Source organism: Cryptomeria japonica, chromosome 5 (genome assembly GCF_030272615.1).
Source record: "Cryptomeria japonica chromosome 5, Sugi_1.0, whole genome shotgun sequence".
In the NCBI taxonomy this organism is placed as follows: Eukaryota; Viridiplantae; Streptophyta; class Pinopsida; order Cupressales; family Cupressaceae; genus Cryptomeria; species Cryptomeria japonica.
Window position 1 is genome coordinate 306,429,425 of NC_081409.1, and position 144,179 is coordinate 306,573,603.

The 144,179-nt window shown below is 36.6% G+C and overlaps 1 protein-coding gene across 11 annotated transcripts; it reads left to right on the plus strand.

Annotated features, from left to right (window-relative positions):
• Nucleotides 1-5,777: 5,777 nt before the first annotated feature.
• LOC131066564 (uncharacterized) lies at nt 5,778-100,345 on the plus strand. Of its 11 annotated transcripts, none has more exons than XR_009372606.1 (12): nt 5,778-5,877; nt 6,233-6,304; nt 6,519-6,734; nt 6,813-6,942; nt 64,214-64,342; nt 64,566-64,628; nt 76,666-76,724; nt 76,872-76,984; nt 95,773-95,830; nt 95,942-96,007; nt 96,154-96,270; nt 96,345-96,720. XR_009372606.1 is itself a non-coding variant. In XM_059221437.1 (10 exons), the coding sequence occupies exons 2-9, from the start codon at nt 6,615-6,617 to the stop codon at nt 95,956-95,958; spliced, it is 687 nt and encodes a 228-aa protein (XP_059077420.1). In that variant the 5' UTR covers nt 6,074-6,304; nt 6,519-6,614; the 3' UTR covers nt 95,959-96,007; nt 96,345-96,720. The 11 variants fall into 11 exon arrangements, 1 of the variants encoding a protein (XP_059077420.1); XR_009372608.1 differs by lacking the exon at nt 5,778-5,877 and adding an exon at nt 5,891-6,032; XR_009372607.1 differs by lacking the exon at nt 5,778-5,877 and adding an exon at nt 5,892-6,056.
• Nucleotides 100,346-144,179: the final 43,834 nt, after the last annotated feature.

The window sequence follows — 144,179 nt, forward strand, 5'->3', positions numbered from 1 at the left end:
TTAGGGTTTAGGGTTTATGCTATCGACCTATCTGTTTTCCTATAAGGTCAATGTTGTGTCTCTTTCTGAGGTCGTTGGCAAAAGTTGTGTGTGTGTATCCAAGAGAAGGGATACATGATTCTTACCAGACCAAAAGGAGAGAAGTGATACTTGCAGAGTGAAAGTACAGAAGGTGAAGAGGAGCTTAAGTGGATCTGCATTGGCATTGAGTGCTATTTCCAGATCATTTGTAATACCTGTTGATCTCTAACCACCTCAACAGTTGGAAAATCCCTTAACGGGGTAGCCTTAACTGGCTTACTGAAAATCCTTTAACAGGGTAATTCAAAGCTACTGAGTTCGAAACCCTTTAGCTATTGAGTTCTTGAAATCCTCTAACAAGGTAACCTTTAGAAAGGTTTAACCCTTAACCGGGTATTGTAGCCATCCCTTAATCGGGTGATCTCTAACAGGATTGGTTCCTAGCAGAACCTTTTGTAATGTCTCTAACCGGACAAGGCTCCTAACAGAGGGGACTTCTAAAGAGTTCAAAGATAGCTTGTGGGTATTCATCCACCGTGGTTTTTCCCAGTTGGGTTTCCACGTGAAAAATATGTGTGTCATGTGTGATACTTTTATCTTGTGATGCTTTGCTATTGTCTGTCATGCATATGATGGTTTTGTGTTTTATGCCTGTCTATAAAACATATTGAACTAGCTGTTATTATGATCTAATGATAGATTATCTGTGTATGCATAAGGGTGAAATGGTAGTGTAGTCTCGAGTTGAATGAAAAGCTAAGTGAGTAACCGGTTAATGCCTGTCTTAGACATTCTTAGCTTTACCAGTTGCTCTCTGTTTCAAACTGGTGTCACTATCTGTCAGTCATTTGAAGTGTCTGCTGTCAAACCGGTTTTGGACTGTATTTTTGTCTGTACTGATTCACCCCCCCCTCTTAGTACCGGTTTGGTACTATTTGTTCATCATTAAGTTTTAGTGTTACAGTTATGGTAAGTGATATGATTATCATCAGGTTTAGGTTTAGGTTATGGTTTGGATTATGGTTTGGTTTATGGTTTACATCATGGTTGGGGTTAGGGTTAGGTTTAAGGTTATGGTTAGACTTAAGGTTTAGGTTTAGGCTTATGGTTAGGATTATGGCTAAGGTTAGGGTTTACATCATGGTTAGGATTAGGATTATGGTTATGGTTAGGATTATGGTTAGGTTATGGTTAGGATTATGATTATGATTAAGGCTTAGGATTATGGTTAGGGTTAGGGTTAAGGTTAGGATTATGGTTAGGGTTAGGGTTGAGTTAGGGTTAGGATTATATGGTTAGGGTTAGAGTTTAGGTTTATGGTGAGGATTATGGCTAGGGTTAGGAATTGCATCATGGTTAGTGTTAGTGCTAGGATTATCATTGAGATTTACATAATGGGTAGGGTTAGGGTTAGGATTATGGTTAGGGTTAGGAATTAGGATTATCGTTCGGGTTAGGGTAAGGATTTAGATTATGGTTTGGGTTAAGGTTTAAGGTTAGCATTATGATTATGGTTAGGGTTTACGTCATGGTTAGGGTTAGGGTTTATGTTAAAGGTAGGTTTAGGGTTAGAATTATAGTTGAGGTTTGAGTTTAGGGTAAAGTTCAGGATTAAGGTTAGGGTTAAGGTTTATTGTTATTGTTATGGTTAGGATTATCATTAGCGTTAGGTTTACTTTATGGTTTGGATTATGGTTAGGGTGACAGTTTACATCATGGTTGGGGTTAAGGTTAGGGTTAGGGTTAAAATTATGGTTAGAGTTAGGGTTTAGGTTTAGGGTTATGGTCTGGATTATGGCTAGGGTTAGGTTTTACATCATGGTTAGGGCTAGGGTTATGGTTAGGGCTAGGGTTATGGTTAGGGCTAGGGTTATGGTTAGGGTTTACATCATGGTCAGGGTTATGGTTATGGTTTGGATTTCAATCATGATTAGGGTTAGGGTTAGTGTTGTTGCTCAAGATTATGGTTAGAGATAGGATTTATATCATGGTCAATTTTGGGGTTGGGATTGGGAATAGGGTTGGGGTTCGAATTAGGATTATGTCTAGGCTTATACTTTAGGGTTAGGATTAAGATTACAGATAAGGTTATGATTTGCATCATGGTTAGGGTTAGGATTATGGTTAAGGTTTACATAATGGTTAGAGTTAGGTTTAGGGTTAGGGTGAGGATTTAGACCATGGTTAGGGTTAGGGTTAGGATTTTGATTAGGATTAACGCTTAGGATTATGATTTGATTTATGATTATTTAATGCCACACACCTTAGAGAATTGTGTATAATAAATAGTAGCACAAAATCTATTATATAAATTAAAAATATTAATAGTGGTCCAAGTATTATACATTGCCACACATCCACTTCAAATTTGTTTTAAAAAGTATTATTTCTTTTATATTATAATACAATTCAAACAAAATTGGTAAAATATTCTAATATATATGTCAAATATATGTATAAAATTGTTAAAAAATATTTTGTGTCTTCCTCACAATGCTTGAAGCCCACTATGACTGGCCATATAAATTCTGCTTCTTCAAAACATCTTAGAGAATAATGTGAAATGCAGCCAGATCGTATTGAATCCAATTCATTGTTCATGCGCTATTTCATCTATTTTAATTTATGCATGTTGGATTGTAACCGCGTCCCTGATCTTTATTAATTTCCTCACACGTTGGATTGTAACCACCTTCTTGATCTTTATTATGTACACATTGGTATAGTTAGGATTATGATTAGGGGTTAGGGTTAGGGATAGAGATACAATTAGGGTTTCATTTAGCTTTATCAAAAAATACTAACCTAAATTTGAACCCTAATTTGTGTTACTCTATTCTTCTAACATCTCTAAAATATTGATAGATGATTGTTATTTAAGTAATTTTAGATAAGGGACAATTGATATTGGGAATGATTATTTTTAATATATCTTATACACTCTTGGATTGGTAAAAAAAATCTACTTTTGTATATAAGTATAGTAGAGATTATCTTCCCTTGATATTTATTAGATATTAATAAACCTAAGAGATTGTTTCTATTAGATATATTGATAAATTATTTCATGTCCACATATTTTCTTATTTCATACCTATAAATTATTTCTCAAAGATTTGTTCTCCCTCATTCCATGTGGTTAGTTCATCACATGTTTCTTCTTCATGTAGCTTTGTATTACTTCTTTGAGCTGGGTTGTTCGACGGATCTCCAACTATGCCCTTCTTTATCGCCGGGCTTGGAAGGAGGGAGCCACGTTAACGGATTCACTACTACGGGCACAAATGACCGAATTCGACGCGGTTGGGATTCATGAATCAAGGTTGGGAATCAGGCAGAATGGAGCCACTATTATTGGTTTGGTTACCATCTCCTACGGATTAACGACGATAGAGGGATGGGGAGGAATCAGGAGGAGGCGGCTATTACCATTGTTCCGGGGCTCCGGGTTCAGCTTGTCAGAAAAGAGATAGAAGGCTCGTCTTTCCCCATTAACTTCCATTAATTCAATGCAACAAGGTCATCAAGACTGTCATTGTAAGAACCAATTCCTACCAACATTTTTTTGAGACTATGACGAGTCAACATTCATAAACGATCTTATAGTGGGCAAAATTACACATATTAATTATTTTTACCATACTTATTGGGTACAATTCATCATTCAAAATATGGGAAATTTTCTAATTTTAAGATAACAGAGAAAATAAGATTTATAAATTTATGAGACCATATATGTGTGTTTTCCAATGGTATTTCATTATGTGAAGTACAATATAGATAGACCATTATTATTTATTTTGTAAGTCCTACCTTGTAAAAATGTAAGAACATATTGAGGACTTCAAGTTCCTCTTCAATCATAATCCCATTGCAAATATTGATACATGTTTTTGAGCTCTTGAGCTACTTAAGTTTGAACTATGCTTTGAATTTTATCTAGTCCGAAGACACTTGATTCAATATTTTGACATCTCGTGATCAATTCAAAATTGTGACATTAATATCTTTTAAGATGAATAGAGCATAATGTCTTCTATTATACATTCATATAACTCTAATTTATTTAAGATAAGAATGTAACAAAATACTTAACTAACATTTTAAAAATAATATAACAATAAAAAACATTTAAAAAATAATAATACTATAAAATTCTATTAAATGACTTAGATTCTATATCAACCATATTACGTAAGATGTTGATGTGCACTCCAAGCTCTATAGAGTGCACCAAAATTCTTTGGAATGAATCTAAATCTCTGGTGTTTGGACACATTAATTGGAAGTAGTACATTAATGCAAAATTAAAAAATATTTATGTGAACGATTTACACACAACATCTAAGTTTTGGTTGTAAAAAGTTACCTAGTTACCTCGATATGAACATTTGTCAACAGTCAAGTAGATACGATCTTTAATCCGAAATCATCTGAGAAATGTTACCTCAAAGGCTCAAGAGATATCATCCCATGGAATGCAATGATTGTTATATTTGCAAAAAGTGGAGCTAATGAAAATACTTTCACAACTTTCAAACAATTGCGATAGGCAGGTATAAACCCAAATTCTTTTCTAGTGTTCTTGCTGTCTGTGCAAAAATGAGAGCTTTTGAATAGGGCATGGAGCGGTACGAGGATTTTTGTTAGATATTATAGTTATAAATAGTTTGGTAGACATGCATGCAAGATCTAGAATCATAGACATAGCAGAGGCTAGATATCATCTCATCGAATGCAATGATTGCAAGATGACATAGCACAAGGCTATAATGTCATCTTCCTCTCCTAAGAAATACACAATTAAAATGGTAAAAATGTAAGGATTCTATAAAATAAATGAATGTCACAGGATCAATATCTAATATTGCACTGTAAAAGGAATGAGATTCACTCTTTTATCACTCATACTCTTATATTTACACTTTTCCCCCATATTTCAAACCTGCATAAATCATCGAGAAAGATAGTCATCTTAAAGAAAAGATGCATAAAATAGTTATCTTAATTTCAAGAAACGATGCATAACGCTAATAAAAATTATTCTGGTCATACCTAAACTACACGCAAACTATCTTTTTGAGCCACATAATGGATCCATCTGAAAACACACTTAGCCCTTCTCTATCGTGAAATCATTGGCTCAATGCAAAATCCCTCATCATATGGCCATTTATGGTTTGATTGCAGAATAGTTTGCATACCTGATGCAATAGTTGATCGATATGTTGTTGTTCGAATACGAATTGTTTTCTCCTCTTGCTTGGGTTCTGTTGCATACCTAATGAGTTGATTGGAAATGCCTCTTCCTAGCAAAATGCCCATGGTTAAACGAAAAATGTATGCATAGAAGTGGAATCGATTGGTGTGGCTTCATTGATGTCAGTTACTACGCCCACTACCATCAGTTTCTGGCCCTTCAAATTAATTTCCTTTGACACGTTGGATTGTAACCGCCCCCCGATCTTTAAGGTTTACACAAAATATTCTACTTTTATTCTATCCTTCACTCCCCTGCTGTGACTGTATAGGAATGCCTCTCAGCGTAATTATATAAATTTTTCAATTAATTTTATTTATTTAAATAAATATTTTTACGATAATATTTATATTACAACTATTAATATTAGTTTAGTAAAATAAGAGCTATATTTAATATTACATAAATATAATTAAAATAATAAAATTTCAAAATAATAATAATGTAAAATTATAATCATTAAAAATTAAAATACTAGGAAAGACAAGCACTTCCATATATCTTATTTCTCTGTGATTGTTTTTTCAAGTGTGTATGAGCCGTTTTTCAAGATCTTCGTCTACCAATTTTACGAGTTGCAGTTATTTATGCTCAGGGTGTGTAATACTTTCACTTCACTGTCATGTTATCTAGAAATACATTTTGAAGAATTTGCTTTGATTCGTATTCTACAACATGGATTTCTCGGCATGTAAATATTAGCAGCAATTCCGACAGAACGGTGTTGGGAAATGTTAACAATTTCACGGCTGTTAAATCTCTCCCTATATTCATGGTTGCTTTGCTTTTTTAATAAAAAATATAAAAATAAAATTTAAAGAGTTTCATATAGAGACACGTCTTCAATTGTTAGAAGTCTGGAACACACTTATCAGAGTCCTAGTAGTGTGTGTGCTTTTCAATAAATTTGCATTTGGGAGAAAATTTTTAGCAATGCGTTTTCTTGATCAGGATTGAGAAGATTTTAAACCCAGGTCTCAGTACCAGTACAAGTCCGGCAAAGGACGAGTAAACCTTTTATAGGTAATTGAAGCCCTTTGTGGTTCAGTCAATGAAACAAATAACGAATTTAAGGGTCGAAACACTTGTCCATTTTTATGAGATACCTGCTGTATTGGAATCACTTAACAGAATTGCATTCTGATTTTTTTGAGGTTTTTCATTAACATAAATTTTCATCAGTGAAACCTATGACCAGGGTTTCTTTCTTATGGCTACACTTTCATTCTTCCTACAGGCTGGGGTTTCCTTGATTAGTGTAGAGCTACTGTAATATTAACTATTTATTTAGAGGAGGAGTCAGACAAACAGGGTATGTTTTTGGTCGCAAGCAATGTCATTTAGAGGAAGAGGAGGCGGTGGTGGAAGGTTCGCAGGGAGGAGGACCTATCAAGCTCCTATTAAAGATGAAAATGGGAATATTAAGAAGCCTGAGCCACCTACTCTCTTTCTGGTATGCATTCTAGTTTACTTACCTATAGGTTTTGGCATTAAAGCACTATTTTACAATTTACAATGCAATTGGATGCAGGACATAAAAGCATTGCCCGTGCTACCAGAGATTACAATGAGGGATGAAGAACTTGTGTCTAAGAGGAGAAAACTTGACCATTTTTGGGAACTATCACCTTATTACATTGAAAATGCAAAGGAGAAGACTGGTTAGTTTAATTTTTCAAAGTTTGATTTTTAAAGCGTTTGTCAGATATTGTTTATCCAGAAAGAGGTCTTTTTTGTCGGTTCTGGAGAAAAAAAAAGGATTTGGCTGATAAATTTCTGGAAACACTATCCATCTAGCTTTACAGGTCTGACCTACTGCGTTTTTGAATGGTTCAGTGTCTGAACCTTTTCCCTGATATTCTTTTCTGGGTTCATTTGCATTTGCTCTGGATTATTATTATTATTTTTGGCTAAACGAATACAGTATTAAGGGACCCCACATTCAGATAAATTATTGGTTGAGATGCCAACTCCTAGTGGTGTTAACCTTTGTTCCACGGAGTTTTTGGGACGGGGATGGTAGGGGATGTCGGGACGTGTTTCCCGTAAGGGGTACTTTTGGGTCATTTTCGGGGGACGAGAGGGGATGCTATTAAAAAAATAAGGGGTTTTTACAAATATAGAGAAATTTTAAATATGCATATCATAACAATGGTAAAACATTCATCATAGACATTAATACATTGCATTAGACTTGAATTGAGATTTCACAAGAGAATTGACAAACATTTTACCAAAATTCAAATGCTTTTATCAATCACTGCCAACAAACATGTCATAAACATCCATAATAGACATAAAATGATAAATATTACATATTAAACATCCATAACTATGAGATGACATAAACTGTAAATAGAAAAGTTAAGACATAGAAGTCCATAATCAGCTGTCTATCATAATGTCAAGATAAACTAAGAAAATACATGGCTGTCCATAATCAGTACATGGTAGGTCTAAGACTAAGAGTCTAAATCAAGATCAAAGCTAGAGTCTCTATCCGAGTCACTATCAATATGAGGGGCTGCCTCCTCAACCAATGGAACCCCAAGCAATCCTGGAGGTGTCTCATCCTCCTCAACCTATGGAACCCCAAGCAATCTTGGAGGTGTCTCATCCTCCTCAACTTGCATAGCATCTTCGGGATTGACATCCCAATGTAAGGCTGAAGTCTAACAATACTCAGGTTTCTGGCAATTCTGTAGCCGCAATGCACTGTGAACAGCCACTAACTTCTCTGATCGTCTAGAGGTAAGGTGGTTCCTCTTGACCAATTGGATGAAGCTATATGGTGCAGTCACCGGTTAGGAGGGACCTCAAAGAGATCAGTCCGGACCGGTCAGCAAGAGTAAACACAACGGAAACACAAGGATATGATGGAGGCAATGCAAAACAGATTGAATTATATCATGAAAACTGATTACAAAACCAGTAACAACCAGGTTATAGAAACCGGCTCACAGGCCTACTAAAACATGCTCAAAATACAGAACAGGTCACAACTGGGACCTCAAACTTAAGATTTAGCTTCTATGTTTTGTCGAACTCCCTCGATACATTCTAATGCTCTATTACAATGATTTATACGATCCAAGGGGATTCGGTTGGCCCCAAAAGGGATCAAAACCCGAAGAACAAGACCTAACGTGTAAAACCAACAAGGTCGGCCTCCGCCAAAGAAATTTCTCCGGAAAATCCAAAGGATGAAGTGAGAATCAAAGCAAAGGTCAGCTACACGCCAAGGAACAACGAAATCGACGCTCAGGGCTCCGCAAGGTACAGAAAGGATCCGATAGATCACCAATGCAAAATAGGTCTAGGCAACTGGTAACAGAAAACTGTCTTGGAAACTGGTAGCGATAACTTGCTGGAAAATGATCCAAATGCTTTGCGGTTTGGGAATAAGGAAGAAGATCAAGTCTCCAAGCAAAATCCAACTCCACTGGTTCCGGTGAGCCAAATCCGGGAACTACAGAAAGAAATGCTGAAACTGCAAATAGAAAAGAAAACATAAAGAAATATTTTTGGTTGATGCAAGATTGCCAAGAACCGGGGATGCTCCTGGATCACTATATGTGGATCAATTCCTCTCTGTAGCAGAGGAATTGGCAACTTGTGAAAAAAGATGAATGACAAGTACTCTAAGATCCGGTGCATCTCTACCATGCCATGTCCATTCGTCCTCACCTCAGGTCTGCCAAACGTTGGACCATGAAAATTGACAAAATTAAGCAATTGTGTGCGGCGTTTGGTAGATTCATCTTTATTATACATTTTTGAAATTGCCTTAAAAAAGCCATCTTTCACCTCTTCATCACTAAATGGAGGCACTCTCCTAGGTCTCAGTGCATACCATTTGGGATTGAGAGCATAGGCTGCCATGTAAAGTGGGTTGTTCATAACGTTCCATCGTCGCGTCACAATGGGCGTTCCATCGTCACGTCACAATGGGCCTAAGATGCTCCTCATAAAATCCCAAAGTGGGGTCCCTGCTATGAGTAGCTCGCTTGATCTGCCCAAGCATGCAATCAAAGGTCTCATAAAACTCTCCAAGGTTAGGAGAGTCAGTATAAGCATATCTAATCACATGAACAATAGGCTCAATGAAGGAGCAAATATATCTGCAAGTGCAAACAAGTTACAAGTTAGAAAATTATATTAATCAATAATCAATTGGCATTGTTGATTTTATTATTTAATTTTTAAAATGTTTAGCTGACAATGCAATTGAAGTTAAGCTTGGATAAATGAGTTTAGTTGACTATGCAAGATACTTCACAATCAACGAAATACTAGTAGTATGAACATCAGAATTCCACCATTAATCATGCACAAAGATCTTTCATGCATCTAATTATCATCTAACACGAGGATCCAACAAAAAACCATGCAATTATGTAGAAGAAACAACACATTCCACCATATCTTCAATGAAAACGATGTTTATTTACAAGTTTGGCAACAATTTCTACCTTCTCCTCCTACTCTACTTCTAACTACTGCTTGCTATTGAACATACTAACTATCGTTTGTTACTAAACTATGAACCTTTACAAATGAGAAAATTAAGCTTTATATAGGTAGCTCTTTATAGTGAGTGGCTCAAATTGATTTACAATCAATGGCCAAGATTTCAAGATAGAAAACCCTAATTAGGGGTTGTTACATCCATTACAAAGTATTTAATGCTTGACCAATGATAAAATTACAAAATATAGGATACATGTCCTTCCTTGAATAATTGACCAATAGATGGTGAGGGTAGGTACATTGAACTTTGTGCCCACATGTGGTAGTTATCTCTTTGTTGGATGAGTCAGGTGCATTGAATTTGGATGCCTTGTCTTGGAATGAAGTGATAGGATTGAAGATGACTGGGTGCCACCTCAGCTAGGGGCTTCTTGTAATTCATCATAAATGTAGGGTATTGATGCATATCTCTTGATACTCAACATTTCTAAGCTCAATCATAAATGAGACGAAGGTAGGAGATATTTCCAAATTGCATTACCTTCTAAGTTCTAACTTTGATTAACTTTTCTGGAACTGTCTCCTGCCTTTATCACCTTTGCATCTGCTTCCTCCTCTCTAATAATTCCTTATGATGTCTCGAACTTGTCCTTGATCTCTTCTATGTGGTGAAATCTCTCCTTCATGTCATCCTTGAGGGTCTTCGCCTTAGTAGAGTCCTTTTGCACTTGATTCCTTATCTTGTATGCGCTGAATTCCTTGATGTTTCTCTGAATGTTCATCTTTCTCAGCTTCCTTTCCTTGCATCAGAACCTGAAAGGAGATACAATGAATCAAAATCATGATAATAAAGCAACCTTTCATACTCCTAATACATCATTAATCATTAATTCAGGTCCGTAAATGACAATCTGCTGATAAAATTTGCTTGCAATCAGGTCTGATTAAGGTCTGATTTTACTTAATTTCAATTCTGAGACCTGTCCTTACTCATTAACTTTCAAAAGCGTGGATTGGAAGTGATTCCTCAAGAAGTTCGGACTTTTTGAAGGTCATTGACAGTGCTTGTAGGGAGGTCAGACTTTTTTGGTTCCACTTGCTGGAAGTGATCAGGCTTCTTGATGAGCACTGACAATGCCAAAAAGAGATCCGACTTTTGAGACCTCACTGACAGGAAATGGTCGAACTTTTCAATGGCCACTGATAGTGACTCAAAAAGATCAGGTTTTTCATGGGGCATTGACAGGAAGTGGTCGGGGTTTTTGGTAGGCATTGGAAGTGCTGATCCTTCATGATCTTGATCACCTTGAGCTCTTCATCAAATCGGTCCTTTGCTTGATCAGATTCTTGAATCATTCATACCTCTTTTGTCAAGTCAATCTTATCTCACTTGAGGCATTGAGACAGCAGCACAATCATTTACATTGATCTTCACTCCCTAGGTTGGATTTTGGTCATTAACTGAAGTGATATCGGCCTGGTCGGGTATTAGGAGGAGCACTGACTGGAAGTGGTCGAGGTTTTGACCTCTCACTGATAGTGATGCAATTAGTTCGGGTTTTTGGGAGGTCATTGACTGTGACCATAAGGAGGTTGGAGATTTAAGAGGGCATTGACAGTGGCCTCCTCCTTGTTAAATCATTGGCATCTCTTCATCTTTCTCAATCACATGGTTACTTAAACATTGAAATCACTCTCACTTCTAATGGCCAATCATATCTTCATGTTTTAGGTTGGTTTTGAGCACCAAGTGGAAATGACAAAGGCAGGTCGGACTTTTTGCCCTTCACTGGCAGTCTCATCAAGAGGGTCAGACTTTTGAAGGAGCACTGATTGAAAGTGGTCGGGCTTTTGATAGGGCATTGACAATGGTTGAGGTTTTCAAACCTTACTGACAGTGACTCAAAGATACCAATTTTACTTGCTCAATCACCTTAATCTCTTCAAACATCAAGCACTCAACTCTTAGACTGTAAGGGTCCTCCATCATCAACCAAGCCTCCATGGTTGTTAGGCCTTGGTATTGATTGACTTGCATCTAACCTCTCAATTCTCATGGCTGATCTCCACACTTGCATTCATTGTATCTATGTCTGATGATGATGATCAAATGAAATGATCATCATATTGTTAATTGCCAAGCCTTGAGAGCTACCTAACCTCAATTCCACCCAAAGAGATAGACATGACTTGATCACCCCTTGACAACCCGAGACACTGTACTTCCTACAAGTGAAAGGTTAATAGCTAAAGATGCCACAACTAACCTAGAAAGCAGAAAAAAGTGGGGGGTCCCCATTTGCAATGGGGTGATGTGTGAAAACGTCACGACACAATCCACCACATATTCCAACTGCAAAAAGTTGCAAGAAAAGAGTGGTGTATTTCACTAGTTATCCACTATACTCTTTCTTCTTTTATCATTCTTTTCAATTTGGTTCAATTTTAGCATCCGTTTTCTGTCTATAAGGAAATCTCCCTTCTTCAACCTAAGACATATTTCAATTGCAAAATGTTAGCGAGAAAATAATTAGTATCATTCACCAGTTATCTATGACATTTTCATACTTCTCAATTTGATCCAAACATGAAAAGGCACTATTAAATGCAGATGAAGACAATTTATTTTAATCCACATAAGTGTTTCCTCCTTTTGATTCCAGGTTTAATAGTTCTTTAATGAACAGCAAGCTACTTTGAATTGGCACAATCTTTTGACATCCTCTATAATAACATGGAGGCAAAAGGACGAGTATAAATTATTTTGTTCAACTTTTCCTAACCCAAATCGTCTGATAGATTTGCTGTTGTGTTTCTTGTCTTCTTGATATGTTGATATGAGATCTTAGTTTCCAATGACATTGTTTGTTTGCCCAGCCATTGCTTTGCCCCTTTTTGATTGTTTGGAAGTCCCTTTCATTTGAAGTTTTTTGCAATTTTTATCATTAGCCAGTCCGAGTTTTCTAAGAGTGACATTGTTTTCCCCTTATTATTTGTACTTATCCCAAAGCGAATTGAAAACTTGAACAATAGTTGTCTCTCATCATCTCTAAAAATCTTCCTGATTCTCAATCTTGAATCTCCTTTCTCAGCTCCAAGAAAATTAAGCTTAACCAAATCTTTAAGAGCTTTCTTCCATGCATCTTTGGTTATTTTAGTTCATTCCCACCAAGCATTCATAGATTCTTCTCATCTATCCAGACGATTTATTTGATTTGGCATTCTGAGTACTGACCAGCATTGATATTGAAGCCTCAATCTTCCCCCATATTCTTCACTTTGGATATTCCTTCGCCCTGATATTTCTCCAAGTTTCCATGGCAGTGCAACGTGGGGCCAAATTTTGGGGGTGGTAAAATCTTTGCCAAGTTTAGGGGATTGCAGGAGGGACAACCAGTTAAATATAACTTAACAAACTAAAAGAAACTGAAATTAAAATGAAAATGCAATGTGCTGATATGCAATAACCATCCTTCCCCTTTTACTTTTGGGTTTTTAGCATTATTTTCCTTAAAAGTTATATTCTTCTATTTTTATGCACCAAATGTAGTAGGCTGTCCATTTCTGACAAGGGGAACATCTCCAAATCCCCAAGTCCCTAGGACATCACCTTAACCCCTGGGGACATGTCCTTGTGGAACAATGCTTCTCCCTAATTTTTTTGTAATGTCCCTTCCTTAGGCATCTCAGACTTTAGCGGAGGCTGGCCTACTATAAGGGTCCCGTAGGTCAACAATGTGGTTTGGACCCAACCGGGGGTTGTGGAGCTCAGCAGGGAGCTTTACGGGCCTTTTAGATTGGAGTTTTGGGGTTGAATCCATGAATAAAATTGAAATATTAAAGTTGGCCTTAAGGGAATAGTAAAAAGTGAATAGTAACAAAGAAACATAAGAGGAATAGTGAAAAATTCCCCCCATCCTGGTAACTTAAGTTGTTTTTAAAAGGGGGCCAAGTTCACAATGAGAAATTAGTCCCTCAATGTTATTATATGATTTTTAGGCCAAATGGTAACCCCAAAATGGATAAAAAGGTATTTTGTCTATCATTTGGATTCATTCTTATGCTTCCAATTTTCAGATCAGCAGCAAGCTTGAGGGTTTCAGCAGCTTGGAGCTTCCAAGAACACAAACTTCTGGGAGAATTTGGAGATTTGGATGAAAACCCATCTCTCTTGGTGACAGGTTACATCAGTATTTAGCTTCAATGTGCATTTGACAGCCTTCATTGGGGGATTTTAGAGTAGATTTATTAGTTTGAGGGCAGGTTTCCATCAATTAATTGCAGGGCAGACCTTCTTGAGATCATCACCACTCATTTCTAGCTTATTCTCAGTCAGCTACACCATTTTGGGAAGAAGGGCATCAAGAGCTAGGTTGTATTTGGAGTTTGAAGCTAATATTAGAGCTGATTTTTATATTCTATTTGTTAGAAATTTGTATCAAACCTTTATGCTCAGTTAAAGGTATGTACATCGGTCTTTTTAAGTAAAAGAAAGTTATCTTAATTGCCTCCTTAATGTGCTATGTGTTAAATTTAATGATCAAATTAGATAGAAGATAATTCAATCAATAATGCACAACAAGTACCTTGGAAAAACCTTCCAACTTGAAGGTGAAAAACCTATCAACAAATAGTCTTTTATTATATTAGACAAGATAGCAAGATTTCTTTTGCAAAAATCCGCTTCACTCCTTGAAGCTAGATGAATGATGCAATTCTCACTAGATGAAATACAATCTGCTGTGTGTGTCTATCCTTCTAAGTATTAGAATAATATCTTTCTCTTTGTGTTATTAAGGGTCATTTAATTTGTTTCTAACTTCGCCTCTAGTTAACGATTGTTTCTTCTAGAAACATTGTCTTTGTAACTCTATTTAAAGGAGCTTTGTCTCCTTGATTAATTGAACAACATCGATTCTTTGAAATCCATATGCTTTTGCATTTGTATTATGGTATTAGAGTAGAAAATTAAATTTTTTTGTTATTCTAAAAAATTTCTGAAGGAATTTTTTAGAAAAAAATTCAAAAGTTTTTCGAAGTGGTTTGCTTCCAGTTCGTGGATTTTTTGCTGCAAATTGCATCGCGTGTCTTTGCCCTCAATCTGCATCTATTCTGCACGTGTTTTTGCTCGATCTGGTTCATTCATGGCCGCTTAGGGTTTCTGCAATTTTCGATTAGTGTTTTGACCCTTCAGTTCAAGTTGAAATTTTATTCTGGTTGCAAATTCTTGGTGGGTTTTTCGAGACCTCAACTGGGTCGTCAGATTTTTTAGGTGCATCGTTTTCTGTGCCTCAATTTTAGAGTCGTCAGATTTGCATTTTGATTTCATATTCTTGGTGGATTTTTCGAGAGCTTTTTTGGGTTGGTCTCAGATTTTTTTGGGTGCCTTGAATTTTGTGCAAGTGAATTTGCCTTGGAATTTGTGCCTGTATTTATCTCAGTGCATTGAACTTCGTACCTCAGGTTTTGTTCATTCAACATCTTCTTAGTATCTCATTTTTCGTGCCTCGAAAAGTGTGAAGATGGCTTATGGGCATCGATGTTTGTTTCGGTTTTTAATTTTTTTTACCTGACAAAAATTCTGATGAGTTTAAATATTTTTTTTCTTAAAAAAATCTGTGGGTTTTTAACTTTTAATAATTTTGTCCTCAAAAATTATCTGTGGGTTTTTAAATATTTTTTGTCCTTGAAAAAAATCATGGGAGGGTTTATGATTTTTTCCTCAAAAATTGTACTTTGCTGTAGTATGTTTTTAGTCGCATCTGGAGTTGTGCGAACATCTGCACTAGTCTCTTGTTTGTAGTCTATTTTCGGGCATCTTGCTCATCTGCAATAGTTTGGAGGGTTTGCCTATTTTTTCCTCAAAATTGTGACAGCTGTTCTTGGTGTGTCTTTGGTTATAGGGAGGGACAGTTCTCCAACATCAGGTTGGATGGTTGGTGTTGTTTTGGGTATCTCCAGAAGTTCTGTAGTTTCTAGGAGGGTTGGTGGTAAACTCATCTCAAGTGGCAAAGTTAGTGGCAGGCTCTTGTTTTCTGTTGCAGCGTGTTCTGAGAAGAAGGGGGCAACCTTCTCTGTTATTTCTCTTGGTAGTTAAAACGATGAGCATTAAGGGAGGGTATTAGAATAATATCTTTCTCTTTGTGTTATTAATGGTCATTTAAGTTGTTTCTAACTTCACTTTTAGTTAACGATTGTTTCTTTTAGAAACATTGTCTTTGTAACTCTATTTAAAGGAGCTTTGTCTCCTTGATTAATTGAACAACATCGATTCTTTGAAATCCATATGCTTTTGCATCTGTATTACTAAGATGATTCACGAACTGCTGAATGTGTTATGCGAATTGCTGAAGGTAAGCACGAATTATTGTAGATGATTCGATATGCTCGTGGTGTATTCATTCGATGCCTTGTGGAGAGATAGAGTCAATCTATATATATCCATACATGTGTGCATCCAATCAACACGTCTATTCCAAGAGTCGGCTACAATATTAACCAACACGTCTCATAACAAGGATCAATTTCATTATAACTAACACGACTTCCAAGGGTGGCGACTTCTATTTAATTTGCAAGTATAAATAGGCAAATTCGGCATCATATGATTTAATAAATTGGTTCATTTAAATGTCTAAGGTTGATTAGGCCAATTAGACATTTATGTAGTCTATGTCGGCCTGAAGGAATTTGACCATAGCTACATTATCATTAACACTCCCTCTTAGCTAGGGAGGAATCCTTCTCGATCTCTATTGTGATATCCATCATGACTACTCCCAGAGGGTGGGTCCATCATGGCTACTCCCACGAATGGAAATGCAAATGAACACAAGTGCTCATCACGAAATCACTCAACATGATGTTGTCATCTCATCATGACGTTCACCATGGCTACTCCCAGAGGGTGAATAAACACAAGTGCTAAGTCATGGAGTCTCTCACATGACATGCACCATGGCTACTCCCAGAGGATGGAACAAGGGCTTTCACCTCAAACTTCTCTCTCACAGAGAAGAATGCATTAACAAGGGTTTGCATCTCAAACTTCTCCCATACAGAGAAGAATGCATTAACAAGGGCTTGCACCTCAAACTTCTCCCACATAGAGAAGAATGCATTATAGTACATCTCATGAAATCATTGATGCTGAGACTCCCTCTTAGCAAGTGCTTCATTCTCCACAACTCCAAGCTTGTCTCGAAAATGCACAAACTTCACTTTGGCAAGGGGCTTGGTGAGAATGTCAGCCGTCTGTTCCTTAGTACAAATGTATCTCAATTGAACAACATTCCTCTGTACCATATCTCTGATGTAGTGGTATTGGATCCCAACATGTTTTGTTCTATCATGGAACACTGGATTGACATATAGCTTTACATAGCTTTGGTTATCACAACGAATAATTGTAGGCTCCAACAATTGTCCAAACAATCCTGCAAGGAGCTTCCAAAGCCACACTGCTTCGCGAGTTGCCACACATGCAGCAATGTATTCTGCCTTTGTGGTGCTCAGTGCCATTGAAAACTGCTTCCTGCTACACCAAGAAATCATAGCAGATCCCAAACTGAAGTAACAACTAGAGGTGCTCTTCCGATTAGTAACACTCCCTGCCCAATCAGAATCAGAATAGCCTTGTAGATTCAGATCCACACTGGAAGAATATTTCAAGCCATATCCAACTGTGCCACGCAAGTATCTCAAGATATGCTTGACTGCAACTAAATGTATTTGCCTTGATTCACACATGAACTGACTAAGTGCACTCACTGCATAGCAAATACCTGGTCTAATGTTAACTAGATACATCAAGGATCCAATCAACTGTCTGTACATAGTAGGATCCACAAGATCTGAACTAGCTGCAGATTCCCTCAATTTCTTCAAGTTAGTTTCCATCGGTGTAGATATAGACTTGCAATCTAACATTCCAAATCTCTTCAAGATGTCAATGGTGTACTTTCCTTGACTTAGGATAATCTCATTAGGCCTCTGCCATACTTCCAAACCTAGAAAGAAATGCATGAGTCATAGGTCCTTCATCTCAAATTCTGAAGTCAACTCCTTCTTGCATCTAAGGATGAGATGATTTTCCCTAGTAAGAAATAAGTCATCAACATATAGAACCAAGATTAAAACTTCACCATTGAATACCTTGAAGTAAAGATTCAGGTTAGCATCATTCTTGCAGAAACCCAAACTGTAATGTCCCCCCTTTGAAATAGAATTTAATAATAAATAACAATAATAAAATTAAAATATTAAAAATTAAATTATAATATAAAGAATATAATTAATTAAAATTTAATTAAGTTAATGAATGGTTAAAAGACATGGAAGGAAAAGTTGTGACTCCCTCAACAATAAGATATAACAATAAGATATAAAAGGGAGAAGAGAACCTCATTTGGGAGGGGGTTAACTTGGAAATCAGAAGTGCAGATCTGATTTAAATAAGTGCAGATCTGATTTAAATAAGAAGTGCAGGTCTGATTGTGAAAGGTTGTTTCCCTTTCAAAGGGCAGAAATAATGAAGAGTTGCACACTTTCAAAGGGTGTTAATGGTGAAAGGGTGTGTCCCTTGCCAAAGGGCATACATGATGAAGAGGTATGACCTCTCCCTCACATTGAGAGATATAAAGAAAAAAGAATCAAAGCATCCAGTTACAACACCATGGATCAAATCAGATCAGAACTGTTATTAAGTTACAGGTAGTAACATCCTTGTTCTTGGTGGTATGCATGGGATGTTTTTAATAAGTATGCTTAATATATGAAGCCCAATAATCTTCTTATGTGGAATTGATAGTAATATTAATATGGACTGCAATTTGTATGACAGTCATACGCAATTTCACATATATATTCATAATACATAAGAAATATTTATACTTATAGTCTAAATCATGTTATTACTGTCCGTATTTAAGACGATGGGAATGAGATGTTCCAAAGAGGGGCAGTCTAAATCCAAGCAATAGGTTAAATCCCAAGATAGGGTGGGGATCAGCGACCCATAAGCCTTGAGGGTATAGACCCAAGATAGGTAAGGGCTTGGATCTGTAAACTTTGAGGGAACCTATTGTAGTTGGTCTCTAAGCGCTTTGGTAACATACGTAAACCCTTCTCTCTTAAAACTGAAGTAGTAGCAAGGTCTGATATCTATATTAAGAACTATGAATGATGAACTTAATCATCTAATGAGGAAAATAGATAAGCACTTGATAATAACTAATTGAAGAATATCAATCAATTTTAATATTGTTGAGACATGGACCAGCTAGGACTCGAACCTAGGACCTTCCATACGCTGCTGGAGTGCTCTACCATTGAGCTACTGGTCCCTCTTGGACCAGTCCATCATCGGTCCGGGTATGGCTAATTTCCAACACCAACACTCCCCCTTAAGCCACACCTCTCGTGTGCTTGGGGCTCCTAGCCAGAACTTGGCTCTGATACCATATTGAGACATGGACCAGCTAGGACTCGAACCTAGGACCTTCCATACGCTGCTGGAGTGCTCTACCACTGAGCTACTGGTCCCTCTTGGACCAGTCCATCGTCGGTCCGGGTGTGGCTTATTTCCAACTCCAACAAATATAGTGAAATAGATTAGGTAGGGGACATTACACAAGCTCACCAAGTATTTTTCAATCCTTTCATACCATGCACGAGGGGCCTGCTTAAGACCATATAATGCTTTCTTCAATTTGCATACATGACTCTTTCCCATGAATTATGAACCCTTCAGGTTGCTCAATGTAGACCTCTTCGTCAATTACACCATTGAGAAAAGCTATCTTCACATCCATTTGATGTAGCTACCATCCCTTAGTTGCTGCAATGGCAATGATGGTCCTGATGGAAGTATCACGAGCAATTGGAGCAAATGTTTCTTCATAGTCTATTACTTCTTTCCGAGAGAAACCATGAGCCACAAATCTAGCCTTGTACTTCTCAATGCTTCCATCAGTTGCATGCTTAATCTTGTATTCACTTGGAAGATACAACTGACTCAGGATAATCTCATTAGGCCTCTGCCATACTTCCAAACCTAGAAAGAAATGCATGAGTCGTAGGTCCTTCATCTCAAATTCTGAAGTCAACTCCTTCTTGCATCTAAGGATGAGATGATCTTCCCCAGTAAGAAATAAGTCATCAACATATAGAACCAAGATTAAAACTTCACCATTGAATACCTTGAAGTAAAGATTTAGGTTAGCATCATTCTTGCAGAAACCCAAACTCACCAAGTATTTGTCAATCCTTTCATACCATGCACGAGGAGCCTGCTTAAGACCATATAATGCTTTCTTTAATTTCCATACGTGAGACTCTTTCCCATGAATTATGAACCCTTCATGTTGTTCAATGTAGACCTCTTCCTCAATTACACCATTGAGAAAAGCTGTCTTCACATCCATTTGATGTAGCTACCATCCCTTAGCTGCTGCAATGGCAATGATGGTCCTGATGGAAGTATAACGAGCAACTAGAGCAAATGTTTCTCCATAGTCTATTACTTCTTTCTGAGAGAAACCACGAGCCACAAATCTAGCCTTGTACTTCTCAATGCTTCCATTAGTTGCATGCTTAAATCTTGTATTCACTTGGAAGATACAACTGACTTTCCTTCAGGTCTAGGTACAATATCCCAAACGTCATTCTTAATAATGGATTGATATTCTTCATCCATAGCATCTTTCCATACTTGCTACCTTGAGGCTTCCTCAACATTGGAAGGTTCAGTTTCAATAAGATTACACATCAATGCAACATAGCTAGAGAATTTTTGAGGTCTTTTACTTTCTCTGAATGTGCCTCTAGGAGTTGCAAACTTTTCTGCCTCTTGCATAGCATTCCTTGCCCAAAGAGGTCTCTTTCGATTCACAACAATATCTCTAGGTCCATCAGTAGGATCCAAAGGTTCAATTGGATCATCGTCCACTACAGGTTTAGTAGACTCCATTTGAATCTCAGGAGTATGATCAATGTCCATGTCTTTAGGAGTCTCATGATCTTCATCATCTATCTCCATGCATGAACCTTTAGATTTTCTGAATGCAACATCTTCAAATGTGACATTTCTGCTCACTTCTATTTGCTTCTGACCGGGAATGTAAATTCAGTAGGCTTTAGAGGTTTCACTGTAGCCTACAAATATTCTTCTCTTGCCAGAAGGTTCCAACTTGGTTCTTTTGTCTTTGGGTATATGAACATACAATGGGCATCCAAAGATCCTTAAGTGACTGACATCAGGCTTAATCCATGAAAAGGCTTCTTCTGGAGTCATATTCTGTAATATTCGATGAGGACATCGATTCTGAACATACGTTGTTGTTCTAGAAGCTTTTGCCCAAAGAAAGGTTTGAAGGTCTTGGTCATGGATCATGGCTTTTGCAGCTTCAACAATGGATTTGTTCTTTCTTTCTGCAACCCCATTTTGTTGTGGGTTGTAAGGGACACAAAACTCCCTCTTGATCCTTGCCTCAATATAGATGTCACGAAAGCTACCAGAGGTGTATTCACCTCCATTATCAGATCTTGAAACTTCAATTCTCTTTCCAAATAAATTTTCTACTTGAGTCTTAAACTCTTTAAATCTACCTAGGACTTCATCAAACTCTTTAGATCTTAAGAAATAAATCCAAGTCTTTCTAGAGTAGTCATCTATGAACGTTACATAATACAAAAATCCACTTAGGGATGCTATAGACATTAGACCACATAAATCAAAATGTACAAAATCTAAAATTTCTTTTGACGTACTTTCATTGCTATGAAATGGGCTCTTAGTATTTTTACCCATAGCACAACCTTTACAAGTACCATCATATACATGACTAAGTTTAGGAATACCTTTAACCATCTTCTCCAATGATGGAAGAGCCCTGAAGTGTAGATGCCCAAGCCTTCTATGCCATAGTTCGCCGGAACTGGAAGTGTCATGTAGAAGAGCTTGAACTGGATGAGTGGAAAGCTTGTACAAACTCTCATGCCGATTCCCAATCACACGTGCAGTCTTGATGTTGGAGTTCTTTGGCCATGCAAGAACTCTCCCTTTTGAAAATGCTATTTGATAACCTTTATCCTCCAAGGCTGAAATAGATATAAGATTTCTCTTGATTCCTGACACGAATAAGACATCACTTAGATGAAGAGAAATTCCTGATTCTAGGTTGAGTGATGTAGCACCAAATCCTTTCATTGAATAGTGTGCATCATCTCCAATGATCACTTGGAGATTAGATTCCCTTTCCACCAAATCCGAAAGATGTTCTCGATAGCCTGTGATGTGTCGAGAAGCTCCACTATCAATTAGCCAAGTGTCACTATCCGTGGGAACATTACTTGATAAGGCAGATATGAAGAGGAATCCATTAGAGTTGTCTTCTGCTTCCTTTTGAGTTGAGACTTCATTAAAGTTTGCCAGTTGTTGCTTAGGACGTTGTTGACGTGTATTTTGTACACAGCCAAACACAGAATAAAATACCTAAAGGTACCTTATCCTCTCTTGAATAAAGCCTCTGAATGCTGAAGATATCGCGAAAAGGATCAATCAGGGTGACTTCAAGGTTCTTCGTTGTAGGATCTCTACGTGTGGATAAGCTCTCTGTGGTATGATGTGATTTGCTGGAATCACAAGGGGACTTACACTTCAATGACCTGAACGTCTGATTTGCTTTGAATATTGCTGGAAGACAGGTTTTTACTAGCTTTGATTTGAAAAAAAGGAAAAAAGACGAAGGTGAGGAAAGGATCTAATTTTGATACTAAGAATGTAGGAGCAATGATTGATCTTTGATGAAATTCTAACTAAGTCTTGTTTTGACATCACAGGACCATCTCCACAAGGTTAGTGCGATCTTCGAAGGAAAGCTTTATGACGTTCAAATCATCACTACAAGCATAGACACCATCAGGCTGATGCATATCAATGAAGAAGCGACAATTGAAGTTAAGCTTAAGCTGAATGATTCCAGTTGACTACACAAGGCAAGTCTGCAATCAACAAACTGCTAGTAGTATGGATATACGAATTTCACTATCAATCAAACACATTTCTTCCACTCATCTAATAACATGAAATCAAATATGAGAAGTATAGAGACCATGCAAATTGTCGAATCGACCCATAAATTTCACCATTTCTTCAATGAAGCTTTACAAGTCTTTTACAACAACATCTTGGCAACAATCTTTGCCTTCTCTCTCTACTCTACTCTAATTGCTATTCTATCAACTAGCTAATCACCTCCTAACTACTCTCTATCTCCTACTTTCTATTCTTCTCTCTAATTGCCTTTACAAAATGAAGAGTCGGGGCTTATATAGTGTCCACAATACAATTCGATGGCTCAGATCCATTTGAAATCAATGGCTAAGATTCAATAATGAAAACCCTAATTAGGGTTTGTTACAACCATTACATAACATTTAATGCTCGACCAATGATAAAATTACATTTTAAGGACACATGTCTTCTCTGGAAAATTCGACCAATAGATAGCTGGGGTAGGTACATTGGAGTTTGTGCCACCTCCCATGAGTTAGGTACATTGAATCTGGACATGCTGAGGTGGATCAATCCGACTGGAGGAGTGATGACTGGGATGCCACCTCATCTGACACTTGGTTGATACTCAATTTGGTAATGTTGAGAAGTTAGCTTTAATTAACTCTTCTGGAACTATCTGCTTCTTCAACGAACCCTTGCTCTAACTCCTTTTGTCTTTGATGTGCAGGATGATTGATGTACCTCGCCTTGGAATGCTGGATTTGGAGAAGTCCATTCCTGATGATGTCTGACCGAAGAAGGCCGTCCTTGTCGATGCTAAACTGGAGGAGGTCGCCCTTGTCCTTGCTTGATCTTCTTGGAGGAGACCGTCCTTGATCTGGCTTGATTTTCCAACTCGGGGATCTCCATTTGATGCCTAAACAAAATATTAAAGTTAGTCTTTTGAGCATCAAACCTTAAAGCGTGAAATTTAAGACCTTTCAAAGGTAAAACTTAAGATATTAATTAGAAAAAAGTCATGATAAATCAAGAATTACACATTTTCAAATTAATAATGAATGGAATTTGGATCTTCAAGACTTAGACTTTACAAAATTGCAATGGGATCACAATAAGTCTTGAATAAGAACTTCAAAAATGATTCTTCATACCTCCTCCTTTGAGTGCTTAACTACAAAACCTTGAAAAAAATGATGAGAGAAGACCGGATTTTGATGGACAAGGCTTAGTTTATAGTCCTCCTTTGGATGAATTACGCCTCCATTAGTCTTCAAAAGAATTTCGCCCTCCTTAGTCTTCAACACTTAGTAGAAATTCGCTCCAAACAAGCTATATTTCGCACCTCCAATTTGCTCTCCAATTTCACACTTAAAGGAATGATTGAATGATTTGAAATGTGAAGCAACACTCCTCCAACATATAGAACGCTCACCTTCCACTTACCCATGAGGCCGACCTAGCAAATAAAAGGTGAAATAATAAATAAAACCTCAAAAGGAGTAGGCCGACTTGTCAAATAAAGGCAAAATAATGCCTTGTGCGCTCAACTTTTAATTTTTTTAATTCCAAAATTAATTTTAGATGCCTCCAAGGGAATTTTTTATTAATTTCAAGGCTTAAAAATTAATTTATTAAATTCAAAATGCCTTAATTTAATGTGAATTTGATTCAAAATCTCCAAAGGGCTCAAAATTGGCAAATTTGGTGAATTCGTTAAGAATTTCAATGCTCAAGCAATGTAGAAAATGAAGGATATCACAAATTTCGCCCTGAGCCCTTGGTGAAGGCCAGAAGCGATTTTTCAATTTTTGCTCAAGATTAGCATTTTTCAACGTCCAAAACCTCTTCAAGACATTCCAACTAGGTCTTCTCACTGACTCGCAAACTTGGTTTTATCAAATTTTGAGGAAAAAGTATGATTTTGAAGTTTCTCGCCCTGGACCCTTAGCAAAGGTCAGGAGCGATTTTTTATTTTGTGACTAAAATCCTCAATTTTCAAAGGCAATATAATATTCATCAAGTTTCTTGGGGTCCTTTTGCCTTATCTCATCCTTGCCTTAGCACAATTTTGAAGAAAAGTTGTAGTTTTTTTGCAAAAATCGCTCTGGGCCTTCAGTTAGGGTCAGGAGCGCTTTTGCAAATTTAAGTTTGTCCATGCCTTGTTGTTTCTCCAAATTATCTTCAACGGATAGAACACACCCTCTTCCATTTATTTTAATCACAAAACTTGTTTTGTCCTTGCAAGAAAATTGTACTTTTAGAATCTAGCTCCGGACCTTCAGTGAGGGTCAGGAGCGCTTTTGCAAATTTAAGCTATTTTCTCTCACCTTTCCCTTTGAAATCACCTTGATAAGGAAGAACTTTCCTTTTTCATGCTATGAATAAATCTTTAAGCCCGACAAGTGATAAAATAATGTGTCTTTCAAGAAAATCGCTCTAGACCTTCAGTGAGGGTCAGGAGCGCCTTTTTTGCTTCTTGGTATATTTCCTTATTCTTTAGACTCCCAATCGCTTCTAAGGTATAAAACATCATCTCTTGATCTTTAAACGAGTTTGGGGGCTTCATCATGCTCATTCCACCGCTCATCTTGCCTTTAATACCTCATCTTGATCACAACAATGCTAAAAATGACCTTCATGGAGAATTTTGCCCTGGACCCTTAGCAAAGGTCAGGAGTGATTTTTCAATTTCAAGCTTATCTACCTCTTGTTGGCCCTCCAAATTTTCTTCAATGGGTAAAACATACCTCTACGCATCCATTCCAACCATAAAAATTGCTTTGACTTTGCAAGAAAAATGTACTTTTGAGAATTTCGCTCTGGACCTTCAGAGAGGGTCAGGAGCGATTTTCTCTTTGTTGCCCAAAATTCACCATTTTTCAAACTTTCAAACTTTCAAATGCATCTAGTAATGTCCAATCTTCTCTCCGAGAAACCCTGCACAAAACAAGTTAGCCAAAATTAGCGAGAATAAACTTGAACAACATTTTTGCCCTGGACCTTCAGCAAGGGTCAGGAGCGAAATTTACAATCTAGGCTAAATTGCTCAATCTTTTAGTTTCAAACCACTTCACAGGGCAAGGTAAGATCATTTTCAAGGCCAGGAACAAGGTTTCAAATTCAAGCGTGTTGGCATATGATGTCTACAATGAATTTCGCTCTGGACTCTCAGCAAGGGTAAGGAGCGAAATTTCTAATCTTGGCCAAAATTCATCATTTTTTAAGGTGTTCAATCAATTCCAAAGTCCAAACAAAATGCTTTGCAAATTAAAATTTGGTCGAATAAGGCCAGGAATGAGTCCTAGGTTGATTTTCGCCTTGGACCCTCTGGAAGGGTCAGGGGCGAGATTCGATTTGGACCTCCTCCCCGACAGCACTCATCTTGCAAAGGCTAACGGACAAAACCCTAAAAGACCTAGAAAACAAACCCTAGAAAGCAAAAAAGCAGGGGTCCTTATTTGCAATGGGGCGATGTGTGAAAACGTCACAACATCTAGCGCCACCTTGAATAAATGTTCCTGAAACATTTCAGAGATAAGGACTCAATCGACACCTAGAAGCTCCGGAAGATTCAACCCAACTTATCAGGTGACTAGAAAGTGCACTCAAAGTGGAAGGAAAATCTTTGACCGGATCTAGACACTTAGTCTTTGATTACCCAGGTGTGTGCAAGTGTATTCATTCCTCTCGACAAGACAATTATGACCCTCAGGTTCCCCTGTGATAGGCTACGTAGTATATCTGAACTTCAAAAGCATCCTGGATAGAGCCTCGCTGCCAGTCAGACGTCCATAGTCCCGACGAGGTTATCGCCGCAAGCTTACGAACATTGCTCCATTGCCAGCCAGGCGTCTATAGCCCCGATGGAGTTATCCGTATATTCCCATTAGCCAATTTTGATATTTCCTTTTATTTCATTGTTTTTTTTTTCTCTTTCATTTTCTCTTTTTTTCCTTTTGATATTGCTTTTTCATTCCGTCAATTCCTTTGGCTCGTAAGCAGTGAAGCTTTTTGATCTTTTGGCTTGGATAAGTCTTTTTCCTCCACAAACTGAAGAAGATCATTTTCTTCAAGTGCAATAAGCACTCTAAACTTCCACGAAGTGAAGTTTGATGCGCCTTCAAGCCTATCCTCGACTTTAAGTCCATTCACCATTTTCACTTGCAAGGAACTAGTCCTTAGAATGAGAATAAATTGCTGCTTATAGAAAAAATTCTGATCACGATTTACTTCACCGTGGCTTTGATACCATGTTAAATTTAATGATCAGATTAGATAGAAGATAATTCAATCAATAATGCACAGCAAGTACCCTGGGAAAACCTTCCAACTTGAAGGTGAAAACACAAGCAACAAATAGTCTTTTATTATATTAGACAAGATAGCAAGATTTCTTTTACAAAAATCCGCTTCACTCCTTGAAGCTAGACGAATGATGCGATTCTCACTAGATGAAATACAATCTGCTGTGTGTCTATCCTTCTAAGATGATTCACGAACTGCTGAATGTGTTATGCGAACTGCTGAAGGTAAGCACAGACTGCTGTAGATGATTCAATCTGCTTGTGGTGTATTCATTCGATGCCTTGTGGAGAGAGAGAGTCAATCTATATATATATCCATACATGTGTGCATCCAATCAACACGTCTATTCCAAGAGTCAGCTACAATATTAACAAACACATCTCATAATAAGGATCGGTTTCATTATAACTAACATGACTTCCAAGGGTGGCGACTTCTATTTAATTTGCAAGTATAAATAGGCAAAGTTGGCATCATATGATTTAATAAACTGGTTCATTTAAATGTCTAAGGCCGATTAGGTCAATTAGACATTTATGTAGTCTATGTCAGCCTGAAGGATTCCAACCATAGCTACATTATTATTAACACTCTGCATTATTCTATTTTGTATTAGCTATTTCTTTCACTTAGCATTCAAAACATTGATAAGTAGGAGGTATTTTCCACAGCGAGTCAAACTATGATATTGCTATTAGGGTTCAACTGTGTAGGGTTCAAAAACTACACAGTTGAACCCTGATAGCAATATCATAATTCAAAACATTATTCAAAAACTCTCAAAAAACTCCAAACAAAACAAAGAAATCGGTCAAACCCCCACTTAACATATGCTGGCCAAAGACTTTATCAGCAAAACAAACAGTTGGTTTGGATCAGATTTTGGTAGAATTGGGTTGGGGATCTTTCAATTTTGGAGTTTATTCCTAATCATAGATTTTAAATGTTATCTAGAGTCATTGTCTAGATAGACTTGTGAAGCCTTTTTAGCCATGCCAATATCCACTCCCTTACTTATTTTTGGCTAGCCCATCTTACTTCCATTTTACTTAAGAGTTTTCTCCAAATCTCCCATATTACAATGCAAAAACAAATGATCCCCATCTTCTGAGTTGCTCGTTTATAATAAGTATAACATCTTGAGTGGCTATGAAATTCTCCATGGATGTGGTCATGTGTCAATGCCTTACACAAAATTGTTAAGCAATACATTCTTGTCTGGGAATACCTTTGCTCTACTTTAGCTTCTCAAAATAAATCTTCATTGGCATCTTTAATTGAAATGTTTCCTAATTTGACCCTGTCATATATGAGCTGATCACTCTCTCCCACATTTGTAGCTGGGGCTTATTTTCAAAATACTTTTGAGCAAATTTATATGCATTCAAAATTGGGGCCATTTTAAATGCTTCCTCCTCTTCTCACTCTAGAATGGGAGCATTTATGTAAACAACTCTCATTGCAACCCAGGACTTCAAAAATGCCTTCTTTTCAACCTAAAAAGAAATATAAGTTGGCTAGACCTTGGACAGCTCCTTCCTTTGGGTATGGTAAGTTGAATAGGGATTGTGCGTCAAGGGGCAATCCAGGTCAGGTTAGTATGGGAGGCATTGGTAGGTACTCAAATAAATCTGTAGCCATTTTCTTTGCTGAAAGATTGGGACATACAACTAACAATTTAGCTGCGATCAAAGCTGTTTATAAAGAGATGCAAGAGGCTCTCAAACTTGGGTGGCAAAAACTCGAAATTGAATCTGATTCAAAGGTAATCATCAACTTGCTCTCTGATCCTCAGGGATTCTACAGCAAAAATTGGCGAATAACGAGAGCGTTGGAGAAGATTCACAGGTTGCAGGATAAATTCCAGGAGGTTCAATTCGGCCATGATCCTAGAGAATGTAATAGCATAGTGGATGGGCTAGCCAATTGGAATTTTGACAGCCACAATCTCATTTTTTATGGCTCACCTCCTTACTAGTGGCCGACTAAGCATAAAGCGGATTTCAGAAAGATTTTCAATTTTGATTCGTCCCAATGATTTCTAATATGTTTTTTTCTCTCTATTTTGCCCAGGCTTGGATTAATAGTTCTCAAGCCTGGCATGGTTGAATATTCACACTTTGATTTCTATCTAATATGACAAGGTTCCTCTTTAAATAAAAAAAGAATACAAGATAGTTTTTAACCTTATCTCACAAAGATCTTTCTCCACAGACTTTTAAATCAGCAAACTCCTTATTTTTGACCCAAGGATTTGACCGTGTCCAAGTATTTTCCATCTTAGTCTCTTTTAATCAAGGAGATACAGATTCTAAAAAATTCCATGCCTGAGAACCATATGTAAGAGGTCATAAAATGAATAATGTTTCAACTTCTTGGCTATCCAAATATTCCCCTTTGACCACTCTATTCCAAACCTTTCATTTTCTTTATACACCTATTGTACCATTGTTTCTTCTAAATCAAAATTCGTGGCCTTCATGAATGTCAATCATAAATCTCCATTTTGTTTTGGTTTGTATGTTTTATTTTGAAGGTACTAGAGAATTATTTACTGACCTTGCATGAAAAGTTTTCATTTGAAATCTTGTTACAGCATCAACTATTTTACTTGGTGCTTGGAATACAGACATCATGTATATTAAAACTGCTTATAGGTTTGCTTTAATTAATCAAATTATTTCTTCAAAGTCAAGCCTTCTACTTTTCTATGTTGATAGCTTTTCCTGAGTTTGGCGTATCATCCTATTCTAATGCCCCTCCTTCATTCTTTCCTTCATTACAGACATTCCTAGGCAGATACTTGGTAGCTTAGTGTAGAAATCAACCAGTTTGCAGTTGTACCTTGAAGAATGTAGAGACTAAGCTTTAAACTATAAAGACACAAGAACAATGTGTAAAAGGAGACAATTACATTTGATGGTGTCTGTAGGCTATTATGCTCTTGTAGAACTTGATAATTGATGATAAAACAATGACTTTAGATGTGTATATATTGTTAATGTTTTTATAGCTGTTGCTTGACAACTATTCAACTTCAGCAGGGTGGACTCTTTAAATACAATGCAGTAATAAGTTTTTAGCTTTTCCTATCTTTAGTTGGGTGCAAATCTCTTTTTCCTTTTTTTCCTTTTTTGGTAAAAGCTATTTTTTGCTTTTCGTATATTCAGATTGGAATCTAAATTATGAGAGAGGCTGCTGGTCTTATTGTAGAACAAGGTGTTACTTTTGCTCTATTTATTTTTTCTCTTCCAACCTAGGTGTTTCATTATGACAGAGATTTTTCATTTGTAAACCCTAGAGTTCTCTTGTTGTATAGAAAAGATCCAGGGCACACCATTGAAATAAGAGAGAGCAGACAAAGAGTGCATATGTGAGTGTCAAGCTAGTGCAGTGTAATTCTTTTAGTTTTAATAAAAAGATAAATGCAGTTTTGAGAGTTTAGATTTGTGAGTATTTGCTGTTTATATTTTCACTTTCAACAGTATGTGTTTGTAGATTTTAGTGTACTCATATTGAATGTTTTGATTGTAGTTTAAATATTAAGCACTTACCATGATCTAAAAAATTTAACATGGTATTAGAGCACATTATTTGAAACTTTTCAGATTTGTTTATGAAGTTTGCTGCTACCTATGAAAGGGAGCTCTCGGAGGATTAAAATGGGTGTGATGCCTTTGCGTCAGTGGTTGAAGGTTTTTGGATTTGAGAGTTGTAGGGTAGCATGCCCTAAGGGCTCTAGTGACTGTAGTGTTGATTTGCACTCATGATAGGCAGTTGGACTGAGTTATTCTCAGTTGATCTGTTTGGTTTTAGTGTGCTCTAGAAGCTGTAAGTATGACAAATCTTGCTCTCAAAGAGTGACTGTCTAGAGGAGCTTCCAACTTTAAACCTTGGAAGTGCAGATTGTAGATGCTATTGGAAGAGCTTAATCTTTGGAGTTTAGTGGAGGCAAAGATTGCACCTCCTAACGAACCTGATCAATTGGCTTAATTTAACAAAAAGTAGATCTAGGTGAAGTGAATCATCCTTAATTTGTAAAGGACCATTTGATCCCTTACATTCGCAGACAAGAAAACAATGAAGGATATGCATTTTGCCTTGATCTCTCTATATCAAAGTGGGAACATTTTCCACGATATGCTGCCAAAGGACAAGCTTAGTCCCACACACATGAATGATGAAGGTGGAGAATGATGAGTTGGTACCAACTTCTTGCAATTGGGGTGAAGGTGGAGAATGATGAGTTCGTACCAATGTTCCATGAAGTTTCTTGACAAGGAGATGAGGGGACATAGGGACAGGTTTTGAGTACTGGGGAACCAAAGGCCTAAATTTGGGGACGGTGAAGGGACGACGACAGAACGGTGGTGGAGGGGCGATGCTGATATAAAAATAGAGGTGAATTGAAATCTTCAAGGCAAAATCTGCAATATAACATTTTTGTGAGTGCCCTATGAAAGGCCTACTAGCTTTCACAAAGCTAAAGGTTGCAATCAATATCTAATGGCATATGCCATATGGCAAGTGACTTGGTGGCATCCCTAGCAGAGGTGGCGGAAGTGGTGGTGTTGTGGGACGACATTCCCCAAAGTCCCCAAGTCTCAAAAATGTTCCTCTACAGGGGACGTGGGTTAATATGGGGGGGGGGGGGGACACGTCCCCGTGGAGCATTGGAACTTAGTAACCATAACTCTGAATGGGTTCTCTCCATTTTGAGCATGATTTGTTTGACATGTTTGTGCTCATTGGAAACTTGGGATGATTTTATCTAGGAGGAATTTTGATTAGAAACTACTTCAGCTAGAGTGGAAGAGTGTTAGAGTTTATTCCTCATTGGGAAGATGAACAAAGATGGTAAGAAATGAGGACCTTGGAGGGGTTAGAAAGGGAAGGAGGATTCTAGTTCTTCTTGTAGATAGGAATTTGGGAAAACATCAAAGCAATAGATATTAGCTCAACCACAAAAACTAGATTGCAATGATGAGAAATCCTAAAAACATTCAATAAAGGCATGAAGATGAAATACTAAAATAAAACGCAAACCAAAGCATGTATCTCCTTCATTGTTCCTCCATTGTCCTTCTTTCTCCTTCAAATTAGCGTGTTTATGGATCTCACCTACAAGTGCAAAAGCATAGTATGAAAGCCAGATGAGAAAAATGGCAGCATAAGGATACTAGAAGCGTGGTTTTCTCTCTTCTTTGATTGAAGAAACTCATCCAATTTATAGACAAATTGGAGAGAGGACAAGATTAGCATGAAATTGATTCGAATGGAAATTCAAATCATGAATGGCAAAATTATGACAAATTATGACAAGATTAAAATGTCATTCCCATGACAAAAGGGAAGAGAGAAAATAGCCTCCATGATTGCAACAAATGGAAGCATAAACATAGGAGAAAATTAGGGGAAAAATAGGAGAAATAGAAATTAGGAATTAGGAGAAATTAGTAAATTGGAAAATTAAGGAAAAAGATGAAATAGAAATTAGGTGAATTAATTAATAGGTTTTCATCCATTAATTAATTCATGAAAAGACCTAGGACTAAATAAATAGATTTATTTAACCCACCAAGAAGAAGAAAATGATTTAATGATCAAATCATAAAACCCTAGAAATAAGAGGACAAGGAATTAGGTCAAGACAACAAGAAATTAATGTCGATTCGATCATGATTTTGATTGACAAAGGACCAATGCTGATAAATAATTGAGATTGATTGACAAACTGACCAAGATTGATAAAGAGATCAAATTGATAGGCGCCAATTGACGAGGAACAATGACTAATCGATCCAAATTGACATGATTGAAAAGGACAAGGATCAATGATGAATCGATCGCAAAATGACAAGATTGACAAGGACAAAGATCGATGACGAATCGATCGCAAAATGACGACGCTGACAAGGACAAGGATTGATGACGAATCGATCGCAAAATGACAAGGCTGACAAGAAGACAAAACCCTAATTCTATCATCGATTAGGATTGACGATGTCCAAAATGATGATAAATGAGCACGCGCCATGATGCGACAGGATAAGATCGACCAAAATCATGACTGAAGATTGCTATTGACAAGACCTAATTCAAAAGCGAGAAAAATGAGGAATGCAGAAGAAGGACTCGATGCTCGCAAATGATAAAGACCAAGTGCGCAACATAGAAGAAATGTTAATGCAACGCAAGAACCCTAAAATAAGGCAATGCGCAAATGTTAAAGTATGACTCCGCAAGCGTTCACCATTTTTAGATGTCTACACTTCTAACCAAGAGAAGAAAGATTTGAGCCATATCACGTGTTTGAAATGCCACGAGAATAGCTACTATGCTTCTCACTATCATGAGAAGAAGGGGAAGGGCAAGCTATAAGAGTAGTTTGCATGGAATGTAGAAGGTTAAGGCGTGGATGTGCTTTCATGTTTGACACAACCTTCTCAATGGTGTTGTGCGTTTCCATTAACACTGCCTCCATGGTATAGGGTGGTATATGAACAATGGAGCATTGAGGCACATGGCCTTTATTAAGAAGTCTTTTAGCAAGCTTCAAGAGCAAAAGATAGATATACAAGTAGAGCTTGGTGATAATGCCACTTATCAAGTTACAAGGACACAATCTATTTCTTTCCACATGTCTTCTGTCAATTTTCTTGAACTTAATGATGTATTTGATGTACTAAGAACCGGCTTTTAGTTTCAGCCATGACAAATCTTAGGTGTGTGGCTGAGTTGGACACTCAACAAATAATTATTAGTGATTGCAGCTAGGCTCTTGGTTGAGTTTTGGTTAGAGGTATGCAAGAGGGTGGCCTTTATAGGTTTCTTGCTAATTGGAATGAACGTGGAGCCTTGGTGCATTTATAGTAACCGACTATGTGAACTTTAGCACAAGAAACTTGGTTATGTACACTATGGATTGCCTCTCTTGAAGGACATGGAGCAAGGATTGCTAAACTTCAAGATAGGAAAGACAAGAACGTGCAAGGCTTGTGCACTTGGTGAGCATGCTGAGATTGCTTTCCCTAGTAGTGAGCATAGATTGGGAGTTATTCCTGTTTTGCTTTATCTAGATATGTTCAAACACACACACACACACACACACACACACACACATATAGTTTCATTGGCAAGTAACATTTACTATGTTTCATTCATTGATGGTTCTTCTATTAACATTTAGATTTATTTCATAAAGACTAAATATGAAGTCTTTGTTAAGATTTGAGAGTTCAAAGCTCTTATGGAAAATCAAATAGTAATAAAGATTAAGGTTATGAGGTCTGACAATGGAGATGAGTATACCTTCAAGGACTTTGTTGCTTTTTGTTGAAATGTAGGGGTTAAGAGGGAGCTGACTCTTCTATACAACCCTTGGTAGAATGGGGTTGTAGAGAGGAAGAACAAGTCCATTTTAGAGACATAAAAGGTCATGATACATGATCTAGATTTTCCCTTCTTTCTTTTCCTAGACATATGGTTGTTCAATTTACATTCTAAGTTGGTGTCCTCGTAGTTTGTTGAAGGGCAAGACTCTAGACATAGCTTTCACAAGAGAGAAATTTGATGTTTCTCATTTTTTTGGGTCTTTCAGAGTCATATGTACGTTCATTTGCTAGAGAAGAAGACAACGCTTGTACCCTTCAATTTGAAGGGTATGTTTGTTAAATATAGTGAATGCACCAAGTCTTTCAAGTTCATGTTTCAATACAAGAGAAGATGATATTGAGCCAAGATTTGAAGTTTGATTAGGACGCTTGGTCCTCTAAGTCTCATGAGCTTCCAATGGATGTTGAGGAGGGCGAACAAATTGCTTCCTTGGGTGTTGATCTATAGAATACAATAATGCCAATTATAGTTCAGCCTTCCTTTTAGGGGAGTCATCGAGAAAAAGTTTGAGTTAGGTTGCATTGAGTTCTTCCATCTTTGATGTAGAGGCAATTTCAAAGTAGGCGTTGTGAGATGCCATGTGAGAGGAGTATCACTCTATTATGCAAAACAACGTTTAGGATATTATGTTGAGGCTAGAAAGGATGTTTGTGATTGATTCCAAATGGTTGTACAAGGTGAAACATGCAACAAACTAGAGCATGGAGAAGTACAAGCTAGATTTTTTGAATGAGGGTTATCTTAGAAAGGGAATTGACTATGATGAGATTGTTTCTCTAGCTGTGATGTACACTGATATTAGGGTGATAATGTCTCTTTCATCTTATTTTAGTTTGTCTTTATATTAGATGGATGTAAAGACAACTTTTTTAAAGGACAAGATAGATGAAGTGTAAATTAATTATCCTAAGGGGTTTGAGGTGCAAGGATAGGAAACCCATGTATGTAGATTAAAAGTACCTTATTTGGGTTGAAACAAGTAATACGTGGTTGATACTCACAAAATTATGAGTACTTATTGAAATTGGGCTTCACCAAAGTAGTTGTAGATCCTAACCTTTGTCATTTACTTGATAAATTTGATTTGTTAGTTTTGGTCCTGTATGTGGATGCATCCAACGAGTCAACAAATGAGTACACAAAAGAAACAAGCTGAGTCTAGATATATTTGATTGATTTAAATGCAAATTGGATACAAAATGGAATCCTCTTGTGGAATGCTGATGATTGATAGACTCAAACAAAATGAAATAGCAAATTATTTTTGTAAAACTAAAAGTAAATACTACATCAAAACATTTTATGTCTTCCTCTGCCCAGCTATAGTGATATCTAGGTGAGAGATAGAACTAGAGGGTCTAGTCCTAGGAGTCCGATGTGGCTCTTCCACCTCGCCAAAATGAGGTTGAGGGTAGCACCCCTCGTGGGGGTCTTAGGGTGAGAAAGAGAGGGGTAGAGAGATAGGTCTAGATCTTCGGGGAGAGAGGAGAGAGTTGTAGAGAGAGGGGATAGGAAGAATGATAGGGAGAGAGATAGGTCTAGAATTTGGGTCAGATAAAGTGAGTGAGATGGAGAGAGCTAGAGAATGCTGATAGGAGCCTACTGATTATTGAAATTTGACCAAGTCTGAATATATAAAAGATCTTTTAAAACCTAGAATTTGCATTATAACTCCTAGAGATCTGAAACTTCTCTCAAACATCCTGCCAATATATACATGAAATATAACTTAAAGTATGTCTTTTTCCTTTCTTTCTTATACTTAAATGTTATATTTCATGTATATATTCTGATGAAGAGAATGAGACTGACTTGAAAAAAAAAAAATTAGATAATTTTTTGACATATCTGGGCCTCTTTTTTTTATGTAGTTGAGTTTTTGCTGATAACTCGCCGAGTTTTTGTGAAAAACTCACCAAAAATTCGGCAAGTTTCTTCTGCAAGTCAATTGCGTAAATGCTCGCTCAGCCAAAAACTCACGAGTTTTTCAAAACTCGCCGGTTACACTGTGAGTATTCCATTTATGTATATACATGTATGTATATATGTGTGTGTGTATACACACAAACACACACATACATATATAGTTCTAATGTAATGTTATGAAACCTTATGCATATTATAATATTATATGCTTTATACAGCATATACCATTTAAATAATTAATAATCTAATAAACTATTCAATTTTTGATTATTTATAAATAGTAGTTTTTGAATAGGTATTTTGGCACTCATATATTTAGGAAGGTTCTCTCTCAGTTAGAGGTGTGGGAATTTGGAGATTAACAATCAATTCTATCACTATGCACAGGGGGTATTATTAGCCATATGGAAGTAAGGAGAAGTGTTTTTTCAGCTTTGGTCTATTTTTAATAGACCATTCTATGATTGTCTTATAATGCAATGATATTTTATAGGGTTTTCAAATTGGAAGGAGTTTTTCCATGTATATATTGTGTAGTGTTTTTAGTTTGTGTATCTTTAATTCTTTTTTTTATTTGTAATTATTAGTAACCTAAGATCCTAATTTCTATCATGGTATCAAAGTGGGTTACAAAATGCTAATCGTTCTTTTTGAAATGTAATATTTAAGAGAATAATCATGCTCATTATTTTTCCTAACTTGCTCATGAAATTCCCTCCAATGGTTTCATTCCCTTGCTAGAAGATTTCATGATGATTTTTTTTGTATTCTCTTACCACTAACCCACAATGTCATTCAAGAATCAAGATAGATAGTTGGATAGATAAGGCCATACTAAAAGGCAACAACTAGGATCACTGTGGTTGGTGTTAAGTTGCAAGGCGAGGTTGTCATTCATTAGTTCCATTATCCTTGACTACATCACTTGATATATTGTCACTAAAGATTCATCAATTCAGTTTGAATGCAACCAATATATAACCACTAAAGATTCATCAATTCAGCTGGAATACAACCAATATATAACCACTAAAGATTCATCAATTCACTTGGAATACAACCAATATATACTTCTTTATAATGAGTTCTGCAATATTTTGTGTTCCATCAGATTAAGGGTAAAGATCATTCCATATTCAATTCCGTAACTACTATGGAAGATATGCCCTTCCCCTAAGAAGGGCATAAGTTATTTCTTTATTTTATCAAAAAAGACAACTTTAATTAATGAGTCTAGCAAATCAACTATCATTTTAGCCAAATGATAACCTCTAAACAAACTATGATATCAAATGTGATCTAGTATCAAAACAAATTTGTTTGAGAGGTGTAATTAAAAGTTTTGAGACAAGCTTTCATTTTGTTTATACATGGCGATAAGGTTTAACCTACTCAATGTTGTTTATACAAGGCTATAAGGTTTAACGTACTCAATCAATCTTTCATATTTATATACAAAACTAATATGTTAATACTCATCCATTCAGAAACATCTTCAATATAGGAATATCAATATAATCTACAAATTTTAATAAGAATTTTCCTTATTTAATAAATTCCTTTAATGAAACTGTTGTCATTTTATAACACCCTTGGTCCATCAGTGAGAACCGATTAGAGATATGTTCCATGGACCAGCGCGGCCCCAGTTGATCAAGGAGAGAAGAATCATGAAGTGTGAAGTGTTGCCTTGTCCAGAAGAAGTTCCTCCCTTGTCTCTTTTCTTCTTCCCCGGAACTCCAGAACCCCGAGGTTCCGAAGTTCTTTGCCCTAGCCGCTTTCTTTCCTTCTCCGGAATTTCGGAACCCCAAGGGTCCGAAGTTCCTTCCTTAGCTTAGCCCCTCCTCTCCTTAGCCTTTCTCTCCTTTTGCCTGGAACTCCGGAACCCCGAGGTTCTGAAGTTCCTTGTCCCTTTTCTCCTTTCTCTCCGGAACTCTGGAACCTTGAGGTTCCGAAGTTCCCCTTCTCTCTTTAGTCCTTTCCCTTCTCGGAACTCCGGAACCTCGAGGTTTTGAAGTTCCCTTCCCTTGCCTTGCCCGGAACCCCGGGACCCTGAGGTTCCCTCCTCCCCCTTCTTCCTTCTTCTCCCCGAAACTCCGGAACCCCGCGGTTCCGAAGTTCCTTCCGCTTTTGCCTTCTCTCTCTAGTTCCTCTGGAACTCCGGAACCCTAAGGTTTCGAAGGCTTTTTCCTTCTCTTCTTCTCTTTATCCCTGAACTCCGGAACCCCGAGGTTCTGAAGTTCTTCCCTTGTCTTCCTCACTTCGGGAGTCCGAGCTTCCGAAGTCTTTGGGCTTCCTTCCGACTGGCGATTCTTCCAGATGGCGTGATCGACACTCAAAGCTTTTAATGCTCTGACAACTTGGTGACTTGTACACTTTCTTTTGTGGAGCCACAAGGGTGCATTAAGTGTTTTATGGCAAGATTTCCATCAAGGAAGGTACAGGGCCATGCTTAGTGACTTATGTTATGACTAACTTTGGAAGGTTAGTCAATCTATCTTCCTCAGAATTGCCTTTGGAGGTATGGCTAGGTTGCTTTCATGTACAAGCCAAGTGCATGCACTTCCCTGCACTTCCAGACTGACATGCAGGGGTCATGATCACCATTGAAACCCATTTTTATATATAAGGCTGTTAAGCCTCATTGTAAAGTGTTCTCTCCCTGCTGCCTTGAGCTTTGTTATGCTCTTCTCTTCTCTTGAAGACTTGTAATCTTTTGCATTTCTGCAACTGTAAGATTGGCTTTTGACCTCGAATTAATTGAAGATCACTATTCTTGCCTTCTTTCAACTTATGCATGCTGTGTATGTGTTCTTACCTCCATTATAAGTGTATGTTTGTGATTTTCTTTCACATGTATGCTGTGTTAGCTTGTTTTCTGAGTGTGACTTGTGGGAATCCTTCTCCCCTCTTGATACTTGGCAAATTCTAACCTGCACACACGTATTGGGATCACTTATACAATTGAAGTTGTGCATTTCCTGGGTGTTTCAGTCAATTCTTTGTGTCATCTCGGTAGGGAGAGAAACAATCTCTTCTTGGTGCATCACACCTCCTTTTATTTCAAGCAATTCTCTCTTCTTTTTGCCTCTACAAGTTGTTAGGATAGGCTTAGTAGTAAGTTTCAAAGTGTTGAGTTGGTTCAACACCATCACCTAGAATGAGAAGGAAGCCGACCTTCTCCGGAGATCCAACCCCCTTGCGCAATGTCCCACACTTCGGGGTTGTTTCCATGTTTCACAAGGTTGTTGAGTTGATAGCTTAGCAAGGGTGCAAGCTTTTGTGATAACAAAAACATATGAAGAAAATAAATGGAAATGTCTCAATATGATAAATTTGTAGGTCTCTTGTCTCTTGAGGATATGAAATATTATAGCTCAAAATATGGGAGGAATGTTTCTAAATGTCTCCACCCCATATCTTGGGCGCATTTCTATTTGGCTGTGTGAGCCTCCATACAACCTTAAAAAATTATGGTCTTTTAGTGCTTTGGTGAGGCATGCATCAGGTATGTAGGCATAGGCCAAAATACTACATATTTTAAAACTTTCATGCTTTCCAATCACACGCCTTTACCCTAATTGTGCATCTACTGAAATTTTCCTTTGTAAGATGCATGCTTATACCATTGGTGCGCACCTATATTTGTTTAATTCTTTTAGAAAAAAATGAGGTCTTTGTATTGACATGCATCTACCTTCCCATGCATGTCAATACTCAATTAAAATTTTGGTTTTATCCCACACGTGCACTTGAGTATGGCTGCATTTTATGACAATGAAAATCCTTTTTATTATGCCTTAATTTTGTCACGCAGATTTGTATTGTAGCTTTTAACAAACAAATACATTTTTATCACACCCAAACTATGTCTCATGACTGTAATAGGCACAATTGGAACATATAATTTTTTAAATGGTGTTATTTACTCACATGACTACATATTCTTGCATACCTTTGTTCTTTATGTGTCTCTATCTCTACAAACTTGGTATGTGATTTTTGACAAATAAATTTTGTTTTTGGTGATTTTCCTTGAATTTCCATCTGTTTGCCTAAGCGCGTTGGTGGAAGAAGCAGCCAATTACCATTATTTAATATGTTTTAATCCAATCTAAAAATAAGTGTGCAATTGTGTATGAGAGAGTTGTTGAAGCAACAAAATAGCAGCTCTCAATTCTTGATCAATTAGTTACAAGTGCAGTAGAAGTTGGATTTATAGATCAAGTTTCATATTTCTTGTCTCATATACAATACCATTGTCCTATGGAGTTACTCCTCTTTAATTGGTTATGATATACACTACTCATTCCACATTTTAACCATTCCTTATGTGTTGCCTTTTTGTTGCCTCAAATCCATCCTTTAATAATAGCATTTGAATATCAATGAAGCAAGCATCAAAAAAATGTAGTGGCATGAAGCTTTTCCAATGTGTCCTTTCCACTTGCAGCATTTTCCACTTTAGCTCTACATTTTTTTAGGGCACTATTGGCAAATTTGCTATTAATCAGGTTATCATCTTTGGCAATTTTGAAGAATTTATCATATTGCAACTTTACCTCATTTCTTTCCATTACCACTAAATTGAATCCTTGATTTCTAAAATGGAGCTGTTTGTTGATGTTAGCCCTTTGGACCACATCATTATTTCAGTAATATAAAGTAAAGATCATTCATCCTAAAACATAGTAAACTATGTGAATTATACATCATGTCCTACTTGGCCATATTTTATTACGTCTCTGATAATGTTAACATTGTAGTGAATAACAAGCCAACAAGAAAATTTAAATTTATCAATTTTATTAGAAATAATAGTAGCAATGTGCGATGCATGAAGAAAAAGAGAGTGAAAAGTGCCTCACCATGTTTAATGAAAATGCCAAATTCAAATATATTATTTTATTTTAATGCATACAAGAGTTATTGTATCTTCTAATAAAGCAATTGCGTATCTGCATGCCTTTCTAATCGAAGAGAGGACACCACGCTCATCACAAGCTAGTTGAATGCATTTCAAGAATGTGTTCCATACATGGTATTTTTTTAATTGAGTTTTAATAAGAAATAGCTATAGAAAGAATAGTAGAAGCTACATGGTTTGATCACATGCAAAAGAGAAGCTACAGTCACTTTAATGTAGTATTTTATTATATTCTAAGGACTAGATTATCTCATACTCTTTAGAATAATGAATAGGAAACCAAATTATTCATTTTCCAATATAAATGGTCCCTTTGTTTCAAATGGAATATTGATATAGATGGATCTACTTGTCAAAGCTGTTCTTGATACATATTGCAAGTATTTTAGTATAAATCACATACAAAGTTATTGTTGGATACACAGATTTACAAAATCTTAGATCCTTATTAAGGAGGTACAATATTTAATCCAACAATCTTTGACATGACCTAGAGATTGCTAAGGAGATGGAGTGTAGAGTGTATGTAAGTTAGTGTCTCTTGAATATAATTTAGGGAGAGTATGTATGTCATAGATTTGTAAACCATATTAATTAGCCATAATCACATCTCTTAGTAATGATATCCATACATTAGAATTTTACTACTCTTAAGTCTTCTCTTCCTCAAATTTTAATCATTTACTCTTTTTAGAACATTTTGAGTGCTTGCCTATAGCTTTACTATAATAGAGGACTCATTTAAGGAATGGATGTCCTCCAAGGAACTTCTGATGCTTCACGCTTGTGATCATGCACATGAAAGTTTGGTACTTACAAACCATTTGTAATGAAATATTGGTCATGAAAATTAACTCAATATTATATGCACTTAAAGCTAGTGCATATCTTTAAGATTCAATTCTTATAGACATTTTAATAGACATTTCTAGATCTTGAACCACTTATCCTTTCAATACATTGGTGGGTACTGTTGTGATCACATCGCACATTGCCCCATCAAAATGGGAACCCCCCTTTTTTTGGTCTCTTCTTGCTTTGCCTCGTCTCTCTCTGCTTTCAATTGATTTGAGTGAGCTTTTTGAGTTTATATTTCAGGTCGGGTTGATCAGGGATCCAGCTTGGGGATTAGTCAATTCGCCATTTTCTTAGTTCGAATTGGTTTGTCTTGAGTCTCTTGTTTGAGAATTGATTGAATTAGTAGGAATTTGAGCCTTTGAATGTGTAAGTTTGCCCTGAATTCTGATTTTTTTTTAAGTTGAAAACCGAATTCATATCTTCATGTATAAGAGAAAGAGAGCGATCTGCAATGAGAAGTGAAATTCATGATGTAAGTGAAGAAAAGTGATCCTAAAAGTGCATTGCATCAACTTCATGCGTTAAAGGAACTAAGTGAAGTGAACCTCTAACTTCACCTTCAAACACATCAAAGCGAACTTCAAGTTTCAAAGGTGAGGAACGATATCATTTACTTCATGTATTAGAGGAGGTGAGCGGAACACATACTTCATTCATTGAAGGAGGAAAGCGATGAACTTACTTCATGAGTTGAGGTAAGTGAGTAATTTATCATCTTCATGTTTGAGAAGATAACAGCGATTCATGAATTAAAGTAAGTGAGCGATGCTTTTGCTTCATGTATCAAAAGATGTGAGCGATTTTATCAACTTCGTGTTCCAAGATGTAAGAGCGATGAGATCCATTTTCGTTATGAGAAGATTTGAGCGATGAAGTTCCTTCACAAAATGAAAGATGTAAGCGATTAGGGTGGTTGATCAACTTTAAAAATCAGAGCGACGTGTTTGCTTCGTGTTCAAAGGAAGAAGAGTGATGGAGTTCGCTTCGTGTGCAACAAGAAGAGAGCGACACAATTACTTCATAAGTTAAAACATATGAGCAATCACATTGAAACCTACTTCGGGTATCAAAGGGAAAGAGCGATGCAAACAATTTATAAGTTGGAGTTAAAGAGCGATGAGATTCATCTACTTCATGAGCTGGAGTTAATAAGCGATGAAACCAATTTCATGTATGAAAGAATAAGAGCGATGCCCAACTTCATGTTTGGGAAGAAGAGAGCTAAATGTTAACTTCATGCATTATAAGAAGAGAGCGAAATACTTACTTCGTGCTCAAGAGAAGATGAGCGATGCCCAACTTCATGTTCGGGGAGAGGGGAGCGATGTGATCTACTTCATGAGTTGAGGTTTTGGAGCGATATGAACTACTTCATGGACAATAAGAGCTGAGCGAAAAACTTACTTCGGGTATGAAAGGATATGAGCGATATAATTTACTTCATGCATTGAAAGATGTAAGCAATGACTCTACTTCATGAAATGACGAAGGAGAGCGATGACTTTAACTTCATGCATTGAAGAAGGGGAGCGATTTATTTACTTCATGAGTTAAGGGAGCCGAGCGATGGTTTTGCTTCATGGGTTAAGGGAACTGAGTGATGGTTTTGCTTCATGAGTTAAGGGAGCCGAGCGATGACTTTACTTCATGTATTAGAGAAGGTGAGCGATGAAATATCTTCGTAAGTTGAAGGATGAAAGCAATATGAGATGTGAGAGAGTGATCTGACATTAAGAACGATTCCTATTCCCAAACATACCTAAACGAAGTACGTGAGACCAATAAAACAAATTGAAATTTGTTTAGGAGAAAGTTGGCTAAGGCAAATAATTTTTTAAATTCCATTAAGACAAGTTGGCCTTAAGGAAAAGAAATATCATTTCACTTTGAGCGCCAATAAAGGAACACTTCAAGCGATGATTTTAACATAAAATCAAACAAATTAATCCTTCCTTAATCAGCGAATTTCATCAGCATAGAGCGACAAATTAGCAGAAAATTGAAATTTTAGTGAACAACAAACATCAATCAGCAGACACCATTAGAATAAGACACCGAATTTTATAGACCAACAAGTGCAGATCGAATTCACTCTTTAATTGAATCGAAAATTTGTAAGAAGATCAGCAAGGCGTTTGTTTTTAAAACAAATTCGTCCTTAATCCTTGCAAGTTTCATCATTCTTTGGATCTTTAATAAGGTGTTAGCATAAGATCTAAGGTGTAATTATCTGGATTCAGATTTGATTATATTTAAATTAGGTTAAAATTCTTTAAATCAGATTTGCATTAAATCAATCTTTTAGTCATTAGAGGCATATTTACCAAACAAAGATTGATCTGAAAATTCAATTTTTTATTTATCATCAAATTAACTTACACGCTTCTTGTAGGTGAAGGATGGCGGCTCCCAAGCAAAACAAGAATCTCTCTCTCCAAGCACTCATATAGGAAGATACGAAGGAGAGCGAGATCGAGAGTACAATCACGCGAAGTTGGAGCAAAACTGGAGATACTTGCCTCGGCAAGTTCGACATGAAGAAATTCCGTCATCCATCATTCATCAATGAGCCTACAGCAACACACAAGAAGTTGATTGAAAGTGGACTTATCAACGCAGTTGGCTTTCCCCCCGCAGTGCAATGCTATGAACTCGTCGTAGAATGTGCTCAACACTATGACTCAGAGTCAAGGAGAATCGTTACAAAAGATGGGAAGGTGCTTGCCTATCTCTAGGAGAGAGCTATCAGCGAGACATTTCATCTACCTGAATCCAAGGAGATGACTTACATAACTCTAGAAGGTGCTAAATCAGCCTATGAAGATGATCCTGAGGCCTGTGCGAAGATCATTGATAAATTTTGGTTAAAAAAAAGTAGAGGAGGGAGAAGCAGATGGCCGGATAAATTGCATAGTATTGACTTTCATAATGAATACAGAGACTTCATCACCTTTCTTCATCGAGCAATTGGAGCACTTGAGGCTTTCCACTTTAAAGAATGGATGTTTTACTACATTGAGACTATCACTCGAGATAAGAAGGTGATCAATTGGGCAAGGGTTATCAGCAATAATATTGATAAGCAATTAAGGAGACTAATGCGCACCAAAGCTTTCTATATGAGTTCTTATGTTATGTATTCTATAGCAAGAAATTTTCAATATTCAGGACTCATGTATACAGGGGTAGTAGGAAGAAGACCCAGAGAAATCAAAGTGTATGATTGCTATCCCCAGTTCAAACATCCACCGAAACAACACTACAAGAGGGTGAATGATGCATTCACTATGCATGTCACGAGGATATTTCAAGGTGGATCACAACAAAGACTTTCTCCAAAGGCACAAGCTTTGATAGAGCAATATGGTGCATGGTTTATACAGTTTCCGAAATTTACCTACATCAGAATTCAGGGGTCTCCTATTCCTCCCTACATGTTGCCACGATACCCCACAAACAGAGTGGTGTTGCTCGGAGTAGTGAGGCAGTTGCTAGCATATGCAAAGACATATAGACATAGGCATGGAGCAGGCATTCCTTTTTCTATCACACTCGGAGATTCCATTGAGTCATGCCCATCTATTTATGCAGCTGAAGATGCCGAGCAAGAATTAGCATGTCACTCACTCAAGCTATTCACAATAAGAGAGTATTTTGATCCATGTGGTAAAGTAAGAGAACTTTTGGGGAAAAGTTGTGGACACCTATTGCATTTAGAAGATTATTGGGTCAATATTCCAAATGATATAGAGGTGAAGAAGAAGATGTTCTCTAGACTACCCCTCAATTTCATTAGAGAAGGCAAACTATTCCATGTAGTTGATCAAGTTCAAGACAGTGGTAAATATCTCCAAGGAGCGTATGCCAAAGAAGATAAGGAGATCAAATTCAAATGGGCAGATTTGGAAATTGAAGATTTGAAGGAGTTGATGAAACCAGTCTTGGAATACACTCGCGTATGGGTAGATGTGCAACACTAGAAATTGAAAGAGCAAGGCATAATTCCAACATTCCACTTAGAGGAGATGGAAGATAATGAAGCTAGTGGAAGTGGCAGCGCACCACAACCATCTCATTCAAGAGGATCCAAGAGAAAAGAAGATCATGGTGAGAAGGAGCCCGTAAAGAAGAAACACAAATCAAGTGCAGATCATCCAAAGTTAAGAATTGAAAAGGAATTGAGTAAAGGGGCTAATGAATCAGCTGAATCTACAATGCATAATACAAAAGCCAAAGAGAAAGTATCACAAGAGCGAGAAGACTCCACTTGTCTTATTCAAGAGATTGAGGGTAGATGTGAGAATGATGATGAGGCTGCTTCGCCACCAAGAGATGAACAAATGGTAGAAGGAGCACAAATTGAAGAAGGAAGATCTTCTATTCCCAAATGGCTAAAAGAGAGGCTTGCTCAAGAAGTAATAATAGCAGAGGAAGAAGAACAAACATATGACATAGCAAGCCTTTTGAGTCAGACTCAAGAAGTCATTGAGAAGAAGAAAGCTACAAAGATGTCGAAGGTAATTAGAGATGAACCAGGATCAAGAAAATAAAAAATAGCTACTCCAAGAGTTGAAAAGTATCAAGATGAGATCACAACTGATGAATATGACATGGAGACTATTGACTTGGGTCCACTCACATCCGAGCAAGCTATTGGCAAAGCAACTGATTTAGTAAAAGCTGTTAATGATATGTTAAGGGATGAGATTGAGAAGAATAGAAAATTGGAAAAGGAAATAGATGTATGGAGAAGTTATGTTCAGCAATTTCAGCAACCTTTGGCACAACAAGGCCCAACAGCTACACCACCTCCTTTGCTTCCTGTAGAATCGGTGGATCATATAGAGAAAATAAGGAATTCAGCTCAATTGATGGACACATGGATAGAAAATTCCTACAAGAAAGTGAGCAAGTTCATGAAAAATATTATGCAAACCCTTGATACAGTTATAAGAGTTCTTGGAAGAACTCATGTGCTCATAGAGGCTTCCGAAACATTCAACCATGCTAGAGATGTAATCATCCCAGTACTTCAAGTAATAAGGAAGACACCGAGAGATATTTTATCCAAGGAAAAGGTGAGAAAGGAAGGAACAACGCCCAATCTTCTATAGTGGAGTAGTTTGCTTCGCACAAAGAGGATTATTTTCGAAGATATTGGAAAAGGATGTGAACAAGTTTAAGATGAAATGCATTATATTCATGATAAGATAGTGGGAGTAGCACAAGATGTCCAGAGAAGAAAGATTGATCCAGGAACAGTCATAGAATCTAAATAACTGATGGACAGAATAAAGATTATCTTCTACGGTGAAGGTGATATGGAAACCAAGGAGAAAAATTGAAAATACATGAAATGCTCGAGTTTGTGATTTTGACAAGCAAGGTTCATGAATTCGAACCTAAATGGGAGAACTCCATCGTCAAAGATTTTGATGAAGTAATGCACATGGAAGAGCAGCTCAAGTCTCTACCAAAGATTCCAATGAGGGAGATAGAAGAAATGGTGTCTAGATTCATCGAATATGCCAGAAATGAACGTGAGAAAGGGAACCTGATTCTAGAAGACAGTTTGTTATGATCCCACATAGCATCTCGCATTTCTATTGGATAATGCTTCCTCGATTTCTGTGCCAGCACATGTTGCCTTCTTATTGGTTGATTCATGGTGATGATTTTCTAGATAGGGTTTTCATTTATGTCAAACCCTAATTAGGGTTTAGGTGGCAAGATCATGGCCCTTGATCTCCATTCGACCTCGGCCCTTCATTGTATTTGGAAGCTCTATATAAGCTCCACTCATTTTCATTTGTAAGGTTAATAGGAATAAGAATAGAATAAGAGAATAGAAGAGACAATAGTGAGTAATAAAAGAGCATTAGAAGCAAGAGTGAGATTTGAAGAATTGTTGTTGTTTAACCATTGGATTAATAAAACATTGAAGTTATGGTGTTTTTTCTCAATCCTTGAAGCTCATTGCATGGTTCTTCTATCTTCTCAAGCTTAATCTTTTAAATTCAATTTCAGTACTTCGATTTCATGATGGAATGTCGTATTTGATACATTGTGAAGCTCGTTATCCATACCACTAGCTTCCTTGCTGGTTGTAAGCGAGCCTTCTGTGGTCAACTGGAGCATTTAAAAGTGTTTAAGTTCGATTATTGTTTAACCCTTGATATGCATTCGATTGATGGTATCTATAATTGATAGTGATTTGAAAACCTTAAAACATCCCTAGAAGATTGCATTAGTTCTAGCAAAGTTGTTCATGTATGGCGATGCTATAACTAGTTGAGTTTCACTCTTATCATTTCTTCATCCATTCATGCTATAGTAGTTAAGAATTCCCTCTAAACCCTCACCTTTTGCCCTTTTTTTTGAAAAAATCATTTAGTAGTATTAGGGAAAATCCTTGCTGCATCTGTTAATCAATTGTTGAGTCTTTTCGAATCATAAATGAATTGTTGAGTCTTTTCGAATCATAAATGCCCTTTGATGAAACAGTAATTACAATGACCAACTAGGCTTATCCACACGTAGAGATCATACATACGGAACCTTGGAGTCTTTCTTGGATGAACCTTAAGCGAATCTTCAACATCCAAAAGATTTCAAGAGAGGATAAGATACTTATGGTATTTTATTTTGTGTTCACATGTGCGTAAAAAACACATCAACAGGTACCTAAGAAATATATGAACTTCTATCTTAGTATAATGACATAATCACAGATGCATGTCTCATATAGTCTCCTTGATAAAGATCATTCGATCATATTCTTTTTTAAGTCATGTTATATGCAGCTAACTTATTATTGAATTAAATATTAGAGATCACAAATCTATCGATTTCGCCATTTAAATTGACTATATTTTATGATAATTACCATGTTGTTGACTATGCAAGTGCTATCCCATGGATGGAGGAATGCTCAAACAAGTTACTTTCTATGTCTCTTTAGCCAAAAGAATAAATACACAACTAGCTCTAGAAGAATCGATGTGGCTAGAAGTTTAATGGAAGTGTTTCATCTAGGTACTAGTAAAAGTACCATTTTGCTGTATGATAGATAGTTTCTTTACTCTTAAGAGAAAAACACATTGAAGATCATGGGCGCTTCATTCAAGGGAAAGTTTTTCCATTATAAAAATTCTCCATTTCTGTTTATCTAATTATCAGGTCGAAGATACCATGATTGAGAAGAACTAGGGTGGAATCCCAAGAACTATATATCAAACCTTTGTACGATACCAAAATTTCCAAATTCAAATCAATTGCTTGGCCTTAGGTGATGCCACTGAGGAGTGTGTATGTCAATGACACGTCCTAGAGGCCAAATTGCGGATGTAAGACCTAATAGGCATAACATAAGACTTCTAGGCATTATATGTATAAGTCCACTTGTAAAAGTTTTGTATTATATAAGATCTATTGGCACTATGTAATGAACCTAATGGAGGTTGGTTTGAGGAGTCCTAGGTGGCAATAGAAACTTTATAAAACCTTTATGTAAAGCATCATTTTTAAAACATTAGGATTATAAATTATGATGTCTTTCATGTAATTTGAAATACGAGATCTTCATTTTGGTATATATTTATGTCTCTATTTAGTACTATCAAGGAATGAAATATTCCTTTTAATTCTTTGTTGACAATTTCATTGAGAATCTCTGTTTTGTTTTTTTCAATTTTTAATGGCAAAATTTAAATAGCTGAATGCATTATCGATTGTAAAATTTAAATAACTGAATGCATTATCGATTGTAAAATTTAAATAGCTGAATGCATTATCGATTGTAAAATTTAAATAACTAAATGCTATCTACAAGGAAGAAAATATCATAAGATATTGTGAGGAACATCATTGAAATAACGAATAATGTTCCACTTACGGATCTCGGGGCGGGGTACCCATGGGCTTGGTTCGGTCGAACTCATTGCAATTGGGTTCATGGTTCAAGCTGTCGGCAAGGATAGCGCCTCTCCTCTCTTTGTTCCTCATCATTGAAATATCATTAATATGTTAAATTACATTGGAATTTGATATTGGTGCTATGATCCCTTAAAACTTTTGATTGTTTTCTCCTACATCCTTTGTCACGAGGTTGGTTCATGTGATTGCCAAATCACACTTTTTTCTAGCTTCAAAAGATCCACCCTCATGCGACATTGATGAACTTTAATCACAACTCCCATTGTGGATAAGTCCTTTCAAATCTCGAGACTAAGCCTTTAGTTCTCTGAATGATCCTTGCATTTGTCTTGCATATACACCCTTGTAGAATAGCAATGCATGCGATCTCTTGTTACTTCGATCTCTTCGTACTCTTCGACATGCCCTCGACACTCCATCTTGGTCTCACCAATGACTCACCTATTTTGCCTCCCATACGACATAGACTACCTTGGAACTCATAGATCTCAAACTTGAGTTGACTTCCTTATTCCTCCTAGCACTCTCGAGTTACACCCATGGTCAAACCTCGGACCTACTCCATGTCATACTTAGTATCATAGGCCCCATGTTTCCATACCCAACCTAGTCGTCTTGCCTACTCAGTGTCACCTACTCGGGCACCATTCCTTCCCCTTGGGATGCTAGGTTCTTACCCCAAACTAGTGATTCTCTTAGAGCATGTCTACAAAACTTCCCTGTACCAACTCTTCAATTCCACACCTCGACTTTACTCAATCATCGCATTGAGCTCACTCCATGTCTTGACTCCTTCCTTGGAGTATTCCAAACACTTTTTCCAACATTATTATTTCTATCCCTCATCTTGGCGGGGTCATGGGGTCCGAGCTCCCATGTGATGTTTGCTCATTTAATGGTGACTTGGGTGTGTATTCGACACAACACCCACTTTTCTAGCTCTCCTCATGAACCTAGGGACTTAGCATTGTTATCCAAGTCGACTCGCCTTGCTCATCGAGTTCCAGCACTTGACTTCTCGCTTGATATCCATGGAGTTGCCCTTGTGCTGCCTTTGTTACTAGCTTTATAGATCTGAGACCTTTGGCTTTCCCTACAAGTTCACCTCCTTGGGTCATGATGGCATTACTTTTCTTCACACCTAGGATCCATGAAGAACATCAAGCTCCTTGCAAAGCTATGGTTCTAGGACTACCATTGCATTTTCCTCGAGGGGAGGAACCCTAGATTGTCTTGAGGTACGCTCCTGGTACCTTGACCATTCGACTAACACACCCCTTTTATATAAGTTATTTGTCTAATCCCTAGATCTTTGTTGTTTAACTCCTTGTTTAGTTCTTGACTCCAAATAGCAACTTCGACAAACACCTTAAATTCCATTTTCGCAATGTCACCTTAACTCAACCCACGACTCTAGCTTCCCAATTGAGTATCTTGACTTGCCCTTTGGATTGCAACTGACTCCTTGGCACAATGTCCAACTATTGTAATCCTGTTAACTCCCAACTCAACTTGAGGACTTGAGTCTAGCTCATTGCTATGCGGACTTCTACCACAATGTCCTATTTAGACACTTGAATTCTTGCCTAGTGCACCCCTTGTTGGGCCCTCTAAGGTCTCGCTCCGAAAACTCAATCTCCAACATTGCATTACACCAATGCAACTTGACACTTCTTTGTGTACCGCCCTTGCAAATCAGTTCCCCAACACCACATCTACCTTGTACCATGACAACCATTGCAATTAAGCTCATCCCTGTAACATCCTTTGCAACTTGGCACCCCCTTGCAATTGTCCATGCATCTCGACTCATCACTGCCTCGCCTAGTCTATAATTGGGCCTCTACCAAAAAGAATGCCTTATTCCTCCATTGAGTAACTTGGTCACCTAGCAACTTGCCTAGCTTGACTTGTCATTGGTGCACTCGACTAGGTCACATATATATGTTGCACCAGCAAGTTGGCATCTTTTCTTGCTTCAAGGCTAAACCAACGGTGCGCTCATGCAACACTATCACTCAGTTGAGGGAGCATCCGTTGATCGCTTTGTTGCGTGGCCTTGTGCTCATGACCCTCAAGTTCCCTTGTGCTCCTCACAACTTGGTCATGAGACTTGGCACGAGAAGAATGACTCGGAGTCGGGAACGCTTTGAGCCTGGGTCTGGGGTGTGCTCTAGGGGCACCAAGTGTAGGCTGCAACCCCCCCGCGAAAAGACACTATCCCTTACATACTTTTCTGGTTGCTGGCAGTTGGAAACACAATATTAAATACACTCAATTCTAGCTTTGCCTTTTATCTTTGTGCGCTGACTGGTTGTTACCACCATTCTTTTGGCTGCGATCTCTTTTTTGTTTTTTTTTTCTTCCTAAGATTCCCCCTTGAATTGGAGCAGCTAGATTTGTTCTTTTTCCACAACTATACTCTCCTACATCCCCTTTAATAAGCACAGCTACTTTAAATACAATAAACAATACTTGTAGAGGAGTTACAAATCTGACATGTCCTTCTCTCATAGGTTGGTGGCCAACAAATAAACTGGCATTCTTTAAAATTTAACTCCCGTCTTTGGAGGGCCCCAGAATTTCTCCTAACAATGCTCTGCTGCACTGGAAAACACAACCGTTAATTTTGATAACTTGCAATGTCCGCTTGCCTTGATAAAATGCGATTCCTTTTTGATAACTTCTCCTGTAAATTGCAGCGATCCTTTTTGCTTTCTGCGATTTCTCTTTTGTTAAATTATTACTAACATGCAAATAGGAGTTGCAGGCAAATCAATGAAATTATTTTAAAAATGAACTGGCATTCCTTAAAATTTAACTCCCGTCTTTGGAGGGGCGCACAATTTCACCTAACAATGCTGCTGGACTAGAAGACATGTAATGTCCCCACTTTGAAATAAAATTTAATAATAAATGATAATAATAAAATTAAAATATTTAACAGTAAATTAAAATATAAAATAAAATAATTAAATATAATTAAATATGATTAATTAAAAATTAATTAAGTTAATGAAAAGTCAAAAGAAATGAAAGGAAAGGTTGTGACTCCCTCAACAATGAGATATAAAAGGGAGAAGAGAACCTCATTTGAGAGGGGGAATAATTTGGAAATGAGAAGTGCAGAACTGATTTAAATAATAAGTGCAGATCTGATTATGAGAGGTTGTGTCCCTTTCAAATGGCAGAAATAATGAAGAGTTGCACTCTTTCAAAGGGTGCTAATGGTGAAAGGGTGTGTCTCTTGCCAAAGGGTATACATGATGAAGAGGTGTGACCTCTCCCTCACATTGAGAGATATAAAGGAAAGGAATCAAAAGCATCTAGTAAGATCACCATTGATCAGATCAGATCAGAATTGTTATCAAGTTACAGGCAGTAACATTTGTGTTCTTGGTGGTATGCATGGGGATGTGCTTAATAAGTATGCTTAATATATGAAGCCCAATAATGTTCTTATGCAGAATTAATAGCAATGCTAATATGGATTGCAATATGTATGACAGTCATACTTAATTCATATATATATTCATAATACATAAGAAATATATATACTTGTAGTCTAAATCATGTTATTACTTTTCGTATTTAAGAAGATGGGATGGAGATGTTCCAAAGAGGGGCAGTCTAAATCCAAGCAATAGGTTAAGTCCCAAGATAGGGTGGGGATCAGTGACCCATAAGCCTTGAGGGTATAGACCCAAGATAGGTAAGGGCTTGGATCTGTAAACTTTGAGGGAACCTATTGTAGTTGGTCTCTAAGCGCTTTGGTAACATATGTAAACCCTTCTCCCTTAAAACTGAAGTAGTAGCAAGGTTTGATATCTATATTAAGAACTATGAATAATGAAATTAATCAGCTAATGAGGAAAATAGACAAGCACTTGTTAATAACTTATTGAAGAAAATCTATCAATTTTAGTATATTTAAATAGATCGGGTAGGGGACATTACAAGACACAACCGATAATTTTGATAACTTGCAATGTCTTGCCTTGATAAAATGTGATTCCTTTATGATAACTTCTCTTGTAAATTGCAGCGATCCTTATTGCTTTCTTCAATTTCTCTCCTGTTAAATTATTACTAACATGCAAATAGGAGTTGCTGGCAGATCAATGAAATTATTTAAAACAAACCTGTTTGCTACCTTTTTCAATTGTGACATCTAGCTCCAATGATGGTATGAGCAACTACCACTTATTGACCAATACATAAAACAAATAAATTCCAGAAAATTTTGAATCCATTAGTATATATATATATTTGTTAATTTTTGAGATGAGCTGGAACTCTTAAAACTTGTAATCCCATTGTAAGCACAAACTTGACCTTTGAATGAAGCCAACATTTGGAATCAAAAGGTTTGTGTCTTTTGATTTCATTTTTGGTTAATCCGTGACAGTTATCGTCCTCAGCAGAAGTTGAGTCAAAACTCAACAAGAGTTTTTGGAAATTGATAATGATAGAATGAATGATTTTTCCTAGTAATTGCTTTTTTATTCCCTTTTCCATCCAACCATAAAAGTAATTAAAAAATATTATTTCTATTTGAATGTTCATCCCTTTTATTTGCTTTTTGGCCCCTATTCAATAATAATAAATTAAGTGATCTTTTTTCAAAGTTATAATTTAAGGTACCCATTTGGACAAGTCAATAAATTATATTTTATTAATTGGATTCCCCTGTAAATCCCCCCTTCAATCTAAGGGGAATAAAAATGGGCTTCAGGTCCTCTAATTTGATTTGGTTCGAAAAATGGGACATTACAAAGAAAACCTACATTATTGAGGTACTTCAGTTTTTTCTTTGATAGAAATTGACAATTGATGCCCCTTATTAACATCAAGGGGGAGTGTTAGAGCATGATGTTTTTAGGGGTCATGCCCTTGTAACATTTGTATATTGTTCTAATATAATGTTATCGAACTTTATGCACATTATATGCTTTATATAGCATATATCATTTAAATAATTATTGATTTAGCAAACTATTAGATTATTAATTATTTATAAATGTTAGCTTTTGAACAAGTCTAAGTAATACCCCTTTAAGTGTTTTGCCCTTTCTATATTTAAGGAGGTTCTCTCTCATTGAGAGGTGTGGGAATTTGGAGATTAATAGTGAATTCAATCACTATGCACAAGAGGTATCATTGATTATGAAGTAAAGGTTTTTTTACCTTGAAAGGCTTTCTCCATGTATATATTTTGTAATGTGTTTAAGTTTTGTATTGTGTAATTCTTATTTAATTTTTTTTTATTTGTAATGATTAGTAACCAAAGATCCTAATTTTTATCTATAGCCAACCTAATATTAGCTTTGCAATGAATATATCGATCCAGTTCATGGTTTAGCCAATGTAGATTCACTAGACTACCATGGAGCATGTGCTTTGATGTTTGAAGGGCCCAATTCATTATTGGTTAAAGTATGCTCGAGTTGGAGACACGATGTTGTGTGACTTTATGGATTCAAACTGGGTGGTGATGCTAGTGCTAGCAAGAGTACTTCAAGATTTTATATCAGCTTGTCGGGTATGTTATCTTAGCTCAATAGGAAGTAGGTAGTAGTGGAATAGAGGCAAAGTATGTGTTAGCTTCATGCTGGTTGCAAGGCTATCTTGCTTTGCAAATTGTTGTGAAATGTTATTGATCAGATGTTGGAGCCAACAATTGTGTATTGTGACAGTCAAAGTTGCAACTAGCTCTTTGAAAACCTAGTATTTCACAATCACTCTGTAATGTCCTTGCTTTGAAACATAATTTAATAATAATAAATAATAATAATAGTAATAATAATAATAATAACAATAATAATAATAATAATAATAATAATAATAAAATTAAAATACAAAAGAATAAATATAAAAATTAAATTTTAATATAAAAATTAAATTTTAATATAAAAGAATATAATTTAATATAATTAAAAATTGATTAAAGTTAATGAATGGTCAAAAGGCATGAAATGATAAGTTGTGACTCCCTCAAACGTGAGAGATAAAAGGGAAAAGAGAACCTCATTTGATGGGGGGAGAATTTGGAAAATGTGAAGTGCAAATCTGATTTAAATAAGAAGTGCAGATCTGATTGTGAAAGGTTGTGTCCCTTTCAAAGGGCAGAAGTAATGAAGAGTTGCACTCTTTCAAAGGGTGCTAATGGTGAAAGGGTGTGTCTCTTGCCAAAGGGCATTGCATGATGAAGAGGTGTGACCTCTCCCTCACATCGAGAGATATAAAGTGTTAGTGTTTGGTAGCTTCAGGAGATATTTTCTCTTTAATTAAAAGCAGGTCGGCCTACATATTGCAATTATTATTTTATGTTTTTCTTAAGGGAGCCAACCTAGATGAAAGGTCACCTAGATTGGTATATATGTAAGCTGGTGATCATTCATTTCAATCAACAACTCAATTCATTCCAATTCGCATCTTCTAGCAGCAGCAGTAGGTTCGCCCTTCAAGTGCAGCAGATTTGACTCAAGGAGAAGAGTTATATATTTTGTATTCAAGAAATTGCACCATATAAGTGCAAATCAATTGTATTGTATTCGACCTTTCTAGGGCTTGATATTATTCTGATTTATAAGAGAATATCTTGCTGGGTTTTTCTCCTTTGAGTAGGAGGGTTTTCCCAGGGTATCTGCTGTGTTCATTGCTCTATGTGTTATTGTATTTCTGCTTATTTCATTTTTGATCCTAAAACTAACATGGTATCAGAGCGGGTTCAAGAGATCCGATCAGATTTAATTAAGTAGATTCTCTATGAAGTTCATTTTGAAAGACATTGAATCTTATGTAGTCTATTGGCGTGGCACTCAAGAGGAGACGTTTGTATTGGAGGCGGATAAGTGGAAAATATCGAGCATCTAGGGCCTGAACATTCACGCCTACTGCAAAGCTCTTATCTTATCATACAGCACTGCGTGAGCCTGTAAGATCCATCAACAAGATACACAATCAACTCCTAGGGCTGCAGACACTATACATCATCAGGAATCATGAAGGACACATGGATTTGAGTATAGCGACTATCTGTGGAGTGACTCCTGATTTGCTCGTGGCTGCATAGCCTCCGGCTCTCGCCACTCAGCAATTGGAGCCTTTCTCCCCTATAGATACCGAGTATTGGCGGCACTATTTGGAACGAAATTAGGACCTTAGAAGGAAGCAAAAGTTGAACATGCTGATGGGACTGTATCTAGCAAATAGAACTTCGGGTACCTTCATTCTATAAATTAATTCGATGAGCATTGGTGGAATGTACAATAAACATTTGTTATATGTCAATTTGCCAGTATATATATGAAATACGTGAAACTGAGCAGATTATTGTCCAAGGCGTCATTTGCAAAATATGCACAAGTATTTCATTCGAAATGTTTGATCATTGCTTGGATTGTTTGAGGGTTATTCCTGGTGATACACAATATATTGGTGCTTCTATTCATATCTTATGATACAGAAATTTGTTGTTCCTATTTTGGGCGCATCTGGAGCAGATCTGAATCTTTAGGCCCAAAGATCATGAAAGAACAATTGGTGGATTGAGAGGAAGATTAGACAATAAAGGGATAAGTATTTCATACCCTTGAATAATGTTCATGAATCTTTTATGTAGTTATTTGGAATAGTGAATCATGTATGCTTCTAGCATTGGTATTTCTCTTCGGGATAGGTTGATTTTATGAACTATTAGTAATCTCTCTAAAGATGCTTTTAGGACGGATTGAGGAGCATAAGGATGATGAGAGATTGCATTCAAGGAAGAGCTTGATGCATCCTGTGAGGAAGTCACACAAGCTGAAGAATGGAGACACAACTTGTTGCCATGGGGCTGAGTTGGTGGTACATAACTAGAGACATCTCTCTAAGAGGAAGAACCTATTCAGATTGTCATTGTTTCTTCAAAGAGGAGGAATTAACATTCAGAGGGAGTCTGGCAAACCAACAGAGGCAACCTTGGACGAGGTGATCAGAAGGTTGATGCAAGTACTTGGAACTTTAGAGGGAGTCACATCATCATGAAGCCCTTGTAGTGTATATTTCTCTGAGACGGAAAAATATGAGGTGAAACCCCTTGCAGTGTATATTTCTCTGAGACAGAGAAATATGAGGTGAAAGCCCTTGTAGTGTTTATTTCTTTGAGACGGAGAAATATGAGGTGAAAGCCCTTGTAATGTATATTTCTCTGAGATGGAGAAATATGAGGTGAAAGCCCTTGTAATGTATGTTTCTCTAAGACGGAGAAATATGAGGTGTGAGCCCTTGTTCATCTCTAAGACTGAGATGAGACGTCATGTTGAGAGACTCCATGACGACATCACGTTGGGAGACTCTGTGATGGACACTTGTGCACATTTTTCTTTCCACACATGGGAGTATCCATGGTGGATGTCATGTTGAGAGACTCCATGACAACGTCACGTTGAGAGACTCCATGGTGTCACGTTGAGAGACTCCGTGATGAACCTTTGAGCTTTCCGCAAATGGATGTAACCGTTGTGGGCGTCATGTTGAAAGACTCCATGACGTAGATATCTGGAAAATATCTCCTTAGCTAAGAGGGAGTGTTAGTGTTTGGTAGCTTTAGGAGATATTTTCTCCTTAATTAAAAGTAGGTCGGCCTACCTATTGAAATTATTATTTTATGTTTTTCTTAAGGGAGCCGACTTGGATGAAAGGTCACCTAGATTGGTATATATGTAAGGTGGTGATCATTCATTTCAATCAACAATTCAATTCATTCCAATTCACATCTTCTAGCAGCAGCAGCAGGTTCACCCTTCAAGTGTAGCAGATTTGACTCAAGGAGAAGAGTTATATATTTTGTATTCAAGAAATTGCACCATATAAGTGCAGATCCATTGTATTGTATCAGGCCTTTCTAGGGCTTGATATTATTCTGATTTATAAGAGAATATCTTGCTGGGTTTTTCTTCCTTGAGTAGGAGGGTTTTCCTAGGGTATCTGTTGTGTTCATTGCTCTATGTGTTGTTGTATTTCTGCTTATTTCATTTCTGATCCTAAAACTAACATAAGGAAAGGAATCAAAGCATCCAGTGAGATCACCATTGATTAGATCAGATCAGAACAAAACTGTTATTAAGTTACAGGCAGTAACATCCTTGTTCTTGGTGGTATGCATGGGGATGTGTTTAATAAGTATGCTTAATATATGAAGTCCGATAATGTTCTTATGCAAAATTAATAGTAATATTAACATGGACTGCAATATGTATGACAGTCATACTTAATTTCATATATATTCATAATACATAAGAAATTAGTATACTTATAATCTAAATCATGTTATTACTGTCAGTATTTAAGAAGATGGGAATGAGATATTCCAAAGAGGGGCTGTCTAAATCCAAGGAATAGGTTAAATCCCACGATAGGGTGGGGATCAGCGACCCATAAGCCTTGAGGGTATAGACCCAAGATAGGTAAGGGCTTGGATCTGTAAACTTTGAGGGAACCTATTGTATTTGGTCTCTAAGCGCTTTGGTAACATACATAAACCCTTCTCCTTTAAAACTGAAGTCGTAGCAAGGTCTGATATCTATATTAAGTACTATGAATAATGAAATTAATCATCTAATGAGGAAAATAAATAAGCACTTGTTAATAATTAATAAATTGAAGAATATCAATGATTGGCTTCATGATTAGTCTTTCAATCAATTTAAGCATATTGATTTAGATTAATTATGTTAGTCAGGTAGGGGGCATTACACACTCCATGTATATGGACAGTCAATAACATATTCTTAGAGATGGTGTTCAAAAGGGAGTAATAGTTCTTAAGCATGTTTCCTTATAGTTGTGGGCTATAAATATTTTGACAAAGCAGTTGGCAAAAGGGAAATTTGAGATTTTGAGGGCAAAATTTGGTTTGATGAGGAACACATTCCTTTCAAAGAGGGAGTGTTGTTGCTTGGTAGCCATTCTTTGATGGATATTTTTCATTTGTCAACACAAGAGTTCCCTTGTTCTATAAAATAGACCTATAACTCACCATTGAAACAAGAGAGATAGAGTGAGTAGATAGAGAGTGCATAGTTGAGTGTTGAACTAGTTAAGTGTAATTCTTTTAGTTTTAATAAAAAGATAGATATAGTTTTGAGATTTCAAATTTGTGAGTATTTGATATTCATATTTTCAATAGTATGTGTTTGAAGACTAGTATAATTTGATCTAGTGTTCTAATTGGACTTTACATTTTAAGCTACTTTGTAGTTAGGATTAATTTTTTGAGTACAAAATTTGCTTACCATGGCTTGAATTAACATATGTGCACATCAATATACATATTAGACGAGGCCGACTTGACACATATCCAAAGGAGGCTGATCTCAATAAGGGACTTATTGTCATTTTATGAAACCCTTGGTCCATCAGTGATAACCGATTAGAGATATGTTCCATGGATCAGCGCTGCCCTAGTTGATCAAGGACAAAACCAATGGAATCATGAAATGTTATCTTGTCAAGAGGCGGCTTCAGGCCTTTCCCCTTTGCATCTGCCTTCGTTCCTTGGAGACCATTGGTCCCTTCCGGACCCCAGAATTCCGAAACCTTGGAATTCCGAACCTCCTTTCCTCCCTTTCCTCCTTTGGACCCTAGAATCCCCGAACCTCGGAATTCTGGATCTCCTTTCCTCCCTTTTTTCCTTACCTTCCAGAGCCCAAAACCTCGGAATTATGGACCTCCTTTCGTCCCTTTCCTCCTTCCCTTCCGGACCTCGAAATCCCAAAACCTCGAAATTCTGGACCTCCTTTCCTCCCTTTCCTCCTTCCTGTCTGGGTCATAGAATCCCGAAACCCCAAAATTTCAGACCTCCTTTCCTCCCTTTCCTCTCATCCCTTTTCTCTCATTCCTCCAGACTCTAAGGTTCCCAACTCCTCTTCCCTTGCAACATTTTCTTGAGGGCCCGACGTCTGACCTTTGGTGACATCATTTCCAGATGACGTGATCAACACTCAAGGCTCTTAATGCTCCACCGACCCCTACAACTTGTCTACATTCATTCATGGAGCTACATGGGCACATTTAATGTTTTTTGTAGGATTGCCATCAAGTGGAGTCCAAGGCCATGCTTATTTATGGTTACTTTCCTTCTTGGGATTGCCCTGTCAAGGTATGGATGGGTGTCTTGCATGCCTCCATGTCAGATCTATGCACTTCCATACCTACCCGGACCGACCTCATCTTGTGCATGCCAGGGTCAGGGTTTCTCCTCTTTGACCATTGGTCTCTTCTTTGCCAATTCGCTATATATAGGGCTATTAAGCCTCATTGTAAAGGGTTCTCTGTAATGTCCCTACTATTTAGAGATCATTAACTTGCAAAACAGATTGTTAGAACATAACAAACAAACACACACACACACACACACACACACACACACACACACACACACACACACACACACATATATATATATATATATATAAGTAATCTAAATTGCAATCTATCTTCAATGCTTAATTAACATAATCATAATTTTCATCTAATAAAAAGGATACAATGCCATACGTAAGTATGTCCTTAGGCGGCGGTGAGGCTCGCCTTCTTGGAACCCCTTGGTCCCAAGTCCTCCAGGAATTCGAAGATGAATTCGAATCCTGTCTTAGGTGTAACCTCTTACACCCAAGCCATCCAAGGAAGACCCTTGTCTATTCCTTGCCTTGGGTGATGCCTTCATCATCCAAGTCCTCAGAGGGGATCGGCCCGACCTTTGAGTCCTGTCTTGGTTATAACCCCTTATACCCAAGCCAGCCAAGGAAGACCCTTGCCTTTTCCTTGTCTTGGGTGATGCCTCCATCCTCCAAGTCCTCAAAGGGGATTGACTAGATCCTTCTCTTCTTGGTTGAGTTTTAGTCAACCAAGCCATACATTTGTATAACAGTTTCAGTTCATAAACTATCCCTTGTGTTAACATGAATTCTTAATGTAATCTTAAATTAATTTATATATCAATATGATTTTCCATCTTTTACATATGCATTACATTTCTTAGAATACCTTTGTATTCATAATCCTTCTTAATATGCAAACTTATGTATACAATAATTAACATGATTATATCCTTTACCTATATTTAATGACCACTGAATATTATACATCAATTAATATATATACATTCACTTGGACAATAATTAACATCACATATTTACGAGCATTCCACATTACCCATTAACTAATGTTAATGAACATTACATATATTAAAATATATTACATATTAATGAACATTACTAATGTTAATGAACATTACATATATTACATATTAATTAATAATACTGAATACTAATTAATTAACAATGAACATTACATATTAATTAATAATAATGAACATTAATACGAGCCTTCTTACCTTTCGTCTGCAGCGGAAGCTTCTCTCCACCTCCCTCCCCTCTCCTCCCCCTTTTCTTCTCTGCCGCTGCTTCTCTATATAGCCCGTGAGGGGTTGTGCCCCTCCACGGGCCCCTTCCGCATGAAGGGGTGCGACCCACGCACCACTTCGTGCGGGAGTAACCAGGCTTATTTTAATTGTTTAAGCCATGCCTTTATAATATATTAAATATATTGTTTTCCCTTTTTTAAATATATTAACTATTAAATACATTTCATTTAAATATAATAAATATTACATATCAAAAATATATTAAATGTTAAGTATCATTCCATTTAAATATATTAATTATTTAAATAACATTTCCTTTATTAAAATAAATTAAATATATTTCATTTATTTTTCATAGATTACTTATATTATTATTTTAACCATTAGCCTAATTCAATTAATCCATACATTAACATTATTAAGTATTTTTACATCCGGTGTAAATTCTCTTAGAGTGCCCTATATGTCCTTAATCATGATCGTTGACTATACAATTAGTGTTCTTAAATGGTGGTTCTTGCTAAGCACAATAATTGAACCTATCTATAATAAAGGTCTTCCGATTACATTCGCAATTTTGTCTCTTTTAGAGACTCCACAAAATTGAGGACCACTAGCGATGTGATGTCCAAATAAATGTTAATGTCAATTAGTCTAAATACTATTCTTGTTTGTTGGAGAAAAAGCATGTGATTACTTTGTATGTATTCTTTTCACCCATCCTTAGCGTAAGCATGTGATTACATATCGAAGGATGCTGACCTGGCACATATCAAAAGGAGGCTGACTAAATAAGGCACTTTGCTGAAAATTTACTAGAAGGTCCTTAGACAAAACAGACAAGATTACAATGTCCAACACTTAAGCTTTGAAACTCTATTAGTTGGCATTTTCTTTCTTTTAATTCTGCCAGTATATTAGAGAAAAATCTTTTCCTTGTCGATTTTTGATCCACAACCTTTCCATGAGCATCCTATACTTTCTGTAAAGTTTATGCCTTTTGAGTTGTTGGAGCCCTTGCTGATCATTGAGAGATTGAAAATAGGGTATTAGATTCACAGAGAAACTTATGTGCAGATCTTTTATTCTTCTTTTCTATTGTTCCTTCTTTATATACCTTCACAGAGCTTGTGCCACTGTATTAATTAGGCAAGGAAAGAGTTGATGTTATTTTCTCAAACCATTTGATGCATGAAAATATTTAACTGGCAAGTTATTAACAAGGATTGCAAATGCAGTACTGACGAAGCTCTTTTTAGGATTTTAATGCGGAACTAAAATAAAGTTTTTTTGGAGTGTCGAGAAAATACTTTGTTCCTAAAGATAAGGGAAAACTTAAAGGATTGATTATTTTAATGGAAAGAGAGAAGTGTTTGCAAATATATTTGTTTTTCACAAAATATTTGATAAAAAGAATAGAACCGCTTGAACTGTTCTGGTATGGCACAAGGAGAGTGATTGAAGGGCTGAAAGAGTTTGTGATTTACCCCATAAACTCTAGCAGAGCTTTATATTTGTGCGTGCAATGCTTTTTCTGAGTTACTGTAGCTACATAAAGAAGGAATTCTATTTGATTTCTTTTATTCATTTTATTGAGCTATCGTACACCCAAGCTGCCATATTTTTAAATTGTGTTTGCTTATTTTTGAACAATAAATTGACAAACTTTATGTTTTTCTTTTTCAGTGGGAGTGATAGCTGAAATAGAACGATATTCTGACAGGTATAAACCAAATGTGCGCATAAATCGTCCTCCACTTTCTTCTGTTCTAAAGCTTGCTGCAGCATATTTTCCTTCAGAGATATTAAACCAAGGTATGGATTTGCTTCATTTTCACTAAATATTGTCATAAGATATTTTCTTTCCGAGGAACTCATTTCAGCATATGATTAATTTTTAAAGAAGAAATCTGCTACTACTTCGAACCATTTCTAGAAAAAGACCATTCCTTGATTAGTCATCAGTTGTGTCAGTAGTCTGTATAAAGTTTATTACAGCTATAATTAAATGATATTGCCATGTGGAAAAATTTGATAGGTTCAAAGCGGGCCCGTGCATACAAAGGAACATCACAATGGACAGTACAACCAGATGCAGCAGGTAACCCATCTTTCCATGCCAGACTTTGTGGTTTAACTTTTGGGATTGTCCAACTGATTTAAAATTGGTCATTGTCATGTTATTCAAGGGATTTTTCTGTGGCTTATGAAGCTAACCAACATCGTATACTGATCTCCAAATACACATCATGTCTCATCATATAAAGCTTTCTATTCAATACCATAGAGAAATGATAATAATTTGGTGTTCAGGTGGGTATAGTCATTTACGTGCCAAATATTTTAGAAATGAAAAAATAAAATTTGAAATGCCTTTATGAGAAGGCTTTGGGACTTATAGGATGCTTCATGGTCTCCGCTACTATTTTCTATGCAAAAATGAGTTACATAAGTGCCGCAAATACTAAAAAATATCCCTTTTCAACAGTATGCATCTCTAAGGACTCAGATACCATTTACAAGAGACTGCTGTAAAGAGGGGGAAACTTATCTGGTGTAATGTCCCCGATTTGTGCTAAGGGAATTAAGGGAAAAGATATTTAATTAAATATATTAATAAGGTGGGCAAAGAATAATCAAAGGGAATGAGATGATATTTAAATAAATGGGCAAAAAGCTATAGTTGCACCAATATGAATTTAATTATTCATTTGCAATCTTTAATTGGGGCCACTTAAGTCATGACTTAAGAATTCCTTGGCGATTCCCCTTGGTGGCAAATTGTTTATTAAAAGCTAAATATTATTATTTCCCAAAAATCGCCCAAGTCTTGTATTGGAGGAGGAAGTCGTGCTTTTTGGTTGAAGATTTATTAAATAAGGTGCAATTTGGGAATGAGGGTGCATCGAACTGTATTTCTGTTTTATGAATTTTCTCTGCAAGGGAAAAAAACTATCTTTGGATTGCAGGACACAAACCCCGAGGATCCAAGCTTGGACGCGAACTCAAGCCATTTCAATGTTTTACACTCAGCTGCCATTCACAGAGGAAGCTGTGAGAGAATAAGTTGGGGCGGAATTAACCCCAGTGAGGAGAGTTTGGTTGTATAGCTTAGATTTTCAATACACTTATTCAGCAATCAAGCCACCAAGAAGAAATAGCAGTGGATGATATCTTCAGAATATCTCAGCACATCAAGAGGACTTGGAACGCTAAAAAGCTGTCTGAAAATTATAGCAAGTTTTTTCTGATAACACTCTTCAAGGAATTCGACCCAAGTGCAGAAGCAATTCGTGGGTGATCAGTAGCAACATGCAACTATTCAGGGCACCTTTAGTGGTCTAAACCATATACCAGCAGTCTGAATATAAATCACTGCACCTGGAGGAAGATCTAGACGCCAAAAGGAAGCGAGTCTGAGGTCTGCCATAATTGCGAAACAACCATTATGATAGCAACCAGGTCGAGGTTCTGGTATGTCCTATCTTAGAATCGACCATTTGCAAATTCAGATTATGTAACTAAACTCTAGAACTCCTAAAGATAATCCGTCAATTGTTGTTCAACATTGCATTAGTTGTTTATGTGTTTGGGAGTTGTGAATCCAACAAATGTTGCTATGAACCGATCTCATTTAAATAAATATACATATTTTGCATAAGTTTTTAAAGAAATAGAGAAAAGGATATTTCAGTGGTATCAGACCACATAGACCCTGCCAGCCTGTGGGGGTTTCCTGTGCATGCAGGTATTTACAGTTGCATAAAGGTTTGAGATTACCTGTAATTAATTCTATGCGCCCTAGTGAGGTAGGACCATACAGATATTTCACTAGGAGCAGATATGGACATCAATCAGAAGCTTCAGGAACCCTTATTTGAACCCGACAACATGGCAGAGCAACGAGAAGGGGGTGGTAATGGACAACCAAGTCTTCAGGATATTATGGCTCAAATGGCATAACAGCAGCAACAAATGATGCAAACTTTCATGTGGTCACAACAACAGCTTGTTAATACCATTGGCAATCTGAGAATTTAGCCGTAGGCATAGAATCAGGATGGTGAAAGAAGTGAAGTTGGGCATGAAAATCAGGATAGAACAACATCTAACACTGTTAGGACAGAGAGCACAAGGTCAACTTCGTCCTATGTTTTTGCCAAGGCAAGCTGAGGAAGAAGACGTTCTTGCGTTGGAGGAAGCTGAGACTCACATTACTGATAATGTTATGGTGGCATTTGATGAATATATAGCGCTTCCCTCTAATGTAAGAGGGCTGATCAACTTGAATCAATTCATGAACCAGCGAAGGGAAAAAGCCAGATACCGCTAGGAGAGACAGGAAAGGAGGTCTAGAGGGCAAACCAAGCAAGGCACTCAGCCTAAGGAATTTAAGGATGCATTGAATAAGGTTACATTGCCCACTTTCGATGGAAGCAGGAAAGGAAGTGCCAGATCATGGGTGCACAAGCTTGATACATTCCTGTCACTAAAACCTATGGAAGAAGAGAAGGCTATACAGTTTGCCATGATGCATCTAGAGAGTGTAGCATATGATTGGTGGCACCATGGGTTAGGATCATGTCTTAATTCATTTCTATGAGGAATTTGTCAATAAGCTGATTGCTCGCTTTGACCGGAAAGATGTAGAGGTTTACTATAGGGATTTGGCTCAGCTCAAGCAACTTGGACATGTGGAAACATATGTTAATGAGTTCCAAAAAAATTTCTATCATGGTTCCTGATATGTCCGAAAGGAGAGACACTATGTTGTTTGTAGAAGGTCTAAGTGATAGTCTAAGGGGGTTGGTCAAGGCGTATAAGCCTAATACCTTGCATGATGCCATTGGGTTAGCTCTTTTCAGCCACACAAGAAGAACTTTAGGAATAAAAAATCAAATGATGAATCAGATGAAAAGGTCCCCGTTCAACCCAAGAACACATCTCCTAAGGTAGAAAAAGAGTCAAGAAATGAGCTAAGAAGAAAGAACATTTGTTTTTCTTGCGAAGTGTCGATGTGTAGCTAGGTCAGATCCCTTCTAGGGCCGATCTAGTACACAAAATGCCAAGTGGCCTGTCGGCCTTAGCATTTTGATATTTTACTTTATTATGTAAACCCTATTTGGGCGATGGGTGTAATTTGGGTTTCTTGTGCATTTAAATTATTTAGATCATATATGTAACTTGAATTTGGGTGACTTATATCATCCTTTCTTCATGGGGAAGTGGTATAGTGTTGGAGGTACATCGCTCCTTGATGCGAAGAGCGTTGGCTTCACCATGTGGAGTGATGTATTTAATGGGTTTCAGGCTGTTCTGATTCATTTCAGTGAGGGTTGGGTTGGTGCTCTTCTACATTGGAATTATGTCAATATGTTTCATAGTTTTGATCATCATCAAGTTTACATCAGTTTAGAGCAGTGGAGATTTGAAGAAGATGCACCAAGATTTCTTTGGGATCCAGGTATCGATTGGTGTACTTGGTCTTAATCAAATTTGGCTCTTGTGATTGCTTGGGGCAAGCAATCTCAGGGTGGGAAGACTTGTAATGTCCCCAATTTGAGCTAAGGGAAAAGTTATTTAATTAAATATATTAATAAGGTGGGCTTAAGAATAATCAAAGGGAATGAGATGATATTTAAGTAAATGGGCAAAAAGCTATAACTTTTTTTTTTGCTTGGTAATGGGCCGAAGCCGAATCGCTTTTGATTGGAGCTATGAACCAGTGAGACCACACATTTTTGAGGTGCCTTATCCTCATATTTGCTCGACAATAACACCCTTATATCTCCTTGTGTCGTCCTGTCTTCCATGCTCAGACATCACCTTATCTCTCCATTTCCTGTGTGTGGGACACATGGGTCTCGAGTGGACTCAAACCCAAGACCTCCCATGTAGGAGGTTTGCAGCTAACCACTGCGTTGTGGGGTCATCCCTGGAAAAAGCTATAGTTGTGCTAATATGAATTTAATTATTCATTTGCAATCTTTAATTGGGGCCACCTAAGTCATGACTTAAGAATTCCTAGGTGATTCCCCTTGGTGGCAAATTGTTTATTAAAAGCTAAATATTATTATTTCCCAAAAATCACCAAAGTCTTGTATTGGAGGAGGAAGTCGTGCTTTTTGGTTGAAGATTTATATAAGGTGCAATTTGGGAATGAGGGTGCATCGAACTGTATTTCTGTTTTATGAATTTTCTCTACAAGGGAAAAAAATCATCTTTGGATTGCAGGACGCAAACCTTGAGGATCCAAGCTTGGATGCAAACCTAAGCCATTTCAATGTTTTACACTCAGCCGCCATTTACAGAGGAAGCCATGAGAGAATAAGTTGGGGCGGAATTAACTCCAGTCAGTAGAGTTTGCTTGTATAGCTTTAGATTTTCAATACATTTATTCAGCAATCAAGCTGACAAGAAGAAATAGCAGTGGATAATATCTTCAGAATATCGCAGCACATCAAGAGGACTTGGAATGCTAAAAAGCAGCCTGAAAATTATAGCAAGTTTTGTATGATAACAGCTCTTCAAGGAATTCGACCCAAGTGCAGAAGCAATTCGTGGGTCATCAGTAGCAACATGCAACTAGTCAGGGCACCTACAGTCGTCTAAACCATACACCAGCAGTCTGAATATAAATCGCTGCACCTGGAGATGAATATCACAGCCTGGAGGAGGATCTAGACGCCAAAAGGAAGCGAGTCTGAGGTCTGCCGTAATTCTGAGAACCATTATGATAGCAACCAGGTTGAGGTTCTGGTACGTTCTATCTTAGAATCGACTATTTGCAAATTCAGACTATGTAACCAAACTTCAGAACTCCTAAGATAATCCGTCAATTGTTGTTCAACATTTAATTAGTTGTTTATGTGTTTGGGAGTTGTGAATCCAACAAATGTTGCCATGAACTGATATCATTTAAATAAATATACATATTTTGCATAAGTTTTTAAAGAAATAGAGAAAAGGATATTTCATCTGGGACATGCTATACATGTAGAAATAATTATTGAATAATGAGGTCTTTGTTGCATAGTTTGAATTTATTTGATTCTAACTGTGAGGTCACTGTTGCATCATTGTTACATTACGTTAGTGACCTTCATTAGGAAAAAGGTATACCCATATTGACAATGTGAGGCAAAAAGATGCTAAGACAGATGTGGCGAAGTGACCAGAGAAGCCCAATAACGGCTAACTGGCATATGCAAAGGCCATGAAAGGAATATTGTGCAGCAGTTCCCTTTGCAGCACTATGGAAACGTTTCATGTTCATTACCTTCAGGCTCCAACAATTCTTTAACAACTTCACAAAAGTTATACCCATTATGTGTATATCATTGCTGAATTATGTTTGTGACCTTCATTAGGAAAAAGGTATATCCTATTGACAATTGAGGCAAAAGGATGCTAAGACAAAGGTTGTCAAGCTATGTTACCCCAAGTTTCCGGGATGGGGACGGCAGGGGATGGGGGTACGTGTTTCTGGGACGGTGATTTTTTTTGCCAATTTTGGGGATGACTAGGGGATGGCTAGGGGACGGCTATATAAAAGTAGGGAAAATTAAAATAAATAGGGAAATTTAAAATATTCATATGAAAACATGGATAAAACATGCACATATCCATTATAGAACCTTAACATATAAGAACTAGTAGAGTTCTTATGGCAAATTTGTGTTAAATTGAGAGTCAAAGTCAAATTGCTTATAAAATTCATTATCCAAATTCATTGTCTATATGCAGAATTTATGGGGACGTCCCCTAGGAGTCCCCTGTCCCCGGGACATCCTCGGGATGGGGACGGCTGAAAAAAATACCGGGGACGCGTCCCCGGGTAACATAGTTGTCAAGTGACCAGAGTAGCCTAATAACGGCTAAGTGTTGTAACCAAAGGCCATGGAAGGAATGTCGTCCACCTGTTCTGTTGGCATTACTACAGAAATAATTCCTCTTCTTTTCCTCTAGGCTCCAACAATTGTTTAACTACTAAACAAAATATGTGTTAACTTCATGCATGCCTAGTACTTTAAGGAGAAGGTTAGGTGTTCAGGTTGGTGGAGATACGTTGCCTTATTATCGTTTTTATCATCTAGACAATATCTAATTTTATACAAGATCATCTTCTAACAGAGGCATTTCTTACTTTAGTTAAGTCTCTTATTTATTTACAATTTTGGATTCTTGTAGATATGTTACACATATTTGTAGTCACACCTTTATTGTTTACCAATTTGTTGTATTTAGGGACAGGTCCAACTGTACATAAAAAAACAACAACTAAATTTGTGTTGTTGGGGAGGGCAGGGCACAAAAGAGCAACCATTTAGGATAGAAAATGGTTTCCTCCAAGAATATTAGTCATGTTGCACATACTTGCCTCAGTCTTCTGTAATGCAGATAACGATTTGTCTAAAAGTTTGGACCTCTAGAAAACCGAAAAATTGTTGCACAGGGACAAATAGCAACCATTCAAGATAGAAAATGTTTTCTTGGTTTCGTCCAAGCGTATAAGTTATCCCCCTTCTGGATTATAACATACTGTCCATCTTGCAAGTTTTGAGAATTAATGATTAGAGTCACTTATCGTGAATGAATGCAGCTGAGCTACATGTTTCGTTAAAACACATGCAGGATTTCTTCAGTCACATGGTTTAAAGGATGCGGCTGATTTTGTTTGGAGAAAGGCTTTATTAATGGTCTGTGTTGGTACTGGGTATAAGGGTTATCTCCGATTTTCAGAGAAGGCTCATGTATTATTCTCTGGAAAATTAAATTCTTTTCTTCGAAAAGGCTTTCTCACAACTCGAGATATAATGTTAAACAGAGGATGTGCGATGCTTTACTAAAGACTTGCAGATGGTGGATCCTTTTTTGATTTCAGAGAGGGGAAGGCCAGAATGACTGTTTATAGGGAATATCCTGGATATTGAATGCTTGATTCCTTCTCTTTGAGGAATGAGGAAAAACTATTAAAGGATGCAGAAGACAGATTGTGGTTGTGTGGAGAGAGATGGGTTGACAACGAGGAGAAACTCCTGTAGTACATAGTAGTCACAACTACAAAGATGAGTTGAGAAGGAACTCCACTAATTACCATTAGTTTATAGATAGTCTATCCAAACATAAGACTCCACATAAGTCCAAGATGCAACCTGTTGTTCCTTGTGAAAAAAACCATTATTTGCCAATGTTGGTTCTGGAAGAGCATTAGGTCCTCATGGGGAAAAAAAAAATTAAAATCTTGCTGATGTCGTTGGAATGTTTGTCTAGGATGAATAAATACTGGTCAGATTTGAATCCTTGCTTGGATACTAATAAACAAGGAAGAGTTATTATCCTTTAGCCACAAATTCCTGATCGGACTTGACAATTATGATTTGTCTTATTAGCTTGAGATTAAAACTGTAGAGGGGGAAAAATGAACCTCTTCGATAGGCAGATAACAACCTCTCGAAGATTCACTAACCGACCTCTCCACTCAAGATGTAGTATGTCTCCGTACGTCCTCTGATAACTCTTTGCATAAGGACGCGCGTGGATTATGGACAACAATGTGACGCGCTGGCATCCTGTACTGACAGAATGTAGAGTTCGCACAAAAGGGCACAATGTAACAGATTTGTGTTCTAGATTAATTTAAATGCGATAAATGTATATAAAAGAAGGTAAAACGATTATATAAATGGATTGAAAGCCACAAAGGAAAGGAAGAAGATAATCACACAACTGGTCCATGATATGAAGTCTCCAGCCAAATAAATCTTCTCTAATGCAACCCGCACACAAGTTAGAAAGGAAAAATGTTTGGGGCTGCTTGGGGACTTGCCTCAGTCAAATCCCTGTTTTGGTGTTTCCACCTCCACGGACAGCCAGACAAATTGATAGAATAAAAGATAAATGCAAGATAAGATAAATGATAAATGATAAACGATAAATGATAGAAAAGGGATGTGATAAATCCCAAGATGCTCAAAGATAGGATAAATAGATAGATATTACCAAAGAGGCTTGAGAAAGCCAAGAGAGTTGCAAAAGAATACTGTGAGAGCTTGAGAGTGCTGTAGCAAGTGAGAGAGAGCCGAAGAAAGCTGTAAGAGCCCAAAGAATAAGAGAGATTGTGTCCAAAATCTAGAGAGCTTGAATGAAGAGAGATGATGGATTTAAAAGAGAGAAGAGGAGGGAAAAGAGGGTTGGCGAGCCGTTTGAAATATTCGGGGCCATTTCCACCGACATGTGCAAGTGACAAGTGGAAAGGCGCGCTCAAAACCGACATTCGAACATTAAGATGTCGCGGGATGAATGTGCGGCACGTGGACATCCGTGCGGCACACTAGTCTCCAAATGAATCTTGCTCGAAAACAACGGGAGACAAGGGAGACACATGGCTAACAAGACCGACGCCACGAGGGAGCTGATGAAAAAGGGGTCTTGAGCATCTTGAGAGGGAAAAGGCTGATGCAAGGGCTGAAGTGAGCCTACTCAAGTGCTAGGGGGATGAACACCAAAGTGGTTACAAAAGATGTAGGTCGAATTACAAAGGGGTATGCAATTTTCGACACTACAAAAACAAAGTTGGTAACTCTTTTCTATTTGAACAAAAGAGATCTGAGTTTTGGAGTTGAAAGAGTCCCTTGATAGAGTGATCAAACTTTTGCTTAGTTAATGGTATTATGATCATTGAAGTTTTTGTAGGAACTCACACCCTTCATTTCGAGACCTGAATGAGCATTCCGATAAGTGAATTGCATGGATTATTGGAATTTGCTACATCAAAATTGAATTTTATGAATATGCACAGAATGCATACACAATGAGAAGGAATGACAAAGATAGGAATCTTATAATGCATTGAAGTCTAACACTTCTTTTGCACTGTGATGTCTTGAGTGTTTATTACTAGGAAGGGTCAAACATATGAATTTGCCAAGCCCGTGGTCCTTGCATGGAGATTTATTCTCTTATTATTAGATTTCTGGTACCCTTGAAACATTCTCCAACTACACTCTAACCATAAGTTGTAGTAGATAAAATATGGGTCATTTGAATAGAAGACAATCATAAGTTGGGTTTGGATTGTAATTTGGACAACTTGAACAAGTGATCTGCCACTTGCTTTCCTCATAATGTTTGTGTGAGGAGTTCAAGAGGAGAAGATCTGACTTGTCACTTGGTTGCCAAACTTCTTGGGCCATGTTACATTAGATAAACAGATGCCCCATAGTTTCAAAGGCATTTTTACTTGAAAACCTTGAGCTGCCTACCTATCCTTTGGCTATTAAAACATCTTCTTTAAAAGCTGTATTATGCTGTGTTAGACAAATAAAAGCTTTGATTTGACAGCATGTTTTTGAAGTGCATGCCTTAGACCAAACTTTCGTTTTCTGCTTGTGAATGAGGCAAACTAGTTGATTTCAAGATTGTTCTAGAAGGTTTTATCCTTGACTTTTGTTTTGTGATCTAGGATTACAAATGAATTTGTTAGACTAGAGAAAATATTAAATAGATATAAAGAACTATGAAAGTGGAGATCGAGTCTATCAAAGTCATCAATCATTTTGACTTCGACTGTTTGTATGTTTTCTTGGTGGAGCCAATTCTTTTTTTTGAGAATTGGGTTAATTTTCATCACTGTTGAAGGATGAGAAAAATAGTTCATGTGATATATTTTGGAAATATTACATGTCTAAAGTATTACCTTTTTAATAAGACTAAACTCAATTAGCTGTTCATGAAATTGCAAGATCTTTATAAAAGACAACCTATGAAGATCATCGTTATGTCGTGCATTTTACGTTTATGAAACTGACTTATTACTGAAGAGCAATTGCTGAAACTTGAGTTAAAAAAAAAAAAAATTGCTGAAACTTGAGTCATGTTATGTATCTTTCACCCTAAAATGGAACACTTTCAAGTCTATATGTGCACACAAAAATGTTTGTGTGGCCAAGGAAATTTTGTTGAGATTGTTTCCTTCACTATGTAGTTGCAGTCATCTCCCTTATGGATTACATGTGGACTCTTTCTTATCTCAAGATTCATCTCCATTGTTTGAGAACCAACATAGTGAATTTTCATTGTTGTTGAAATAATTGTGGGATGTTGTTTATCCTTAATTTACCCATGTCAAATGTTGTGAAATATAGTTGGAATTCTTGGATTCTATCTGACACTTTGACAGTAGCTTGGTCAATCTACCTAGTATCATTTTCCTTCATGGACTTCTACTTATTCTTGTCTTCGACATTATTTCTCTATCTGCATGAGAACCAGTTTTAATAAAAAAATGAGAAGATATCATATTCTCCCTTTTACCATTCTAACAACCCACTTTTGGAGTTTTCCTTATATCCTCTATGCGCTGTTTTTGTTTTAGTACTCCATTATTTGTTGTGTCTCTGATGTTGTCATCAGAATTGCTTATTTTGTCCAAGTTGGATGATGCAGCTTATTAACAATATGAGACTTCTTACCTTTTTGTTCTACTGTCACCTCTTTTGTACACACATGTAACTTGGATTTATCCACCCACAATTGTCCTAAGTTCTAACAATGTGCTGTAAGCTAGCTTCAACAAAGATATCACAATGAAATTAATCACAAATTGCCATCCTCCTAGTCATACATGTTTTGCGAAAGGTTCCTAGAGGCATGAGTCCAAATTAGTTCACATGTACTTGTTATTCTAACACTAGGGTATAAGTTTTATCTAGGAGATATAGTAATTTAGGGCGTAAGGCCTTAGTTCATATAGTAATTTACATGCCTTTGTTAAGCAACTTGTAATCATGTTAGAAGCTTCCTGACTCTTTAATCAATAAACTAATCTTGGTCTATTATTACTATTGTTAGAGGTGGGCATTTTGCTGTTACTCTTATTATTGCATTATGCAGTTGGAGGAAACGAAACTGTTGCATTATGAAGGCATCCAAAAGACATATTCTGCAGTGGTTTTGAAACAGTCTCTTAAACTACGGGCGTCTATGCAATTGCCACTTGCATAAACTAGTGGTTGCATGAATGCTGCCTGTATAAACAAGTGATTGCACAACTGCTGCCTGCTTGAATTGGCAGTTTCAATAATATCCATCGAATTTTACATTTTCAGGAGTCTACTGAACTGAATTTCACATCCAAGATGTTTGGATCCCCATAGACACAACTTTGACCCTGCAGGCTACTTGCGTTGTCTCTTCTCCATTTTTTTTTCTGAAACTCAGTTGGAAATCAGATGATCATTAGGAACTGTCTTACAAGTTACATTACAGTCTTCTTGAGAATTAACATATTTTTACTACACTTTAAGATCCAATTTGAATTCTTGTATGAGCTTACAAAATCAAGTTGAATGTGAAGATGATCCTTCGTTCATCCTCATGATATCTAATTAATCTTGTAAGATTTCATTTATGATCTTTAAATGAATAACACCACCTCTTAGACCTATTTTTAAAGTTATGCTTGTAATTGGGAACCAAATACAGAGCATCTCTTAATAGAATTAAACCAATTTATTGGCTGGCTTCATGGAACTTTAAAATTGTTTTTGGATTGGAGTATGTTAAACATCCTGTTGGTATTGGGTGCATGGATAATTGTTCTTCTTTGGCTTTAAACCAAGAATTTGAATTGCTTTTAACCCCCTTATGTATGGATATGTGCCATTTTGCAATTCAGGTAATGCACAAGTGTTCCAGATATAAGTCACTCTAGTATTACCCATTGGATTTGTGTGTTCAGGGTATTTCTTTACAAAAGTCATCAAGTTGCCAAATTTAGTCAGCTATCTTGCCTCTTTTACTAAATAGAAATTGATTAGTGTCTTGAATACAATATAGGGAGCACACTTACCATTTGCTTATTTTTAACAGAGATAATATTCATTCTTTGTGTTTTCTTATTTCTAATTCTTGTTGACTAATGATTGCGATTTCCTTGAAGAGGACTCTTGAAGGAGCCTTGAAACATTGGAATAAAAAACACTACACATTGGTATACAAATACATGATGTTATGTTAATCTGTGAAAATCTAAATTAATTAAGGATTGCAATGAGATTCATAAATTTATTGGTAAATTTTAAGATTAGAGATTAGAGATTATCTTAACTCCTTTGAAATTCTTGGATTTCAAACAGATCTCCAGAAATTAGACCGTCTAGAAAATCTAGAGCAGAAAGCACAACAGAGAAGTGAGGTAAGGATAACACTTCGGCCTATGTGTAGCACCTAGAGGGGATTTCTTTGATTTTCGAACAGTTAAGAGGATGCTTGGTGCAAAGGCTCTTGTAGTTGCTTTGTTTGTTGGTAAGTAATAAAGAATGGATTATCTTTTATTTTTCAGAAAGCAGGAGATAAAGAACCCGATGAAAAGAAAGAGGGTGAAAACGAAGATGCTGAAGAAGAGGAGATAGAGGATGAAGAGGAAGATTTAGGAGATGATGATTACAACCAGGTGTACTTATTTCTCACCAATGCAAAAATGAAACTTTTCTCCTTTTTTTTGGGACTTTCTCATTTGGCCTTTGTAAGATGCTCAATGGGAATGCACTGATTATGAACACTCACCAGAATTGACAACCTGTGTCCTGCAGATTGCTGTCTGTTTCTGTGTAATTATTTTTTAGGTTTCTATAATTTTAAAGCGTGTGTTGACTTGTCATTTACTTTCCCCTAGACAGTTTTCAATAAGTCTACTAGTGAAGAAATTATGCTTTTGTAAAATGCTCAATAGGAATGCACTGATTATGATCAATCACCAGAAATGACAACCCATGTCCTGCAGATTGTAGTCTGTTTCTGTTTAATGTCCCGTCTCCAAAATTTAAATAAAACCCAACACCCTACATACATAGCACAACAAATGTAGTTTTTGCACAAACAAATACAAAACCAATGGATGGCACTAATAAACATACAATGATGCATCTAGCTGTTAATAAATTCTCTAGGGTAAGATGAAGCTTGTATAACGTAATGGATATAGTAAATACAATATGGGGGTCTGTTTAAGAGGAATTTGAACCTTACAAAGGTGATGCAAAATCAATGCAGGATTCCAAACCTGGGTGCAAACATTAGAGAAGTCTACAGGAAATATTTAGATTCATTTGTTGAAATTGGCATCCTTGAGCTAGCATTCTCTAATTGTGGGATTATCTCATCAACAATCAAATTGGTGTTGAGGGTTCCTAAATAATTATAAATAATTAAATATTTCAAAATCAATTGAGCAAGTAAAAGTCCATAAATATTCAGATAAAAACAGGAAGGGTGTGTAGACGATATACCTTATAAAGTTCAATGTGCAAACATTTTCTCTCATTATAAAATGAAACATTAATCTTGCCTTAATTAGATTATACATTCCTTGTCGAAGAATTTTGAACTTGATAGATGAAATAAATGGTTTAACAAACTCTGAAGTTTCTAATGTTGTCCATGCTGCTAATCACATTTAGAAAATGTTGATCATTAAGGAAGTGTGCAGCCATGCAAGAAGTTGTTGCTACCAAACAAAGGTTAAATAATAGATAAATAAAATTATAATTTAAATTAAATTTTAATGTCAAGGGGCATGTAAAGAGTTATGTCTATTGAAGGGAAAAGGTATTTAAGAGAGACCAAGCAAGGAGAAGGGGTATTATTGAGAGACATTGTATGGTCTGATTTTACTCTTTGTGGAGCATGGAACTTTGATTCAATTAATCTGAGGACTAAAACCCTCTAGCTCTGATATTGGAGGACAAAAACTCACAATTCCTTAGAGTGATTTCACATGGAAATCATCATTGTGCAAATTTGATTAATTTCAGTTTGAATTAAAATATCCTGTCAACTAGCTTCAAGAAACGTTATAGTTTACGGTTCTGATTGGTAAAGAAATACTGAATTATTTGCAAATACATGTTAATTATTCAAGGATTGATTATAAGTTTGTGTGGCCTGCTGCCATTACTCATAATTGGACTAAATCTGATCCTGGCTTCAGTTCTGTGAAATTCATTGAGTTGAATTTAATTAGATTAGGAGGAGATTAAATATTTCATTCTGGATATTACAGATGTATTCGGTGGTGAATTGTGAATACCTACATTTCTATGAACTATCCATGTTGGATGAAGAAGATGAAGTGCAACTACTGCTTGCAATGGAGGACTTGTTTTTTGATGAACAAGCCATATTTGTGGAGGATGTACTGTTGCAGAAGATCAGAAAAAAGCAAGAAAAATGATTCTCAAGGGAGAAGGTGGAAAAATCCTTCTTACACTTGATGTTGCACTAAGCTTTTGTGGGACCGAAAGCCTCTCTCAAAAGGGAGGTAATCCATAAGGATCGAAGAAAGAGATAACACACCAACAAAAGTATTAACTTTTGCAGTTTTAGGCTTTGAAACATTTCTGAAGAACTAGTAGTGTGAAACTGCCAATTTAATCATAGGGGTGGTTTCATAACCGCTAGTTCCCTTAAATAGTGGGTTTGCACTTGCCAAAGCAGTTATGAAAGTATTAGTCTGATGAAAGGGATAGTTTTGACTTCAGTGAACATGGAGTAAGATGAAACATACAATTCAACCTTTCAATGCATGGTTAGGGAGTTCTAGCACAAACAAAGCTATTGGGTTACTAGTGTGTAAACAAAACCATGTGAAGGTTGCGAGAGCTTAGAATAGTTCAAAATCTGAGGATTGTTGATTTGTAATCTAACTCTTTATCTTAGATATTATGGCAATTGTTGGCTGTAGTTCATTACCATGTCCTCTTAGGATAGCTAAGCTATGCTTAGTCATAGAGTTCATTAGTATTTGGATAATATTAAATCATCATGAGAAGATAAGGCTTAATTTTGTAATAAAGTCACCTTAGGGGCTTAAATGTTTTTTCTTTTTTTTTTCTGGTTCCATCCTCCAATCTCTATATAAGGAGATGAACCTCATTGTAATCAGTATCCTGATAACTAATATAATAATAATATTTTGTGTTCTATTGGTTTTTATAACTATAAGGTGCAAGCTTTAGGATCCTAGGATGGTGTTCTAGAGACCCTGAAGAAGGATCAAGCTTTGCAAGAGTTTTCTTCTCGTATTGGGTTTCTCTAGGGTAATCACTTGTGTTGATCTTGTTTCTATCTGTTGATGCTTCTATCACTTGTTTATTCTATAATTTTTCATGTTTTCTAACAATTCATAGCACAAGTAGATAAGAATATGCTATTATACAAATGATCAACTATACGAGCTATTTACAAGCATACTAGTTGTTCTTGAGTACATATAGTTGTTGGAATTAACAGATTATCATACTCTTTGTTGCAATATTTTTTTATATTGAATATAGTAAATAAATCATTACAAAGAGGCTATTAATGTCCTGTCATAACAAGACCATATGTCTAGCTACATAAGTTCAAGATCGGTATATATACTAAATACATAAGAAACATAGCTGAGCAAAGGATCTATCACATTGGTCATCCTATACAAAATGATGCACATCCAAAAATAAGGGACGGTCTGCTCTCTAATTGTCAATCCAAGAGGTCCATCCAAGCAGACCCTCCATCCAGATAATTTGCTTATCATCTCGCACTGGAACTGCTCCATGGGCGGCTAGCTGAGTCATGTATTCTCTCTCAGCCCTTCTGCCTTCATTGATTTCTGCTACACAAGCTGCAAGGCCGTTGACAAAGGGGGTCCTTTCTACATTCTCTTTGCTCCAGGTAAACCATATGAAAGTTCTGAGATGTAAACCCTGGTCTGACCATCCTCTAGGAATCTTTCAAACTTTTTCTTTGCAAGCTTCATCACGAGCATGACTAGTGATTCAACAAGATGTGTAGTAAGTCTACAAAAAGACTCAGTAAGCTTTCTAGTCCTACCTGAAACTTGTCTTCATTTCTAATAATCCACATATACCACAAGATTTCACAAGTAAGAACAAACCAGAAAACATTACAATCTTTCTTCATACCCTGTATAGAACCAGTAATAACACTCATGATATTAACATTCTCAGAGATAGAAATCCCAAATAAGAGCCAGATTTGTCTAGCAATGATACAATCAAAAAACAGGTGCTGAATATTCTCAGTCACTTTACACATGCTGCAAGTGTCAAAAGAATTCTGATCATTTCTACATGGCAGCCTATTAAGAATCAAAAGCCATTTAAAACATTTCTTTTTAGGAGCAACATCACTATTCCATAATTTCTCAAAAATATGTCTCCATTTGTTGTCAGTCCAATCTGTATGCCATACATTATCAACATGAGTAAAAATGGAAGTACTAGAGGTTAAGGAATTATATACTTTCTTAGCCTTAACATTAATAAGCAAGGTACCATCCATCCAGGTGAAAGAGAGAAGCCTATCATTGTCCACCAGGCAACTATTGGGGAGTTGCAACATATTACAAGCTTCCCTTAAGATGGAGTAAGTCCTCCAATTGGAAGCAGGAAGAGAAAAATTCTGGGATAACTCAATCCAAGGTATTAGTCTGTCCTCTTTGATGAGAACTTTAAAACATTTAATGCCTTTGTTAGCCCAACTCTTAGCCGAACACCCTTGGACAAGGGCGAGGGTTTTACCCTTATGAAATAGATTCCACCAAATGGACCTCTCACCACTGATGGAAAGATTGTTTCTGACCCTACAGTTAGTGATCCAAGTACTAACAGCCTCCCACGACTTCCAGACGGCTTTGAACACCATGGAGCTAGGGGTGGATACCAAGAAATTTTCTGCAACAAGGTCACTAAGGGGGAGATTCTTCCAAGCCTTGGCTTGTTTGGGGACCGCCATCTTAATATTGTTCCTGATAAGGACCTTCCATGGCTCATTGCCACTTGGCGAATGAAAAATCCATTTAGCCGCAAGTGCTATACCTTGAATTCTAAGATCCTTCAGACCTAGACCTCCATCCTTCTTGTCCCTGTAACACCACTCCCATTTGACTGAATGCCTCTTCCTACCCCCTCTCCCATCAGACCACAAAAAGTTCCTTATAATTTTTTGTACCTCAAGCACTTGGTAATTACAAAACATCCACACCGAAGCATAATAAATGGTATAAGATGAGAGGATCTCCTTGCACACCTGGATTCTCCCTGCGAGGGACAAGTAGTGCCTGTCCCATTTGTTTAGCTTCTTAATCGGTTTGTTCTTAATCCAGCTCCACATATCCTTAATGCAAGGAGAGACTGAAAAGGGTATGCCTAAGTATCCAACCTGCTTGGAAGGCTCCCCCCATTGATATCCAAACTTGGCGACCCAGTCAAGAGGGGAATCCTGCCAACCCAGCAACAAAGATTTAGCTTGTGAAATCCTGGCCCCAGAAGAATCATTGAGGAGCTTAAGCTTATTAATAAGAGAGTCCATATTACTTTCCTCAAGGTGCACAGACAAAGCTGTGTCATCTGCAAATTGAATACTCAAGAGATCTGCATTGTTGGGAAGCTTAATGCCTTCCACTTTAGGCGAGATAGAGTTATCCCTAAGAAGATAGAAGATTGCCTCGGATGCTATGACAATAAGGCCGGAGCAAGGGGGCATCTTCGTCTGATGGATCTCCCTAATTTGAAGGTCTTAGAAGTTGACCCATTCATGTCTAACTAGGCGGAGGCATCTTTAAACGACACTTGCCCAAGGTGACCAAATTCCTTAGGGAAGCCAAAATCTTCCAACATCATGACTATGTAACCCCATTCAACTCGATCATTCGTTTTCTCAAAATCCAGTAGGAACATTGTTGCATTTTGCTTAGAAACTCTAGCCCACTCCATGGCCTCCTAGCTTGTAATGAGGTTCTCTAGAATGTACATCCCTTTAATGAATCCAATCTAGGTAGAGCATATAAGACTAGGGAGAACATTCACTAATCTAAGAGCTAGGACTTTAGCAAGAATTTTGTATGAACATTCAGCAAAGTTATGGGCCTTCAATTTTTTTATGAGGGATTTGTCTCCTTTAGGGAGGAGTTTAATGAGTCCCTTGTTAATATCCATGCCAAGGGAACCTGTCTCAATAGCTTCCTCATACACCTCAAGAAGCTCTTTGCTAATCCATTCAATATTGGCTTTGTAGAACTCAGTTGGTAACCCATTCGGCTCGGGAGCCTTGCCATTGTTCAAAGCCCGAATAGCAGGTTTGATTTCATCAATAGAGATTGGTTTCCTCAAAACAGAAGCATCCTCACTAGTGATTGGGTTTGGGATCAAACCTTTTCAGAGATTTCTAGCAGCATTAGTATCTGGATCCTCTTCGGAGGTGAATAGGTCCTTATAGAAAGCTACAAACTTGTTCTTAATTTCATCGAGATCCACAATCTCTTTACAATCCACCCAGAGGCTATCAATCTTCTCCCTATATTCTTTTTGTTTCAGGATGTTAAAGAAAAACTTCGACCCTTTATCTCCATGTTGCAACCAATTGGCCCTGCCCTAATCTTGGCTCCAACAATCCTGTATTGCTGCACATTCCTCAACTGATCCTTGGCTAGGGCCATAGATTGAACTTTAATGACATTGTTGGGATCTTGCTGCACCTAAGATTCCAGACAGTGCAGGTGTTCAATAATAGTTCTTTCCACCAATCTGCTATCCCTGGCTTTCTTCTTGCCTACAGTAGAGAGGAGACACTGCCAGCTTCTAATATTTTGATTCCAACGGTCAATGCTAGATTTGTGCCCCCCCTTCCATTTGTTGAATTGGCTGACAATAGAGACTGCAGCAAGAACATCTTGATCCTCAAGTAAAGAGGTGTTTAATATGAACTTGCCTTTACAACACTCCTTACTCAGAGCCCTGTTCCTAATACATAACTGAGAGACAATCGGGTGGTGGTTTGAGAGAGAGAATGTGAAAACTTTAACAGTGGTTCCCTTGACATCCTGTTGGAAAGAAAAAAAGTCCTTATTTGCATAAAACCTGTCTAATCTGCAATAAATCCTCTTATGTCTTTTTTGAGCATTGCACCAGGTAAACTAGATACCCCCGTATTCTCTCCTCAATCCCTCCAAGGGGTCAAACGGCCTCTTCATCCCTTTCATCCTATCCCAGTGAATTTTCTCCAACCCCTTCCAATCCATATTCAACCCACCTTCTTTATCCTCCGGATACTCAACCATGTTGAAATCTCCCCCAAAAATCCAAGAGACGTCAGGCAGAGAACACAACCATTGCCACATCCCTGCCCTCTGAATCATTGGAAGCATAGATAGAGCATATCCCAATCCTATCCATACCAACCTTGATGACAACCCATACTGCTCTTTCACAAGGAGAAGACCCATACTCCACAGTAGCATCTCTCCATTTGGGATTGAGCAGGGTAGTGCCACCTTTACCTTTCTCATGTTTGGTGGCGAATCTGCATGCGTCCTTCCAAATAAAGTTAAGACTAACATCAAGAGTGAAACTAACTGCTTTTACTTATTGCAGCATGACAATATCTGCATCTTTGTGGAGATTCCTAAACCTTCGAATTGTTGATATTAATTAGGGAAAGGGCGGATTCAAATTGCCGTAGGCAACATTGAAATCTGCCTGGCCCCTCTTCCCCTTAACGTGGCCCTATTCCCCACGCTTTAACAACAAACATTCAGTGCACTATCCAATAGGGCCGACCCTATTAAAAGGCAAATGAATGAAATAATTAAAAGTTAACTATTTAAAAGGGCCGACCTAGTTGAGGAAGTTTGCTCCATATAAATAAGAGGTCAAGATTCATTTGTAAATCACCAATCTGATCTGCTTCTTCATGCGAAAACTTACATGCCTAAAGCGAACTCCAAGAAGTCATAAGTGATCTGCCCTTAAAGCAATCTGCATGGTTAAAGTGGTGTGAAATAAATGATATTGAAGGTGGTGCGAAAGACATGACAGCTACAGCAACCTACCTCTACAATTAGAAGGAGATGCGAAATCCATCACAAGGAATCAAGTGAACTTCTTAAAGTCTGCAACTTAGGTGAATACAATCTCAGCATTCATCAAGTAAATATTGAAGGCAGCCACCATGATCTACCATACCTTCAGTTACAGCAAAATCTGAACCTACAAAAGCACATGAGATAAGTGTTGTATTGATTGCATAACTATAATCCATAATCAGATCCGAGGATCTTTTCAAGCTGGGTTTTTCCTCCTAGGAGGTTTTCCCAAGGTAATTGTGTTTTGTCTCTATTTCTTTATTTTCCTTGCTGTGTTAAATCTGAAACTATAAATCTCTAAATATAAATGAATCTAACTAGTAAGTAAATTCTGATTTTCCGAGTCTTAGTTAATCTGAAAGTGCTAAAATTTAACATGGTATCAGAGCTATAGGCTAGATCAACTTTCAGATTCAGAATTCAGTACTCCTTTATTTCCAAATTGTTGTCTCATTTCAGGTCAGGTCAATGGGGCTGAAAGTTGAAGATAGGCTTGATGGGAATCTAAACTTTATTGCCTGGAAAGTTCGAATCAAGTTGGCTCTAGAGGAAGAAGATCTTCTCCAATTCATAGAAGCTAAAGAGTTAACTGAACCTATAGATGCAGCCGAGCTAAAACAATTCAAAAAGGATGTTGCCAAGGCCAGGAAGATTCTCATTGATTCAGTCAAAGACCACCTAGTCACCTCTATTGCCTCATTTACCACTGCAAGGGAAATGTTCAGCCATTTACAAGGTACATATGAAATTAACAATCTCAGTAGGGCAATTACTTTAAGACAACAACTACTTATTATCAAAATGGGAAAAGAAGATTCCATTATTTCCTACTTTATGAGAATTTCAGAACTAAAGAATCAGCTAGGTTTAACTGGCCATAACATGGAAGATAAAGACCTTGTCATGATTGCCCTAAATGGTCTACCTCACTCATGGGAGTCATATATCCAAACCATAAGTGGTAGGACTAAGTTACCCACACTTGATCGCCTTAAAAATGACTGTATCCAAGAAGAGTCTCGCCTCATCACAAGAGGTCAAACCAAAAGTCCCCATATAGATGATTATCACATGCTTGCAGCACAATGCAAGAAAGGGGGAAATTGGAATAAATCTTATCCTAAAAAAAATAAGGAATTCAGACCATTTAGTTCCCAGCACCCTTGGAAGAAACCAAGAGATACCTCGCGTGTCCGTTGCTTTAGATGTGACAAATTTGGTCACTATGCTAAAGAATGTCAACATAACCCTAACCAAAGTGAAGCCAACCTAAATGAAGTAACAGAACAAAATGATGATTTTTATTCATCTCCGCTTTGTCTAGCAGTGTTCCTTCAGATAGCAATACTTGGTTGATTGACAGTGGTGCCTCCAGACACATCACAGGCTTTTGTGATCACCTTTCAGACTTAGTAGAAAAGGACACAAGCCTTCATGTAGTAATTGGTGATGACGCCCGTTATTCGGTAAGAGGTTCTGGCTCTACCTCTCTAAATTTAGTTTCTGGTATTTCCTTGCACCTCAGTGATATCTTGTTTGTTCCTGGAATTAAAAGAAACCTAATTTCCATTTCTGCTCTAGAAGATAAAGGTTATCAAATTGCATTTTCTGATGGAAAAGTTCTTGCATGGCCTAAGAAATCTAGTTTTAAATCTGCTCGCATAATTGGTCATAGATATGATAGTCTTTATAAACTCTCTACTAACCCTATTCAAGCACTAATTAATGAGGTTCCTGAATCCTGTGAGTTATGGCATAGAAGGCTTGGACACTTGCATTATCAAGCTCTTCCATCCCTTGAAAAGTTAGTCAAAGGTATGCCTAAACTCAGTCAAATCCATGATAACACTTGTAAAGGTTGTGCTTTAGGTAAAAATGTCAAAAGTCCATTTCATAAAAGTGAAAATAGAGCTAAAGACAAACTAGAACTTGTTCACTCTGATTTATGTGGTCCTATGTCTATAGCTTCTCCTAGTGGATTTCTTTACTATGTGATCTTCATAGATGATTTCTCTAGGAAAACTTGGATCTACTTTTTGAAATCTAAAGAATCCGATGAAGTCCTAAGTAAATTCAAAGAGTTCAAAACATTAACTCCTCTGGTAAAAGAATTAAATGTTTAAGATTTGACAATGGAGGTGAGTACACCTCTGGTAGCTTTTATGATTTTTGTGTTGAGTCAGGAATTAAGAGGGAGTTTTGTGTTCCATACAATCCTCAACAAAATGGTGTTGCCGAAAGAAAGAATAGGACTATTGTGGAGGCTGCAAAGGCTATGATTCACGATCAAGACTTGCAGACCTCCCTATGGGCAGAGGCCTCCAGAACAGCTGTATATATCCAAAATAGATGCCCTCACTGTGTTCTAAAGAACATGACCCCTGAAGAAGCCTTCATAGGATCCAAACCAGACATCAGTCACCTCAGAATCTTTGGAAGTCCTGTTTATGTTCACGTTCCCAAAGAAAAACGAACCAAACTGGAACCCTCCGGAAAGAAAGGCATTCTAGTCGGTTACAGTGAATCCTCCAAAGCATTCAGAATATACATTCCAGGTCAAAGGTATGTTGAGGTAAGTAGGGATGTTACATTTGAAGAAGATATTGCTTTTAAGAAATCAAAAGGTTCTTGTGTTATTGATGAAACTAATAACAATCAAGATATAAATGTTGATTCTAACCCTGAGATTCATATGGAGCAAGTAGATCCTCCACCTCAAGATGATCATGATGATCCTCCAGAGCCCATGAATCCCACTGATATTCCTAGTGACATTGTTGTTACCAAAAAGAGGCTGCTTTGGGTAAGGAACACCATTCAAGAAGCTGAAAGATTTGCTGCTCCCAGTGGCACCTTCCGTCAAACTAAGAGACCTCGGGTATTCTCCAACTATGTTGATTTGATTTGCAATCTCATTGAAACTGAACCTTGCAATGTTGAAGAAGCTTTGATTCATGATGCCTGGAAACTTGCTATGGATGAAGAATATCAGTCCATCATCAAGAATGATGTGTGGGACATTGTGCCCAAACCCAAAGGTAAATCTGTTGTTTCCTCTAAATGGTTATTTAAAATTAAACATAATGCTGATGGTAGTATTGAAAAATATAAGGCTAGATTTGTAGCTCGTGGTTTTTCTCAAAAGGAAGGCATAGACTATGAAGAAACATTTGCTCCTGTTGCTAGATATACCTCTATTAGGACTATAATAGCTATTGCTGCTGCTAGGGGTTGGAAACTACATCAGATGGATGTTAAGACTGCCTTCCTCAATGGTGTCGTTGAGGAAGAAGTCTATATTGAGCAACCTGAGGGTTATGAGATTCGGGATAAATTAACTCATGTGTGTAGGTTAAAGAAAGCCTTGTATGGTCTTAAACAAGCTCCTCGTGCTTGGTATGAAAGAATTGATAAATACTTGCTAAGTCTAGGCTTTTGTAAAAATGATGCTGACTCTAACATATACTTTAAGGTAGCCAATGATGAAATGCTAATTCTAGTTCTTTATGTGGATGACTTTTTCCTTACTGGTAAAGATGAACTTATTATTAGATGCAAGAAAGAATTAGCTTCAGAATTTGAAATGAAAGACTTAGGTCTAATGCATTATTTTCTAGGTCTAGAAGTATGGCAAAGATCTAATGAAAATTTTCTAAGTCAAGGAAAGTATACTATTGACATTTTGAAAAGATTTAGAATGATGGATTGTAAACCCATGTCTACCCCTATGGAATCTAACTTAAAAGAAGTTAAGTGTTTCTGTAGCTAACTCTGAATTTGCAGATCCATCCGAGTACTGACAATTGATTGGATCACTGATGTATCTAGTTAACACTAGACCAGACATATGTTTTGCTGTAAATGCTCTCAGCCAGTTCATGAGCATGCCCAAACATGTTCATCTTGTTGCTGCCAAGCATATCCTAAGATACTTGCGAGGCACAATTGGTTTTGGGCTGAAGTATCCACTTAACACTCCAATAACCTTGGAAGGTTATTCAGATGCAGACTGGGCTGGAAGCGTCAAAGATAGGAAAAGCACCTCCGGTATCTGTTTTAGCTTGGGATCCGCAGTAGTCTCCTGGGCTTGCAGGAAACAATCTTCAGTGGCATTGAGTACTGCTGAAGTTGAGTATATAGCAGCAAGTGTAGCCTCCAGAGAAGCAGTGTGGCTTTGTAAGCTTCTTGCTGGGTTGTTTGGTCAGCCATGGGATCCTACAGTTATTCACTGTGATAACCAGAGTTGTATTAAAATGTCTGTCAATTCAGTATTTCATGATAGGTCAAAACATGTGGAAACCCATTATCACTTCATTCGAGATATGGTGCAAAGAGGTGCTATTCAGCTGAAGTATGTCAGCACTGATGAGCAGGTTGCAGATATTCTTACCAAGCCTCTATCCAAAGTGAAGTTTGTGTACTTCAGGGATAGACTTGGTATTGTGAAAAATGAAACCATAATTGAGAGGGAGTCTCAATCTCAGTGATACTTTGTATTGTATTAAACCACCCTCTACGGGCAATGTAAGGTGGTATTGTAAACTTCTCAGGGAGAAGTATAATTATTAACCATCCTCTGCGGGCAATGTAAGATGGTATTGTAAATGTTAACCACCCTCTGCGGGCAATGTTAGGTGGTATTGTAAACTTCTCAGGGAGAAGTGTAACTATCCTTTGCGGGCAATGTAAGATGGTATTGTAAGACTTCTCAGGGAGAAGTGTAATGGTTAAACTATCCTCTACGGGCAATGTACGATGGTATTGGTATAATTGATTGACCATCCTTTGCGGGCAATGTAAGATGGTCGAAAAGATCCTCTCCACCCTCTGCGGGCAATGTAAGGTGGATCCAGTCTATGCTTGTGTGCAAGCTGGAAGATTGTATTATGTAAATCCATTCCTTGCTTGTGTATGCAAGATGGAAGATTATAGTTATGTTCTTCTCCCTAATTAAGAGGGAGTGTTGATATTAATTAGGGAAAGGGCGGATTCAAATTGCCGTAGGCAACATTGGAATCCGCTTGGCCCCTCTTCCCCTTAACGTGGCCCTATTCCCCACGCTTTAACAACAAACACTCAGCGCACTATCCAATAGGGCCGACCCTATTAAAAGGCAAATAAATGAAATAATTAAAAGTTAATTATTTAAAAGGGCCGACCTAGTTGAGGAAGTTTGCTCCATATAAATAAGAGGTCAAGATTCATTTGTAAATCACCAATCTGATCTGCTTCTTCATGCAAAAACTTACATGCCTAAAGCGAACTCCAAGAAGTCATAAGTGATCTGCCCTTAAAGCAATCTGCATGGTTAAAGTGGTGCGAAATATATGATATTGAAGGTGGTGCAAAAGACATGACAGCTACAACAACCTACCTCTGCAATTAGAAGGAGATGCGAAATCCATCACAAGGAATCAAGTGAACTTCTTAAAGTCTGCAACTTAGGTGAATACAATCTCAGCATTCATCAAGTAAATATTGAAGGCAGCCACCGTGATCTACCATACCTTCAGTTACAGCAAAATCTGAACCTACAAAAGCACATGAGATAAGTGTTGTATTGATTGCATATCTATAATCCATAATCAGATCTAAGGATCTTTTCAGGTTGGGTTTTTCCTCCTAGGAGGTTTTCCCAGGGTAATTGTGTTTTGTCTCTATTTCTTTATTTTCCTTGCTGTGTTAAATCTGAAACTATAAATCTCTAAATATAAATGAATCTAACTAGTAAGTAAAGTCTGATTTTTTGAGTCTTAGTTAATCTGAAAGTGCTAAAATTTAACACGAATGACATGCTTTTTGTCTAGGGATTCCAACCCCCTAATATTCCATGAGATGCATTTCATCATCAAAGTTGTAAATTATTTGGAGCTTTCGGCAGCCCTAAAGCTGCTGAAGCACTTAGGGAGTTCAGTATTAGCATCCACTTTCTTAGGGAGAGGTCTTCCTCTTTTCCTTCTCACTCGGGTTGATTTCCTCTTCCCAGAGGATTCAAAATTTACCTTGTCACCTGGCTCACCTTCATCAAGGAAGATCACTTCTCTCCAGTCTCCCCACTAGAGACCGAGTTGTTGGAGATCCACTTCGCATCCAGCTTAGACTCCATTTCATTAACCCCAATTGAGCCTTCAATACTTTCGGGCCCTGAATCACCATCACTGGCAAGATTAAGAGGGCTTAGGGGATTGGATGACCTAGCTGTAGGGTCAGCAACAATGATGTCAAAAAAAGCAGAGTCATTGTCCTCTGTAACAACCGGCTTAGGAAAGCTAATTCTAGAACCCCCGATAACTTGGAGGGATGCAGGGGTTTGCTTTATCCCTTCTAGACCAACAACATCAAAGTCAATCGGAGGAGCAAAATGCTCTTCTCCTAAAAGATCAAATTTGTTAGCAACCTTTATACGGTTACTAGTATCAGGTGAGGAGCTCTTTCCTCGGCATCCCTCCAAATTATTAAAGGTTTGGTCTTTCTTTTCAAAGTCCTTTACAATTGACTTAATCAGGGAGTCTTTTTTACTTTTAGCAATTTATACTTTGGAGGCTGGGCATCAGAATCATCATCCATGTGGATTGATTCTGGTCCTTCAGGCTGTTTATCCCGAATAGCTTTCTTAATCTTATCCAAGACCAACTGTTGGACATTCTTCTTCCTAGGTTTGCGAGTTTTAGGCATCTCGAATTGAGGAGAGCTTTTATTAGACTCACCTAACTGAGAGATAGCTTCAAGGATAGCTGAATGGGGGGCTTCATCAGTGAACACCCCAAACTGAGCCGAATGATCAAATTTAGGGGGTTTCAGGGTGGGCTCTAGAATAGCCGTTTTAACGGCCTCTTTGAGGGAGTCCAGTTTACTCATAAGCAGGGGGTAGAGTTCCCACTAACAAGATTAGCGGGGGTTTTAGATCTAGAATCACCAACAAGATTAGCATCACCAGGTCTAGTCTTATTATTGCTGGGTTTCCTAGCAAACAAAATAGGGCAATTACGCCTTATATGACCTCGCCTACAAAGGAAACACGCATTAATACCACCAAGGGTTTCCACAAGATAGGTAACAGGCCCATCTTCTAACTCGATTTCAATAAATCTCGAGAAATCTCGGCCTGGATTGACCGAGACCAGAACCCTCGCATCAAGATGCGGCACAAGGGTAGGAGGATTATCAACTCTAATAACCTTGCCGATGGGTTGCAAAAACTGCAGAATAAAATTCCACAAAACCGGAGGGAGGCTCTTCAATTCTACCCATCTAGGGCATGAGAGCCAAAATTTCCTCATTTACCGTGTCATGGGCCTAGTTTAGGGCTCTGAAGGTACATTTTCCTGTAGTCTAGAATTGCTTCTGAACAACCACAATTTGGGATTTAGCATCCCTGAAAAAAGTCACAAATAAACTTTTTTGAATCATTCGATAAAAGGAAACATGAAACCCTAGTTTTTTTTATCTAGATATTCTTAATCCATTCATCTAAGAATTTGTAGGCCAGGCATCTCTCAACATCCACGGCCGCGAGAAAGATAGCAACAAAATTTAACCTAGATTTCTCAACATTAATAGCCTTATGCATGGAATCATCAGGAATGAGCGACAAAGTAGGCAAAGGTGGGCTAGAAAGCTTACCTCCTCCTTCCTCTCCGCCATGGAAACTAGACCCAGAATCACTCACCAATTCAAACAACGCATCCAAGGGAGCAGAAAAGACCTCATCAACAAGGGCATCCTTGAAGGATTTTGAATTAATATTGTTTGGGGTGTCCATCACTTCATCCGGACGATCAAAATTAATTATCCGCCCTCCAGAGGAGTCGCCCATGGTGGCTCATAAACATCGCATGAGCGCCTGGATGGAAAGTACCGAACAACAACAAAAAAACAGCGCAAGGAAGGAATACAGAAAAGAAAGAAAAGAGACAGGGTAGCACGAAGCTTACCCACATGGAGGAGGCCTTACCACCTCCACCCATAGGGGTCGACCTCCACTTCGAGGCCCACGTCAGAAACCCACAGACCTAGTTGCAGAGTGCCGAGCTGTCCAAAAGCCTTTGTGGATTGATTAAGTATTCACATTGGTGTAGTAGCATGTTTTGGGTTATGAAATAAAGGATGCAATGGGTTTAGAACACATCCATACGAATCTGCTATTTATATTAGTGATGAGCTAAACGAACTATTTACAAGCACAGTACTTGGTCTTGACATTATATATATTCTGGAATTAACCTCACGTAAGCATACTCTTGGTTGCATTGTAGTTTAGTGGATTGATAAAGTATTCACATGTTTATAGTAGCATGTTTTGGATATGAATCCAAGGATACAATGGATGTAGGCATTCATGTTAGCATGTAATTCTTGGATAAAGATTATAGACTCTTAGAAAGTTTGAAGCCTTAAAAGTTGTTCATAGAAGCATAGAATTTGTGAGCAACAGGGAACTAAATCTTTGTTAATGAATCTCATATGGAATATCTATGACGTTTGCATATCATTTAACAAAGTTAGCCACACTATTTGCTGCTTCATGCAGTTTTAAAGGAGGATCTTGTTTTCTTTTTTCCATTGTATATGGTTGAGTGACATGTGGATACATAGTTGTGGTAGAGGGATATCAGCTCCTTTTTCCTCTTTCTTAAGAACAAGCTGAACTAATGTATCTCTAATGTTGGGGGAGAGATTACCAAGGAAGAATTGGAGTTTATTTTGTTAAGAATATGTTATTGGAGATTGGAATCATTTTTCTGGTGGGCTGAGTTTGCAGGGATAGGGATGGGATTAAGAGGAACAACATTCTCCTAGGTTAAAATTTTAGTAGGGACATCAGGGGCAATTTTTGAGGCAGTGAAAATTTTAGTACGAGAGCTGCAACTATTGTTAAAAAGATTTGCAGTAGTATAGACTTTTATATTATTTATTTATGACACTAGTGAATACAGAGGAGGTTGAAACCTAAATATTACCAAGATCCCTTGACTAAATAGAAGGTTTAAGGGTTACTTGTGATAGTACTAGTGGTCATAACTTCCCAATCCTCTGAGATGGCACCAACAGGCATGATTTCTTCATCCTCTTTTATAGGACTAGGGTCCTACTTTTTATTGTTCACGTTGCTGGTGTTGCTGTTCTTCATCCCATTCCTGGATATTCTTTTATTAAGTTTGAACAAGATTGTGAGGAGTTGTTGAGTAGGCACACTTGCAATGATCAAGATCCCTTTTTATACTTTAGAAAGCATATAAAGGCTCGTCATGGGTTGGATTTATTGTAATTTGTGTACCAATGAGTAAGTAGTCAGGGATGGAAGATCTAAGGATCAGAGAACATTATTGGCAGGCATGCCTTGATTGTCCATTACCTAAGCAATGTAGAATAAAGGCAGTTGTTTGCGTCAAGCTCATCTGCTGGCCTAGCACTTAATGAGGCTAGATTAATTGAAGTGGTGGTTTCCTGGTTGTATGGTTGAATTCTAGGTTGGAAATTGTAAATGTAAATATTGTTATTGTGGCTCATGGATTGCCATTTGCTCCAAAAAATAAAGTTTGCTTTTTCTTGTGTATTCATAATTTGCTAGAAAACAAAACATAAAACAACTTTATATCTGCATCTAACTCACAAATTTTCAACAAAGGAAAGTTGATCATTTCAAACGGGTTCCGAAACCCGAGTTTATTGCAGCATGACACTTTCTTGAGCCTTCCACTAGCTTTGTTGTAGTCATTTTCTTTCAATAATGTTCTCTGATCCTTAGATTGTTGTGTCATCATTAGATCCTATTATAAGCTCATCTGCTGGCCTAGCACCTGACAAGGCTAGATCAATTGAAGTGGTGCTTTCCTGATTGTATGGTTGAATTCTAGGTTGGAAATTGTAAATAAAAATATTATATTTCTGACTCATGGATTGCCATTTGGTCCTCAAGAAAAATATTTTTTCTTGTGTATTCATATTTTTCTAGGAAAACAAACAAAAAATAACTATATCTGTATCGAACTCATATCTTGTCGCCAAAGGAAAGATGATTATTTCAAAAGGGTTCCAAAACCCAAGTTCTTTGCACATGGCACTTTCCTGAGCTTTTCTTAGCCTTGTTGCAGTTGTTTTCTTTCAACCCTTTTGAATTGAAGAAACACGTTTGCTACATGTTAGATCTCAATTTGAATTGAAGAAACAATTCTTAAGAGGGAGATTGATTTATAATTTCTTCTTTCTTTCCCCACTTCTGTAAGTCAAACAATATTTATACATCTTATTATTTTAACTTAGTTTACCTAGGTAGTTCAAGTTTGATTGCTTGTCATTTGATTGTGTGTAATTCATAATATCCACCTCATGTAGTTCAAGTTAATCCTAGTTAGAATCCTTCGATTCAGCTTCTTAGTTAGCTCTGTAATTGAAGTCCTTTTAAATTAGATGATTGAGTTCAACAGACTCATTTGTGGGTTAACTCTCGGTTACCTTCAATCAGTGAGGTTAATTCTCAATAAGATCTAGTCAGTATACAGTTAATATGTCATCCTGCTTGGCCTATAAAATGGATCTCATGTAATACAATGTTAAGGTAAGGCTATAATCATTTAATATTAGAAGCATTTTCTTATCCTTGAAGTTGTTTCAGTGTCATATTGTTGAATCGGCTATAGTCTATTTTGGGTGGGGTTGTTGTGTCCATAAGGGCCTTGGGTGGATTCCACAGTTTCTTTTTGTGTTTTGTAAGAAGAGCTTATATCAGAGGTAAATTCCTATCAAGGTAGATTTCTCAATCAGCTTCTTCCCACATGGGTTGGTTTTACTCATCATTGTAGGGAAACAGTGTGAGCCAATTGGCCTTAAGGGGTTTTAGACATGATGGGGATTTACAACTGACTGATACTAGATCACGCATGCTATTTATGATTGCTATATACAGTGTAGGTATTGTGAGGGGGAGGAGGTGATTTCCAATTTGTGTTGCCAGATAAGTGTTTGTGTATGTGACATCTGTTAGACCAGATTAATGCTTCTCAAAAGTATCGATAAAGGTAACTTGATTTATTGGTTGTTTGATTGAATGCCTGGAATCTTGGATATCTTTCTAAACAACCACTTGCAGTTGAAGTTGATGAAGCCCTTTAACAATTTTCATGTTTTTTAAAATTTAAAACTATTACTGAACAGTCAAATATGTTTCCTCCAGGATTATTTTTCTTCCTGCAACACTAAAGCTCTGCTTTCCATTTTCTTTTTGTTGAATTTTTAGATAATGTAACAATAGGCTTTATGAAACACACATGGCGTCAACTAATATTGCTGTCATAAATTTTAAATTTTGCATTGCCAGAATTTTGGGTTCGATGATGACGAAGACTATCTGGATATGGATGATGGGGGAGACATTGGTTGGTATTTGTATCTCAGTTTCTTGGTTTAAATTTTTAATTAACAAGTTTTTTTTTTGCTTTTATTGTTTCTAATGGACGTTAATTATTTTAACAATGCAAATGCTCCAGAAGAAGCAACATATTGAGACTTAGCGAGTCTGGAGATGAGGATGATGACAATAATTACATTTTAAGGTATGCTAGTGTTCTACTAATGGGTGTTATTTTGAAATTTTAAGGTATTAAGAATTTCAAATGCAAGTAGTTGCTTGGAAAGATATGACACGACATCATTTCAAAAAATAAGAGACTATGGGCTCGATTGTTGGTTATCTTAACAGTGAACAACAGGGTTTCTTCTTGATTCATGTGGTTGATTTTGCAAAAGTTGACAGAGGAGCTTAGAAGGATATGCTATCCAGAGAACAATATTTGAGCACGTTGATGGGAATAACTTAGTGAGTTCACATTTCACCAGGATAAATGTTGATAGATTTAAATTGATTCATAATTTAATCTAATGTCTTCACAGGTGCTATTATTGATTCTGCAGGGGTCTACCATGAACTTTTCTTGTTCTGTGATTCAATGTGGTGTTTCCGGCAATAAATTTCAAATTATTTTGTACTTATAGGTTCTTTCATTAAAAAAATAAATGTAAACATGAACAGCTATAACTGCTGAACTAAAAATTAGTCTGGACAAATAAAGGAAACTGAATTTTCTTTGTAAAGAAAAAGCCAAAAAGACAATAATTCCCAATGATATTATTTGCTAACTGATCACTCGGTTAATACCGGACAGTTTATAAACTGAGAAGAAGGAACAGTTTCAACACTCTTCTTATATTCTGGTCAATCAATTTTACGTGTGCTGATGGTAAACAATTTCATACTTGGACAGTCAAAGCAGTTTTTGGCATCATTTTTAGTATGCATTTGAATTTAGAATCTCATGTACAGTGACAGTTCACTGGGAAAATAATGATTTGTCTTATGAGTGGATTGACAACTCAGATTTGAGTAAGAATCAGCGGCTGTAAGTGCCACAAATGAGTCCAACTTCTCTATCCAGGTTCACCTTGTCAACTGTGTCACTGGGAAAACCACAGGCAGCCAATGAAATGTCCTCCAGTCTGCAAGTTATCCTAGATTCCTTCCCAGGCAGTAAGTAATGGCTGCAGAATCATCAGCTAATGATGTAACCCCGCTAAAAGTCCTGAATTACCAATAACTACACACAGTTCTGCTCCTTCAGTGAAATAACTAAGGAATAAATCGAAAATGCACAACTGAATTAGGTGGTGACAGCCCTGGAATGATGCAAGGATGCAATACTCAGGCAATTAAGCTCTCACATAGGCCCTCACAGCAGCTGCGCTTACCCTTGTTGAGGGCTGGGGAGAGACAGCTGATGCGGCTCCACATAGAGCTGAATTATGCCTAACACTACCTCCACAACTGCAGCCAAATCTCTATGATGATGAATATTAGTTGCGACCAGTCAAGGAATGATGTGATTTGCCAAACAGCGATGGTATGCATGTTGAAACCTTCAAACGATGGTACTCCAATTGATCAGCCAATCACTCCTTATATTTGCTTGCAAATCTTGATTGCCTGTACCTGAAAGTTGCACAACATTGGTTTCAGTCCACCTTGCAATCCTTGCATGGAATTTCCAGGTGAGAAGTAAGGGTTTTCCGCCTAACCTCTCAATGTGTGCAGCCAGGGGTTTCCATTCTTGAGGGTCTCTATCATGGACCCCTGTGTTAAGCATACTGTCATTCTTATTTTGTTTGTAGATTATACGTAGGACATTCTAACGTAGTCAATATCTCAACAGTTATTCTCAAGTCATTGGTATCTATATAAAGAACCACAAAATCCTCGTCTTTGCATGCTATAATATGTTGATGTATGCCAATTGCTGGTTGCGTGTTTCATCACATGATATGTCCATCCTTGTGCATACATGCGTATATCCATCCATATACATACATAGATTGCAAACTCTGCGAGGGTTTTTACACAGGAAAAACAGAGGTAATAATGTTGATGCGGGTAAAACATTAGTTAAAACATGTTTTTCACAGGCATTTTCTTTTTGCATCCTCTATTTTTCGATCTCGACATTAATAATTAAAATAATTATAGAGAAATGGAAGAAAAATAATTAATTAAATAATTAAAAATTATTTAATTAACGTGCATGATGAAAGAAAATAAAAACAATTAAATAATAAAAATTATTTAATTGTGTGCAAGAAAGAATTAATTGAGTAATGGAAATCATTTAATTAATGTTGGAAGTATTTAAAATATATTTAATATATGATGAAAGAGGGAAAATTGATTTAGAATAATAATTTTTGTTTAAATAATAAAATTAGTTAATTTAGAAGAATAATTAGTAAAAATGTCACAAGCAAGTGATGGTCAATTTTCAGTGTCCACCTATTAGACATCTTGCTTAGATGATGTAATAACCCTTGCCAATTATTATATCAGATTTGAAGACTTTCTTTTTTCTAATTGAAATTTGCAGAGCCAAGAATTTGGGTATATCAAAATGTTCACCAAAAACACAACAAACTGAAACTCAACCTTATACAATTGATGTAGAATGTATATTACAAATGTTAACATGGGTTTACATCATCTTTTTTCTCAAATACATCAGATGACAACATTGTAGACCTACTGCAAATTGTACCCAAATTTGAAGCTTAAACATAGAGAAACAACTGCAACTTCTCAAAACTCCTCATAATCGTTCTCAACAACAATAATTTAGAAAACACTTTAACAACAACAAACCCATGACTTCAAAGATGCTAAAGGTTTACTCTAATTTAGGAATACAAAAAACACAAATACTAGCAAATTCTAGAGCATCTCGCAACACAAAATGCATAGAACCTCTACCCAACTTTTGAACAAACTTCTAAAACATATAATGTCTGATTTTAGCATGAAATAATAGTAGCATATAACCTCGTTGCTGTTATTAAGCTACAATTTTTTTTGGAAATGCATTCGCACAAAACTTCACTCAAATACTTCTAATATATCTAAATAAACTAATAATTCTAACTTCAATCTACACAATGATAAATTGTAAATGAGCTTGCTCCTGAAAGAACCTCAAACTCTTGTCCTTAGTCTTCTTGGAAACCTTTAAATTCTTATCCTTAGGTCTCCTTCTCCACAGGTTTGGCAGCTCTGAAAAACAAAAAAAATGCAATTAGCAAATACAAGTGAATGAAATAAATAATGCCAACAGACCCTCCTAAATATCAAACCATTTGCAAGCACATGTTTTTGGCTCCCAAATCCTATGCCAAAAAAGGGAAATGATTTACATTCCCAAGAATGGAACTCTTCTTCCACTTGTCTTTCACTTTGCCAGCGTGTGAAATGTTTGTAAGTGCTACTTAACATTCCAAAATGGGCTTTCTAATTTCCCATTCCATCTTTTTCCTCCAACTCGTAGGCTACTTCTCCTACCTTCCTAGTAATTATGTAGGGTCCATGAAACCTTGGTTTGTGTTTTTTTGCTCCATTTATTGTATGCACTATCTTTCAATTCCTTATAAACCCTTGGATGATGATATGGAGTAGTTATAATAGGTTTGGCACCCTGTTCCAACTCAATAACATGTTCAAATCCCCTATTTGGAGGTAATCCTAGAGGCATATCATTGAAAACTAAATTATGCTTATCAATGATTTTCTGAATTTCCAAATGGAAATTACCTTATTTATTGGAGTAGCTTGTTGGATGAATTATGATTCCCATTGACCAAGCTACTTGTCCTTTTTCAAAAAGTCTTCTCCATCCTTTTTGTAGTGAATACTTGGGGTGCTCCATTCGATAAGCCTCTCAATAGAACATATTTCCCATTAGATTGGAACTTAAACTCCATGGTTTGATATTTCATATAGTAACCTCTAATAGAGTGCAAACAATGGATACCTAAAACAATGTCTGTTTCTCCAAGATCCACTACATAAGAGTCATCACATAGTTCATAATCTTCTGAAGTTATATTGAGTTGTTTAATTACACGAATGAGTTGAAAAGTTTTGTCATTGATGTCATTGACATATGAAAGCCAAAACAATATGAATCTACAAATTACAATTAGGTGGTGGCATGACCAATTTTCTTAAAGCAACTTCATCGATTTGTCAAACAATAAATATAATTATAATGTTGGCCAATATTTATCATGCAATGATCATTATATTTGTAAAAGTATTGTAATTTCCAATTTAATGAACAGGTTATATGTATGATGGTGTATTTAATTTTGATATTATGGCTATGACACTAATATTGCTATCTTTCTTTTAGTGCAGGTTAGGAGGATGAACATGTATCTATTTCAATGTCATCTCCTTTGGTTTGAATGATGTATAAGTAGTAGGATTGCCACGATCAAGTGGCACCTTGATCGGACATGTCTTTTAGACATGTCCGACCAAGATGTCACTTGGTCGTGACCCTTACTTAACATTAACCGATCCATAACTAATTGGTGCTTCAAACATTAATGTATCGGTATAATGATAACAATGCTTATACCCGATAATGAATCGTTTAATGCTTATGAACATACCCGATGATGAATCGGTATCTCTGTTAATGATAACAACACTTATAAACACATCCGATCATGAATCGGTATTTGCTAATTGTTTCAGATAAAACATGCCCGATAATGAATCGGTATCAAAGCATATAATATAATATAAAGTAAACAGTAACAATTACGGTTAGCATTATATGCTATCGGGTTAATACCCCGATAGCATATTACTGCCGATTCATATATGAATCGACATTAATATGCTATCGGATTAGTAGCCCGATAGCCCTTTAGATTGATGCTTAACATAGTTAAGTAGATCGTCAATCTAATCCGTCATTATCCAATATCAATAGCATAATTATGATCAATGTTATAGTCTGATAAACATAAAGCATGAATAAGTAAACTAATAACAGAGTAGAGAGTTAGGAGAGTCTTATCTTGTAGAAGTTACTAATGCATTAACACTCCCTCTTAGCTTTTGGAAGATAGATAAAGTAACCTGCATCACATTTCTTTTTCATAATGTCAGTCTCCAAGAATATATATCATCTATACATATGATATGAAGTATCATCAAGACATATGATACAAATATAAGATTTTACTCTAAGTATGTATCACCCAATCATGTGATATAAAGGATTCATCATTTTATTATAACAAAATATCACCTAGACAGGTGATATTAGTATTGCCAAAACACGCAATACTGAGGATAAACATATGAGGATGGTTAAATTCTCATCTTATCCATATTGTGATATGTGCACAAACATTTTATTCAAATGTTTTATCACAACACCATCATGGCACATCCATGACATACCAGAGATCCAACATGACAACTGGTTTGAGAATCATAAGATCGCCACCTTATGAGGTCTGCATACAAGTGTTCATAATCTGAGAAATCGTCACCTCTTAGATATGAACACAGGGGGTAAAACCCATAATGTCTCAACATGACAAAAGAAGTTTACATTTTCAACATCTTATTTACAAAGCAGATTACCTTTCTATCATACCTAAACCTTTTCTGAAGTGATCAACCTTCACTCTGGAAAGTGGTTTGGTCAGAATATCTACAGTCTGATCTCCCGTACTAACATATTCTAATTTGATCACATTTTTGTGTGCCATGTCTCGTACATAGTGGTATGGGATCTCAATATGTTTGGATCTATCATGGAATACTGGATTCACTGAAAGTTTTATGCAACTCTGATTGTCGCAATGGATGATTGTAGGTTTCATCGGATTACCAAACAATCCCACAAGCAACTTTCTAAGCCACACTGCTTCTCGGGCGGCCATGGAGGCTGCAATGTATTCGGTCTCGGTGGAACTTTGCGCTACAGAAGACTGCTTTCTGCTGATCCAGGATATCATGGCTGATCTCAAACTGAAGCAGCACCCAGAGGTGCTTTTCTGATCAGTCACACTTCCAGCCCAATCTGAATCTGAGAATCTATGTAGATTAAGATCAATTTTCTTATACTTGAGACCAAGGTTTAAGGTGCCTTGTAGATATCTCATAATGTGTTTTACTGCTACTAGCTGTATCTCCTTTGGCTCACACATAAACTGACTCAAGGCATTTACTGCATAGCATATATTTGGTCTTGTATTTACCAGATACATAAGAGACCCAATCATTTGCCTGTATAGAGTGGGGTCAGTAGAAGATGATTCTGCTGCTGCTTCTTTGAGTTTATGAAGATTGGTCTCCATTGGAGAGGTCATAGGTCTGCAGTTGAACATTCCAAATCTCTTCAGAATGTCTAATGTATATTTGCCTTGGTTTAGAACAATGTTATCAGGATTCTACCATACTTCCAACCCTAGGAAATAATGAAGGAATCTCAAGTCCTTCATATCAAATTCTTTGGATAGCTCTTTCTTGCATTGATCTATAAGGTGATCTTCTCCAGAGATTAATAAGTCATCAACATATAAAATTATTATTAGCATATCACCTTTATTCTATTTGTAGTAGAGATTAGGGTTTGCATCATTTTTAGAGAAGCCTAGTTTTGATAGATATGTGTCAATTCTTTCATACGAGACCTTGGGACCCTGTTTGAGCCCATATAGAGCTTTCTTGAGTCTGCACACATGAGATTCTGCATGATGGATCTCAAACCCCTCAGGTTGCTCTAGGTATACTTCTTCAGATATCTCTCCATTAAGAAAAGCTGTCTTTACATCCATTTGATGTACCTTCCATCCCTTAGCTGCTACAATGGCTAGTACAACCTTGATTGAGGTATATCTGGTTATAGGAGCAAATGTTTCTTCATAGTCTATTCCTTCCTTTTGAGAGAATCCTTTGGCTACAAATCTTGCCTTATATTTTTCAATGTTGCCATCTACTGCATGTTTGATCTTGAAAAGCCATTTAGAAGAAACAACAGACTTCTTAGTTGGCCTAGGAACAATTTCCCATACATCATTTTTCATTATGGATTGATACTCTTCAGACATAGCATCCTTCCATACTTGATGTTTAAGGGCATCTGTCACATTGTCAGGTTTTTTTTTAGATAGATCATAAGAGCAACATAGCTAGTAAATTTATTAGGTCTTTTGCTTTCTCTGAAGGTTCCAGAAGGAGCAGCAAATCTCTGAGCTTCTTCTACTGTTTTGGTGGCCCATAGTGGTCTTTTCTTGAGTTTTCTAGATGAGTTTTCATTTTCATTTTTCAGTTTCATCTAGATTCTCCCTCTGAAACTCAGGAGTAGGATTTTCATCTAAGTTAGAGGTGGGTACATAGATTTCAGGTTCTATGAAGTTCTGAGCTCTTTTGAAAGCTAGATCCTCTTCAAATATTACATCCTTACTTAGTTCAATATTTCTTTGACCAGGTACATATATTATGTAGGCTTTGGAGGTTTCACTATATCCTACAAGTAATCCTCTTTTTCCAGAAGGCTCTAGTTTTAGTCTTTTTTCTTTAGGTATATGGATATAGACAGGGCATCCAAATATCCTAAGGTGGCTAATATCAGGCTTAATCTTAGTGAATACTTCTTCAGGAGTTTTGCCCTCAAGATGGGAGTGAGGGCCCTTGTTCTGTATATATACAGCGGTGCTGGATGCTTCAGCCCAGAGATTTGTGTTAAGGTTTTGATCTAGGATCATGGCTTTGGCAGCTTCAACTATGGTCCTATTTTTCCTTTCCGCTACCCCATTTTGTTGAGGGTTATAAGGTATAGTAAGCTCCGTCTTAATCCCATTATTTCTACAAAATTCTTTAAATGAATCTGATGTGTATTCTCCCCCATTGTCGGTTCTTAGGGTTTTAACTTTGTTTCCTGAGTGGTTTTTAGTTAGTGATTTGAATTCTTTAAATCTAGAGAGGATCTATTCCGATTCTTTACTTTTCAGAAAGTAGATCCAAGTCTTCCTAGAGTAGTCATCAACAAATATTACATAATACAAGAATCCCTCTAGAGAGGATACGGACATAGGTCCGCATACATCAGAATGAACTAATTCTAGAATTTTGCTAGTTTTCCTAGTACTATTTTGGAATGCACCTTTGGTATTCTTACCTGGGGCACATCCTTTGCATGCCCCTGAATGGTCTTGCTTTAACTTGGGTAGACCTGTGACAAGGTTTCCCATTGAAGATAAAGCCCTAAAATTCAGATGACCTAATCTTCTATGCCAAACTTCATTTGTATTAGTGGCTTCATGGATTAGGGCTAGATTAGGTTTCGTGCACAGTTCATACAAATAGCCCCGTCTCTATCCAATGGTCTTTGCCTTCTTGATGGAGGAGTTCTTTGGCCAAGCCAATACTTTGTTGTCCATGAATGTCACTCTGTATCCGTTATCTTCTAGTGCCGATATAGAGACTAGATTTCTTTTGATGCCAGGGACATATAGTACTCCTTCAAGCCGCAGGGTTATGCCTGTCTTCAATTTGATTGTGCAGGTTCCTACTCCTCTAATTGGATGTGTGGAGTCATCTCCGATGGTTACGTCCTCATCACTCTCCTCTGTCATGGAATCAAGTACTTCTCTAAACCCAGTGATGTGCTTGGATGAACCACTGTCAATCACCCATGAGTTGATTTTGTTAGAAGTTTGACTTGTGAGTGCTGAGTAGAATACATATTTCCCGGAGTCATCTTCCCCTTTAGTCTTTCCTGCTTTAACAAATGTAGCATGTTTCTTTGTTCTTTTTGAGTATTTTGCAATGAAGTGTCCGAACTGATCACATCTGTAACATTGAATGTGAGATAAGTCCTTCTTTGAAGTATTCTTGCCTTGACGCCCTTTTCTCTTTCTAAACTGCCTTTTCTTGTTATGCTTGTTGGAGTTGGTGTTTAGAACTTGTAGATCTTCATCTATATTCTTGTGTTTCATTCCCATCTTGTTCAATCTTGATTCTTCTTGGAGATAGTCATCCCTTAATCTTTCAAACTTGGGATATTTGGACCTTGCATTGATGCCTTGGACGAATGTGCTCCATCCACTAGGCAACCCATCTAAAGCAATGAGTGTTAACTCTTTGCTTTGGATCTCATAGTCCAGAGTTGCAAGTTCATCTTTTAGAACTGATATCCACATAAAGTAGGCGTTGATTGTCTCCCCTTTGTTCATGGTGATGTGATTTATTTCTCGTTTTAATGCTAGAGTTCAACTTGCATTCGATATCTTAAATGTTCTTTCAAGAGCTTTGAACATTTTATAGGTTGTCTGATGTTTTCTTATGATGGGCATTATGTTGTTTCTCACCCTATCAACTATTATTTTTGTTGCCTTTTCATTTCCCTCAATCCATGCTAATTTGTCACTTTCGTTTTTGGGTTGATCATTTTTGGTTTGAACAAACGAATCCTCTTTGTTCTCCTCTAAGATCATTTGAATTTTGAATTTCCAGGCTGAAAAATCATCGCCACCTCCGAGTCTGTCTTCGAATCTGATAGCACTGACCATTTGAAGAAATGTGATGTAGTATATAAACTTGTTCTTAAATTTGTTTCACGAAATTAAATAGCCCCAAGTTCGGTCAACTTGGCTCTGATACCATGTAAAAGTATTGTAATTTCCAATTTAATGAACAGGTTATATGTAGGATGGTGTATTTAATTTTGATATTATGGCTATGACACTAATATTGCTATCTTTCTTTTACTGCAGGTTAGGAGGATGAACATGTATCGATTTCAATGTCATCTCCTTTGGTTTGAATGATGTATAAGTAGTAGGATTGCCACAATCAAGTGGCACCTTGATCGGAAATGTCTTTTAGACATGTTCGACCAAGATGTCACTTGGTCGTGACCCTTACTTAACATTAACCGATCCATAACTAATCGGTGCTTCAAACATTAATGTATCAGTATAATGATAACAGTGCTTATACCTGATAATGAATCGTTTAATGCTTATGAACATACCCGATGATGAATCGGTATCTCTATTAATGATAACAACACTTATAAACACATTCGATCATGAATCGGTATTTGCTAATTGTTTCAGATAAAACATGCCCGATAATGAATCGGTATCAAAGCATATAATATAATATAAAGTAAACAGTAACAATTACAATTAGCATTATATGCTATCGGGTTAATACCCCGATAGCATATTAATGCTGATTCATATATGAATCGACATTAATATGCTATCGGATTAGTAGCCCGATAGCCCTTTAGATTGACGCTTAACATAGTTAAGTAGATCGTCAATCTAATCCGTCAGTATCCAATATCAATAGCATAATTCTGATCAATGTTATAGTCTGATAAACATAAAGCATGAATAAGTAAACTAATAACAGAGTAGAGAGTTAGGAGAGTCTTATCTTGCAGAAGCTACTAATGCATTAACAATATCGTCAACTTCACGCCTAGATGAACTCTCTATTAACAAGATCAACTTTATGGCACTTGAATCAATCAATAACATCAACAATTTGCTCTACAAAGAAGTATGATTACGATAAGTAGCGATTGTTTTACAATTCTAATAAGTAGCGTTTATTTTACAATTCTAATAAGTAGCGATTATATTACAATTCTAATAAGTAGAGGTTTGTTTAGAAATTATCCTCCAAATGGTGGCAAGTTGTTAAGGAATTCTAATAAGAAACTATTTGTTCAGAAATTATCTTCCAAACGGTGGAATAAGAAAAGATAGGATTTGTCTAAATGAAGACATTAACATATAGGAAGACACGACTCTTCAAAACCAAAAGGGTATGGGTCTTAGAAGTGATAATATATATAATGATTTAAGTTCAAGTGTGTGGAATTGAATTGAAAAAAGATAGATCAAGTGGATACACCAAGAGAGCATTATAATAAGATTAATCTAGAAGCATATAAGGAGATTTATAGTAATTTCACAACAATTTTGAAGATAAATTTGAGAGGACGAATTATAGAATAGGTTGTGTAGAATATCATCTTCTGTTGAGGAAGCAATATTTAAAGGTGGAAATTTGAATGAGGTGTTGGTGCCTCTAGTAAATAAGTGTCCACAAATTGAATAAGGGGTTGGTGCCTCGAAATTTGTAAATAAATTATGTAAAGCAAGCATTTTGCCATGGTTTTCTCTTGTACGGGTTTCCACATAAATATTGTATTATTGTTTTCTTTGCATGTGTATTGTCATTGTTATTGTGATTAATAAATTTTAAATTGATGAAATGTAATATTATACTAATTCACCACCCTTGTCATCTTTCAATATAATCGCATGCCCAACAATTGGAATTAGAGTTGGCTCCGTGGAATTAGTCTAACCTACTAGAAGGAGATATCGAGGAGCACACATGGGTGTACAAGAAGGATTTTCCACAAACAAAGCTCCATTGTTCAATGGAACAAACTATGCCTTTTGGAGCCTAAGAATTGAAACCAATACAAGTGTCCCAGGTTTTAAAATTTTGCAATCCATGTTGAATGGTATAAGGCTCCATCAACTCCTCCAGTGGATGCAACAAGAAAGAAGGCATATGAAAGTAATGGAAGAGCAAAAAATGCAATTTTATGTGGATTAACGAAATGAAAGCTTGTAAAGGTGATGCATTACAAATTTGCAAAGGACATATGAGACAAATTAAGAAACATCTATGAAGAAGACACCAAAGAAACAAAGCCACACTACAAACTCATAGAAGCTAATTTCAGAGCCTTAAGATGTTGGATGAAGAGAACATTGCAACATATATACTTCAAGTTGATGAAACAATGAATACCATACGAGGTCTTAGTGAAGAAGTAGAGAAATCCACAATAGTTCAAAAAATATTAAGGTGACTCCTTAATAGATTTGATTCTAAAGTCTCCTCGATAAAAGAAATGAAGGACTTGGACAAATTATTCATGGATGAGCTACATGGTATCCTTACAACATATGAAATGAGGACCAGAAAGGGTGACACACTTAAAGGAGAATCAATCTTCAAAGTTGCAAGAAGACTAAAAGAGAAAGAACCTATTGTAAGTAAAGACTCCAAGGAAGATATAGATAAAGAGGAATCTCTTTTAGTTCAAAAGATAAGAAAGAACAAAAGGAAGTTACCATTTAAATGTTTCAATTGTGGGAAAGTTGGACGCTTCATTTATAATTGTCCTTAGCTAAGAGAAAATGATAACGATGAAGAAGAAGAGCCTTACGCAATGAAGGAACACAAATTTAGCCACATTTATGATAAGAACAAGAAGAAGACTCATGGCTATAAGAAGAGTCTCTATGCATATAGAGACAATAGTTCATCTGATGAGAGTAGCTAGGATAATTATGAGGAAATGTTACCATAGCATTGGAAACTGAAGGGAATATCATAGAAAATAATGACAAAGAAACCAATATCCCACATGAGAATAAAAGGATGAAGCCTAATCTTGAAGATGATGATGAAGATAGCTTTGAAGAAGAACTCTATTGTGCCATAGATGAAATTGAAAGACTAAGGAAGAAGCTTCTAAAATACAAGCACCTATTTCAAGAAGAATACATAAAGACCAAACCCTTTGAAGAATCATAAAAGGCAATCATCAATTTGAAAGTTCAAATTGAGGAAGCAAAGAAAACAAAGGAAGAAATCAGATCGCAACTAAAGATAAAAGAAGAAACATGTGGACAACTAGAATTTGAAATAGTTTCTCTACGGAATGAATTAGAGAAAACAACCATCAAGATGAACAAAAATCTCAAATTTGAGATAAGCCGTGAATTTCTAAGAGATATTATTAATAGCCAAAGACCATCATCAAACAAAACGAGACTATTTTATGAATAAAAACATAAGGTAAAGGAAGAAGAATCCAAGTGTCATTAAGAGAGACTAATGAAAAAAAATTCAAGGATGTCCTAAAAAATCCTATCAAAGGAGAATGTAGCTAGTGAAGGAAATATCTTGTTGCACCAAAACCAAGCACACACCAAAGGAACAAGAATAACACCTTCAAGACATCCCTACCACAAAGACAACTTCACATGACCGAGTTCCATCATCCTCCATTGGTTATTGCTTCACATGCAATCACTTTGGTCATAAATCAATAAATTGTAGAACTAATATAAGGAATTTTGGCTGGAACAAGAGTAAGAATATCACCAAGGCTGATAATAGAAATTGCAATTCCTTTAATCCCTTACTTTACAATGTTGAATGCTATAGATGCAACACTTATGGGCACACAACATGTTTTTTGTAGAACCGTCTTTGTAGATCCCCTAAAGCAAGATGAAAGGAAAGAAACTCTCGTGGAACAAAAGAAGATGAATTCGAAAGTATGGAGAAAAATGAAAGAAGATATAAAAGAAATATCCACGTTGATACAAACTTCCTTACATGCCCAAGATGATATAGAACAATAGTATGTGGACAATGGTTGTTCATGTCACATGATTGGTGACAAAAGTAAATTCCTCAAGTTGAAAGCTATAGATGGAGGAACTGTGAGTTTTAAATATAACACTATAGCCAATATAGTTGGAAAAAGAACTATAAGTCTTGACATAGAAAAATAGAAATAAGCAATGTTTTGCATGTTAAAGGGTTATAACATAATATTTTAAGTGTAAGCCAATTATGTGATCAAGATCATACTCTTCTATTTCATGCAAAGGGATACCAAATTAAGAAAGAAGGGAAGATCATAGTAGAACCATGTAGGTCCAACAATCTCTACATCCTAAATGAAAATAGAGGCAATAAATGCCTTATGATAAAAGGAGATGAAAGTTGGCTTTGGCAAAGAAGAATGAGGCACATCAACTTTGACAATCTGATCAAAATTAACAATACACAAGTAGTAAAATTTATTGCAATAATCTCTAAACCTTCAAATACCACTTGTAATCATTGCCTACAAGGGAAGAAAACAAGAGTCATGTTGAAATTGAAGTAATATTTAGCATCCAAGCGATTGGAACTCATCCATACAAACCTTTGTGGACTAACTCGAACTAAAAGTACATATTCAATGAAAGATAGTTTATGTTGCTAATATATGATTATTCTAGATATACTTAGGTCACATTTTCGAAGGAAAAATTTGAAGCACTAGAAAAGTTCAAGATAGTTTAAGGCCTTAGTTGAAAATGAAACTAGATTGAAAATAAAATGTATAAGATCAGACAAAGAGAATTTGATGAGTTTTGTGAAAACATTGTTAACATGTGGCGATTGATCATGCAAGTACTATACACTCGTAATGTATCCTCGCTAGGGTTCGGGGCCAGGCCGGGCCTTGAGCAGGGGTTCAGGGTCGGGACGGGCCTTGAGTAGGGGTTTAGGGGCGCAACCCTTGAGAATTTTTTTTTGCCTTTTTTGAGAAAAAAACCGACATTGAAAAAACCCTAAAAAGGCCGACTTTGTATGTTGCCCTAAAAATTGCATGTTATAAGCGACTGAAATGTAAAAGGCATTGTAATGGTGTTGTACTGTTTTATTGGATAATAAGAAAAGATTGGATAGTTGTGTTTTGTGGATGTAGCCCATCTTGGGCGAACCATGTTAAATCTCTGTGTTATTTGTTGTGTATTTTTCTTCATCTTTGTTAATTCATATCTGCATATAATTGTTAATTTGTATTTGCTCCAGATCTACCAAAAAACCTAACAAACATGGGATTAGGAGACACTTCTTAGTTGCCATAACACCACAATAAAATGGAGTTGTGGAAGGAAAAATGGGGCCGTACAAGAAATGTCAAGAACCATGCTTATTGAGTCCAAATTATCAGATTCATTATGGAGAGAAGTAGCACATACAACAATTTATATTTTAAATATAGTACAGATCAAAGTCAATCATGATAAGACTCCATATGAATTTTGGAAATGAAAGTTTGCCACGGTTAAGTATTTCAATGTATTTTGTAGCAAGTGCTACATAAGGAGACATGAAGAAAACTTAGGAAGTTTGATGTAAGAGCCGATGAAAGAATATTTTTTGGCTTTCTTCAAGGCTAAAACACATTCAGGGGTTACAATAATAGGTTACATAAGGTAATTGAAAGCAAAAATGTTCATGTTGATGGTAACATACATCATAAAGAAATAACTCAAGAAGTTTATCATGAAGAGGAAGATAGCTGCAAAGAAGAAGAAGAAATATAAGCTGAAAATGAGAAGTCTACTACACCAACTAAGGCACCCAAGACACCTTCAAAATTTGTTTGAGGAAATCATCTAGAAGACTTAGTTATTAGTGACATGGATACAAAAATTCAGACAAGAAGAAGATTAACAACCACACCAAAGCACATGGCTTTACTTTCTATGATTGAATCCAAAGATTTCATGAAGCTAGCCAAGACACACATTAGGTAAGAGCCATGGAAGAATAGTTAAACCATATAGAGAAAAATGGGTCTTCAAAAATAAACTAAATGAAGATGGTCAAGTGGTAAAAAATAAAGCAATATTAGCATGCAAACACTATGCACAAGTGGAAGGGATTGATTTGTATAAACATTTGCCTCAGTTGCACGATTGGAGGCCATAAGGATGTTCATAGCATTTTCTTGTCACAAAAACTTTAAAGTTTACCAAATAGACGTCAAGTTAGTATTCGTTAATGAACGTCTAGAAGAAGAAGTCTATATTGAACAAGCAAAAGGATTAATCTTGTCAGAAGACGAACTATGTATGTAAGCTCTCTTTATGGATTAATGCAAGGTCCTAGAGCTTGGTATTCGAGACTGGATAAATACTTACAAGATCAAGGATTCAAGAAAGGTGTAATGGACAACAATCTTTACTTCAAGATTGATGATAACCATCAATTGATTGTTGTAGTATATGTCGACGATATCATCTTTGGAGGTAGCAAACATAATATTTGTCAAGATTTTTCTTAAAGGATGCAAAAAGAGTTTGAAATGTCCTTGTTGGGTGAACTTTCTTTCTTCCTAGGGTTACAAGTCTCTCAATTTTGTGATGAAAATTTTATTTCACAAACAAAATATGCTAAAGAAATGTTGAAAAGGTTTAAGATGAAATAATTCAATCCTATAAGTACACCTATGGTCACAAGGTGTAAGTTAAGTAAAGATGAATTTCTTGAGGCTAATCAAACGCTCTACAAATCTATGATAGGAAGTTTACTTTATTTAGTGGCCTCAAGACTAGAAATTATGCAAGCAATTGGGATTGTAGCAAGGTTTCAAGCAACCCCTAAAGAGATACATGTACAAGTAGCGAAGAGAATCTTTAAATACTTGAAAGGAAGCTTGAATTTTGGCTTATGGTACCCAAGAGGTGAATATTTAATATTTCACCTTAAGAGCATATACAAATGCAGATTGGGCAGGTAGTTTGGGTGATAGGAAAAGTACTAGTGGTATTTCACTCTTCTTAGGCAATAGTCTTGTTTCATGGTTTAGTAAGAAACAAACTTCAATTTGTCCATCCACTACTAAAGCAGAATACGTGGCAACAACTTCATGTTGTACTCAAGTTCTTTAGATGTATCAAACATTGAAAGATATCAAAGTAGAGTATGATCATCTGATACCTATTTTGTGATAACAAAAGTGCCATTAATATATCCAAAATACCAGTGATACCCTCACAAACTAAACAAGCTCCCATAAAATATTTTCTTGAGACAACAAGTTAGGGGTGATACCCTATCCTTCCAAGGAGACCTATACGTAAGGGGGAACTCTTCATTGCACTATCATACCTTTTCCACCAATGTCAAAGGGGGAGAAGTTGAGACAAGGGAGTATTTTAAAAAAGGGGGAGCATTGCATATTAAAGATAATTTCCTTGAGAGGTTGCCATCAATGACACAAAGGAAGATTATTATATTTTTTTTGTCATTGACGTATGAAATCCAAATCAATATGAATCTACAAATCATGATCAAGTGGTGGCATGACCAATTTTATTAAAGTAAATTCATCAATTTGTCAAGGAATAAATATAATTATAATATTGTCCGATATTTATCATGCAATGATCATTATACTATCATTTTCATGCCTGACCAAACTCTTTATTAACAATATCAACTTTATGACACTTGAATGAATCAATAACATCAACGATCTTCTCTCTAAATAAGTACAATTAAGATAAGCAATGATTATCTTCCAATCCTAATAAGATGCAATTTGTTTCAAAATTATCTTCCAAATGGTGGCAAGTTGTTAAGGAATTCTAATAAGTATCAATTTATTTAGAAATTGCCTTCCAAATAGTGGAATAAGAAGAGATACGATTTTTCTAAATGAAGAGATGCAATTATTAATATAACTAAAAGAAGAAATTAACATATATGAAGACACAAATCTTCAAATCCAAAAGGGCATGACTCTTAGAAGTGATAATATATATAGAGATTAAAAATGGAGTTTCCAAAGTGTGTTTGGAATTGAAAAAAGATAGATCAAGTGCATACACGAAGAGAGAGAACTATATAAAGAAGATTTTCAGAATCTTATAAGGAGTCCATGAGTAGATTGTGAAGAAAATTTTGTGATCTTTTTGTGATTGATTTGTGACCAGGTTTATAGCACATTTGAAGAACTTCATTATAGCAAAATAGTGAAGAGAATTTTGCATGGGGGCTTCACTGGCTAGACAATATTATATCACTGCATTCATATTGGGGGGTTTAATATCCCAAAAATGAGGGTGCAATGTATTATCTATCAGTGGAAATAGGGGGTTTTTAATCTCGACTATGAAAAAATACAATATTTGGTGAAAATAGGGGGCCTTTAATTCGAGATATGTATCGGGAGGGGGTGACAAAAAAGGAGTTTAGGGCAATATTTTTTGAAAATAGGGGCATTCTTTAGTATGCCATGAACGCACGTGCTATAACCTAGGTTCACTAACTGAAGCCCCCGTGGAATTTTGTGGTAAACTTATAGTAATTTCATACTAGATTTGAGGATCAATTTGAGAGGAAGAGTTATAGAATAAGTTGTGAAGAATAAGATCATCCTTTGTTCAGGAAGTAACATTAAAAGGTGGAAATTTGAAGGAGGGGTTGGTGCCTATAACTAAATGAGGGGTTGGTGCCTTCAAAAAGTTCCCACAAAATGAATGAGGAGTTGGTACCTCTAGTGGACAAATGTTCACAAAATGAATGAGGGGTTGGTGTCTCTTTTGGGCATTTAAAATTGGTCAACGCTTTTAGTGTCTTACTTTAACATGTCTACATTACCTTCTTTTAGGGTTTTCACATCTAATAACACTTCTTCTATGTTGCACATTCAATCTTTATCATTTGTTGACATTGTGCCATTCTTCTGCATTCTTTCCCTATTTGATTTCATATGCTCAATTTGAATTAGGTCTTGTCTATATTAATTTCGAAACTCATTCAGTGATTGTGATCAACTTGTCATATTGATTGGACATAGTTGTAACTCTAATCATTATCAATTAGGGTTTTGTCCTAAATCTTTTTCATTTGCAATATCAATTGTCCTTCAGTCATTATCAATTTGAATCAATTTGTAATATTCAATTATCAATCTCTTTGTCATTTTGATCGATTTGTCAGATCAGTATTTGTCAATATTTATCAAATCAATATTCATCAAACCAACTTTTTGTCAATCTTTGATTTGTCATCGATCTAAATCAATTATCAATTCTTGTCAATTTGGGTCAATTCATCATTGATCCCTTGTCAATTTGTCAATTTATAAAATTAAGTTCCTTTAACACTTTTTGACCAATTTGTCATTGGTCTCTATCATTATCAATTCAATCAAATCTTAAGTTCTTGCTGGATCACAATTATTATCATGCATTTAATGCATTAATTATGTCTTGACCTAATCCATTTACTCTCTTTTCTATCTCCTAGGGTTTTATGATTTAATCATTAAATCCTACTAACATCTTTCTTAGGTTAAGTGGATTCATTCATTTATCCTATGTCCTATGAGTCACAATTAAATTGATTTATTTAATTGGCTAATTGCTTCTATTTTTGTGAGAGAAATTAATAAATGAAAATGATTAATCTCCCACCTTTTTCTCACCTAACTTTTCACTTTAATTTCTCCAGTAATTAGCTCCCTTTTTTGTGCTCAAATTGTCATAATTGAAAGGCTATTTTCCCTCCCAATTTGTCATAAGTTTATGAGCCCTTTTTGTGCCTAATTTGTCATAAATCATTTGGCACATTTTCCTCTCCATTTTGTCATAATTAATGAGCACAAATTGCTCTCAGTTTGTCATAATCATGCCAATTCTTAATTCAATTTGCCCTTTTCAATTTTGGAGACTTTTGTCCTATAAATTGAGCACTCTTTTCAACCAATTTCTAACCATGCTTCTAGTATCCTCATGCTACCATTTTCAATCTGTATTTGTGGGTGAGATCCACAAACATCATATTTGAAGGAGAAAGAATGAAAATGGAATAACATGGAAGGAACACATGTTTGGTTTGCATTTTGTTTCAGTGCTTTGTTTCCATGCTTTCATTGATTGTATTAGGGGTTATTTCACAACATTTTAGTCTTCATGATTGGCTAATTTAGTGTTATGAACTTTATTCCTAATTCCATACCTCACATTTCTTGGTGAACCCGACGTGAACATGCTTGGATCTAATGTTATTTGAAAGTTTTGTGAAGTCGATTTTTCGTGGAGCAACTACAAATCCTTCTTCTAAAACTGTCCTAATCATTTGATCACCCAATAATTTAAGTGAATAATTAAAACAAATTATTTATAGGTTATTTAGATCCCATTCTCACCTTTCCAGATCATTTTACGGTTTGTGATTTGGATAAGAATTGAAGAAGTTATGGCATTTTTAATTCTGTTGTTGTAAAAAGACAAATTTAATCTCGCATTCATGCAACTTTCATTTAGATTAATTTAGGTTGGTAAATTAATCTTGCATTCATGCAACTTTCATTTAGATTAATTTAGGTTGGTAAATTAATCTTGCATTCATGCAACTTTCATCTAGATTAATTTAGGTTGGTAAATTAATCTTGCATTCATGCAAATTTCATCTAGATTAATCTAGGGTGGTCAATTGGACATGTTTCACATAGATTAATCTAAAAGGTCAAAGAATCACAACTTTAATGGATTAATTTAATCATGGTTATCCGAGACACATTTTTTTGTAATCTTTGACATATTTCACTATGAAAATAACACATCTATCTTGGCTTAAAATTACAATATGGTTTTAGTGATTTATAGTTCTTGAATCTCTGGCATTGTTGGCATCTTTGTGGCAAACATAAGTCAAAGTTTAAAGTGCAAACTACTAATGTATTTGATGTAGGACACAGTCAAAGACTTGAAATTTGAAAGAGAGTGTTTGTGTTTTCATAGATAGATAACACTTCAATTGGTGTTTTAAAAAGAACCTTTGTTTTCTGTATTTGGCACACTTGTGCATGTGTGAGTGGACCCATTGCTAACACACAATATCCTCTCCCCTGGTTCTCGTGATCTTGGGTGCAAGAGAAAAGTGATAGCAACACTCAAGTTTTTCTTTTTTGGTAGATAACTTGCCTCCCGAGTGCCATTTTGGCTGGTGAGAGGGAATGACCCAAGTGGTACTTCTTCAACTTGCTATACAAATTAATAAGTTAGGCGAAATGCATGACTACTTGGTGAAGTTGGTCTATCTAACAGGTTCCCTCAGTATCCACACTTGTGTGAGATGCATAAAAATCCTCTTATGAGGATTGGGATAGGCTCTTAAGTGAGTCATCGCGGCATGATAGACACCAAGTTCCACTGAAATTCTCCCACTAAGAGCCAAATTGTTTTAGCAACCTTACCTTCTTGTTGACTCAAGCGTTGTGATACACACATGCCGAATAAACCCCTCACGTACCCTTCAACTTGAGATAGAAAATTTCTCAAGATCTTCAGATCTTTAGAAATTCCTAGCTTGGTATTTTCGAGAAGAGAGTACCGTGGAGGGGAGCTAGTGCTACCAAGCTTCTATCTATCCAATAGAATGTGGTATCCGGGCAAGGGGATTCAACAAGTATTGTCTTAGCCAAGCCTTAGGATTATGGTTGAATGTGTTTATTTTTAGGCAAAAGTCAAACAACCATTTTGTCTTCCGTGCTTGTTAAAAGTTCACATTAAAAAGAAAGGATCACAAACAAAAAAAACAAAAACAAAGGTTCATATCAAAAAAGCAGTCATAAACAACCTTGGTTATCAAAGATCAAACAAAGATTTTAAAAGATCAAAACATGTTTCAAAAGCATTCCAAGTTTTCATCCAACACTCAAAAGATCTCATAAACATGGCTTGTCAAACAATTGGATACCTTGGTTTCAAAATTTATGTCACTTAGGGTAGGTTTTGCATAGTCCAAAACTTAGGTCTTAGGACATATTATTTGCCTCTCACAATTAGTCCATTGCATAGTCATTATCCTCTTTTGCACTTAGGTTTAAGATCATTTTCCTAGGTCTTGATCATCCATTGCATTATCATCATACCAAAATTAGGGATTTGCTTAGGTTGCATTTTGCATATTTCAAGTCATTGATCCTCACACATCCTTATAACATTGGATTTATCATTGCATTGTCACAAACCCTAGTCTTGTCTTAGCTTGATTTTTTCATATTACATTATATCCCCAGGTCATATCATATCCTAGGTCATTGTCATTATCATTGTCAATTTGCATTTAGTCTTCAAAATGAGGTTTTGCCAAACTTGAAAAATCAAATCTTTAGAATAAACCCTTAGTTGTTGGGAAGTCTTGACCTTGATCAAAATCTTGTCCTCTTGTCATCAACATCATTTTGTCAAACCTATCTTAGTATCCAAGCGTATAGGTGAGTCATTGTCATTTGTCCTACTATCATTTGGTCCTTTGGTCCCTTGTCCTTTAAGGTCTAGACATCATTTCAATTTCTAGAGGTTGCATCTTTAGCTTTGCATTCCAAAAGTTTTGTCCAAATATTTAAAAATCCAAAAAAAAATCGATTGGCATTATCATTACCTAAGGTTGCATATGTATCATTTCCAAATCTCCAAAAGTCCAAAGCATAGATTGCATTTTAAGTCCAAGGTCACATTTGCATTCCTTAAGATTGCATTTAGTTGCACACCATTGTCATTTCAAAAAATCAAAACAAGAAAACATAGGTTGCATTGCCATCCTTTTAGGTTGAATTTGTCAATTCCATTAGTTGCATTGCATAATGACATGCTTGTTGAAATGAGATCCCAAGTTTCTTATGAGACCATGTCATCGCAATTGAACAATCGATCATGTCAACCCAATTTATACATGTCCCAAAAGTTGGATCAAACTTTTTATGATGAAACAAGTGTCCAAATACGAAAATTATAGGAGAAACTAGCTTGAGAAATGTTGGATATTGTTGAGAAGTTTGCTGGAATGATGTGTTGTCATTGATGTCAACATATTCTTTTGTGTATTCCAGTGTTGTAGTCAGATTGGATGAGTTGGTTTGATCAGTGTGTTGCAGATGAGTTGTTGTGGTTTAATGGGTTTTGAGATACTTATCTCTAGTTTATTTAGCAGAAGGTTCAGAGGTCCGCATGGTGATTTGATTGAGTTGTGAGATCCGGTATTGAGGTTGGTTATTCGGTTGCCTATGTTGATCAGTGTTCTGGATTTTGCTCCGCATTGCTCAGGAATTACAATATCTTGTTTTGTGGATTTGGTAGAATGTTTGGGACGTTCATATGTGTCATCAAGTCAGATGGTTCTCGATTTGGAGATCTGCAAGTGAATCTTTCAGTTTGTCAGTCAATTGAGTTGATGTTCTTGAGGTTCGATATAATGATGATGAAGATTATAGTAAGTGGTGATGTTGCGGTAGTTGTTGTGGTGATTCACGTTGCTTGTGGATGTTTCTAGATCATGTTCTATCCGTGTTGATGGTCCGCATTGATCGATGTGCACATTATTGGTCATTTTCTTGATCTGATGGTGTTCTTCGTGTTATGCGACATTCATGTCGATTGTAGCATGTTGCGGATGATCGAAGCATAATTATTGATGGTGTTGCGTGTTCGAGGTGTTGATTTAGGTCTAGACTATGTCTTTACCGACGTTGTTTTGGTCCGCATGTGTTGTTGTAGCATGTGAGGTTATTGATTTGTAATTTGTGTTGAGGGTTGAGCCGACCTTGAAATATAGGTTAATGATTTGTATAAATATATGTAATAGTCATGTTGCGGATGTTGTTGACATTAATGATATTGACAAAACCGGTTAATCTAGTGAACAGGTATATTAGCTGAGATTTGTCATTCATGACTAACACTGACCGATGGAGTGGTGTATCTTAGTAGCAAAGGTGATGGCTTGCAAACAACATGCAAGTAGTATTAGAGATAGATGAATAAGGTTCAATCAGTTCAAGGGAAGACAAAATAAGCCAACCGGTCTGTCATTCAAGAAGATCGGTGTTAAGGTCAGATCTTCAAGTTGGCTATTCTGTTGATAATGTAGTCACAAAAGGTGACTTAGGAAAGAAGGTTTGAGGTCCTATGCAAACTGTTGTGAAATATGGATCGAAGAATAATGACAACGATTTTGGAAGACTGATTGCCGTCAGTTATTGATCATCTCCATCATTGAATCCAATTTAAATACAAGAGGAAAGGTTGCCAACGTAGGGACATGTCCCTACGGAGGCAACCATTCATAACAATTAGTTTGTTTATGTTTAATTTCCAAACTGTATGCTCTGTTAATATATCACTCTCCAGATAATAACCGATTTACCATCAGTTAGATTCACGAGGGCTATATCTTAACACTCCCTCTTAGCAGGAGTGGATCTAGGTAATTTTCTTGGGAGCATATTCTGTCATGACTTCCGACACAATTCGGGACAACATTTAATATAGTATTGTCATGACAATAAACTCAATATCATGATATCCGGCTCAGTCCGGGACAATCACTTAAGAAGTCAATCATGAGATGATCACATACTTTAGGATCAAGATATCCGACATAGTCCAGGACAACAACTTAATGTAGTCAATCTTGACACTTGGTCAACTATTGTCAAGATCGTCACCTTGAAATAGTAACCTTAAACATAAGAAGATCGTCATCTTCTTGAACACAGTTAGAATATTGCAATATACATTTTATTTATTTATTCATGAACAAATTACACATGGTAGGAATTTCATCCTAATAATCTCAATTATAATCTAGTCATACCAAGTTTACTTCTGAAGTATTCTATCTTCAATCTTGCAAGTGGCTTGGTGAAGATATCAGCATTTTGTTCTTCAGTACTGATGTACACTAGTTTTATGACGTTTCGATCTACCATATCTCTTATGTAGTGATAAGGGATCTCAAAATGTTTGGATCGATTGTGAAAAACTGGATTTACTGAGAGCTTGATACAACTCTGATTATCATAGTGAATTATTGTTGAATTCAAAGTTTTTCCAAATAATCCAAATAATAACTTTCTTAGCCATACCGCTTCATGAGCTCCCATGGAGGTTGCCATATATTCTGCTTTGGTGGAGCTTTGTGCAACTGCTGATTGTTTTCTACTGAACCAAGATATCATAGCAGAACCAAGACTGAAGCAACACCCTGTAGTACTTTTCCGGTCAGTGGTACTTCCGGCCCAATCAAAATCAGAATATCCTTCAAGTTGAATCTCAACATTTTCATACTTTAAGCCAAGTCCGATTGTGCCTCGTAAATATCTTAGAATGCGTTTAGCAACCATTAGATGTATCTTCTCAGGTTCACACATGAAGTGGCTTAATACATTTGTAGCATAGCAGATATCAGGATGAGTATTTACCAAATACATGAGTGAACCGACGATTTGTCTGTAGAGTGTGGGATTTGTAGGTTCTGAATCTTCTGCTTCAATTTTCAGCTTGTGCAAATTAGTTTCCATTGGTGTAGCTAATGGCTTACACTCCATCATCCCAAATCTAGTTAGAATATCTGTGGTGTACTTTCCTTTATTTAGGAAGATGTAGTTTTTCTTCTGCCATACTTCTAATCCCAGAAAATAATATAGAAGCCCTAGATCCTTCATATCGAATTTTGGTGCCAGATCTTGCTTACATTTCTCAATGAGATTATCCTCTCCTGTTATCAAAAGATCATCCACGTAAAGGACCAATATAATCATATTGCCATTTGAAGCCTTGAAGTAGATGTTGGGATCTACTAGGTTCTTGGAGTACCCTAGTTTGGAGAGATAGTTGTCTATCCTTGCATACCAGGGCCTAGGTGCTTGTTTTAACCCATAGAGAGCTTTCTTTAGTTTACAAACATAGCAATTTTTATCACGTATGGTGAATCCTTCTGGTTGTTCTATATATACTTCTTCTTCAATTGAACCATTTAGGAAGGCAGTCTTTACGTCTATTTGGTGAATTTTCCTTCCTTTGGATGCTGCAATTGTAATGATTGTTCTTACTGACGTATACCGGGCAATTGGGGCAAATGTCTCTTCATAATCAATTCCTGCTTTTTGAGAGAATCCCCTGGCCACAAAGCGAGCTTTATGTTTTTCAATGCTGCCATCAGATGCATATTTGATCTTGAATAACCACTTGGATGAGACAACTAATTTGTCTTTTGGTCTAGGCACTATATCCCAAACATCATTCTTTAGTATAGATTGATATTCTTCAACCATAGCATCTTTCCAAGCCTGTTTTGATAAGGCTTCTCTGACATTTGTTGGTTCAGAATTTGTGAGCTCGGTTAGAAGTGCAGCATAACATTTTAGAGTTCTTGTTCTCTTATTTTCTTTGGAAATTTCATTTGGTTCTACATTATTCTCTTCAATCATTTTCCTTGCCCATAGAGGTCTTTTCTTGTTATTGAGTGTTTCAATATTTTCATCAACAAGAGGTTCAGAAGGTCTTATGATGTCCTCCCTCTCAGTGTCTGAAGGTTTAGAATTTTCTATGATATTCTCCCTCTCAATCTCAGTTATGCGATCTTCTTCTTCTTTAGTAATGTTATCATCCTCAAGTTCTTTGAGTGTAGTGTTTTCTTCAAACTTTACATCTCTACTTGTCTCAACAGATTTTTTCCCTGGAATCTAAATGCGATATCCTTTAGTATTTTCACTATAGCCAATGAAGATAACTCTTTTTCTGGATGGTTCTAGTTTTGTCTTCTTTTCTTTAGGAACATGTATATATACAAGACAACCAAATATCCTTAAATGACTTAAGTCTAGTTTGTTCCCTATAAAAGCTTCTTTAGGAGTTATGTTTTCTAGAACTGAGTGCGGACATCTGTTTTGAATGTAGACTGCTGTATTTGAAGCTTCTACCCAGAATGAAGTGTGTAAGTTTTGGTCATGCATCATGGCTTTTGCTGCTTCAATTATGGTTCTGTTCTTTCTTTCTGCTACTCCATTCTGTTGTGGATTATATGGTATAGTATACTCCCTCTTAATCCCAACAAAATTACAAAAGTTTTTGAAGTTGTCAGATGTATATTCTCCCCCATTGTCGGATCTTAACACCTTAATTTTCTTCCCTGACTGGTTTTCTACTAGTGCCTTGAATTCTTTGAACTTAGATAGTACTTCATTTGAGTCTTTGCACTTTAGAAAATATATCCATGTTTTTCGAGAGTAGTCTTGAACAAAGATTATGTAGTATAAGGATCCAGTTAGGGATGGTGTTGACATGGGACCGCATAGGTCTGAGTGAATTAGTTCTAAAATAACTTTTGATTTGTGCTCACTTGAGGGAAAATAAACTTTCACATTCTTTCCCAAGGCACATCCTTTGCAAATGCCTGTGTGTTCAAATTTTAGTTGGGGTAGTCCTAAAGTAATCTTCTTTATGTTGGATAGAGCACTATATCTTAGGTGTCCTAATCTTTTATGCCATAATTCATTATTATTTGAAACTTCAAGATTTAGTGCTTCCTTTTGATCACTACATAGTTTGTATAGGCTACCATCTCTTGAACCTACTGTTATGGCATTTTTGATATTTGTATTTTTAGGCCAGAGTAGAACTTTATCTTCATTGAAGGTAACCCGATATCCTTGATTAGCTAGGCCTGAGATTGAGACTAGATTTCTTTTTATTCCAGGTACAAACAGAACATCCTTTAATTGTAGAGATACTCCATTTCTTAGTTTGATAGTATAGGTCCCAATTCCTTTCATAGGATATGTGGAGTTATCTCCAATAGCAACCTCTTCACTTGAGTGCCCGTTAAGTGTTTCAAACTGATTTCTGAATCCAGTTATATGCCTTGATGCTCCACTGTCTATGATCCAAGTGTTTTTATTTGTATTTATTTCGCTTGATAGGGCTAAGAAGAAAAGTGAGTTTTCTCCTTTGACTTCGGAGTAGCTTGTGTTTTCTTCCTTTCTGGACAAATCCTGTGAGTGTGCCCATATTTGTCGCATTTGTAACACTGAATTTTAGACATATCTCTTTTCTGATGGTTTTTATTTCCTCTCTTCCGTTTGGAGAAATTTTTATGTTTGTTGAAGGTATTTGTATTAAGTGCTTGGATTTCTCCTTCTTTATTTGTCCCTAATCCTCTTGAGATTAGTCCAGATTCCTCTTGAATGCACTCATTCTTAAGTTGTTCAAATTTGGGTAAGGGGGGTGTTCTGCTAATACATTGAATGTAGGATTCCCATGAAATTGGTAATCCTCTTAGGGATATGAGAGAGATTTCTTGATCATCTACCTCATTTCCAATAGTTTGTAATTGGTCTTTTACTTCAGATATCCTTGAAAAGTATGTAGATATTGTATCATGTTTATTCATCTTTATGTTTAAAAGTTGTTGTTTCAAGGTTAACATTCTGCTTGCATTGTTAACTTCATATGTATTTTTAATGGTTTTAAATACTTCATATGCTTTAGGTAGTCTGGCTATAGATGGAAGAATATGATCTTTGACTGAGTCAATAATTATTTTCTTTGCTTTATTATTACATCTTTTCCAGGTAGATTTCTCTGGTTCATCATTTGGCATGTCTAGATTTTCTTCTATGTAAGACTCTAATTCTAGTTCTTCAAGAATGGCAATGATTCGTATCTTCCAGGAAATGAAGTTGGAGGCTCCTTCGAGTCTATCTTCCACTCTCATATTACTTGACATTTTGAATATTTTCTTAGTCGGATATATCCTCTGCGTATATAGCCTCTGCGTTGATTTGTTATTTACTTCCGATAAATGCTTATGAGTAATATGGCTGTCTAATTTATTCTCTTAATATGCTGGCTCTGATACCATGTTGTGAAATATGGATCAAAGAATAATGACAGCGATTCTGGAGGACTGATTGCCATCAGTTATTGATCGTCTCCATCATTGAATCCGGTTTAAATACAAGAGGAAAGGTTGCCTACGTAGGGACATGTCCATACGTGCAGTTGCCACGTATGGACATGTCCCTACGGAGGAAACCGTTCATAACAATTAGTTTGTTTATGTTTAATTTCCAAACTGTATGCTCTATTAATATATCACTCTCCAGATAATAACCGATTTACCATCAGTTAGATTCACGAGGGCTATAGCTTAACACAAACCAGAACCTCATTGGAAAACTGGTAAAGGGGCTTGATGGAAGTACTGCAAACCGGTAGCAAAGGATGAACTGGTAGTGAAGAGCGCAGTGGTATACCAGTAGGCCTGTGAAGCGGAAGGAAGATAGGTGGTCATCGTAAATCTAGGAGCGGTGATCGGTAGCAAAGTTGCAATGACAAAAGGTGAGTTGGTTAGTTTGTGATAACGCCAAACTAAAGGTTAGTGAAGTCAACCTCAATCATCATGCAGTTAAGCCATGATTTTTGTGGATTTTCTAGTTCGCATTTAAAAGACAAAACACGACCTAGAGATTGGTGAAATTATGAGTTGCAGAGGCAGATAAGGATGAGTTGCTGGCGAGATTGATGGAGAGTGCGAGAAGATTTGGAAATATTTGAATTTGAAATCTACCAACTGTTAGGTGTAAAATGATTGAGGAATCAATGAGTATGTGTTGGCAAAATATAGTATAAAGGTTTTTGGTGAAAACCAAAAAGATTGATTGAAATTTTTTTGCAAAGTGCAAATCTTGTGAGAGGCAATCTAATGTGCAAAGTGAAGAGTGAGGAAGTGCTAAGTGATTTAGCATATTAGATTGTGTGTGTGAAGTAGATCGACAGAGTACAGAGCCAAGGGTATGGGCAGAGAACCGGTGTAGTGTAGAGCAGACACAACCGGTGCAGACAAAGTATGAGATTCATTATGATCTAATTAAGCTATTAGTAGCTATTCCAACAGATCAACTTCCTGTTGCTTTCTAACCATTGCAACTCAAAATGACTTAATCGGGTGGATTCTAATAGGTCATGTTGTTTAAATCCCTTAATCAGGTGTCATCTCGATTGATGATTTAAGTCCTTTAATCAGGCTACCTTTAACAGGGTAAAGGATTTAAAAGGTCTATATTCAAATCCCTTAACCGGGTGGCACTTAACAATGTCTCTGTAAATCTCCTAATAGGGATGGATCCTTACAGGGTGTGCTTCAGAAGAGTACAAATTTTGTGAGCATCAACTCACACTGTGGTTTTCTTCCATTTGGGTTTCCACGAGATAATTCTTGGTGTTATTGTGTATCTTTTTATGCATGCATGTTTTCCTGCAATAACTGTTTGTATTGATGAATATTAAGTTAGTGCAAACTTGAGTAAAAGGGTTTTAATTCTGTAAAACTGGTAGGTGACTAATTCACCCCTCCCTCTCAGTCACTGATAGGGACCAACAGTTGGTATCAGAGCCCAGGTTCCTTAGTTTCAGAAGAGCATGGCAACTTAAGGAAAGATCCAAGATGATGCGAAAGGAGAGCCCTAAGTTCTCTAAAGAGAATTATACTTTATGGTGTGGTAGAATGAAGCTCTACCTAAGAACCCTAGGAGATCAATATTGGAATCATGTAAGCATAGAGTACAATGAACCTACAAGAGTTCTCAATATAGATCAGATCAAAGAAAGGTAAGACAACATTGCAACTATGGATGCGGTTGCTAGCACTCTATCTGATAATGAGTATGCTGAGGTTCAAGATCTGAAAACAACCTATGAGATGTGGAATAAGCTGAAGATTGTTTATGGAGGATATCCTCATGTACAAAAGGCCAAGGTGGACAACTTAAGAGGCAAATTTGATGAGATGAAGATTCAAGAAGGAGAAAATATAGAACATTACAACAATAGAATAAAGGATGTGGTAAATTCCATCAAAATGCTGGAGGAAAGCTTGAAGAAGATGATGTGGTCAGCAAAATCTTGAGAACCTTGCTTGAAGAAGTTTTTAATTTGTGTTGAGGGTTGAGTTGACCTTGAAATATAGGTTGATGATCTATATAAATATATGTAATAGTCATGTTGCGGATGTGTCTGCGAGGTATTTGCATGTGCGAACAATGTTTTGATCTTTCAGTGATAGAGGAGAAGTGTGAAGAGGTGTGAAAGTGCAGAGTATGAGTATATGTGCTTAATCAAAACTATAATCGGGCACAAGGAGATGCTATTTCATTAGTTCATGATCCTCCATATGTAATCCAAATGTTTTCATAAGGAAGTGAGCCCTCCCAAGTGTTGTATCCCTTCCTGTTATTTGTTTTGAGCAGTGAGCTCTAGGTAGTGTGCTTGAATGCATTGCATTCCTCATTGCAATATTTCATTTACTCCTAACAGGGTATTATCTCATTGTGGGTAGGTTCCCACCATGGTTTTTACCTTAATCGGGTTTTCCACATCAAAAATCTTGGTGTTATGTGTGTTATTGATGTGGTGTTGATTTGTGCTTTCATTGTTGATTATCAAATCTGAATTTGTGTTTAAGTTAAGTAAAGTTTGTGAGAAAAAAGATTCACCCCTCCCCCTTAGTTTGTTGCATTGTTGCCAACAAGAAATAGAGATCTTAGAACAAAAAGTGAAAAATAGTGAAAAGATTAGATCCCAAATATCCAAAATGTTTCAAAACTTTTTAAGGTCCAAATCCAAATCTTGAGCCCATTGATGTACAAGCTCTTGTCACATGATCAAACATACCAACTCTCATCTCATAAATATACATGATTAAACAATTTCAAGCAACGAGCACAAAATTTAAGCAAGTCCTAAATCAAGTCTCATTTGATCAGATCCCAAATCAAACCTCGTTCGACCAAATCCCAAGTCAAACCTCATTTGATCTAACTCCATTAAATCAAATCTCGAATCAAATCTCATTCAATTTGACACAGCCATAGGTCAACCTAACACAACCACAGGTCAACCTAACACAACCAATGATCCAACATATCCAACCAACTCAGGCAATGGTCCAACATATCCAACCAACACAACCAATGTTGTGATTTCAACAATATGTTCAACCAATCACAAAATGTCAATAATTGGTTCAACCAATTGTGGAGTATCATCAACAAACTCAATCAATAAATCAGTATCAACAACTACAACCACAAATTCAAAAAACAAAAGTTGTAACTCACACCAGGCCAAATTTCAAACATGTCAAACCAATTCAACCAATTCTCAAATCAAATCCTATTCAACCAACATCCAATTTAAAATCAAAATGTAACACCAAACAAGAACCAAATCCCTTTCAAACAAATCCAACATCAAAACCCAACCATGTGAAAACCTCACAAGGATTCAAATGCTTCTCCAAAGAAAGATATCTATTTTAGACATCTCTTAAAGAGAATCCTAAGCAATTATTCTAAGAAGGATCAAAATCATATACCCATGTCTAGGAACGACTCATCCCCTCTTAAGAAAATTGGCTCTGCAGTGGCCTCTATTCCTACACCTTGTGAAGCTTTGCAAGAACCTCCCATATCATCCTCATCAAATGATACACCCAAGGATGAAATCCCCCAATGACTATCCACAATAGATTTTCAAGCTAATCCAATTCACGATGCAAGTCCCTGCCATGCTTTAGAAATGATAGACCCAATGCCATCATGTGCGTCATTTCCCATCAAACCTATTTCAAAGGATCCCATTCAAATTCCATCTCCCTCATGTCAAAATATTGATTCCTTACTAGAATCTCTCATGTATATCCAAAGTCCAACCCCATGTCAAGAGGACAATTTAGAGCACGAAAAATGAATCCTAAAACAGATCAAGATATCTTAGCCCATCCTATCCCAAATGACCCCCTTGCATTTCATGAACAAAATGTCCTTTTAAATCCCATTGACATTCCACTTTCTAAGTAAGATCAAGATATACCTTCCATCCTTTCCAATGATCCCCTTAAAATCTAAGAGTAGAGCATCATTAAATAGGAATCCAATGATCTTCCTCCTTGTCAAGATCACAATATCCTTTCAGATTCATGTTCATCACAAGATCCTATCATCCATTTAAATCCTCCGCAAGATCCCTTTGTTCCTTCATCTTCATGTCCTAATCCTCTATATACACTCCAAGATCTCATTTCTTTTGATGATCCCATTTTATTCCTTCCATTCCATCTCATGAAGAGCATGTGATTGATCCTGATCCCCTCATGATCTTGATTGCTCTCATGATCCTAACATGTTGGCGCAAGATGTTCATTTATCTCCTACATGCACAATGGGTTCCTCCACTTTGGTCTAGTCTGATCCACTTCATGATCCCATTATTTCTTTCATATCACAATCACCTCATAATGGATTCATGTCTTCTTCCCAAAGCAAAGATTATCCTACAGGTCAAAATGTTTATAAAGGCAAAGGGGTAGACCTTCACAAGAAAGAATCCATCCATGCCAAATAAAATATTAATGGTCATGGCCTCAATGAAATTTGTCAAGATGTTGGTATCCATACCAAACCTATATCCCATCCATCTTAGGTCCTTATATCCCTCTGTCCCCTATTCAAGGTCAAAAAATTCACACATCTTTGAGCACCTTCCATCCATCCAAAACACATCCATTTCATTCCTATTCATCCATGCATTCATTTCCTCTCCCAAGCAATTTGGATGCCAAACATAAAATTCATAAGTCCAACAATCTACATACAGTCAAGAATCAACATGTCCGATCTAATCGACATGTCAAAACAAAGAAAAATATGATCCAAAAAGAAAATACAATATCCAAAAGGCCACAAAGGCCAATTTCTCAAAAAGAAAAGTCAAAAGCTATATGGGTTCCTAAGGCACTTGTAGAAGCAATACAATCGAAGGAACCACAAAAGCATGAAAAATAATAAACAATGTGGGTTCCCAAGTGACTCATAGAAGCACAAAAAGAAGCATCAAAATTGGCATCTAGAATTGCTATTCCTCCATCCAAACCTTTCAAATCTATTCCTCCATCACCTCCTTCATCAATTTTGGGTTCTTATGTCCCAAAATCCCTAGCTATTCCTCCATCAAAATCTCAATAGCCAAAATCCACTTTTCCTCCATCAGTCCACCACCCCTCAAGGTGTGTGCCAATGTTGATCTTGCCAACATTTCTATCCGCTCAAGCACACATTTTCCAATACCCTATCTATTGTCCAACACCTCTTTTCCATCCTTCCATCCCTCTGATCCAATCCTTTGCATACATCTTACCTTAGTCCCATTTCATTTCCATTTCATTATCCTGCCAATGTCTTTGAGCATACTTTTAACAGTCATGGTCCATTTTTCAAGGTTACTATCCAAACAAAAAAATAGTCGAGTCCTTCCATCCCCTATCATATGTCCATTTTTTGCTAAAAGTCAATATACAAAAAAATTGAAAAAGTCAAAATATTGAAAAAATGAGTAAAGAAAAATCATTCATCCAATGGTGAAAACCTGACAAACAATGCCTTGGGCAAGTACCATGATGAAAATCTAGCAAATAGGCATCATGTGTAATCCTTCATCTTCTTGCATACCATACTTGGGGGTAGGTTTCATTTATTCTATCGTATCATATCCTTTTGCCCTTCATTACTCCATTATCATGTCATATCTTATCGTCCTTTATTATCCTGCTGCCCTTCATTATCCCAGTGACTCTCCATTATCCTATCATCACTCATGTCCATATTCCCTTTTTCCACCTTTGATCTTAACAAGGCTGAGGATTTTCATGAATTCCTGTTGGCATTTGACTGAATTTGTAAATGATTGATTGGTGAATGTGATGAAGAGATTGAGATTCATGTTTTATGACTAAGTCTTATGTTGTCATTGATGGCAACTATGTTTTTGTAGTCATCTAAGTCTTGTAAGCCAACTGGTAAAGCTTAACCGATACAGAAGATAGTTTACCAGTGAACTGACAAATAGGTTCTTAGCCAGTAAACAAAGATAGAGTTGCATTCATGCAACCAGTACAGGCGATTGATGAAGAGTTGAATGATGTGGTTTTATAGGAGTGATGGCGACAGGTATTTGGAGCTATGTTCATGACCGCATTGGTAGATTCAACCAGACAAGTGAGATTTGATGTATAGAGAAGGCATTTTGATGAACACTTATCTAGTAGTGTTAAAGACACTTAAATCGGTAAACCGACATAGGTTTTGATTTTTTTTTGGTTTGTTATGTCGGTGGCCAACATAAGTTCGGCGTGAAATGTTAGTTTGTCTAGATTCATTGAACCTAGGAAATTATTCCAAGGTTGTTAGCTGACTAAGTTGATGTCTATAAAAAATGTGATGAGTTATGAGATAGAAATGCATATGTTGAAGAGATCGAAGGTGAATAAGGCGAAGTTGATTATGCGGTGATTAGTGAAGCTCTGTATTGATGTGTTGTTGAAGTTTAGAGGACTTGAAGTGGATCTTATCAGATGCAGAGGTGTTATATGAAGATCACTTGAACTGTTGTTATCTTAATAGTTTCAACAACAAAATCCCTTAATCGGGTAGGTCCTAATAGGCCTTGCATTGTAAATCCCTTAACCAGGTAGCTCTATATCAGAGTGTTAAATCCTCTTGCGAGATTGATCCTAACAGTTCAAAGCTCCTAACAGGGCTCATCATTTAAATTCTTTAACTAGATGACTCCTAACTGGGTTTGCTCCTAATAGGGCATATTTGTAAGACCTCAATTGGTCAAGATTTCTATTCTGCAGATAGTGAATCTTGTGGGTATTAACTCCCACCATGGTTTTTCTGTTTTGGGTTTCCACGTATAAATCTTGCATGTTATGTGCAATTTCTTTTATTGGGCATTAGCTTATGTCATGATATTCCTATTATGCTTGTTAAGTTTTAAGTTGTTTAAGTTGGTGATCAGATTCATATTGTTTTTACTTGCACTGATTCACCCCCCCTCTCAGTGCCTTATAAGTTTACCAATTGGTATCAAAGCCAACCTATTTTGAGGCTTAACCACTTGAGAGAAGGATTCCTAAGGCAGACATAGGGGATATGAGTTATAGAGAGATGTTTAATAAACTTTCATAAACTAAGGAAGCCCTATAAACATTGAGAAGAAAGTATAAAGCTTCACTTGCTAAGAGAAGAGAGCTAACCGAACAACTATTGGAGGTTTATGAGAGAAGTTCTTCTGATGAAGCAAACATAGGTGCATTCGCTGATGAGGTGGAGAAACTGAATGATGAGGAGAGAGCTAGAAGCCCTAACCATCTGGATGAGTCAGGAACTTGAAGCAAGGAGGGAAACAGAAGACAAGATCAAAGAGAAAGAACATGAGATCTTCAAGGTAAATCAAGAAAATGACACTCTATATGCATATTGGCATGAGGAAATAGAAGAAAAAGAAGAGATAAAGGCAAAACTGGATATGGCAATATCTCTTAGAGAGACTTTTATGAAAAGGAATGAAGAACTTACACAAGAACTTGCTGATGCTAATGAGAAGCTTGCTAAGTTTAACAAAAATTCTACCATGCTTGATGAATAGACCCAATCTCAAAGGATGAACGGTGATACAAATGGATTGGGTTACAATACACTTGAGAAAGGTGAGCCTTCCGATACAAAGGACAACATGCATGAAGGTAAATCTGCGCCTAAGGTTCAGAAACCACCGGTAAGAAATCCTATAAGCCTGTTTGTTTCAACTGTCATAAACCAGGATATACTGCTAATGTATGTAGAAGCAGATCTGATGTTTCTAATGATTATAGACCTAATACATATCAAGGATATAAGCCTAGAACCTTTAATGGTTATTGTTACACTTGCAACATGCATGGACATAGAGCTGTTGAGTGTAGGTATGGAGCAAATAATCTGTCACCTCACATGAGTCAGAGGTCTGGTGTTGGTTGGCAAAGAACCTTTAATGACCAGAGAAGTCCTAATTGGCAAAGACCCTATGCTAACTGGTCTAGTTCCTATGAGATGGAAAAAATGTGGTTTGCTCAATCTGTCATAACTATGGTCATGTAGCTATGAATTGCAGAAGAAGGACTAGTAGAGGCAATGTTGTACCTTGGAGAGCATCTGGTATGGCTTGTTATCATTGTCATAAACCGAGACATATTGCAAAGTTTTGCAGAGCTAAGATGAACCAACTGGTGAATCAATCTGTTGACCGGAAAGGGAAAATGAAAGTTGATGTGGAGGAGACTAGAGCTAAAATGAACATAATCTAGAAAAAGAAGGATGATGAGAAAACTAAATTCAAACCATCTGAAGATTCTATTTCTTTACCTAGTGTGGATAACCCTTCATCGACAAACTAAGCTGTTTAAAAGCTTAGGGGGAGCTTAAAGTTAGATCTATTTCAGAACCCCCTGAAGGACCATGAGGTTTTGTTGAATTTGCATACTTTGATGTATTATGATATTGTGAAGTGATTTTGTGATCAAACTGGTAGGTTTGATGTGTTATGAGAACCAATGGTGTGTTATAAGATATTTTAGGGTTTTACAAGTAACGACATTTAATGCGGTAGATAATGGGCAAATAAAAGGAACTTTTTGAATGTTATTTGTCACACTGCATTCTTGTGGTGTGATTTGCGATCGATAATCGATGAGAAATATTTGTTGGCGTTTGGAACCCCAGTGCAGAAGCGGTAAAAGGTATTTACCCAAAAATCTTGTTATTTGCTTTCTTAATAGTTCACTAGTACGTTTGGGCCCAATTTCTGATGGCTAATTGTTAGAATTCTGACGACACCACGTCGGACTTCTGACCAATTTTACTATCGAAAATTCATCATCGGTCTTCCCGACGATGCCATTTGCGTCCGTCATCCGACGACGGCTATATTTGCTCCCTTGACCAAAAATTTCAGCGGATTACCGTCGGAATTCCAATGGATGCTATGTTTGCTCCTTGACGATTGTCTGACATGGAAGTGACGTCGGATATACAACATCCTTGTCGGATGTTTCTTTAGTTGTCGTCGGAATTTTGACGGTGAGAGATGATGTGGGTCAAACGGCTTTGCCATCGGTGCATGAAAGCATTGAATGAGTTCTACTTTTAAAAATTGCATAAAACATTTATTATTTATTTGATTCAGTGTTATTTGCAAAAAAGGATTATCAATGATGTTTCCTTTCTCCAAGAATTGTCTAGGATCTTTCCGTCAGATAATATGTAACATCCAATGACTAAATCTTTTCTTTACAAATGCTTATTTTATTTAATTATCATCTGAGTGTGAATTAAAATTTATCTGTACGAAAGAAGAACATACAAGCTGAAGACTCATGTGCAAGTAAATTTCGTTAAAGAAAGCAAGTAGGGATTATCTTGAATGACATGGAAACAAGCTCATTAGCTACCTAGAAGAGAGCAATTGGAGAAAAGCGGAGGAAAGTGTTAAAGGGTGATAAATACATAGAGAGTATGCAATACAAACAAACAATGTCTGGAGTGTGTGATGTGACGTCTCTAATTTATGTCCGGAGGGAGTAATTGGTTTTGGAGTTCCTGCGAAACCTATTGGGCCACGCTTGGAGGAAATCAATGTGTTCATGCAAGGAGCACCTTTTTTCTATTATGAGAATGATGCTTTTGCACCGAAGGATATTTGGAAGGCAATATCCGAAAATTTCTATAGTGTGGAACCAGAGTTGGTAGACTCGAAGTAATTTTCAGCTTTCAACAGACCAAGATGTTATGTACACAATCTCCCAATAGAAGGGTGATTTCAAGCATTACCTCACCCCCCCATGACTATTCAGGAGGCAATTCCTCAGACACAGGACTATTGGCCTCCATGGGATCAAAGAAAAAAATTGAAGCATAGACTCTAGACAATGTGGTGGTGTCCTTCATGAAGAACTGTGCACTATAATTGAAAATTCACGAGGGAAACTGCAAGATAGTGAACATAAATACATTCTTGAAAAGTGCGAAGAATGGAACTTGGTTTGGGTGGGGCCAGGTCAGGTGGATCCTCTAGAGGTTGACTAGATAGAAATAATATTAGGATTTGAAAAAGATCACACTCGTGGAACTTCGTGTGCGACTGATCGATTGCGCTGTTTGGGTAATGCATTCCAAATAGATACAGTTGCATACCATTTATCTATCTTGATTAAAGCCTTTTATCCTGATGGCATTAAATTAAAGTACTTTCTCTTCTATCTGGTATTGGTGGAGAAGAGGTTGCATTGCATCGACATGGGATACATTTAACTTGTGTTGTATTTGCGGAAATATGTATTGGTGGAGAAGAGGTTGCATTGCATCAACCTGGTATATATATATTTCCGCAGATACAACACAAATTAAATGTATCCCAGGTCAATGCAAAGTAACATCTTCTCCACCAATACCAGATAGAAGAGAAAGAACTTTAATTTAATGCCATCAGGATAAAAGGCTTTAATCAAGACAGATAAATGGTATGCAACTGTATCTATTTGGAATGCATTACCCAAACAGCGCAATCGATAAGTTGCACATGAAGTTCCACGAGTGTGATCTTTTTCAAATCCTAATATGATTTCTATCTCGTCAACCTCCAGAGGAGCCACTTGACCTGGCCCCACCCAAACCATGACACATTCTTCCCACTTTTCAAGAATGTGTTTCTCTTCACTATCTTGCAGTTTCCCTCGTGAATTTTTAATTATAGTGCAGAGTTCTTCACGAAGGACACCACCATATTGTCTAGAGTCTATGCTTCAATTTTTTTCTTTGATCCCATGGAGGCAAATAGTGCTTTGTATGAGGAAGTGCTTCCTGAATAGTCATAGGGGGGAGAGGTAATGCTTGAAATCGCCCTTCTATTAGGAGATTGTGTACATAACCTCTTGGTCTTCTGAAAGCTGAAAATTACTTCGAGTCTGCCAACTCTAGTTCTACACTATAGAAATTTTCGGATATTGCCTTCCAAATATCCTTTGGTGCAAAAGCATCATTCTCATAATAGAAAAACGGTACTCCTTGCATGAACACATTGATTTCCTCCAAGTGTGGCCCAATAGGTTTCACATGAACTCCAAAACCAGTTTCTCCCTCCGGACATAAATTAGAGATGTCACATCACACACTCCAGACATTGTTTGTTTGTATTGCATACTCCCTATGTATTTATCACCCTTTAACACTTTCCTCTTCTTTTCTCCAATTTCTCTCTTCTAGGCAGCTGATGAGATTGTTTCCATATCATTCAAGATAATGCCTGCTTGCTTTCTTTTACGAAATTTACTTGCACAGGAGTCTTCAGCTTGTATGTTATGCTTTCGTACATATATAAATTTTAATTCACACTCGGATGATAATTAAATAAAATAAGTATTTGTAAAGAAAAGATTTAGTCATTGGATGTTACATATTATCTGGCGGAAAGATCCTAGACAATTCTTGGAGAAAGGAAACATCATTGATAAACTTTTTTTCAAATAACATTGAATCAAATAAATTAATAATATTTCATGTAATTTTTAAAAGTAGAACTCCTGCAATGTTTTCATGCACCGATGGCAAAGCTGTCTGACCCACACCATTATCCATAATAGAACAAATCAATATAATAGGCTATTATAAAGAATATATACAAAAATACGAAAGAACATTAAATTACCATTACAAACCCACAAACCATTAAATAGTGAAAATAGATATAAATTTGTAAATATCTCCCTACAAACACCACAACCATAACCAAAACAAAAAAAATTCTTACCCGCAAAAACTAAGTAGTTGGTGAGTTGCAAGTCTACAACATCTCTCAGATGATCGAACTATTTCTTAATTTTTTTCTTCTCATTAATCAATGGATTTAGTTGCATGTACAAGTTTTCTATTTGAAGCCTTCTGTTTCCCTATATTTGGGACAATAAAATTCTTGTGAGTAGAATGGTGAAGTTTATCACCCAAACAAATCATATGCAAGGGAGACAATCACTTAAGGTCCATCTGATCTTGAGACATTGATGCCCACTTTAGCATGTCACATCCTAAATTGACAAGACTCATGATTGGGACCCAAAATATGACCCCTCATTTCTTGCCTCATGTGTGAGAAAAAATTCAAACACTTTATGTATGATTAGGTATAAAAGGAAGCCTACCCTGTCATTTGAAGGGGTCTACCTATAATTCAAGTGATCTCTTAACTATAAAATCAATTAAATTCCAAGTGAACAAGCATTCTAGCATTCATCAAGCATTGAAGGAGAATTCAAGTTAAAGCACAACATTCATGATCAACAGTCTGCATGACATCCTAAAACCTTGTGTAAGGATTCAAGAAAGATTCATCAAGGTATCATGTTCAATTTTAAGCATTTTTAGATTAGATCTAAAGGGATTATTTTAAAGAGGGAGGAAGAGATCTTTTCCTAAAGATGTCTACCTCCAAAAATAGAGGAGATATTTAATAAAGATATCATCTTTTAAATTAAGAAATGGGCAGGAGATTAAGAATACAAACCTTCCATATTGCACACTTTAGGTATATTCAAACCTATTTGACCTAGGAAAGCCCGCATCAACAAACCTATTTTCATCATTTTGTGTGGAGGATATTGATTCAGGAGTTACGTGTGAAGAATTTGGCAAAGTAAATGATGACAATCAAACTCAAATTTTATCTGTCTTGAAAGCCTTTTATCCTGATGGCATTAAATTAAAGTTCTTTCTCTATTTTTTGGTGATCTCTGGAGTAGAGGTTGCTTTGCATCGACCTGGGATACATTTAACTTGTGTTGTATCTGCGGAAATATGTATCATAGGTCGATGCAATGCAACCTTTGCTCCACCAATACCAGATAGAAGAGAAAGTACTTTAATTTAATGCCATCAAGATAAAATTCTTTCAAGACATATATTAGGTATAAAAGGAAGCCTACCCTATCATTTGAAGGGGTCTACCTACAATTCAAGTGATCTCTTAATTATAAAATCAATTCAATTCCAAGTGAACAAGCAATCAAGCATTCATCAAGCATTGAAGGAGAATTCAAGTTGGTGCAGGTGCATTTGGAAGACCAAAGGACTCAATGAAGCCATTAAAGACTTTTGAAGGTCTTAGGAGTGAAGAGCCAATCAATTATAATGTCTTAAGGTCCATTATGGTCTTTAATGATGAAAATTGTAATAAGTTTGTAATTTGTCCTAAAGGGCCTAGTAAGGACCTTAGGACCAACAAAAAGATGTAATAGGAATTTATGGCTTAAGGAGTGTAGAAGAGTTTAGGCAAGTTCAATAAATCATTTCATGACCTTGTGTCCGCAATTAAGAGTTTTTGATCAAATGATTGATGTAATGCTTTGTACGACAGAGAATGCTGGTGTACGGACTAGGACAAGCAATAACAACAAATTTTTGTTTTCTTGAATTTTTTTGGTGTTTTGGCTTATGGTAACTTTGTCTTGAGTGTGTAATCAAATTCCTAATGCATTGAAGAGACCTTGAAAATCTTATTTGTAGGGAAGATGCATTGCTAATCCATTTGTCTCAGACTTTAGACTAGTTGCATTGACTGTTCTAATAGATTTGTGCAATTTGGCATTTGATTTGGTTGATTTACAATGAGAATGGTCATTCCATGAATTTAAAAGGCCTAATATTCATGGGATGTCACTCCTCTAACATGCACAATAAATTACTAATAGGTTGATGTACAGATTGGGTGGAGAACCAAGGTGATCACCAAAACAACGAATGTAAGAGTGGAGAAATTGCTTGCTAAGGAGTAGCAGTAGCAAATTTTCCTTAAGAAGGGGCACATTTTATGATTGACAGTGTTTAGACATTTCAAATGAAAGGTGAATCCATCATCATTTGGATGGTATAGTGTTTGGAAGAGGGGTATATGAGAAACCCTACTTTTAAGGGTTTGTGAGAGGCTAAATAAGGGATTTTGCATCTAAGAAGGTTAAACCTTGTAAATAATTGTATTTTCCTTAGTTTTGAATCATATTGGATGTCTGTTGAGAGTCTAAGAGTTAGGGAGTTAAAACATTATATACTTCCTTTGTAAAACTGTCATTTTTGGAGTCCAAAAACAGTGCATAGTTACAGGACAACATATACTTTCCAAAGAAACCATATGCAATCTTCTGGTATGTAGAAGAGAAGACAAATGGGTGTCTAAATATCCAAATTTTTTGTTTAGTTGTTTGGGAAAGTTGAGAGAAAACAATTCATTTTCCTCGTTGGAGGGCTAATTGAGCAACTACACCTAGAAGGCTAAAAGGAGGGCTTTGCACTTAAAAAATTTCTTGGAACCACAAAACCAATTAAAACAACTTATTTGGAGGTAGTAAAAACATTCCATACCTTTGGAATCATTTGAAAAAGTGTTGGTTTGCATTTGACCTATTTGAGCCATTTGGGTGCTAGTAGGCCTAGGGGTTTGGAGCTTGTATTTCCCTTATAAATATTAAAGGTTCATTTATCACACCCTTCCTCTGCATCATGAGTTAAAGCACAACATTCATGATCTACAGTCTGCATGACATCCTAAAACCTTGTGTGAGGATTCAAGAAAGATTCATCAAGGTATCATGTTCAATTTTAAGCATTTTTAGATTAGATCTATCCTTTCCCTCAAAAGGAAAACATTATACTTCAAGGTTAATTCACAACTCGAGGTTTGACCTAGGAAATCCCCCATCAAAAAACCTATTTTCCGTCATTTTGTGTGTAGGAAATTGATTCAGGAGTTACATGTGAAGAATTTGGCAAAGTAAATGATGACAATCAAACTCAAATTTTGATGGCATGAAAAGCATAAGAGTAGGCCATTTCACACCTCCCAGTCCCAATAATTTTTGACAACATTTTGATAGTAGATTCTGTGTACCATCCTAATCCAAAAAGCATTCATTTTGTGTACATCCGATAGTCATTGCTAAAATCAGTTTAAAGTGTATTCATTTAGGGACCTTTCATAAAATATTCTCAACTTACACATCATAAAAGGACCTTAAAATATTCATTGTTTGTAATGATAAGAATTTGGTTGTTCCATACACCTTCCTTTACTATTTTAAAAATATCATCAACCAAAATATTGTGCAGTAGTAGTATGAAGTGCATTTCATCTATTTTATGCCCAAAGATTTCATCATACCACTTTCTTTTCAAAGGCGACCACTCGATTGCACTCTTTGGGTAGTGCATTCCAAATAGATACAGTTGCATACCATTTATTTGTCTTGAAAGCCTTTTATCTTGATGGCATTAAATTAAAACTCTTTCTCTATTTTCTGGTGATCTCTGGAGCAGAGGTTGCTTTGCCGCGACTTGGGATACATTTAACTTGTGTTGTATATGCGGAAATATGTATCCTAGGTCAATGCAATGCAACCTCTGCTCCACCAATACCAGATAGAAGAGAAAGTACATTAATTTAGTGCCATTAGGATAAAATGCTTTCAAGACATATATTAGGTATAAAAGGGTCATTTGAAGGGGTCTACCTACAATTCAAGTGATCTCTTAATTGCAAAAGAAAGGAAGAGATAGTTGTAAAAGAGATATTATGGAAACATTACATAATTTAAATGAAGGAAACCAAAAGAATGCAGAGAGATAAAAAAAATCTATAGAGCAACTATTTTACATACCTCAAATACAAAATTGTAGGGTGGAACAATAAAAAATGGCAAATCAAGAAAAGAATGAAAGATCCACACCAAATTCTTATACAATGCAGTCTAGTTGAAGGATTTTCATTCAACACAAGATAGTGAAGGGGTCATTATGATGATTTATTTGAAGGTTCATAAGTTAAAGGTAGTCACTAACATATAAAGAGTGAATAAATTGAAGAGCCCAATGAATTGCCAGCGTAGCATGAGGATGTATGATGTTAACAATAGAAAAATGATATTATGATGGTGGTGAAACTACAAAAAGTTTTGATCATATTTTTATTGAGCATGAAAGCAACCACCTTGAGCTCATGAATGATAGGCATCGTGTTGTAGAGTATCAACCCTTGTTGAACAAGGGTGTCACATTTTTGAGGCTCGATCAGTGCAAGGAGACATTTTGTGTATATGAAGTGGTTTCAATTAGCCATTTTGTGTATAAGTAGGAAGGAGAGGTCGATGTCTTTGTTTATTTGCCTACAAAACAATGAAAGAGGTCCTAATCAAGGAACACACACGTCCAAGCAAGGAGAGAATTTGGATTCAGGACAATTGATTCTATACAAGAAAGGGTATCAAGTTATAAAAGATAAAAATCAACAAAGGTAAAGTGGATCCTTAAAAAAGAGGAACAATTGACAACTATTATTCTTACTCCACAATGTAGAGACAAGAAGAACTAGGCTATTATGTTGCCTCCCAAGTATGATTGCACATGAAATCATAGTACCATGAATGACAATGAGCCCCTAATAGGTAATTAAGCTACCAATGTCATATAGCAAGATAAAAACATAATAGGTTATAAATGTCATTTAGAAGGGACATGATGAGTGTATAACTCATTGTCATGTATTATTTAAATGTTACTAGAACTACAATAAGTTGTTGAATTTTAATCTCCAAATCATGACATTCATTAGTGGAATAGTTGATGATGCTTGAAAAAAGGATTGTCCTAATTTTGTTTATGGTTTTTTCTTCAATTTTTCAAGGGGAGAGTAATAAAGTTGGCTTTAAGAAACTCATACAAAATTATCTCTTGTTGTGATATTAAAAGTTGTTGGAAAAAGTCATAGATATATTAGACAATGGGGGAGGGGATGTCAAAAAAAGAGGAGGATAGAAATCTAAATCGATGTATATCACTTAACAAACCACTTGATACTTAATCGACGTGTCTATCATATGCAAGACAACCGATACTAATCGGTATGTATTAGTTAAGCCCGATAACAATCAATGTTCACAGTTAACATATTAACTGATATTAATCGGAGTGCATTGGTTAAGCCCGATAACAATCGGTGTTCATAGTTAATATGTTAACCGATATTAATCAGAGTGCATTGGTTTTAATGTAAACTGATACCAATCGGTATTTTGCGCTATGAGATTTACAACCGATGATTATCGGTAGTTAAGCATTGATCGAACTTTACAAGTATGGTTGAATATATACAAATTTAAGAATGATCATCGATCAAATGAAGGAACAATAGCTTGAAGTCTTCATCATAGTTTATTGATAGGATAGATGATTGAATGAGAGACTTCATTTATCTCTCATTCAATCATTTATCTTACCGAGGCTATCATGCATTAATAGGATAGAGGGACCTTATATCAAATTAAGGAAGGCATGAGAGTGATATATGTATTTGTGTAATTATTATACTTTTTGAATATTTATCCTTAGTTACATTCAGACCAAATTACAAGTTACATTCAATATAGGACCACAAGTTACATCACCCTATCTACAAGTTACATTCAATATAGGACCACAAGTTACATCACCCAATTAGGGTCAGACCAAATTACAAGTTACATTTATAGGGCCTATCCTATCCACAAGTTACATTATATATAGGTCTTGGCCAAGCAAGACATAATTACAAGTTACATGTATTTGGGCCCAGCCCAAAGTTCGATTTACATAATAGATAATACATGTGTATTTTAATTGTCATTGCCAACATTAAAATACAATAGATAGGTATTCGAGCTAGCTACTATTTCAATACATTCTAACACATGTATCTATTTCTATGCAATAATCAGTAGTAGCTACATAGGCTAGCGTGGTACATAAGTTCTTTTCTAATAGTGCCCTTCATATACAATTCTTTCAAGATTATTTAGTTGTATTTGCCTTCTTAGGTTATGCAAATGGAGATTAGATTAGGTTATGTATCTACTTTCTTGCTCTATAATTCTCGTTGTGTTTAATAAATTTTTATCCCTTTGGTGAAAAAAAAGGAGGTTGCTGATAAATATCTATGTTGTCTATTAGTTGATTCCCATGCCAAAACTTATCACACAAGCTGAAATATGATAATCTTGGTTTAAAAATCTCATACAGAAGAATAATGAGTTATGTCTTAAGTTTCATTCCATGGTGTTATGTGACATTGGATAAGTTCGCTACTGTTAATCATGAAAGATGATGGACTAATCATGGATGGTGCTGAAATTGTTACAACAAACCCAATGGAGCCGTGGTTTACTCACAAGGTTGATCAATATAAAATTTCAAGTAGCTTCCTAGGTTCCATAACAATTGCAGATGTGGTCTACTTCACTCAAATGTCATGAAAATAAAAAGTGTTAAGATCATAAAAACCGTACCTCTCCCTATGGGTCCGCTTTGAGGTTGACCTAGATGATCACTATTGGTAAATGAAAATGCCCACCACTTGGGGGTGGGGGGGCCCGAGAATGTTGGGTTTGGACTCGACAATTACCCCCAACAATGCTTTGATGACCAACTTATTGATATATTATGCTGCTTCCTTTGCCCAGAAAAAACCGACCATGGCTGGGGTTTGTCACTATATTGTATATTGTATATTGTATAGATAGTAAACCACACCATGACCACAAAGTGGGGGGCCTTCAATCCTTGTTTGAGTTCCTTCCATTGCCGAGTGATAGGTTCCACTTCAAAGATCCCACACTTTGTTCCAGTTCCCGCAGGAAAATTCCACCATAAGAACAAAAACCAGTTAACCGCTTGACCAGTGGTTCCCGCCTAAACAACTATGACTAGGAACAAGCAATGAGTAGTGGCGGAGGCAAGGCTGGGGGATTCTAGCAAACAGAGGTGGAACTGTGGGTGGGAATATGTTGCTGGGGCAGTAACAAGAGAATGGGAAGAGGTCGCACAAATGATTTGAAATGTTTTGGTCTTTTTTTTTAAGTAATGCTCACCATCGTTGGAATTTCGACGAACACGGGCACTTTTTGTAAAAAAACACAAATGTCGTTGCCAATTCCTTCTCTGTCGCAAACATATATTGAATTATCGTCAGAATTCCAACAAATGCAGGCAATTTTTCAAAAACAATCAAATTTGCTCACAATATACCTTCTCCATCAGAAACCGCCGTCGAAATTTTAGGGCAAATGTATTAGTGGTTGAAGATGGACAGCCCGCATCTAGTTGATGTTATCGATAGACCCCGTTCTGAATTTAAGAGGCACCCGTTTAAGTCTGAGGCAATTGATCCTGCCTGAGCCCTATCTGGAGTTCCTTATGGTATCTTACATGTTGAAGATGTTAGATAATTTTATCATTGCAAACTGGAGGATCTTGGTATTGTTGTTATTTTTGATTAGTATAAAGCATTATGTGATAAGAACAGAGTGATAAAGGAATAGTTTAAAAGGGTTACTGAGAAAGGGTTTCACCATGCCCTGCATTTTATTAATGATTTTGATGATGAACTTGTGAGATATGTGCTTAGTAGAATTCATGACCAGTTTATGTGGTTCGACCAACCACATAAAATTTCCAAGGAAGCTATTCATGCAGTCACCAAATTTTGTGCCACCGGTGAGGTTCCTATACTTAGATCCATTCCTAAGAATGATGTAGAAAATTTAACAGGATCTAAATGGGATGGAAGAGAAATGACGGTGAATAATATCAATGATCCAACAGTAAAGTATGCTTCTATGGTTATCGGTTACCAGATCTATTACTCTAGCAGGATGAAAAACATCCCTCCTGCTGCTATTCACAATGCCTACCGGATGATAAAAGAGGATGTTGACTATGACTAGTCGGAGGCATTGAGGAGTCAACTTATGCTGAACCTAGAATCCATCAAGAAGGATAAGAGGTTAAGGTTTAAGTTTGGACAGCTAATTCTTGGTCTATAATTTTACTTTCAAAATTATTTCCCTAGTATTGGTGATATCCAATGGATATATGACACTCCAACATTGGTACAAATGAAGAACAATATTTGAATATTGGGTAATGGTTTTGACAAGATTGCATGGGGATATTTTAAAGATTTTCAAAAGAAAAT

What these genes read in the sequence shown, in the direction of transcription:
- LOC131066564 (XM_059221437.1), top strand. Translation starts at nt 6,615, where the DNA reads ATGTCATTTAGAGGAAGAGGAGGCGGTGGTGGAAGGTTCGCAGGGAGG. An exon ending in TTCAGAGATATTAAACCAAG is followed by an intron (nt 64,343 to 64,565) that starts GTATGGATTTGC and finishes AAAATTTGATAG; the next exon opens with GTTCAAAGCGGGCCCGTGCA. An exon ending in GAGATGATGATTACAACCAG is followed by an intron (nt 76,983 to 95,772) that starts GTGTACTTATTT and finishes TTGCATTGCCAG; the next exon opens with AATTTTGGGTTCGATGATGA.